At 46.6% G+C, this 118808-nt stretch overlaps 1 protein-coding gene across 4 annotated transcripts; it reads left to right on the forward strand.

Moving 5' to 3' along the window:
• The first annotated feature begins 47428 nt into the window (after window positions 1-47428).
• Window positions 47429-117121, forward strand: TRPM8 (transient receptor potential cation channel subfamily M member 8). 4 transcript variants are annotated; one of them, XM_027668074.1, is made up of 28 exons: window positions 47429-47463; window positions 69595-69796; window positions 85102-85286; window positions 86405-86478; window positions 87673-87829; window positions 90686-90863; window positions 91208-91380; window positions 92703-92877; window positions 93839-93906; window positions 96102-96299; window positions 97751-97853; window positions 98378-98496; window positions 98883-99173; window positions 99486-99581; window positions 100084-100213; window positions 101736-101881; window positions 102403-102515; window positions 103102-103318; window positions 106134-106225; window positions 106940-107078; window positions 107987-108158; window positions 108374-108551; window positions 110994-111184; window positions 112555-112671; window positions 112974-113073; window positions 114269-114302; window positions 115240-115326; window positions 115891-117121. In XM_027668074.1, the coding sequence occupies exons 2-27, from the start codon at window positions 69613-69615 to the stop codon at window positions 115288-115290; spliced, it is 3681 nt and encodes a 1226-aa protein (XP_027523875.1). In that variant the 5' UTR covers window positions 47429-47463; window positions 69595-69612; the 3' UTR covers window positions 115291-115326; window positions 115891-117121. The 4 variants fall into 4 exon arrangements, with proteins under 4 accessions (XP_027523875.1, XP_027523876.1, XP_027523878.1 ...); XM_027668075.1 differs by lacking the exons at window positions 47429-47463; window positions 112555-112671 and adding exons at window positions 63243-63310; window positions 65165-65246; XM_027668077.1 differs by lacking the exons at window positions 47429-47463; window positions 69595-69796 and adding an exon at window positions 82428-82609 and having other exon boundaries at window positions 86405-86486.
• The last annotated feature ends 1687 nt before the right edge of the window (window positions 117122-118808 follow it).

The raw sequence follows: 118808 nt of genomic DNA on the forward strand, positions 1-118808 counted from the left end.
CGCGCCCCCCGCGCGCTCGCCCCGCGTCCTTCCCCGCTCGCCCCGCTCCACGCTCGCGCGGGCCACGCCCCCCCGCCACCGCCGGGTGACGTCACCGCGCAGGGCCCGCGGCACGCCGGGAAATGTAGTCCCGGAGAGGAGCGGGGCGGGGTGGGAAACACCGAGCCCGCCCCGGGGAACCCCAGGGCACGGCAGGACCTTCTTAAACAGAAACAAAACAAAGCCGTTCGGATTCTTTAATACGGACCAATGAATTTGATAATCACGGAATCCCAGAATGGTTTGGGTTGGGAGGGATCTGAAAGCCATCTCATTCCAACCCCTGCCATGGGCAGGGACACCTTCCACTAGCCCGGGTTGCTCCAAGCCCTGTCCAACCTGGCCTTGGACACTTCCAGGGATCCAGGGGCAGCCACAGCTTCCCTGGGCAACCTGTGCCAGGGCCTCCCCACCCTCACAGCCAGGAATTCCTTCCCAATATCCCATCTAAATCTACCCTCCTTCAGCTTAAAGCCATCCCCCCCATCCTGTCATGATGCCCAATTGCATTAAGTTTCCAAAAAGCTTTCCTACCCCTTCTGTCCTTCCCATCATTCCCAAGTAGCTAAGACTTAAGAAAAAGGTTACTCAAAATGATGAAATATTTTAAAACCCCGAAAATGTAGTTACAGGTAATATCAAATAAACAACTGCACTGAGAAAGGAGCATCTGAATCTGCCCCCTCAGGGTCTGCTGGAGCCCTGTGAGTGACCCTGTGAGGGGGTTTGTGCCCAAAGTGTGCTATCCATACCTGGAATGGACACCCCATCCCTGGAAGTGTCCAAGGCCAGGTTGGACAGGGCTCTGAGCAACCTGGGGCAGTGGGAGGTGTCCCTGCCCATGGCAGGGGGGTTGGAATTGCATGATCTTTGAGGTCCCTTCCAACACAAACCATGCTGTAATTCCAGCAATTGTCAGAAATACCTCGTTTGTCTCGTGGTGTAGCGAAGCACTTTTGTCATTGCACGAGCCAGGGTTGATGTATCCTTTGCAAGCCAGCTGTGCACAGAGTCAGGCATTGACCTCCATTAACCCGTCTTTAGGATCGATATTTTATGGATTTAACCTCCCAAGCTGTAAAACGTGGAGCAAACTTCGATATAGCAAACAGCATAGCAACAGCTTGATCCAAGACAGCCTCGGGACTGCATCCACCCATTCTACTGACAGATAGCACAGCAAGGAATGCAGTACTTTCCATAATTTCCCCCCCAGATGGATATCCCTAACTGGATATAGAGCTCTGGCCTGACAGGGCTGACAACCAACTGCGCTCCTTTCTCAGTGCAATTGTTTATTTGATGTTATCTTAGCTACGTTTTTGTGGGTTTAAAATATTTTATCATTTTGAGTACTTTTTCTTGAGTCTTGGCCACTTGGGAATGATGGGAAGGACAGAAGGGGTAGGAAAGCTTTTCGGAAAGTTAATGCAATTGGGCATCATGACAGGACAGGGGGAATGGCTTTAGGCTGAAGGAGGGTAGATTTAGATGGGATATTGGGAAGGAATTCCTGGCTGTGAGGGTGGGGAGGCCCTGGCACAGGTTGCCCAGAGAAGCTGTGGCTGCCCCTGGATCCCTGGAAGTGTCCAAGGCCGGGTTGGACGGGGCTTGGAGCAACCTGGGACAGTGGAAGCTGTCCCTGCCCATGGCAGAGGGGTGGAATGAGATGAGCTTTCAGATCCCTCCCAACCCAAACCATTCTGGGATTCTGTGATTATCAAATTCATTGATCTGTATTAAAAAATCCGAACGGCTTTGTTTTGTTTCTATTTAAGAAGGTCTGGGAATGCGAGTGATGCCATCATGTGATCTCCAGGGTGGAAACAGCTGCTCTGCTGCTATAACTGGTAACTATGACTGAACCTAAACAGCTTGGTGGGGAGAGGAAGAACGGGAGTATCATGAAAAACACTGCTTAACTGTGCCATGAGCAACAGCACTTGGGGTGTCTTGCTCCCTGGCTCGTCTGCTGATGCTCTGTTCCAGGTCTTCCTTGCAAGCCCATGGTGACCTGACAGAGCTGAATGGAGGCTGCAGGCAGGTCCCTCAGTTAATGGCTGTGGTTCTGTGTCCACTGGTCACCTCCAGGGAATTCTGTCATGTATTCCATGGTCCATTATACCTGAGGGAAGCAGCTTCTGCCAGTGTATGCAACACACAGTGACTCGTACCTGATATTTAAATAGTCCCAGTGACACTCAGACATTAAGCTTCTTCCTGAAAGTGTCCAAGGCCAGGCTGGACAGGGCTTGGAACAACCTGGGCTAGTGGGAGGTGTCCCTGCCCTTGGCAGGGGAACACAGCAGAGGGGAAGGAGGACACGACACAGTATCCTGTCACCACAAGCCCAGGGCATCAACAGTGTGGGGTGGCCTCAGGGGGACTTCCCCTTGCAGAGGGGAGAGCTGCAACCAGCTAAAGTGGAGCTGATTGTTTCAGGTACCAAAAGGAGCTTACTTTCCCCTAGATAATCAGCACAAACCTTCTCATTCTCATCATCAGACAGGGAAGTGTTTAATTCCAGCTGAGGGACTGAAGCTTCCTCAGTGCTGGACGCTGTCTTCTGCAAGAGTTGTCTTCTGCTCATTCAAACAGTTCAGGGTGACATGGTCATAGATACCTGTGTCTTCTTCCCTCTTCCTTCCCATCAGGAATTGGTACAATTTATATTAGCTTTCTCATTTTTATTTTCTAATTCTGGTAGGAAACTCTTGAGTGGATAAAGGAAAAAAAATAGCAGGAATAATATAGTCCCTGCTTCCACTAGCAAGTGCTATTTAGGGTATTAATGTCGATGACAAAAATTTGTGAAACATAAGAGGATTTTTGCTTTCATTTACCTTAAACTGTTTGGATAAGCTAAAAATATGTAGAAAGCTGGATGAAAGGTGTAATTCTCCCCTTTTCCTCCCTCTATCCTGATCTGGAGCAGAGGCACTACCTCACATTTTCTTTTCAGAAAATGCCAAAGTGAGCAGCAGAGCCAAGAGTCAGGCAGCAGCCTCTGCTGTATGTGGGGCTGATTGTTTCCACTGCTGCCATATGCTTTGTGTTCTTCCAGCTCTAACATTCATGGAAAACAGCTCACAGAGTAGCCTCAACTGCAAATGAATGCAACTACTAGCACACAAGTGACTGAAGCATTAAAACCCTGTATTAATATAAAGCCTTTTTGTAATATTTTGATCTATCATCCTTCTGTGAAGCTTTTTCTACCCCGATTTTTTGCTGCATAATAGTTTTCATGTAAGCTCTGTAAAATCACAGCTACTGTTGCAGCTCACGTAGAATTCTCGTGTAAGAAGTCTGCAACAATAAGTGGCATTTTGCTGTGCTTGCAGCTGAGATTAGCCTGAAATGCTGCTGGTGGTGTGCAGAGCGGGGCTGGATACACCTCTTTGCTCTCAAACTCTGCTCAGGAGAGTCTGGCATCTGAAGTGTTCCATCAGCCTTAATGTGAACTGGCAGGGAATGGCTTTTACTGTGAGCAGTAAGGAATTTGGATTTGTTTTTCTTTGGTCTGGGACATGGGTACCTCAGGTACTGCCCAGGGGAACGCCAAAAGTGCTGCTCATCTGGAGAGGTCGTGAAACTCAGACAGCTTCACAAGGATGGAAGGGCTGATGGGCTTCCAGTAAAGCACAGAGCGGTCCCAGTGCCACTCAGCCTCCTGTCACTGGTTTGCCTCTCTGAGCTTTCCAGGGGTGAAGCTGCCCAGCACGGTCCTGTGCGGTTGGTTCTGTGCTCAGGTCTGTAGCCAAGTTCCATCTGTGCTGCTTCCTCCTCCTCCTCCTCCCCAGCTGGCAAATCCTCTCACTGCCATGACTACAGAAAGCCAGTCTGGATGGGTTCCCTCTGCTTTCAGTGCTCTGTTCCTTGAAGGTATGAGTGACTGGAAGGCAGCACTGAATCAGCATCTCGAGCAGCCCTAGCTCCCACCAGATGACAGGGCTTATCCTCTTCCCGCTATTCCCAGTCTGCCCACCAAACTCCACAGAAGGAATTCTGAGGTGTCTCAATTGATGCACTTGGACTCAAGGCATATGGACAATCACATCCTGCTTTTGGAACTGGGTCAGTGAAAACAAGTTTGACCCTACTGGAAATATGACTGTACAAAAGTTCCACAGAGAAGTTGCGGGCGGGGTTCACAATCCATTAAGGTGATGCATAAGCACAGGTCTTGGGAATGGAGAACTCTCATGGAATTCTATTTAAACACTCACTGTACCTTCCTCTAATGCTGTGGTAGGACACGGTGGAGCTTGTTTCCTGACTGCTGGAATGGGAAGGCTGAATGAAATGTTCAGCTGAATTAGGCAGCACTAGCTTTAATTACCAATCCAGTAGCTGAAATGTTGACTGGGGGGGGGGGGGGAAAAAAAAAAATTTAAAACCCCCATCCTGATCTGTGCCTGGCTTTAATATAAATTAAACATCATAGGCAGTTTAACACAGGGGCTCATTTGGAGACCTAACAGGAAAGGGATTAACTGGGAAAACTGAGGACATAAGGACTCCTGAACCATCCAGGAGAAGTTAAAAGAGAAGTATAGCTGATGGTTGTGAGCAACAATTCATTTAACTGGGACTGCTCCTGTATCTGTTCACAGTCCCAAGGCCTGGCTGTTCCTGTGATTACTGTTGGTGTGAGCAGTGCTTTGTTTAATATGCAGGGAGTGTCTGGAAAAATACAGGAGAGAGAGTGTTAGAGATGCATCTTTGTGCCTACTAATACTGATGTTGCCATAAAAACTGAAATCAAACCCATATGGAAACATCGAGTTTTCCTGAATTATCTTTACCATACTCTGCAGAGAATATAAAAACTTAAATAGGTTGAGCTTCCCCTTGTAACAAATTGGGATGAAATTCTATTATTTTACTGGGTAAATATTTGGGTCAGTCAGTTACTATTACAGAGTGATTAGATTGCTCAAGAGGCTTTGAAACAAATGTAACTAATGAATTAACCTCATTCAGGGAGTGTGAAATCTGTTCTAGGAGAAATGCCAACTAGTTCAAACAATACTAATTATGGACTCACAACAACAAGCGGCTGTGGAAGCTGGAGCTCATTCCCCAGTGCTCCTGTCAGAACTGGGAAAATGCTGCTCTGCACCAAACCTGCTCAAAAAAAGGTGGCATGGCAAAAGCAACCTGCTTTTCTGGAGGTGGGAGCACAGATCAAATCCCTTGCAAGGTCAAATTATCCTACTCTGAGGGTCTTCTAATCAGAAGTGAGGTACATACTGGCACTGTGCTGCAGAGCGATGAGCCAGCAGTAACTGTGTGTTCACCATATGGGGAAAGGAATCCTAGAGTCACTTCTCAATTCTAGCCCCAGGGACTTGAATTTCCACTAACCAGAAACTTTCTGAAATGTTCAAATGAACCACCTCTTGAACTGCCCAAGTTTTGGCTCCTTGTTGATCTAAGTTCCACTGTAAAACCATTTACGATACCGACAGATTTGCATTAAACCAAAGTCATTGTTCAGGTCTGGAGTTGTGCTGTGGCTTTGCTCAGGCTGATAACAGTCTGTGTGCTAACTTTAAAGCAGAGACTTAAAGCATTTACAATTAAAATAAATGCCTTCAGATGAAGGTTTTAGGACCCAAGCTCTATCCAAGCTATCCAAGGCTCAGACAGGTTCACAGCAGCAAAGGCTCAACTCATATACACTAAAAAGACCTGTTCAGTTGGTACCCCTGAGTCAGGGCTCAGTAACATCCTGAATTTTATAGCAGAGCAAATCCAGTGACAGCTTCATATGCCAGTTCCAAGGTACTCAGCACTTTACTGAGCTCTTATCATGGCTAAATATGATTACACTGAAGGTGTCTCTAAGCTTGTTGCCGTTGTCACCTTCTTGACGGAGAATCAATATTTGATTCACCACATAATTCCACGTTAAGCTCAGGTCTCACTTCAGCTGTGGCACGCTGACAGGGCTTGAAAAGTTATGGAAAATTGTAGGCTCAATTCTTACCTTTGAACTTTGAGGCATGGGCTATTGATTTAATGCAGAAAAGCCACAGGGGAGGTCACTCTGGATTAATTCAAACTCATCTTTTAGAACAATTACCTTAATGTCTAATAACATTGTTGTATGCTATGACATCCAGTGACAAGGAAGGAGCAAACAGGACAAGAAATTGATACAGTAACCTCGAAACAACTCAGTTGGGAAAACCTTTGCTGGTGATGGTCCCATGTGACTTATTTTAGGAGCACGACATTGTACAATTGTCTAACCCAGCATCCCCCAAAAAGTGGATTTTTGGTGACAGATTGCACAGTTTAAATAGCAACTTGAAATCATTCGTCTGGTAAGAAAGCAAAATATTTTCTTTGGTGTTAGGAGGGGTGTGAACCACTCCTAATCAGTGAAGGAATGTAAAAGAGCCTGGAAACAAAGCTGAGGATGGTAGTCAGGGCTGGTCATGGTACTTTCCTACATTTCAGATGAGAAATCCTGTTCCCTTTGCCCTTGACACTTGTGTGTGTGTGTTCATCAGAAACACAGCCAGACTGCAGCTGGAGAATCACTGAGCCACAGAATCACTGAGGTTGGAAAAGCCCTCCAGGATCATCAAGTCCTCCCTGCGCCCCATCCCCACCTCGTCCCCCAGCCCAGAGCACTGAGTGCCGTGGCCAGGACTTCCTTGGACACCTCCAGGGATGGGCACTCCAAACTTCCCTGGGCAGCCCCTGCCAAGGCCTGACCACCTTTTCCAGCAAGAAATTCCTCCTGATATCCAATCTAAACCCCCCAGCACAGCCTGAGGACGTTCCCTCTCCTCTCCTGTCCCTTGTTCCCTGGGAGCAGAGCCCAGTTCCCCCCGGCTCCCCCCTCCTGTCAGGGGGTTGCAGAGCCAGAAGGTCCCCCCCGAGCCTCCTTTTCTCCAGGCTGAGCCCCCCCAGCTCCCTCAGCTGCTCCTGCTGCTCCAGATCCTTCCCCAGCTCCGTTCCCTTCCCTGGACACGCTCCAGCCCCTCAATGTCCTTGTCATGAGGGCCCAGAACTGGACACAGCCCTGGAGGGGCCTCAGCAGTGGGACAATCACTTCCCTGGTCCTGTTGGCTACAGAGAAGAGAACAGCAGGCACTGACTGTAGCTGTGCAACAGGCAGCCTGTCCAAGAAGAAAAGTGCTGCCAGGCATCACCAAATTCTGTGGCTGTGTAGAATTGCTCACTTTAGTGCCTGTTCCCTCGGGCTCCCAGCAGGAACACCTGGAGCACAGCCCTGCTCCTTCTTACAAACAGGCCTGGCCGGACACGCCGGACACCAAAGGCAGCAGTTCTATTGAAGGTGCGTATCCCTGTGTGTGTTTGACATCAGCACCATCCAAATTTGTTTCCTTTGGAACTTTTAGCTTCAAAATCGGTGAGATTTACCTGGTGCAGTAACTCCAGGCCCTCAGATTTCCCAGGTGAGGAATTCCCCCTGGCATGACTTGCAGCACCGTCAGCCCCTTGTCCCCAGCAGGCAGTGTTCCTGATGGCTGTGTCGGAAGGGGGTCCCCAAAGGGGACATCTAGGACACGGTCACCATAGAAACTGGTGGGATTTACTGTGTGTCTGTGTCAGTTCTTTGAGCTGCTTAACAGCTGGTTGATAACAAGGCACGTTTGTGCAGCTGGAGGAGCGTGGCAGAGGCAGGGCCCCGCTGCAGCCCGGGCTGTGCCAACAGCCCAGGAAGAATTCCCTGGAAAGGCCCTGCTGCTCACTGCTCGTGTGCATCACCTTGCATGCCCCCTTTCTGTAGCTTCAGCTTCCTCATAAAAATGTAATAAAACCCCATGGGCTCTTTGTCTGGAGACGAGGAAGGGCTCCTGGCACATTTCCACCATCGCATTTGCTGACGGTTTGACCAGGTTTGTCTGACCTAGTTCTGTTCATAAACTGGGCTTAATGGTGGAGTCCTGGAAACATTCCCAGCTGCTAAAGCCAGGCTATTCCCTCTGCAGTAATTAATTGCAGTTCAAAAGCCCTTCACCAGCTATGTATCATAACATTAACATAAAAAAAACATGTTCTCTGGGATTCTAAGCTTTGAACAATCTTCTTATGGTGGCGAGACTTATATTCCATAGCACGAGGGCACCATGGGACCCTGCTCATCAGCTGCCTGCTTCTGAGTGCAGACTGAGCTGGAAAATCTCCTTCCTGTGTACCCATTGCAGACCCGTTATCACAGAACAAAACGAAGCTTTTTAGGGATTGTTTTTACTAAGCTGGGTGTGATTTTTCATTCCAGTGTAACTTTCCATCACTTGCAAAAGAAGAATTTGAGAACAAGTGTCATCAAATGAAACTTGATGCCCAGTAATATTTTGAACACCGTGAAGCTCTGGGAGAGTGTTCAGCAATTATTAGAGACAGGGAGAATTGTCAGCACTAACAAAGAGGCAACCTTTGGTTGAACCAAGGGTACCTAAATCACACATCTTTAGCAGAGAGAGAGCAGGAGGCTGCTGCAAAACCTATTGATTTCACTGTTTTATGAAAAAACAAGAGGTTTGAATTCCCCTGGAACAAATATTCATGTGCTTAAATTAGCTACTGAGTATGTGAACTGTAGAGGAACCTCCTTCTGGCATGGCAGTTGCTGTGCTGGTTCCTTTGGGATTTCCTGGACCCATCTGTGTCAGCTGCACTTGTTTCCAGCTCACTGGGAAATGTGGAGCTGAGGCCATGAGCTGGTGCAGAGAGAGCTCAGGCTGGGAGCTGCTGGGCACCTGCCCTGGTGAGTAAGGAGGGCTTTCCTGAAATGCTGCAGTCTGGGGAGGGTAGGATGCTCCTAGTCAAGGTGCTCAGCCTGAGGTGTATGTCTGATGTCACTGAAGATCAATTCGACCCACAATGAATTGGCACGTTGGCAAAGGCCAGAAATTCTGTGCAAACAGCACTTCTTCACATGGATGGAAGTGACTGGAAGTTACAATGGATCCTGCCCTGCATAATTTATATCCTTCTCTTCAAAACTCAATGCATAAAGTCATTTACACCCAGTTCTGACCTCTCAGCAGCATCCTTGTCGCTCCTCAGCTCATGTGCAACCATTGAAGAAAGCTGGAGGATGAGATTTTAAAGCTTTCTGTTACAAAAGATTAAGATATTTTTTTCCCAAAATAAGCATCTGTAGACTGGTGCCAGGACTCAGATGTATGGGCTCAGATGTATTTTATCTGATGGAAAAAGATTTCCTCTGCTTTGCAGAGGCTGCTTACATCCCTCCTGCTGCCCTTGAGTTATTTGTTACAGCTTTCCTGACACCCGGAGAGGGATGAGCTGGTCCCTTGGCCAACATCTGAAGGTGGACAGTGTGAAAAAAAAGAGGTCAAGTGCAGTTCAGTGGCTTTCAAAAGAGGCCTTGGGTATTTTAAGCACAACACTTCATTTAAAGTCGGAAGTCTGAGGTGCAACACTCTTCAAAGAACGCCAAGTTCTCACTTTCAGGACAGCTCCCGTGTCCCTGACAGTGTTCCTGAGGCAGGGAACCACCACGTGTCTGCAGTGCAGAATGCTCTGCTTTCAAAGCCTGCAAAGCCCCAACGCCTCAAAGCTCAGCCTCGGCTCTGCCCACAGTTTCAACTTGTGTCGCTACTTTGAAATGCAAGATAAAATGTAGACTGAGGTCTCCTTGAACTCAACCGACTTGAGGAGAGTACAGGCATGGTGGAGCTGCATTTTGCAGGCAGGGAGCTGGGATGGAGGCAAGTCCCTGCCCTTTGGCCTCAGTTCAATCCAGAATGCAACAGCCCAGATCTGAAGGGTCAAAAAACAGGGGAGTTTGGCACTAGTTTTCCAAAGAGTGGGCTGGATGCAGTAAGATGAAAGTAAGGCATGGATTCTTCCTTGCTCCTTTTCAACCATCTGAGTTGTCACAAGTACGACCCTCACTGCCCTTGGGCCCTCAGCTGAATTTTGATGACCTGTGTGGGAAGTGTTTAAAGCTACCACTGCAGACTCCTCCCCCCTCCAGACAAGGCTGCAGACTCCTGGTTGCACCAAAAAGGTTTAAAGTCAAATCAACCACCATAAAATCTAATAAAGGAATTGAAAAACATTCTGCTGTGCTCTCCAGTAGCACCACTTCAGATGTACTGTCTTGAGAATTGTAAATGCTTATTTGTGTTTCATCTCTTCACTACTTGATATAAAAAAAAGGTGTAGCAGACTTCTAAATATTCCCTGAAGAATTTGGGGGGCCTGTAGTGTTAAGTATCTACTGGGGCAGAGTACTCTGAAAGCTGAGATAAACTATTGCAGCAGCAGTTCTGTGTCTTAGCCTGGAAAACAGGATAGAAATCTCATTCCTCGTACAGCTGACAAACACATGTCCACATCTGCTGGAGCTGTGCACGCCAAACAGACCTGCAATTGCTTTTGCCTTGCAGAACATGAAATATGGATGGGGAATGGTTATCTAATGTGAAATACTTGGCAGAAGCCTCAAAAGCTAATTTCATCTTTGTACTTTGTTCCTGAAGAGAGACAGGTTTAATTGGAAGACAGTGGTTTTGTTAGAAGCATCTTGCTCTAAAGGACATAAATATTACTGGGTTTTAGGAATGGTGTAAATCATGTAGGTGCAAGTCATGGGTTGTTGGAATTAACAGAGGTAAAATCTCAAGCAAAAGGCCTTCAGGATGCTGGTTATCAATGCCAAGCTAAATTGGACATATCAAGAGCTTTGCTTCATGGCTCTCACGTCCAAATAAACTTGTGAGTTCAGTTAAGAACATGCTCCCAGGGTGTACCAGTCCTGCCCATAAACTTGGTTGTCTGATGCCAACCTGAACAACCTACATGGATGGAAAAAATTGCTTTCCTGTCCTGAGAGCCCACCTTTGGGGGACAGGGGCCAAAGTTCTAGCTGGGCTGGTGCATGTAGGGATCAGCAGCCTCAGCAGCGATTACAACTGCACATGAGTTCTGCATTCTGTGGGTAAATGGACTGTGCAGGGCAGAGTGAAGGATCTAACCTTTTCTCTAGGGTTGTGGGTGGGACCCCTCAAATGTTACAGTACTCAGGGCAGCCTGATCTTTTTTGGGTGCCTAATCGGAAGCAGAACGCACAATGTAGCATCTGAAATCGTGTGAAAACAAGACCAAGAGGAAGCGTGCCTCTAAGTGAAAATGGGGAAACAAGTGGGAAGGACTCAGTAAGTGAAGCAACTTCATTATCAAAACAGCATTACAGCATTTCAAAGAAATACAGGGAACAGTCACTTCCCAGAAAAATGTCCCTCTGTAACAGTGAATTCATTTATTAAAGCAAGAGTGAGCAGTCTTGGAGTGACTTTGAGTTCCCTTATTGCAGTAACTAAAACAAAGATGTAGCAGAGTTGTTGGTTCCTCTAAACTGCATAGAAGCCTTTCAAAGGGATTTCAGATGTTTCTGGGAAGTGTTCAGGACAAAGCTGTGCCGTAAATTGGTCAGTTTGGGGCTTGCAAGGACAAAACATGGCACACATGAACTTGCAGCATTCCAGTGGTTAGGAACCTGCATTGCACGAGGCTATGGATCACCTGGCACACAGGAAAGGAGTCTGGCCTGTTTTAGGCACTTGCACAGAGCACTGGGCTGGTATTTGCTTCTGGAAGATGAGTTATCTTCTTTTGCTGGACTGCTGGGTAACAGCAGGGTTTTCCCTGTGTAAAAAGGGAAAACACTGTAAAATGTTTCAACGTGTAAGGAAACTCGAGATGTCTGTGGTATAGAAGTGCATCTGACCTGTTGCTGAACTGTTCTGAACCTGCTAAAAGGGCTCTGAGCTTCCCTCAGCTGCTCCAAAGCACCTGTGTAACAGCACCAGAAACAGGGCATTGATACAAAGGACACTGTCCCAGCAAGGGCCAAACTGTGCTTTGCAAGGCATGCAAGGGAAAAGGAGGGGCCAAAGAAGTGTGAGGCAGGGAACAATTCACTGTGCACATGGCTGAACAAGACTTTTTGCCCCAAAGAGGTTAATTCTCCAGGAAGAGGTCATTTGGCAGCTGAGGTTAACAGAGATATTGGGGGGTGACTGATGCTGACATAGAGTAATGGTCTACTTTTAGTCCTGCCTATCCATGATGTAATAAGATGTAACAGAATTATGGGTTGGTCACAGATCTCAGGCTTCATTAATCATCTGAAAATTTGTAATAGTTTGGCACAATGCATATGATGGAAGAGCAGCTTCTGTGTCTCACCAGCCTCTTTCCATCATTTTAACCTGCTGTTTGAAGAAAGAATACACTCGAGTTCTTAGTGCCAGTGGGTATGACCAATCCCAGCAGAAGCTTCACTGGTGCATCTTCTGGAGAGTCCGGCAGGTGACATTCACTTCAGCATTAGACTGGTCAGAATAAACCATAAAAATGTGTTAAAAGTTGACTGGCTCAGGTCTAAACAAGCTAATGATGAACTCCTGCGGGCCAGTCGTTATCTGGGTGAATTAGACTTTAGACTTCAACTCTCTCAGCTGAAAGAAAGAAAACATCCCAGTATTTCACGTGAGCTCTTCTTGCTCTGGGAAAAACAGTTTCTCATCTCATGCAAACTGCTTGCAGGTAGCTGCTGTACAATATCCTTGCAAGGATGAAAAAGGAAACAAAATAACTGGAGAAGCTATTTGAGAGTTCCACACCCTCAGGTGCTTTTTTACGGGTAGATTTTGTTGCAGGAAAGTCTGTTGGGAGGACACAATTTTAAGCCTGAAAGCAGTGGATTTGGAGACTGCTGAAACTTTGCCAGAGAAAGTTTTCTCTAAACATGGCCTAAACTTAGTAAGTGAAGGCTCTGGTTGGTTTTAACCAGGCATTACATTTGTCTGCTTAGCACTGGCAGTCCTGGTGCTGCAGCCCAGTTGCACATTTCCTGCCAAGTAACTGAAGAAATTCCAATGTTTTCATTAGAAAATAGGTAAAATTGGTTTGTGTGGGCAACTAGGCTGAACCTACACTAATCATGGTCAATCTGTTGGTATGGTCACCTCCTTTCTTTATCTGCTCATAATTTTCACATGTAATGAGCTCCCTTCAGACAATTCAGCCTCCTGAAATGAGCTGTTGGGCAGTTCTATGGAAACATGAGCTCTCTGACAACCAAGCATGGAAAGGGAATTGAACAAAATATTGTGCTGCTTTGCATAAATCCAGAGTCCATGGACATTTGAATATCACATGTCTATCCAATGGCAGGAATGGAAAGCTGTAGATCTGCTTCTTTTTTTGTTGCTGTTTCACACATAGATTTCTTAGGTAAATTACTAAATACCAACAAAAACTGTATACAAATTGAAGCTGGTTGTGGCTGGGGCTGTCGTGATGTGATTCTTTTTGTGCCCTTAGCTAGACAACTTCTTTTGGCCATACCAAAGCAGGCTGTTAGGCTGAACTAACCTTTTCTGTGATCTGGCCAGGTGGTGGGTGTTGCAGTGAAATGCTGCTGAGCATGTCCAAGGCATTATAAGACAATGATTATTCCTCAGTCTTAGTGTTAAGCTGGGTGCTGATTAATTTGGATTGGTCAAGAGAACGGACAGCCCTGCCTGTTTAAAGCTTTACAACATGCAGCTTGCCATCACTAATCAGGAGGATGTACTAATTTGCTGAAAACAGAACTCTAAACTCATCCAAAGAGAAAAGCATGCACTACATAAAAAATATACACTTGGACTCCAGCATTGTGCTAAACTCATTCTGTCTGATGAAGCATACAGTGACATTTGACTGACCTTGTCAGCTGGAGGGGTGAATGGATAAAAGAAATGAGCTTTCCTTCTCTGGCTGAACATATTTAATATGCTGGGTAGGAGGTCAGAATGACTCATCCTTTCCATGTGCTGGATGGCCTGGGGTTTGTACAGAAAAATCTGTCCTTCTGTTGAATCCCTCCAGAGATGTTGATGCTTTGTGGTACTTTAATCCACCCCAGGTGCCTTTTCCAAACTGATACCCAGGTTCTGTAAAGCTGCCACCCCTTCCCATGGCTCTCTGAGTGGGATTTAGTGTCAGTACTGGAGCAAGGATTCCCCTGTGCCACAAGGCCAGGAGCTGACTGCAGTCCTTAACACACCGTGTGCCTCTGCCCCTTCAGAGGGCACCTGCCTGGATCCTGCCAACCGGACTGTGGAGCTGCTTCTAGAGGGTTCCCTGACTTGCTCCTGATCTAAGTTACAGTGCCCTGAACGTGGGAAGTGCCGTGTGGCTTTTGTGCTTAACCAAACACTGCATGTCATTTAAGGAGACTGCCTGGCTTGCAGGAGGCAGTGGGCTCAGCACAGGTAACAGCAAACTCTGAGAAGGAGCAGTACTCGGCCCTTCCTGCCTCACTGAGAGGTGCCTCAGCTTAATAACCTGCTTCCAAACACAGGTCCCTGGGCAAACACTGCGCTGGACACGAGGATCTCCACGGGACTTTAATCAGGTGCTGTCCTTTGAGAAACACACCCGCTCTTTCCTCAGGTCTCTGCAAGAACTGGGACTCTGGTTCCTACACAGCTCGTTCTTTTTTGACTGGGACAGCTAAATCATTATCCAAGCTGGGTGAATGACTGAATGCAGTGATGTCCAGGAATGCAGTGAGCTCCCCGCTGCTCTGACAAAAAGTGTGATAATGCAGTGACACAGCCTTGGGAGAGGAACAGGAACGCGAGAGTGCTGCAAAATGTTTGCATGACTCTGCCGGGGGATTAATCAAGTCATCTGTACCTTGTAAGATGATCCAGGTCCTCCACTCTCCGGTCTAAATGAGCATGACAAAAAGTGAGCAGAAACCTCATCAGTAATTGATAGCTACAGTTGCAGGTCCCTGTCACCACCCTGTCTCCACGGGCAGCCCGGAGCGAGCTCCTCACCCCGCGGTGTCAGAGCCCCATCGTGCCAGCGGCTGTGAAAGCTGAACCCCCGAAGTGAGAAAGCAGGGCGGTAATAAAGTCCCATTTATCCAGCACCTCGGCCATTATCAGCTCGCAAAGGACGGCTAAATGCAAAGAGGAGACGGAGGATTTGCTGTGTGCAAAGGGATAATCTTTTCTTTTTTTCCTCCTTTTTGTCCCAGCTGTCTAGACAGCCAGACAAATGCCAGGTTCATTTTTCAAGACCCTGACTGCAAGATGTCTCAACATTTCATCCTTTATCATGGGTGCAATCTGCCCAGATTGCCTGGTGGTTATTGATCGTATATCCAACAGACTTGGAGGTTTTTCAAGGCTATATTGCCTGGAAAAGTAAAAAGTATCCCTGTCCAAGATGACAGTGATGAACAGTTTCTAAGTTGATGAACATAATATAAAGGTGGCTGAGGCTGTGGAAGTAGCACAGGAGCAATTAAACACTCAAACAGATTAGTGTGAATGCCAGCTGTAAGCACACATGTGCTGATATACATGCTCTTGGACTTAGGAGCAAAACAGAAGGAGAGTTCAGAAAAATAGTAAGACTCAAAATTAAGGCATAGTCACACTCCATTGGGAATGCAAGTGTGGAGAAACACGGGTGTATCCTCATAGCTGTGCCACTCTTTGTCTCACCCCTCTCCCTCCCAGCTCTGCTGTTGATGTCACTCTTCACCAATCTGGTGCACGAAGAAGTGTTTTTTAGGTGTGAGAGCAAACACCAGACTTCCCCAATATGTTTCCCTGTGCTGTGTGTCTGTTGCAGTTCTGCTCAGGGCTTAGTTTCTGCTTCTGACAGACTCCACCAAGCCCTGACTTGAGTCACAATATGTGAAACTCAAAAGGTGACTGCTGGGAAAAGGCTTTCCAGGACAAAAACCCAGCGTAGTCCACACTGCTCTGCCTGAAAAGTGTTGTGTTTGGACTGAGCCCTGGCACTTGGCACAATATGATGGAGCAGGAGGCAATGGCACTGCAGACATATGACGGGTAACAAGCTTGTGGCTCAGAGCAGTTGCTCACATCAGACCTATGGAAATTCATACAGGGTGTGGTTTAACACTTGCTACCAAGCAGAATCTTAAAAAGCTGTTCACAAAGAGGGAAGGAAAGCTGGTACTAGTTTGTGATGATGGCTCTCGCAGAGAACCAGCTCTCCAGCACTTCCCAAAAAGCCATCTGCCACACTGAGAGAGCACAATGGAGCTCATCCTGATCCCTAATGTGGGGCGTGACCTGCAGTGCTGCAGAGAGAAACCCGGGTATGACATTCCTTTGATGTAGCTGGGACTGTTACCCACACTGAGCCCATCAGCAAAATCCAGATGTGCTCTGTCAGGGGTTTGCTGTGCCCAGCCTGGGAATGTCACAGCTGAAACTGCACCATGGCCTACTGCAGATGCAGGAAAGACCAGAGAATCATCATGGAATCATGGAATGGTTGGGGTTGTTGGGAGGGGCCTTAAAGATCACCTTGCTCCAACCCCTCACCCTGGGCAGGGATGCTCCCATGAATCCCAGACTACTCTGTGCCTGTGCCCTTTGCAGAATTCCTGAGGAAAATTTAGATGTGCTGCATTACTGCATGGTGAACATCAGAGATCTGATTGGCACCAGAGGATTGCCCCTGGGGTGGATCATCCACATAGGGAAGCAGTAAACCACAAACTTCCACACATTTAGGAGCACCAGTTATGCTTGCTGAAGCATCAGATTGGAAGATGGAATGGGATACTGCGTGCTGGGAAAAAACAGCTGATCAGCTTTCATGCTATGCTCAAAATTGCTTTTCACTGTTCAAGCACAACCACTCCCCTGTCCTTACAGAACAAGAAAACCTCTTCCTTCAGCCTCTGACCCTGCTCCTTGTTTCCATTCTCTTTAGGTGCCTAGTTTGCATTTTAGCTGAGTTTTGACTGCTGTTGTGTTCCCTGGAAGGGCTGCCTTATGGTGCAGCTGGTGCCTTTTCAGCAGGAGAGACTTTCTTGCTTGGGGGGACCCCAGAAATTAATTTCTAAATAATCAATGCATATAGAATATCCCAAGCAGAGGTCTGCCCTGGCTTCAAAGGGAGACAGGAATCTATTAATTTAAGTGAAGTAATGTTTATTCTTGGGAGTCAGGAACCAGTGTTGTGTTCCATAAAGATGCTTGAGAGGTGTGAGCAGGGTCTGATGTGCTGTATGGGAATGCTGTGGTGGTGGTCAGCATGGCTTAAACCTGGCTGGCAGGCCTGTCTCCTAAGCAGGGCTAGTTTCTCTCGCTTTTAAAGACAGATTAACAAGTAAAGCTACTCAGGGTGTATTCATGTACTCAAAACTTTCTGAGAAATGACTGTGTTTCAAGAGCACATCTGTCATCCACATCAGGGGCCACTCTGCCTTAGTGCAGTTGCCTTTCTCTTCTGGATGTTGGCAATACCCATTTCTAACAAACTCTGTTGGAAATGGACCTACCAGCTTCAGTCTAACTGTACACCAAAGCAGCCATTCAGAGCAATCACTTATTTAGTCACAATTTCACTCAGACTCTTTTGATCACAGTTCAAAGGACACTTTTTGAATGAAATGGGCCAAGTCTTGGTGGACTGAGGAACCGAAGAAATTCTGTCTTTTCTGGCCATTTCCCCCTGAAATGCTGGGTATTGTCTATTTATTTGTCTGGGAATCAGTGACTCTTCTCTCTCTGAATGGGACTGTCACAGCTGACAGCCCTGCCTGTGAAACCTCTCCCCTGCTCTTCAGACACTTCTAAGTCATTTCCCACAACCATATGGTCGTCATGAGGATTTAACCTCTGTTCCCGGGGGGGCTTTCCTTCTCACAGGCAGCTGAGAACCTGCCATGTACTATCCCAGCAAATACCACTGCCACGGATTTGTTACATCAGCAGAAAACACACGAGCTCCTTTCTGAGAAATTCACTGGCTGAAAGGCCAGAACACGAGGAAGAAGAAAACTGCAGTGAGCCTCTGGCACAACCAGGAAGATGCCTGTCTGTGATAAATGATGGAAACTGCTGCATAATTTTGGTGATGGTGGTCCCAATTTGGGAAGTGAAGTGCAGCACAGTCCCCCGGGTCTGTTGCTGCCTGATTTCATGTGGCTGCATCTCATTCTCGAGAGCCAGCACCAGAACACTGCAGCAGCTGAGCTCCAGCCACCCCAGAAGAGCCTTGAGGCAGAGAGAAGTCAATATTTTTATCCCATCAGGCACGTGTTTGTTATGGGACCCTCACACTGGGAGAGCCCCTCTTCCAAATTTGCATTATCCCACCCTGACTGACGAGTTTAGAGCTGATGTGGGGAAATGCCACAAAGCTCAATTAATTTTGTAATGACTGACTCAGCCCTTATTTTCTTCCACTCTTTCACACCAACTCCCCTTAATATTTATTTTCATGTGCAGGTTTTCAGGTCAAGCTTAGACCAACTGTTGGTGTTACCTGCTGGATGTACATGAAAGGAATATTGTCATAGTGGGAGCTGTGGTGGCAGCAAGAGGTTTCTAAGAATATTTTACATAGTAGGTGTGTTGTACCTTCTATGTCCTCTCTGAACTCTGGAAATAATGGACTGAGCTATTGCAGACTCCCCCCCAAGCTGGTGTTGGCTAGGGAAAAGCAACACCAATTTGTCTCTGTATAATAAGGTTTATTTCCTATTTGATGTCAATGAGCTTTGCAAACTTCTGAGCATGATATTTTAGAGCCAGATTCAAATGCATGAAGAAATATAATATAAACGTGTTGCTGAAATTTGAATTTAAGGATAAGCAAACCAAACTGATTAGACTGGAAAAGGAGCTCTCTCAAAGGCACAAGGCATTTTGTGCAGATTCCATTAAGGATTTTATGAGTTTAGCTATGGCTAAGCATAATGCTTTTACATGGAGCAACAGCGTGATGGATGATGATTTTGGAAGCGAAATAGCAGTGCTGCTCTTCAGCTGTGCTCAGAGTTCCTCACCAGCTTTTCTCCTGAGGCTTAATTAAAAGGAATATACCGTCCATCTCCATATGGAAAAACTGGCATACCAGAAACATCCGTTCACTTTGATCTTATGAGTGGTGCTTAAAAAGCAGATGTATGCAGGTGTTGTATTTTTATTTCATATGACTGATTGTCACAAATACTGCTGTTTTCTAATAACTCCTGAACCCCAACATTCCGGCTCTGGGAAGCTGTAGGAGGTGCAGCCACTTTGGGGACTTGGAAAGGCAACACACTCGAAACAACTTGAAGTTGTTCAGTGTCATCCATCATCATGAATTCCTCTGCCCACTCCTTCCTGCCTTCTGGATGGGAGAGGATCCCGTGAGCTTGTGGGATGTGGCTGTTGGTTCCTCATGGCAATGCTGAGTTTTCCACCTCCCCTGGTGCTGCTGCTACAATACAACAAACTCATGTACCGTGGCACCAAGCTGGATAACACAACTTCCCTCCAAGGTGGAGATGCTGCTGACTCTGCAGAGCAGGTTTTGGGAAGCAGGATGTGAGCTTTGCCACCCCCCTTCCCTTGATCCTCAGGAATGCCTAATCATGGAAGTGGTGCCAGGATGTAGCACGTTGTCTGCACACAGATCCTTGGGACTTCATAGACTCATAGAATCCCAGACTGGTTTGAGTTGGAAGGACCTTAAAGCTCATCCCATCCCACTCCCTGCCATGGGCAGGGACACCTTCCACTAGCCCAGGTTGCTCCAAACCCTGTCCAACCCGGCCTTGGACACTTCCAGGGATGGGGCAGCCACAGCTTCTCTGGGCAACCTTCAAGAAGGCCCAGTTGTGAGCTGGGAAGATGCAGGAATTATGTGTGTTAAAACTAAGGGAGCAACAAGCAGGAAAAGTAGATGAGCGAGACAATATGATTTAATGTAAAGTGAAGCACCCAGAGCAGGTCTGTGAGGACTGTGCAGGTGAGGAAGGCAGCTTGGTGCCCTAGCAGGGAGTGACTTCACCTTGCTGGACACTCTCAGGATACTCCTTTCCAGGTGTCCTGCTGTGGCAGTGCAGACTGCAAACTTTTTATGCCTGACAAGTCTGTTCCACTACTTTCACAGACTCCAGGAGTTTGACCTGTATGTGGCCCCAGGGTAATGAAGGTAAATAAGCTGATAAAGCTGAGGATAGGTGTGATGGAATTGCAGTGGAAAAAAAAAATCTTTCACTTTTAACTTTGATTTAAATGTATCTGAAGGACAAGACTTGCTTCAGTACAAGTGTGACATCTTTTTAGTGAGTAAAGCCTTCACTTCACTGCAAAAAAGCCACAGCTTTTCTTATCTCTTCTATAGTAACTATTAACTGCATAGCTGGCACATACATGTTAATGAAGCATCAAAGCCAGCTCAGTGACAAAGCAGTGATTATTTCTATTGCTGAAAAGGCTGGATGACTGCTCATTCTTATAAGATGTGTGTTGTTTTATTTTGCTAAACAGTATAAACAACCTCTTTTGTAATTGTCTGCTATTTGGGATGGTTCTGCTTCTGAAAGGTCAGTCTTAGCTAAGTGATTGGAATAAATGTCAGGTACGAGCAGGACAGACTTGATCCATCAGACACAGAATCAGGAGTGGTGGTTCAGATGTTCATGATTTGACTTGGTCATATCAGGAAGTTTTCAGCTCGTTCCGTTCTTTGGACAGAAGGTGCAATAAGCTGCCATTGTAGCTGTGTTTGTGCACTGCAGCTTGGTCCCATCTAACAGGGGATTCCCTTCCCTTCTCTGAGCTCCAGGGATTCCCACTCAAGGCTGCTGCAGCCACATAATTGGTACATCTTCCAATCTACTGCTCATCCTTTGCCAATGAAACCATTTAAAAGAAGATACATGGTCTCTGCCCTGCTTTTCCTTGCAAACAGTGACGTGGTGAAATGTTTACTTGGGTTTCATATTCCAAATTCAAGTCCATGGAGCTGGAGCAGGTTTGCCTTGGGAGCAGAATTAGTATTTTTCAGTGCTGAGCATTCACTAAAGGCTTCCCCTGTTTCCCTGACTTTGGTGTTTGGAGTGGAAAAGCACAATCATATCTGCTCAAACCTTTTCAGCTGCACTGAGTGTAATTGCTAAATTGAACCCTGCGATAACTGAAGTGCTGGATTTACTGTGGGCAGGCTGGGAGGTTTCTGACAAAGCTGCACAATGCCTTTATTGGCTTCTGTGCAGAGCCTGCTTTCTGCAGTTACACCAGAGCACCTCTTTTCCTGTAGGAAAGGTGGCTGAGGTGACACCTGAAGTGTGACCTGAGGGAACACTGCTGGCTGAAAAGGAGCAGCTGATTTTTTGTTATTCTGGGAGGCTGAGCATATGGTGCAGCACAAGGCCAAACAAGTCCCTCCCTGTGCTTTGCCAACCTGTCTCTTAGCGTTCCCTGCAGGCTTCTCTCCCACTTGGGCAGGCAGAACTTTCACATGCCTCTTTCCCACCTGATTAGATGTAGTGCTAAGGCATTGCTTTTCCCTGTAGAAGGGGCTCCCTCAGCCATGGAAAGTCGTGGCCCAGTGGCTGTGGGGGCAGCCTAAAGCCTGTGTGACATAAATGTCACTTCACTGCACTTGGTTGAACATGTTACTGTGTTTTTCATAATATAATCAACCCTGGTGCCCAAAGTACCTTCACAAGTGTAACACTGGCCTCTGCTCCACTCTTGCCTCTCTGTTGTGTAGTTGTTTGAGCTCAAAGATGAAGAAAGCATTTGTTCTAGACTAAAATGGACTGGCTCTTAAAAGGCAAGGAGAACTGATTTAAGCCTTGATTAGAGCCAAGACCCTTCACCAGAAACTGTTTGCTAAAGAAACCTTTATACTTCCTTGGCATTGACTTTATCTGGTGGTTGGATCTGGCTGCCAGTGAATTATTCTGTTGCAATTCTGTGAGACTGAAGCATAACACAAGAGCATTAGACAAACCCTGTGAAATCAAGAACATGGGAAAGTCTAAAAAGAGAGGAAATACAGTGGTGTAGCAGTGGATTTGCAATTAATTTGATAAGATTTCCAGGCACTGGGTTAATGCTGTGTGGTGGAGAGTTGATACTTCCAGTGGTGAGCTCACTGTGTTTAGGTGGATTATGCTGATGCTGATTCTGCACAAGGCAGAATCTCAAATCTCCAGGCAAATATACACTTTGGGATGCTTTTCCCCCACAACTGCAATGTTTTTAATCTTCAGTGCAAATGGCTTGCTGAGTTTTCTAATAGTACAGCTCAAACACACTGTAATTTGGTTTTTGGACAGCATGTCCTTTTAATTACAGGACCATGCCTGTTGCATTAGCACAGGAAGCTCAGGATTGCAAGTGGTTTCTCAGCAGCAGAGACACTGTCAGCTCAGCTCTGAGGATACACAGCTCATGGAGGTGCAGTTAGCTGAGGGCAACACAAAATTGTGCAGCTTCTTTGAGATTGTTGTGCAACTGATTGATTAAAAACCAGAAAAAAACCTAGAGCAGATGAAGCCAGAGGGGGTTGGCAGTAACAGCAGCACTGGTTCCACCCCAATTAGCCTGGATTTCCTAAAATTGAGGTACCAGTCGTGACTAATGCAATGGATTTGGGCAATGGCTTGCCATGACTTTCCCTGTTTGCCCTTCTTACTGGGATATAGTGAACTGTGTATCTGAGACTTGCAACATCCCATTAGAGATGTGTGCAAGAAATTAATTATTCAAGCTTGTTATGGTGAGCCTTAAATTGGTTGCAGCTCAGCCTTGTAAAAAAGAACTTTATAATTCCTTGGCGGGAAGTAGATGTTTTAATATCTGCAGATTGTATAAAGATTTACACCATCAATAATGCCTCGCTCGCCTTGTGTTCTGCTGTTGTCCTTGAAAAGAGCAGCAGGGCACAGTCCTGTTAAATAACACCTCCCTCCTGAGCAAAACATTATGGGATCCTGATGCCAGAAAAAACACGAGGAGTCCAACCTCTCTCAGCGTGCTGTTGCCACCTAAGACTGAGATCAAATGTTAGAACAACAGAGGCGCAAAATAGTTTGGGTTGTAAGGGACCTTGAAGACCATCTCATTCCACCCCCTGCCATGGGCAGGGACACCTCCCACTGGACCAGGTTGCTCCAAGCCCCGTCCAACCTGGCCTTGAATTTTTCATTCTTTCAAATTATTTTCTTGCATTTCAACTGTGTAGTTTTGGACTCAGAAGGAATTAAAAATATATCTTACCAAACAGCATCATTCATTTTCCTTCTTATCTATTTCAGCAGGACAGTCCACAACCCCCTCTGGTAGCTCTACTCTGGACCAAAAGGACTTCAGCTTCAGCAAGGTTAAATCTGAAATGGGTTTGGTCCCTCCTAGAATCACAGCAGGCCTTCAAATAGACCTAAATCAGCCCATTTGCAGAGCTGAGAAATGGCTTAGCTTCTCTCCTCTCTGACCCAGAGCTGTAGATTAAGAAGCCGTGAAAAATAGGTTTTGTAGCCAGAGCTGATACTTTGGGGGTTGTGATAATGCCCCAAGCACTGGGGCAGCAATTCCAGCAGCTGACTCTGGAGAGAAACTGTGAGTTTGCACTGGATCCTGTTGGAGACAGACTCTGCTTGGAGCTACAGTGTCTACAACAGGACTAATTAACATTCAAGGCAAAAAATCATTACTTCTAAAACACAGCTTTTATTCTCTAATACTTGTGGTATCAGCTATCATGTAATGTGAACCTCGAGAGAAATGCTTTGTAAGTGAGAATCCCACTTCAGCTTTGTCAGGCAAACTTGCACCACTGAATTTGCTGAACAGACCTAAAGAGTCAAAAATCTCTTGTTTCACTTCTTCCTGCAGCAAGTATTTGGAATAACTTGCCAGTATACACAGGGCATTAAAAGACTCCAGCATGAAATCTTCTGGCATTATTACCTAAGTCAAATCTGAATTAACTACAGCCCATATTTTATCCTTTCCTGGGAGGAAACAGAGGTACATGACTGAAATGGTGTAGTGCCTCAGAAATTCCAACAGTTAGGAACACTGGGATGGCCTGCTTGTTAAATCAAGGGTGCTAGAGCTCCCCAGGACATTGGCCGGCTGGAGAGTATAAAGACCACAAGGACAGGATAAAGAAACTAGCTCTTCCTAAAGGGAGTGGTCAAACCCTCAGTCAGGTTTCTGAGAGAGGCTCTGAAATCTCCATCCTTGGAGATGCTCAGAATTCAAACCAGATCAAGTCCTGAGCAATTCAATCTAACTTGGAAACTGGCCTGGCCTTGGGCAGGGAGCAAGGCTCCTTGGCCCAGGTGGCCTCCAAAGGTCCCTCCTGCCCTGCAGTAACCTTGGATTGTCCTATCCCTGAACCAGATGTACAGCTCTGTCTTCAGAAGCCCTTCACGTCCTAATTCTCTTCTACGAATTTATCCGTGGCCTTTTTTTGAACATAAAACCTTCTGTTGCCCATCATTTTGGAGCAAAGTGTTCTGCAGCTCATCTGTGCTGTGCCAGCTGCCACCTCCAGTTTTCATGGGAGCTGCTTGTTTCCTGGGAGGCCCTTCTGCCTCCCATAAATACCCTAAATGCCACATGGGACTTTGTGGACCACGAGCATGTTCCCTGTCCTACCTCCTCCATAGGGACAGATAATATTTTCCCTGAATATGTCTGGTCTTCCAAAGACTTTAAAGTTGTGTGACAAAGGTTATGTCATGGACCAAAGTGTATTCCTTGGGTCAGTGCCCAGGAAGCCAAGCCTGGCACATCTCACCCTTTATTTGAAGGAGTTCATATGAGAAATTGTCTTTCAGGCAAGAGACACGGGAATATTCCACAAAATTAGCCATAAAAACTAAAAGATAATATTCTGACTCATCCTGTGTGTGAGAAAGGAGAAGATCAAACCCCAGAAGGTTGGCCTGTGCTGGCTTTGTTTCCCTGGAGCAGACAGTGCTGGAGCTGGGCATGGCATTAACGGACCTGTGCATAAAATATTCCATAACAACCAGAGCAGCTCAGGCTTAATGGAAAAACATGAAATGTTCCATTGGGAAACAATTGCCCTTTATACAAGATGCATTTCTTCTCTCTCCCTTTTGTTCAGGGAATTTGACTGGGAACAAAAAAAAGCTTGTCCCTTCAGACACCCTCTGTTCGTGCTGCTCCCTCCCCAAATCAGGGCCCTAATCCCTTGTTTGGACGACATAATCAGCTACACAAATATCAGTTGAGATAGCACAGACAGATTATGGCTCCCAGCAGGACGAGGGAGGATGGGTCAAGCTTTAAATACCTCTGCCTCTATGCAACTGTTTTTCCTAAGGATAAAGCAAGAGGAATATAAACAGGAATTCTTTAGGCAGATGGCCTTTAGTAACCCCTCCACGAGGCATCAGCAGCTTGTAAATAATAAGTGGTCCAGAGGGCCAGCCCTGACTGAAAGGGCTCTCCAGACCTGGGTGTGGGAAGCTTTGTGCATGGCTGAGGGGGAAGATGCTCTTTTTTTTTGGGGGGGGGGGAATTATTAAAAAGGCTGATAATTAACAGTAAAAAGTGAAAGCCACTGTAGAAGATCAAATTCTTTCTCAGTGTTTAACCATTGTTGACAGCTGAATCTTGCAGCTCTTTAGTGCAATGATGCCTAACTCAGGAACATGGGCAGTACTTCCAGGAGCCAGAAAGCACAGCCTGCTTCATTTTCTCACTTAATGTGGCACAGAGGGATCCTGCCCTTGGGTGTGGGTCATGCTTCTGTTTCCTTAGGGAACATTGCTAAACTTGGAAGGAAAAAGGGAAGTTTGACCTGCTGAGATTTAAATATTGGCTGTGACAAGCACCTGCTTCTAATCCAGATCCATAAACAGATCCTTGAAAGCCCCTACAAAACCTGCCTATTGCCCTGACAAATTTCTACATGTATCTGCTTTGCATGACTGAGCTCAAAAATGGAGACATTGAAGTCCTTCCCCAACACATATTTTCAAGAACTGTCATTTTCCAAACCAGGTTATGGGATGCTCAAGCTGTACAATTGGAATCACTCTTTCCGTGATGCATCAATAACATCTCCAGAGAAATCTTTCAAGATTTCTCTTGGACTGTAGGGGCACAGGTACATCTCAAAACTGGCTCACCTCCATCACTGCCTGTTCCTGTGACAATCCAGTTGGATGCTGCCCATGGATATTTATACAAGGATTAGAATTTGGAGTATTGGATCTGAGACAGTGTGTGTAGAGCTGGGAATCACAGCTAAACATTTCAGGTCCTCCAACTGGGTAGGAAGCCTGGAGCTGAGCAATCATTGCCCTGTTGGAATGGGCTTAAGATGAAGGGGGGCAGGGTTAGATGGGATATTGGGAAGGAATCCTTCCCTTGGAGGGTGGGGAGGCCCTGGCACAGGTTGCCCAGAGAAGCTGTGGCTGCCCCTGGATCCCTGGAAGTGTCCAAGGCCGGGTTGGACAGGGCTTGGAGCAACCTGGGCTAGTGGAAGGTGTCCCTGCCCGTGAACAAGATGAGCTTTAAGGTCTCTTCCAACCCAAATCAATCTGTGATTCCATGATTCTGTGATTATTACTGGAGGAAATTTAAGTGTATAATTGCATGCAGAGCTAGACATCCACTTTTGCAAAGCGTTTCCACGCGTGGCTGAACAACTGTAGAGGGTAATTACGCCTATTTTCCCCATTAAAACCTAATAATAATTTAAAAAGCCAGGTTTGACTGCCTTAACCTGTGCCCTTGTGAGCTGTAATTCTAAATTAGCCTTTACCTTTAACCTGCCACCTAAAAAACTGGACGGCTGGGGAAGAGATTATGAGAAATGAATTGGGAAACTTGCCTGGCAAAGGTTTTTTTGCCTTTTACCAACACACATGTAAATTGTGTAGGCTGCATGCCCAGTGTGGGGGTAAGGCTCAGTTATGATTCAGCTCAATGGAATGCAAATGAAGGCTCCTATAATGAAATGAGTGGGAACATTTTGGACTTTCATTAACTTCCCACTGTAAAAAAGATAATTCAAAGAGCTGCTTCTCGCTCCTGAAAGATAGTTTTCAAAAACCTGATTAGAGACGGATAGAAGTGGGTCTTTTATTGAAGTTAAACCTTCAGTGAGAAATGTCTGTAACATCCTCTTATCCTCAGTGCTGAGCACGATTTGAGAAGTGAAATCCTGAGCATCTGAAAGGCGCAGACAAATTGAATTTACCACGGAGAGGCTGCCAGGAGCTGGAGGGAGGCACCGGCTGAGAGCTGAAGAGCTGCTGGAACTGGGAGGAGTTTTTAGTAAAACCAGTATTCAAGTAATGGCACTTCCATAACTTAAGCCAAGGGCCAAAAAGAATAGGGAATAAAGTGGGATGGTGTGAGCTTGGCTAACTCACCACCCTGGGAGCTGTAAACCAGTGAGCAGGAGTTCAGCCATGAGCTTTACCCAAAGCTTTGCTAGGTGGGTACTTGCACAGTGCTTCTAAAAATGACCTTGGTGGTCTTGCAAGTGCCCCTACCTGCACATGATCAGATTTTAGGGAAAACCTCCCACCTTTAGCAGCTGAGACAACCAACTCTCTACTGTCCCTCACTGTTTTTGAACCTTGGTTTGTGCGCTGAGCGGGTGGAACAATGCAAACAAAACAGCTCAGCATGTGAGGAGGGACTGTGTGTCCCAGATGAAATCACAGCACCTCCAAACTGGCAGCCTTTGCTTGAGACACATTTGCTGAAAGAATCCCCAGAAAACATCAGGATAACCACGGGTGCTGTACCACCAACTGGATGCGGATGAGGAGAGGATATAAAAGGAATATAAATATAATTGTAGGTGACACAAAGAGGCACATGAGCCCAAGATAATTTTGTAGAGCTGTTCCAGAGTAGTGTTGAAAATTAGCTGTTCCAAGAGCAGATTGTTTGCACAGACCTTTTTTTTTTTTTTTCCCAGGAGGAGGAAAAGCTGGTTGTATTCAAAGATGCCAGGGCAGGTTGGAGGCTGGAGGACAATCTGTGGCAAATTGCAGGGCTGTAGCTGCCAAGGTGCCTGCCCTGTGCACAAGTGCTACGAGCCTGGGCAATGGTAGGTGGGTGCAAACCACGGTAGGAGCTTGAAATTAAATTAAAATTTGAAATTCGACGACCAGATTGAAAAGCAAAAGTAGATTTTGCAAAGCAAAGAGAGAGAAGAGGGTAAGTGCTACCTGGTGAGTTGCCTGTTGTGCTCACACACACAGTGACAGGCAAACATGGGCAGCACTCATCACCTACAGTCCTGAAATAAGTCACATATATGAAAGGAAGAGGCCTCACAGGACACAGAGGTCTGGTAGTTCCTGTGTTCGTGTTACACTACAGGCATGAGCCTTTAGATAAGGTGGAAAAATCCAGCCTTCGCTTCATGAAAGCCTGGAAAAATAATTATGCTCTTCCCTTGGTGGGTAATAGCTCAACAAAGCAGCAGCTCAGAGCGTGCTGCTGACTCTCCTCACCATGATTTACCCCTGGTTGTCAGCCCTGGGACTGGCTAATGCATTTACATCCCAAGAATTCCAGTCTTAAAGCTCATGTTACGACACGTGTCCTATTTAGCAAGAGTAAAGATGCCTGAAAATTAGCCTGATATCTGGCAGCTTGTCCTTACCTTTAGGTGCTAGCAGGCTGCTAGCACTGAAGTGCTGCCTGATCAAATTAAAATTCTGTGGCACTGGCACTTCTGAACTAAAATTTACAAGTCAGGGATGGAGCTGGCTGGGAAAAGCCCAGCTGACTGGGAACAGAGTCAGGGACAAGACAGGCTGGAGGTTGTTTCCCTGAGCTGAGAAAATGGCCAAGCCACAGCTGCTGGTCTTGTCTGGAGCAGACAGCTGTAGGAAATATTATGCTGTGCGGCAAAGGGCAGATATTGGGATGCCATGAGACTCCTGAGTAGTTTGGATTGCACAGCTGAACTCCTGCCCTCCCTTTGTACCAGCTCTATTCTTAGGGGCGAAGCAAGAGCAGAATTCGGGGCTTGGAGCAACCTGGGCCAGTGGAAGTGTCCCTGCCCATGGCAAGGGGTGGAACGAGATGGGCTTTAATGTCCCTCCCAACCCAAACCATTCCATGAGTCCATAAATTTGCCCTGCTATCAAGCAACCACGAAGCCCCTGATTTTATAGCTGAATGATAAAGGGCTCATTAATATTATACCACAATCCCTGTGTGGGAGCTGTTGCCAAACACCTACATGGCAACAGGGGCAGCAGGGATGGGTCTCATTGCCAGCCTTCAGTAAGTGAACTGAAGTGAATTAAAGAAATAAGCAGGGACAGAAGAAACTGCTTTGTGATTTTGAACAGTGGTTGGACAGCCAGGGGAAAAGATATTGGCCTGCTCTGCTTTTACAATATAAGAAAATAAATCTTAGGATCTTGTGAGTCGTGCCTATGTAACAAAATTAAAAGGATTTAAGCTGGCCTAGGATAAGCTAAACTCTTGCTCAAGGGAGCACCACTGTGTGGATGCAAGAGAACATCTGCAAGCGAGAGACTATTCTGTTGCAAATATTGCTGTGATTTAAATAAAAAGTTAAACGTTGATGTGCATCCCTGATGCTGGGTAACCACCTGGAATCAAAAATATCTCCATGTAGGATCTGTCCCTCCCATGATCCCCGTTGGTCAGCACTCAGACTCTTCAGCAGTGCTGGGGAATGGATCTGGGCAGGCAGTAGGGACGGGAATGGAATACAAATCCACAGTTCTCATTACCTCAGAACCTATAGAATAAAATCACAGGTCCTTAAAACATATTCCCTTTCCTTCATAGATTAGGAAAATATTAAAACTTATGAAGAGTGTGAAACTTTAGACATGCTCATGACGTAATATCTGTTCCTTGTCATATTTTTCTTTTCCTCCTTCTTTTTGGCGCTCGAACAAGCTCTTAATATTCCAAACTGCCCCAGTGTTTTCTTCCCGTGGATTTGGGAGAGCAGCCGGATGTGGGGGTTAGACAATTGCAGCTTTTGAAGAGAGAATGGGTCGGGAGCACCAGTGTCACGATGTACAGCCAGAAAAGAACGTCTGCAACAAAAAAGATCTGTTAATGAATTCTGAGTATTTATAGCTCTGTGAGCTTTCCTGCAGAGTTCATCTCCATGGGAAGTTATTAGCTCAAAAGTGAGCTTAGTCACAAGCCGCTTATAGGGAATATTTCTATTTATAATATTCTCCTTTCCGTGGCTGGTGCTTCTGTGACATGGTTATTTACTGGCTGAGGTGTCCACTGCTGCTCAGGTCAAAATTTACCTCTGCAGATACAACTGTCTGAATGGGAAGAGAGCTATGCAGCCTCAGAGGAACACCTGCCATGTGAGGGTGGGATGGGAAAGCAGGAGGAGGGACACTGAAGCCTTTTTGCTTGCCCAGTAGCCCCTTTTACACCAGGATTTCCCACAGCAAAGGGAGCAGAATATGGGCAATGTATCGGTGCTAAAGTTGTACAGTCTGTTTTGTCATCCCTTTCCTGCTTTATCAGATCCCTGGCCTCTGAAGGCAGCGTGCCTTTTGCAGGCAGGGTGAAGGGGGGTACATATGTCAGCACAGCAGAACAGCTTGGAGCGTGAACTGATATTAAGGCCGCTCATGCATGAGGTAATTTGTTTTATAATAGCAGCAGAAAGCCTGCTTATGCATCAGTGAGATGCAGCAGCCTGGGAGCCATCGGGGAATTAAAGTACCACTGTGCTCTGGATATGCTAATAAATATGAACTTATGCCCAGATGGATTTTATTGGGTTTATGGCCACGCAGAGCCCTCCCTGATTTCCACCACAGCCACGGGGGAGCTGGAGCAAGGATGTCTCTGCAGAAAGTCGTGTGTAAAGAAGCTGGAACCCCTTCCTGCAGCTGGAGCTCCTGGTGTGGATGTGGCTCCGTGGCTGCTGGAATGCCCCCAGGTAGCCTGGGAGTGGCAGCTGCAGCTCAGAGGGGATGGTCAGTGCTGCTCCAAGGCTGCCAACGCCCCTCAGGAATGGGCAAAGGGGAAGGGACGAGAGACAGAGAGAAACGAGGGAAAGGAAGGACCAAGCCTGGGCAGCATTTCTGAATGAGCAAAACTGCCATCCTAATTCTAGTTTTAGCACCCTCCTTCTATGTGTGTGTGTGCGTGTATCTGTGTCTTCTGCAGGCTGTTTTTAGGTTTCTCAGTGAGGTTTGGCTCAGAGAAAGGCTCTAAGGTCAAGCATTGCCTCCATGACATGCTGCCCTTCTAGAGCAGCTTTCAGTGCCAGCATATAAAGAAGGCTGAGCTTTCACTTCCAGTAATATTAATTGTTGTTTTACTGGACGGAACAAGTTGTTTCACAAGGTGCAACAAGTTATTTTCACGTGGTGCAACATCACCATGCTTGAGTTCATAGTTGCTGGAGGTCATGGCCAAAAGAGTTTCAAACTAGATTTTCTTTAATTGTACTGGTACCCTCAGGTACAGAAACCCTTCTACCTGAAGCTGAAGTCAAGAAACACATTGGACTTCTTGTAAGGTTTAGGATGCCACTGTACCCTTCATTATTATCAAAATAAGGGCTATTTCCTGTGTGTCCTTTTTTCTCTCGTACAGGGAGCCATAAACACTGACTCAGTTCAGAGGGTTTATCACTCAGTGCTTGTGTTTCCTTAGCAATTGCAGAATCATTGAAGATTCCATTACCAGGCTCCCCTCAAATGCAGCTCCCAGCAGCCTCTGCCTGCTGTGGTCAATGCCATTAGTCGAGTTCCTTGACCAAAAGATCTCTAATGCCACTCAGTTACTGTCAGTGGGTGTTATTGACTGTTGCTCAGGACCCCTGAGGGTGTATTTTTCTTTTATTAAATATGCTAAACAGCATTTTAGCAACCCTTCGGGAAGCTGAGGTTGGCTCGAATTCTTGGTTGGTGAGGCAGCACCGTGATTCATGAAACCACAGCAGTTCAGCTAAACCCTGCCCTGCAGAGTTTTGTGCCACCAAACCTCTCAAAATGTGGTTCAGGAACCTGAGTATTCCAATGCTAACATCTCCATTTGCAGTGGGATTCACTGGAATGTTGATCAGAGTCTGAAAACCCAGACTGCTGGGCTGTAAGGCATCCATTCTTTTGACAGATTTATTTTGGTTTTGGCGTGGACTGCAGACTATGTGCTACCTTAAATGTGTGTGAGAATGAAGAGAAAATCAGTCTCACATTGCTGAGAGGGAGAAGCGGAGCTGCAGATGCTTTCACAGCTGAAAGGTTAGCTGGAAGCACAGACTGCCACCAACAAGCCTTGTCACAGGCAGACCCTGATGTGATTGCTGCACTGATGGGTCCCTGACTCCAGACAAAACATGCTCTGATGGTCAGCCTGGGAAATAAGGCTCCAAACTGTCATTTATCTACCTAAAACCACTCCAGATGATGCTTCTTTCTTTCAAGACTAGAGGAAACTTGTTCCCAGGTGTTCCCAAGCATTTCCGTCTCCTAAATGCGAGGAGAAGTCTGTCAGCCCACAGAAAGCATCCTGCGCCAACCCTGATAACGAAAAGCTCCAAACAAAACAGAGCAGTGAAAAAAATTCTTAATGCTGCTATAAATCACTTTGAAACGAAGAATGTCAATGCCTTATGTGGAAAACTAAACTGATGCAAACAGCACTGAGGAGCTGGCAGTATTTCATGGTTTTGTACACTCATCCCACACAGAACTGGCTTTATTTCCAGTTGCACAGGCAGGTTTTTACCCGTCAGCCTTGCTGGTGTCTCACGTTGACATCAGCAGGAGCCTTCATCAAATACATTTGTCTTTACACTGATACTTTTTATAGAATTGGGCTGCTTGCCACGCAAGGAAATTGTAGTTTCAGAGGAGTTCAAGTGGTTCCTCAGTATAATTCATTCCCAGAGAAGATTAAGAAAGGCTTAAATCTGGCAGCATGACTACTTTGCCTGGAAGAAGCAGGGAGTATTTCTTACCCAATCTGACAGAAGAAAACTAAGACTCATTTGGGTTTTAATGAAAAACAGAATGTCACTAAACATAAACCCATGCTTTAGCTGTCTTCTGCAGGGGAGAAACGACTCAGTGTGACCTCTAAGGAGCTCCCATTATTTGCCCTGAGAAGTTCAAGCTTTAAGTGAAAGCGGATATACAGCAGGTTCCAAAATCTGTCCTGTCAAGCTTCCAGGCTGCTGCCCCTCCCATCTGTGTGATACACAGATTTATGCAAAGCAGGAGGAGTTGTGCAAAGCAGGAGGAGTCAGGGCACGAGTGTCAAGAGCTCCTCTCTTGCCTGCTGTTCCTTGTCAACAGAGGAATATGGATATGGCTAAAGGGCAACTGCCTGGTTATCAGTCAGTCTCAGGGAGCAACCCTGGAGTGACAGCTGATGTTTTGGAACTAGTACCCAGCAGGGATAAAAAATCTGGTGATAAATGCCTGAGAGCTTGAGTAACTTGTTGGCTTTATATGATACTGAACATTTGATATTACAGACAATCTTATGTCTCCAGAAATCATAGAACCATAGAATCCTACAATGGTTTGGGCTGGAAGGGATATGAAAGCTCATCTCCTTCCACCCCTCTGCCATGGGTAGGGACACCTTCCACTGTCCCAGGTTGCTCCAAGCCCTGTCCAACCTGGCCTTGGACACTTCCAGGGATCCAGGGGCAGCCACAGCTTCTCTGGGCAACCTGTGCCAGGGCCTCCCCACCCTCACAGGGGAGAATTCCTTCCCAATATCTCATCTAACCCTGCCCTCTGGCAGTTTGAAGCCATTCCCCCTTGTCCTGTCCCTCCAGGCCCTTGTCAATAGTCTCTCTCCATCTTTCTTGTCAGCTCTTTCAGGCACTGGAAGGCCACAATTAGGTGACCCCAAAGCTTCCCTTCTCCAGGCTGAACAATCCCAACTCTCCCAGCCTTTCCTCCCAGCAGAGCTGCTCCATCCCTCTGCTCATCTTGGTGTCTCCTCTGGACTCTCTCCAGCAGCTCCATGTCCCTGTGCTGTTCCCCAGGGCTGGAGGCAGCTCTGCAGGGGGGTCTCACCCGAGCAGGGTAGAGGAGCAGAATCCCCCCCTGCCCTGCTGCCCATGCTGCTTTTGATGCTTCTTTTTGATTCTCCTTTACTATTCCACACTTTTATGTGCTTTTTCTCCTTTTTTAGTTGGAACTGGAAGTTTAGTCAGAGGTTTGTCTCTTTTTACCCTGCAGAAGCTTTTCAGTTTTCAAGTGCTGTGGAAGAAGATTGTGTATGGTGCAACATAAGGCTGAACCCTTCCCCAACACACTGAGGGAGAGAGGGTGTTGTGTGCTTAGCTGACAACACCCTGGGCTCTCCAGAAGCCAAAGCAGCACTTCAGGTGGTAAGGGCAACATACTAAAACTGGATCTTAACTATTTGTAGGATGGAAAAAACCAGTATGGAAAGAATATTTTCGACTAGAAGGGGACTGACTCAGGGTTTCACTCTGAGCTTTTTTCTAAGCATGCACAGGAGCTAAACTGGATAAAGAATATGACTAAAAACTGGTTAATGGATGCCAATAAACTAGTTACCAAGTAAAGCCTCCTTGCTGCTTCCAGCCAAATCATCAGAGTCAAGACCCCCTCTGTGGCAGAGGTTGCTGGTTGCAGTCAGTGTGTGTTTTGCAGCACTTTTCCTGGAACACCTGAGCTGGTGTAATAAGTTTACCCTACTTGGACTGGGCAGTGTAAACCTTTATTGCCCTTGTGTAATCCTGGCTGTGCAGGTCTGCCCTACATGTCTGACCTGGAAGGGCTCCTTGAAAAAATGGAAGACTCGTGACTGAATAGAATGTGAGCCCCTGAAGGTGTGCAATGTTTCTCGAGGGTTACTATTTGAGTATCTTGCAGAACTTTGTTTGAATAGTCTTCCTGGCAGAGGTGACCATCAGTGCACCAGACTTGGGAGTATTGATTTAACCACAGGACTGTTATCTTGAAGTTTTTAAAGTGTCCCACACTCCCTGATCCTCACATGAAGGCACTTTCCTTTGCTCTGAACAGGACCTGCCGTGTGTTCATGACTAAGGGTTAGCACTTACTCTGCTCTCAACTCAAATTTTGGACTCTTGGTTGCAGGTTTGCAGTCTGAGGGAAGGTCAGTGAGGAAAACTTCCTTCTCCAAAGGCAAAGCCAGCGTGAAAATGTCACTGATGAATAGAACAAGAGTTTTAAGTAAGTTTTTCTCGATTACCAGTAGTAAGCTTTGCAGTGCAAAGCTGAGTGACTAAGGCTTCTGAACCCAAGGGTCCCCAAGTGATCTGCAGCTGGAACATGTAAAGAGAACCAGCCTTCTCACAGTCGTAGCCCACTGGCAACGTGACAGAGCCATGCTCTGTTCTGCTTCCGTGATCATCCGTCACCACCACCTCTGCCTGGGCTTCTCTTTGCTCTTCCCTTGCTCTTCCACAGCAGCTTCCTTCTCCTTTCCACGGAAAGGCCTCTTTCTGCAGTGCTGTGTGTGTGCCACGGGTGGACAGAGTTCCTACCCCTGCAGCTGGAGGCTGGGACACAGCTCCGAGTGCCCCCTCACAGCACAGAGCCAAACCCAGGCCTGGCCTAGGAGTGAACCAAATACCTGGGCTCTGGGAATCACTTCAGGGTGGGACCAGGCTTTATTGAAGCCTTGATTGCTTCACTGTTCAAAATAAAAAGGGAAAAAAGTGCAGTAAAATGGGTTGAAATGTAACTCTGAACAGTTGAGCTATTTAGCTGGAGTGCTCAGTACATTACAAACTTCATAATAACTTTCATAGCTCACGTTTTGTCCCTTCTCTCTGCAGAGGGGAGATGCACTGATACACATTTTCTCTTTCTTTGGCATTAGGAGAGCAGAATCAAGCAGTTTGTAGGTTATCCAGGAGAAGAATAAGTGACTTGGCTATTGTGCTTTATTTTTTTGTATACTCCTAAATGCTGTGAGTTGATACTTAACAGGGATCAATTCTGCATTAGCTTATGGATAATTCTGCACAAGCTCCAGCATTCTCACTAGTGCAAGTGACACTAATGCCATACAGGACAAAGGGTAGGATGTGGTGTGCAGCTTCCAGCCCCACAGGCACCACTGGCTTCAGGCAGGGTGAAGGAAAACCTGGAGAAAAGGAGGCTCAGGGGGGACCTTCTCACTCTCCCCAATTCCCTGACAGGAGCGGGGAGCCAGGGAGGGTTGGGCTCTGCTCCCAGGGAACAAGGGACAGGAGGAAACCACCTCAAGCCAATGTCTTCCTGGAAAGGGTGGTCAGGCACTGGGGGTTCAGAGAAGCTGCACAGTTCAGGGTGGGGTGACCCCGCTGGCACAGTTCACAGCCCCAGTGTGCAGGCTGGTTTTATCTCCTGTCTGTGCACAATTAGAGGCCTTCTAGGTGTGCTTGTGTAACATGCTCTGGTGATGCACTTTATGAGTCCAGTATATGAACTGCAGGAGTCTGTACAGCCTTTGCTCCTGGCACAAATAACAATCCAAAAGCTGTTCAGCTGTTTGACCTGTCTGGAAATGAGAAGAAGAAAGAAAGAATATTCACAAAACCAGCACAAGCCAAAGCCTGCTTTCCAATACTTTGTACCTGCTGCAGGAGGATGAGGTATAAAGAAGAGTACCTTTTGGTACTTGCACTTCAGAGTGCAACAAAAGGTGAAGTAGGCTTTCCAATGCAAGTCTGTGCATCCTGGGAATGGGTATAAAGGATGCCCTTGTGGATTCCCAGTGAAAACACTGCCAGGGACCAAAGTCCCATAGTACTGTATGGTGCAGCATGCAGAGGGAAAGGGTTTTGACAAGAATAAAATAGGGAACAGAAGAATAAATGTATTGTCCTTGCTCTCAAGACAGACTAGCCATGATCTCAATCATGGCCCAGGAACGGGAGGTCACCATCCCACTAACAAAGTGGAGTGGATGGTAAATGGAGGGAGCATCCCCAAATGAGATTAAGCTGAGTGCTCAGGTCGGACTGCAATCTTATCAGCAGGGTTTTGCTTCTATGTCTTCAGGAAGGATTTGAATTGGGAAGAATTATTGGCTCTGAAAACATCTAAAAGGGCATTCTGGGGTTTTGGTGTCTGGGAAAGGGGAGGAAGGAATAGGCAGTTGCTGTCAGTGAGGTGGGATAACTAGCACTGGTCAGGTTTAAAGGGCAGTCTTTCCTTTTTGAACGATAATTGATTATTTGCACTCCATATCAGTTACTTATTTACTGATATACAGCATTTTGTTTCAATGAAGAGGGACTAGAACATGTCCCCCCACTTCTTGCCCTCTGCAGCTCCTGGGCATGTGAGCTGATGGGTAAGAGCACACAGATAAGCCACCTGGCTGACAAAAGTATCTAGAAAAATCAGTTTAGGCTCCCGTGGCAAAGGCATTGATGGTCTGGAAGGCAGCAGAAAGCTGAGCTGTCGCTGGAGGAGCAGTGCAGGCAGAAACTCGTCTGTATGAGGACAGGGACAGGGCCCCAAGCAGCAGAGACAGATTTCCTGGAACACGGACTTCTGTTCCTGCTATTTAAATTGTTAAATGCAAATTGGTGTGCTTCACTGCCAAGAGACCTGAGCTTTGTGAGTGGGAGGACACGACTATCAAGCAGTTTGAGAGACATGGGTTAGAAGGCAGGTCAGCCCAGGTCATGGGTAAAAGCTGAAGACAAACTGAGAAGCAGAGGAGGAAAGCTGGAGAAGGAACCAACAGGATAACCAACAGGAAATGAAGCTCCAACAATAAACCTTATCCTGAAAAATGCCAGATTGTTTTGCATTCCAGTAGGAATAGCTGTCTTGGTTCTCAGGGTAGAACTCCATTTGCTGGGATAGTAAAGAAAACAAGTGGTTCTCTGGGGAAGATGTGACGTGCCAGATACGCAGACACTGGGTGAAGTGCTGAAGAAGAAGAGGGAGAGAGCTGTTTGTCATTCCCAGAGCTCCCCTGAGCCCAAGGTTTACTTCCTCCATCTCTTGATGTAGCAGGCTTTGCACCCTGTGGTTTCCTTGGACTGATCTTGCTGTAAACCTGGCTTTTTTGGAGAGCAATAGTTGTGTGTTAGCTTGTGTATAATAGTCATGGCTCACTGAATTTGAATGGTCTCGTCAGCTGGAGTGCAAAGCCCTTTACACTGCACATTCCCGTGGAAAAACCTTGTTCAGAAATGACCTTTTTGCCTCACTTCCAGCAGAAAAACACAAAATCCAGCAGTAATGGTGTGTAGCACAGCAGTGGGTTTGGATGCTGCCTGCCTCAGTTATAAATGTATTCACAGGTACTAAAACAAAAACTATCTTATGGACATTGATGTCCAACATCGATGCTCCCTCCATGTGTTTTCAGGGGTTTGACCAGTAAGTGTTGGACTAAGGACCAAGGAGGGCATGTGAAGATGTTCGAGTGAATTTAATAATAATTAAGAACAATAATATGTGCTAATACCTTTGGCAGGAGATCAATAAGAGAAATGGAAAGGGAGGAAAAAGAGAGATGGAACAACCCTCCATTGACCATTTGGTTGTTGTCAGCAATGCAACTTGAGGAAAGCTGAGCATTCAGGCTGACAAATGATTTAACTATCCAGGCTCAAGAAGGAAAACTTTGGTTTCTTTTGCCAGCTACATATATAATATCTAGATATTAGAACTATAAACCATCAGGTGACAGTACTCTTGCAGAAATGTAATTTCTTTTTGCTTGTCACTCCTCCCGGGTGACTTTATAGCCCTTGCAGATGCAGAGGGCCATTGGGAGGATTAAGTCATGGCTTGCCAGTCTTTGACACAAACTAAAATGTATGCAAAGGCTTTTGGGACTGAGTCTTACAGGATATCATGCCAGGACATGCCAAAGGAGCTCTAGGAAGATGGAAGCGCTTGTGGTTTTATTAAGAAATGTAAGGAATGTGGAATATTTCATTTCAATAAATGTCAGCCTCTCGCTTCTGGCTCACTACTGCTGAGACAATTTCCTCTTACTTGAGCAGAGGTCTGGAAGGATAACAACCAACCTAGAAAATGTTGGCTATCAGCCTCTGTCACGAAATGGAGGAAAATCACATATTGACCTTCTTTTCTTTCCAGTCATTCCATCATCTTTGAGATATTGACACAGGAGCAGAAATCCTGGTTAGTTGTACAAAATAAAGGCACCTTTCAGGGCGCAAAGTTCACCCCAAATAATGAGGCAGCACATACTGCCACAGGGTGCTCCCTACCCTGGTGAACAGCAAAACAGACAGCAGAGGCCAAAACTCTGCAAATGCTGTTCATAAGCACCTTCAGCAAAGGCTCTGGAGCCACATCTGCAGTGTTGTGTTCAATTCTGGTCTGCACAGCTCAGGAAAGACAAGGAGCTACTGGAGAGGGTCCAGCAAAGGCCACAAGATGGTTGAGGGACTGGAGCGTCTCTTTTATGAGGAGAGACTGAGGGAGCTGGGCCTGGTTAGTCTGGAGAAGGGAAGGCCGAGAGGGGATCCATCAATCCATACAAATATCTCCAAGGGATATCAGAGGACAGTGCCAGACTCTTTTCTGTGTGGCCCAGTGGGACAGGATGAGGACCAGTGGCCATAAACTAAAACACAACAAGTTCCACCTCAACACGAGGCAGAACTTCTTCCCATGGAGGTGGCAGAGCCCTGGAACAGCTGCTCAGGGAGGGTGTGCAGTCTCCCTCTCTGGAGACATCCCAAACCCACCTGGACACGTGTCACCTGCTCCGGGTGCCCCTGCCTGGGGAGGGGGTTGGACTGGGTGATCTCCAGAGGTCCCTTCCAACCCCAGCTATTTTGGGATTCCATGAAAATAGCCGGAGGAGAGGCGAAGGGTATAGAGGGGAGAAGGAGAGAGACAGAAGGGTGGCACTGAAGTATCTGGTAAGCTGAATTCCTCCCCCATTTTCAGCCACAACGATGAGTACTTTGTCCTGAAATAGTTGTGGCCACCCAACAGACATTTCCCCAGGTCAGGGTGTCCTTCCCCAGCCCCTCACTGCAAAGTCGTCTGTATTTGTCAACCGTGGCCAGAATTAAGTGGTAGAATCACAGAATATCCTGAGCTGGAAGGGGCCCACAAGGATCATCAAGTCCAGCTCCTGTGCCCTCTCTGGCCTGTGCTGGCTCTTGCTGGCACAGCCAAGTACCTCCAGTACCTTCACCCAGCTGGTGCCTGGGACTCACCAGCAGCCACCACATGGAGCAGAAGCAGCTGCCCAGTAGGAGTGTTTGGGGTTCTGGCCTTCCCTGCAGTCAAGTGGAAATTGCAGCTCTGTGGCCAAACAGTACCCAGACAGTGAAGGACATTTTAATACCAAATCCACGAACAAATCAATTTACTGCAGTAAAGCTACTTAAGGGGCCCATCTGGTAGCTGCTAATTTACAGACTGGGCCATCTGCCACTATCACAAGCTGGGAAGACTGGAAAAGTTACCCAACATAGCCAACAGTTTAGCTTTGTTTTCTTTTTTTTTTTTTTCCCCCCCCTCAATTCTGTGTTTTGTTTCCCCTGATAACTGACAGCAAGGCAGTGGTTTCTCTTCTGAAACCCAGATTTCTCAAACCTTGGATAATCTCGTGCTGCTGCTGTGACTCAGCAGTTGTCCCTGGGTGTGTTTATGCAGCATGGGAGCTGCTGACAGCACGATGGTTTGGGAAGCTGGGTTTCTAACCCAGCACCTGCATATTTTAGGTTGGTGTGACAGGATAAAAATGTATTTTAAACGTGTGCTTGAGGATGAAGTGGTGAAGCTGAGCTGAATGGTTGGAGCTGTGTCAGGGCAGGTTTAGGGTAGATATTAGGAAAAGGTTCTTCCCCCAGAGGGTGGTTGGCACTGACCAGGCTCCCCAGGGCAGTGGGCACAGTACCAAGGCTGCCAGAGCTCCAGGAGGGTTTGGACAACACCCTCAGGGACAGAGTGGGATTGCTGGGGTGTCCTGGGCAGGGCCAGGAGTTGGACTGGATGATCCTTGTTGGTCCCTTCCAGCTCAGGATGTTCTATGACCCCATGATAAATGTCTTACTACAGTAGAAAATCCCAACTTGCCTTAGTCTGAATACAGTTTTCCTTTGAGAATTTTGCCCTTCAAAAAGGGTTGGAATTTAATCCATGCTTTTTTCTGCGCTAACTGGATGATGTTTGATGCAGCTGAGCGGTGGAAGTGGTGGAATACAGGATTTACATATTCTTCAGCAGATGGTGAAAACCAAATCAGCGCAACAGAGCCAGCACTGATCTTCTGCGGGTTTGACCCCGAGGACTCCTTTGGGCTTCCCTGGATTAAGGTGGCAGGTCATCCTAAAAGGAAGAAAACTCAGCAACAACAAAGCCCTGCAAACCCAGCTTTTTGTTGCCAAGGCCAGACCCAAAGCCTTTCTTTCCTTCATGAGACTGGTGGTATTCTGCTCACCAGGACAAAGGCTTTCCACTGGAAGTTTGGGGTTGGAATTTCTTTTTCATCTGAGCATGCTTGTCCTCACTTAGTGTGATTGAATGTGTTATCCTTAGGGGGCACTTTAATTGAATTCTCTATCAGCTTCTGCTTTAAGAACCAGGAGGGCCCAGAGGACAGATTACCAATGGGGGTCCTGTGGATAAGGTGATTAAAAATTATTTGGCTGTGGAAGAGGGAATGTTGTTGTTCTCCATTGTGTTTCTCTGCACAGAGATAACACTGAGACTGACTACAGAGGTGACAGGTCATACATGTTTAATGCCAACAACTATAAAAAGAAACTTGCAGTAGGGCTGCTCATTGGGAATTTATTAAATAGAAGTTATTACCGTAGCTCAGTGTAATCCCAAGGATTCTTCATGTCCTTCTCTTGGAACACAAGCTATCAAATATTAAGTTAGGAAGTGGTTGTGTTAAGAGCAGATTAGATCTGAAAGGCAGAATTGTATTTTTATTTTTTTTATGACGGAGTTTGGGTGCTGAGCACTGATTTGTTTTTTGCTCACGAAGCTCATATGTCAATGAATCAGGGAATCACAGAATATCTTGAGCTGAAGGGACCCACAGGGACCATCCAATCCCATCCTGTCCCTGAGGGTGTTGTCCAAACCCTCCTGGAGCTCTGGCAGCCTTGGGGCTGTGACCAAACCCTGGGGAGCCTGGTCAGTGCCAACCACCCTCTGGGGGAAGAACCTTTCCCTGATACCCAACCTAACCCCCCCCCACAGCTCCAGCTGTTCCCTCAGCCCCTGCACTGCTGTTAGACTGTTCCAAAGCTGGGAACCAGATGCTCCAATGAAACAACCCACCTAAGGTTGCCCCAGGTCCCCTTGCCATGGTTGTGGTGGGTGCTATGCTTATCCAGCTCCCATATTCTCTTGGCACTTCCCTGCTGGAGCCAGAGTGAACCTGATGGCTCTTGGTGCTCCTGGGGGGATGCTCCTGGTGCAGCTCCATGGGGAAGGCAGCTCTGAGGACACAGCTCTGAGGACACAGCTCTGCCCCAGCTGGCCCTGGCTATCTGCAGGGCTATCAAATAGGGCTGAGAGGGTGCATGGGGCTGAGATCTGGGCAGGGGGGAGTGGGGGCTACTCATCCTGAAACCTGGATGTGGCCGTTTGACGTCTTTGTTTGCCTCCTGTGCTGCACAGGAGCCTGAGGATGGGTTTCTTGTGCCTGCTGTTCCAGGATGCTGCTGGAGGCATCCATGGCCAGATACTGGGCTCCCTTGGTCTCTGTGCTGAAGGGCTCCAGGCTTTTGGGGTGATCCAGTGACCTCCTGGAAGTTGCTTCGGTATTTCTGATTAAGCCTGGAGTGTGCAGACGGGAAGGCAGGTTTGTGTCTTGCTCTGAGCCTCAGAGCTGCAAGACTGCTCAGTGCCTTGGAGGGGTTTAGCCTGTTTTATTGAAGTCTGCTTGGTTTTGCCTGCTTTGGCCAGGAATGCCCTCCTGGAAGAGGCACTGCACCTCCTGCAGTGTTGGAACCTGGGGAACTTGGCCACAGCACCGGGAGCTGCGATTTCCTTCTCCTGTGATCCATCAGCTTTTCCACCTGCCTGTACACCATGAGTATGGCATTGCTGGAATGATGAAACACTTGATGGAAACAGCTCTCAGCTCTGTAATCAGTGCACTGAGGTAAGGAGTTGGATGTAGGTGCCATGGTGGACTTTCTGTTTCTGAAGTGTAAGTTAAATAATTACCCATTGCTTTGCCATGTGTGTAATTTGGAAACGATGGTGAGAGGGGCTTCAGCCTCATTTGTGAGGGTTGTTCTGCTGGCATTCCACAGTGAGAAGGGACCAATATAAGCTCCTTACGTTTCTTGCTCTGGAATATTCTCCACAGGCAAACAAAGTTCCTTTGTCCTTTGAATCAGGTAATCACTGACTAGTATTTGTGATTTTTCCTTTCCTCATTGGAAGTTTTTTTGCTCAGTAAAGTTTCAGCTGTGTCTTTAACCGGTGTTTTTCACCTGTAACCTCAAAGCTTGATTTCCTTGTCCGTGGCAGGAGCAAAATCTTGCCATGTGTAAAGCAACCTGAAAAGTCTCGAGCAGAGATATTTGTAAGTGCAGCTTGAGCTTCTGAGCTACAGGGAGGGGAAAAGATCCCTGCAAGAGATGGACTGTACCTTTAAAAACTGCTTAAGAAAATAAGTCACTTCCTCGTGCTGAGTCTAGGCCTCTCTATTTGTTTTTGGAGAATTATTGGTGCCTGGGTGTTTCAGCTTGTAAAATAATCACATGGGGACTCGAGGGACTGGCAGTGCAATAATCTAACAAGGTCTAATAAACTGTCTTTGCCTTGGCCATTGGTTTTTCACTTGGCTGGTTCTTTTGACGCAGAGAAGAGCCAGGTGCCAGCTGGCATTGCTTGGCTTTTGGGTACCTGGAATGTCCCATTAGAGCTTGCCTTAGGAACTACGTTAAAGTTAGTCTAACAAAGAATTCCGGGATCATCCTGAGGCCAAAAAAACCCTGGGCTGGATTTGGATTTCTGTGACTAGAAATGGACATCTTGGAGGCAAGAATGTCGAGCGGGTCCAGGGGCCGTGGTGTTGCCACACTGTCACTGCTGCCCAGAGCGCAGCTGGGCAGGAAGGAGCAGGGAGAAGGACTCAGCTGGACAGCCCAGTTGGGAAGCTGTCAGACAACCCTTCTGGAAATCAATCTATTAGGACCTGGCTTTTCCAGACCCCCAAACAGAGCCCTCTCCTGGGGGTACCAAGCCTCTGCTGTTCGGAGGCTGTGAGCGCTGAGCTCTGAACTGCAGTTGTGTTTACAGGTTAGGGAATGTTTCCCCCAAGCTTGGTAAAAGAGTCATGCATAGCAAAACTACTTATTTTAGGGTTGGTGTAAATCTTGACATGAAATGGTTTAACTTAATCATGCAATGCTTTAATAAAGCTGCCAAGAAAGCAGTGAGGGCTGTGTTTGTGTTCATTATTGCAGAGAATAAATCTTCCAAGCTCTGTGAAGAAACAGGTAGAACAGAAGACAAGCTGACTCTCCTATTTCCAGGGTCAGCAGCATATTGGGGCTTTAAGACTGGCTACTGCTTGCAGTGTGAGGGAAGGTGGGCTTGCCATCCTTTCCCAGCAAGAAGATGTTGTCATGTCCTAAAGGGACAGCTGGAGCTCTTATGTATTTGAGTTTGACTGCTGTGGGTTGGGGAGTCTGTGAAAAGAGGTTTAACTTGGTCCTTGCTGAATAATCCATCCTTGTTGGGGCATTCACTTGGTACTTAACCCATTCTGCTGTTGCCCAGAGGGCAGTGTGTTCCAGTGCTTTACAACCCTCAGTTTTACATTCTGGATGCAATTAATAATTTGGATTTATCGTGCTTATGTAAGAGTCGTGAAGAGGAATCATCTCTCATGGCAGGTTGGTGCTGTCAGGCCTTAGGTTTGGTCACACACTAGGAAGGGTGGCACCTGGCAGTAGCAGAAGTCACTTTTTTTTCTGTTCTTCATAATTAAACTTTTGTTTATCTTGGGGTTTCCTGATGTAATATTAGTCCAATTTTTGTGTTTTCAAACCTCTCCTAGGTAAAAAGTGGTTTTAAAGTGTGATCTAAAACCAAACTGAATTTATTTTTTCACTCGACTGTCAGTCAGTTGACTGCATTTCGTGACTATGTGATAAACACCTTTAATTTCAACTCCCAGTAAAAGGGGATATTTTTTGTGCTGCTTCTATTCAGCTTTAAAAAAAGAGCTCAGTGAGCTCTACTGGCTCCAGGAGTGCAGTGACTGGTGTGAGAACGCAGCACTTGAATGGTCAAAGCTACTGGTCAGGACCTGTAAGATAAGACTGATGAAGCCAAGCCAGCCCGTGTGGAAGGCTCAGATGGTGTCCCCTGCACCAGGCAGTGAAGGAAGCTGCAGCTGGGTCAGGTGCTGAGCTCACTTGCTGTGACACCTGGCACAGGTCCAGCACTGCTGAGCTGGAGAGCTGAGCCAGCCACAGGCAGCATTTGGAAAGGAACAGGAATGAGAAAGGATTTGTCCTTCAGACACATCAAATCTTCCTCCTTCAAACAAGGGCGTGTTTATGGCCAGCATCTTTTCAGGTCATTTAAATCACATTTCTTTATGAATTGAGCCAGTGTGCAGCATCATCTCTGCCCACACACACGTGTCCAGAGCTGATCCAGATGCTGCTCAAGGCAAGCTGACTTATCCCTTTCCCCCAGCTCTTTGGGGAGGGATGTGTTGGAGCTCTGAGAAACGCACATCACAAGCTGCAGATAATCAGCATTCCAGTCCAGTGAGGAGGAGGAGATAAACTCCATGTTATTGGCATTTCCAGCCCCAGAGAGGGCTGGGTGAGGGCTTGGGTGAGGTTTGCCAGCTGTTCCCTCTTGCCCCAGCTCTCTCTGCCTCTTCTCATATGAGACATGCTCGTGTCCCTCCCTTATTTTTTTGGTCCTGAACTGGATTTACTCCCATTAACCTGCATCTTGTACAGGGGAGCCCACAGCTAATAGTTCTCCAGATGTAGCCTCACTGGTACTGAACAGAGAGGAAGGATCAGCTCCCTCTGCCTCCTTCAGTCTCTTCAGAAAAGGAATGAAATTGTACCTTCCAGTTACAACCATGGCAGTCATTAGGAATAACAAGGAAAAAAAGACAAGGCCCAGTTATGTAAAAAGCATTGTTTGCAAAGCAGCTTGGATATGGTGTTAAGAATATTTTCATGCATAAAGAGCCTTCTCATGTCAGGAGAGTGCATGCAAAGAGAGGGAGAGAGGAAACTACTGAGTGCATGTTTTGTGAGTGGTGTGTTCCAGTGATGGGCTGTAGCGGGGCAGAATACATTTGTTTTCCGAGGAAATGGCCAGGAGAAGGCAGTAGGGAAGAGGAGTGCTGCATGAATCAATGGTCACCAGGAACTGTAAATTCGGACACTGGATAGGGTGGGAATTTGTTCTGCCTAAACGGGTGGAAAATACTGTTGTTCAAAAGTGTAAACTTGAATATTGCTATTTTTAGAGTTGTTATTCCTGTTTAGTTTTTTATCTCAGTGGGATATTTTGCCTGTAGTGACCTGGAGGTGTGGTGTTTGGTTTTTTTGGGTTTTTTTTGATAGCTGTTGAAGATATGGCACTCAAACTTTCTTTGCAGAGTTGCATTTCACGAGACCCACAGCCAGGTCTTTGGGGGAAGGACTTTACCTGACCCTTTACCCCAACTCAGACCTGTGACCAAACCCTGGTACAGAGCATCTGAGAGCTCACAGACCTGAGGAAAAGGGGGTTAGGTTTTAAAAAGCCTTGGGGGAGTCAGTACCGCTGTGTTTCTCCCCATCAGAACAGGGTGGGGAGGCCCTGGCACAGGTTGCCCAGAGAAGCTGTGGCTGCCCCTGCATCCCTGGAAGTGTCCAAGGCCAGGTTGGACGGGGTTTGGAGCAACCTGGGCTAGTGGGAGGTGTCCCTGCCCATGGCAGGGGGTAGAATGAGCTGAGCTTTGGGACCCTTCCAACCCAAAGCAGTCTGGGATTCTCTGAAATGCCACGCGTGTCCCTCAGGAGGTGTGTGAGCCCTCAGAACACCCAGCAGGCACTGGGGAGCAGAGCTGAGCGTGCTCCGAGCCGTGTCCCTCTCCCTGCTGCTCACCTGGGCTCCACCCATGGCACCTTGCACAGGGCTTGGAGTACCCCAGGGAGGGGGGGGGATTCCTTGGGGGTCTCGAATTTCTCGCTAATCAGTGTCCCAGCAAGCGCTTATTGACTATTCCATCCGTGTTACGTGTTTACAGATTCCGATCAGGTTTCAGCTGAAGAGCTTTAACCGTGGAGTCCCCTATCTCAAACCTGCCACGTGAAAGCAGTGTTATATTTAGCTGTTTTTTATCACTGACAACTTCAGCAGCTGAAATTGGACCTTGGGGCTTCAAAGCAGCTGCTTGGTTAAGGAAGCATCGCTGAATAAAAGCTCCCTGCTCCGCTCCCTCCCCCTGCTTTACTGCACTCCCAGCTGTGTGAGCCCAGCAGCGAGGAAGGGAAGCTGGCCTTGAAGTGAATTTAAAGAGGGACGGGAGTGAGAAGAGGAGAGGAGGAGCCGGCCGGGGAGATGCAATAGCAGCCCGCGGCGTGGGAAGATGAGAAAGCAGCAGCAAAGAGCCCGGCGCTTGGATCGCGGTGCGGGGGATGCTCCGCGGAGCAAGGGCTGAGTAGGGGGGAGGGCCGGGCAGTCTGAACAGCGAACACACTCCGGGAAAAGGCAGGGATTGCGCTCCTTTCAGTCTGCAGTAACAATCAAAGGGAAAAGGCAAGGGGGGCGAGGAGGAAGCGAGTGAAATCAGTGCCAAATGCTGCTTAAAGCATGAGCCTTTCATAAACGAGGGGCTGTGAAACCCGGAGGACACGCTGAGATCTCTTCCCTTCGCAGGAAACAAAGAGTAATAAACAGGTGCGTGAGAATCCTCTAGGCACGATCCTCCTATTTCACCGTGCTCCTATTTTGACTGTGCAACGGTGCTCTAAATTGTCCCTGGCAATAGTGTTTTAATCCTTAGTGCAGCCCGGGTGTTACAGTGTGTCACTGTATGAAGGTAACTGGCAAATACAATTTCTTTCCTTATTTAACTTTGGGGTTTTTTTTCGGTAAGAGATTAGCAGAGCCCTGGAGACAATAGGATGGCATTTACTTTCTATAGCACTCCCGCTTTCAATAGCGAACAGGGTGGCTTTTAGCCAAGTCTAACAAATTCAAGTTGAACTCTGCATAGTTTAGGCAGCTTCAGGTAAACAAATCAGTCTTAAAGGCACTGTGCAAAAGTGTTCAGGCTCAGGTCACTTTTTCACTGCTACAAGTGACTCAACTGCAACTTTGAAGGATTGGAGGGAGTTCAAAGTATGAACAAAAGTATAGAAAATGGGGGGAAACCTTGTTCATGTCTATTAGGGTAGTGCAGTAGCTACTCTGCAGTCCCACTCTGTCACACTGCTGTGGGTGCAGTCAGTCCCTGCAGTTTCTAATGGCTCTCACCTTCCAGGAAGGGAGTTATTTCTTCCCCCCCGCCCCCTTGAACCACAAGAAGGTGGAGCACAGAAGTGCCTGGCTCAGCTTTTCCACAGTGCTTGAAGCAGGTTCCCAATGTGGGGTCCAGTGCCCCAGCCAGCACCTAACCACATAGACATGGCTTTTACCTGAGATTTGAGGTGCTAATGGGGCTGAGTGGTTGTTCAAACAGGGCTGGGTTTTGCTGTGCTGCAGTGCAGCCCCTCCAGTGCAGCTGGATCTCCCCTTGGTTACAAACCCACGGCTGTTTGGGTAGTCCTGGGTAACAGCAGCACTTGGCTCACCCTTTCTTTCCTTTGGCAATGGTAACAGACCAGTGACTTGTTAGAAAGGACAAAATTTTCTTTCAAGGATTTTCAGAATTTAATGTGCCTCTGAATTTCATTTTGCCAGCCAAGTACTGCTAAGTCCTTAGTAAGAAAGGGCTAAACCAGTTTCCCATATTTTTACTGCGGTCTGGAGAAAAACAAGGCTAGTGTTTAGAAGTCCAAGGGTACTGGGCCTTTGCTGTGTTGGTGAAGCTGCTGAGTGTCACATCACTCTGGGAGAAGGGACCTGGCTTTTCAGCTGTCCCAAGGGTACTAATGACCAGCTGGTAAGACCTGAGAAGGCTCTAAGAGCTGGTCCTGGGAGCTTGAATACAGACCAGGGAAGCTGCCAGCTGGAGAACAGTGAGGAGCACACATGTAATCACAAATAGTTTGGGTTGGGAGGGACCTTAAAACCCATCCCATTCCAACCCCCTGCCATGGGCAGGGACACCTTCCACTAGCCCAGGTTGCTCCAAGCCTCATCCAGCCTGGCCTTGGACACTTCCAGGGATCCAGGGGCAGCCACAGCTTCTCTGGGCAACCTGTGCCAGGGCTCCCCATCCTCACAGGGGAGAATTCCTTCCCAATATCCCATCTAATCGTGCCCTCTGTCAAGCTGTCCTTGTCCTCTCACCTACCAGCACCCTCAGGTCCTTCTCCTCAGGGCTGCTCTCCATCTGTTCATCCCCAGCCTGGATTAATCCCAGGGGTTGTCCTGACACAAGTTCAGCACCAGCACTTGGCCTCGTTAAACCTCCTGAGATTCCCAGGGATGGCCCCGTCCTTCAGGTGTCACCTGCAGGATCCAGGGGAGGTGATGCTGCTGCTTAGTCTGGCTGCAGCTTCATGTTTCCCTTTTGGGTGATCAGCTCTATTTTCAGGCAGACTTGCTGTTCAGGGTGATTTCTCAGCAGGCACAAGGAGCCCCCCCACACTGCCCTGCCCCGGCCCCTCGGAGCCCGGTGTAGCAGGTCTGCTCCAAGAGCAGAGCAACAGGGCTGAGAGAGCAGCTTTCACCATACTGCAGTTTCAGGCTTAATTTCCACGTGGCTGGCTTAAAAGCAGAGCAGCTTTCTTTGGGCTCTGTCTTGTGGCAGAATGCCAGGATCCCCCAGCTTCCTGCTGGGGTTGTGGTGGTTGCTGAATGATAGGATAAATCCATGTTTTTTCCCCCTCTCCTTCCTAGCTCTCCCTCAAGGGACTCATGCAAGCCTTGCTCTCTGAAAGGCATGTTGGAAGCCTTAAAATGCATAAGAGTATCAGAGTGTGACGTGAGAGAATAATCTACATAATCAGGTTTTTGGGTTTATCTGGGCTTTTTGTACAGAAAAGGCCATGTAAGACATGTTCAGTGCTGAAATCTGGGCTGAGATCTCCTCTTTCACCCCTTTTTGAGTTGATTTAGCATGCAACAAATGTCTCTTTTTGGTCTAACTGGCATGAAAAAAGTATTGGAGGCTAGAGGGGAATTTGAAGTGGCTCTTCAAGTTGCAGAGGCCCAAAATAAATGAGATGGGTCTTCTGTGCTAGCAAAGAGGTACTAAATGAGAAATGGGGAATGATTGAGCTTGCCTGATGAGCTTTTCAGGAGCCAGTGCATCAGGTGAGTCTGGACTGGATGTTTGGGATGTTTCTTGTGGCTTTGTATTCCTGGAAAGCAAACAAGGGCAGGCTGGGTGGAACATGCAGGTGATAATGGATGTTTTCCACTGTAATTTAAAGACTTTAATGGATTGGGCTTTATGGCAGGTGGACTCAGGCCAGGGACACAGACCTCTGCAACATGTTCTCTTTGCAGTGTTCCTGGAAGTGGTGGGTAGGACAGTGAAGAGCTGCCTCTCCTGGAGGTGTCAGTGGCAATGAGGTACACTTTGTGCTGAAGGATTTCGAATTTGATGCAACCCAGTGAGTTGCAGCTGAGACTGGGACTCACCCTCGAGGTCTGACAGCAGATGGTGAGAAGGTGAAAAGGTGATTCTGAGCAAGACAGGGGTTGGCAGCCTTTGAGATTAATTTTTTTGAACAAACAACAGCATGAAGGCACACAAAATTCAGGATGCCATAATGTTTTGTGCCATCTGTGACCCATCAGGTGATAACAGTGAAGAGAACAAGTAGTGTTTGATAACTCACTGCCTTGGACAGCCTGGGGAAGGGTAAATCCAGAGCCATCCATCTGTGCTTTGCTGGAGCTGTTCTTTGGAAGGACCCTGGAAGCTGTGTCCTCTGAGGGAGCATGGAATGAATATACAATGATTGCTCTAGCTGAACTTGTTTGTGAAATGATGGCTTTTCCCAGGAAAACACGTATAAAAATAGCAGTCAGCCCTCTCCAGCCATAGAGCTGTAGGCTCAGCTTTGGAGTTCACCAGTTGCTGCAGCTTCTCCAAAGAGGTTAAAATGCTTCTGTAACAGGAATGACCTGAGAAATCAGGTTCATTACTGCATTCTCCCACCTCCAGGCTCGGTGGAGTCCAAGGCATTTAAGAGAGTTGTCCCAAGTGGAGTCCTTAAATTCTTCAGTGCCTCTGATGCCAGTGCTGGAGAGCTCAGCTGTGCTCCCCAGGCAGGCTCTGTGTCCCCAGTGAGCAGATCCTCACAGCTCGAGCTGTATGTAAACCCACCCTGAGCCCTGCACACACACTTTCCTACACCTCCTCTCCTCTCACTGCTGATGGGTTACTCCTCAATACATTTTATTTGTCAGGTGTAGAAAGGTAGCCACCTCTCACCTCTATTAGCTTTTGTTTCAGCTGAAAAAAAATTACATGTACTGTTCAACTCTGCTGGGCTGGATGTTTTCTTCAGCCATGTGGAATGAGTCCTGCTTTTGGCTGAGGTCTGTGTTAGGCCATTATAGAAATTAGGCAGCTGCCCAAAAGTCTGCCAAGGGGCAAAACCTACTTGCCATTAAAGCTTTTAACAAATGAGATTGGTAAGTCCATGACCACCTGGGCCCCAGGATTCATGTGGCTGTCAAAATCCTGCCCAAGTTCAGCTTCCCCTGAACTGGTCTGTTTTAGAAGTGACCTACTTGAAAATACAGCCAGTAATGTAATTATAATCAGGAAACAACTCACCTTCTGTTGCTTAATTTTATTTTCCTTGTATATTTAGTCCCTTTCAAAGTAGCTGCCTTGGATGGCACACAGGGTTTCCCCTTAATTACTGCTGTATGGTAATTACCTTGTAATTATGCTGTTATGAATATAATGTGCATGTATCATTGTGGAGCAGTGATTTATGGCATGTAAGCATATTTTAGAAGTGCTATAGATGTTCTTGCTAAGCCCTTTAATGACAGGAGTCTCTCACAGCCATCCAGTGTTTTAATTTTCCTGTGTTTAAGGTCTCCTGTAATAATGCTACTTCATCATCCAGTCAATATTCTGGGAATTACACTGGTTGCTTGTGGTGAGGTATTTAATGATCCTCATCATGCTTGCAAAATTTGCTGGTGCAGAAATGCATTGGGCATCATGGTAGGACAAGGAGGAATAGCTTCAAGCTGAAGAAGGGTAGATTTAGATGGGTTATTGGGAAGGAATCCTTCCCTGGGAGGGTGGGGAGGCCCTGGCACAGGTTGTCCAGAGAAGCTGTGGCTGCCCCTGGATCCCTGGAAGTGTCCAAGGCCAGGCTGGACGGGGCTTGGAGCAGCCTGGGACAGTGGAAGGTGTCCCTGCCCTTGGCAGGGGGTGGGACTGGAAGATCTTTTAAGGTCCCTTCCAACCCAATTCTGGGCTTCTGTGGTACTGACAAACAGGCTGAAGGACTTCCAGGAGTGTTTTGGTCCCAGTGTGTGTTTCGAGGTGCTTAGTGTGTGCTGGTTAAAGAAAGGACTGGTCAGGAATCCTGTTGTTGAAAGGATGGAGGTTCAGTTCAGTGTTGGCACCTCACTGTGCACACAGGAGTAGTGACTTTGCAATCCTTCCCCCTCCAGGAGCTTTGCTGAGGCACTTCCAAAAATCAAATTTACCCTAAGAGGACAAAACATCTCTGGAGATGACCTTTGTATTAATTACTTTCACGAACAGGTCATGACCCCAGAGGGGCAACAAAAGGTTTTGAATCTTTTACTGTAAGAAGTGTGAGGGTTTGTAGCACTGGAAACTTGAACACAGATGATGTGGATGAAGAGCTACTGATGGCTGAGTGTGCTGAGCACTGTAGCATCCAGTTGCTTGCAGATGGAAATTTGGAAGCAGAATAACTTAGGTATCATTAAAGCTGGTTCACAATTCAGAAGTGTTTGTGGTGGGTGGTTTGGTTTCCTTTGCTCCAGGATGTTTACTCATAACTTACCACGTGCCCGACTCCCCTGCTCTAACAGTTTTGTGACAGATCCCCTGCTTTGTCACTGGGTGTGCATTTCTTTTTGAGGTGTTTTCAGAGAGTTGGGCTGCATTGTAGAGACAACAAAAAAACCCTGAAGGCTGTCTAAATGCTAAAACAGCAGTGCTTGCCCTTGCTGCCCTGGTGATAGCAGAGGAAATCAGTCCCAGAGGTCCCTGGCTGAGGAAATAAGCTCAAAGAGGAGAGGCACCCACTTGGCAAGACCTCGTGCAGCAAGGACTGTATGATGTACAATCGTACATTGCCTGAGAAAGGCTTTCTGAGTAGCACAATTCCTGGAATTAAGATTATTTTCATCCTTCTGTATTTTCGTGGCACATATTGTACCAATGAAAGCTGTTTCAGGAAAAATAAATCTCTGGGTTTGTGCCTGTGCTGATGCACAAATGCTACTCTTGCCATGTATTCCCAAATTTAGCAAAACTGAAGACACTGGATGGAGCTCAAGTGCATCCTTCTGTCTCCAGTGGAACCAAACATGATGCAATGAAGTCTGACTAAACCACACAGGCAAACACATTTTCGTCCTGCATTAAATTTGTCTGTGGGCTTTGGTTCACTGCTCTGCACAAAGGGTGAAACTGGCTGTGAAGAGGACAAAGGGCTCCTCACAAACACACGGAATTGCTCTGACACTGCACTGCCAGGGCAGTGGCTTTGCTCAGACTTGGCTGCAGCTGAGCATTTTTGGTAAGTTTTTATTCTCAGCTCAGGCACCAGGCAGATAATGACATGCAAGTCCCACGCTCAGTGTCCTGGTGGCTGTTTGGAGCAGGGTAGTTGATAGCCAGGGATCCTTGCACACTATTTTCCTGCATTTTACCCTTGCCAGGCCAGTTACTCACTGTTTTCCATCTTCCCTGTACCCTGATTTTTGTCTGTTATAAATGAAACAGCAGGGCTTAAGTACCTTTATCCTTTCCTTTTTAATCATTTTCATTTTTTTTGAGACTTGCTTCCTGGTGTGGGATTCTGCCCCGGGAGACACACACAGCTGGTCTGTCCCTGTTGGCACAGCACAGCTCTGCACTTTGCTAACCCAGCATCTCTTGTACAAGTCTTGCAGGAGATGAGCCCTGGAGGATGCTGAGCTGCCAACACAGCCAAGGACTTGCCCCAGGGCTGGGGAAGCAGCTGCTTTTTTATGTTTAGCCGAACTCTTCTCTTGTGCAATGAGCAGGTAATCCCTTACAGATGTAGGAGTAGTGCCCATTTTGCTGATAAACCAATGTAGCAGGCAAAATATCTGGTTTCTGATCTGCTGCAGCCTCCTTTTCACCAGGGCTGGATGAACCTTGGCTGGCCACCAGGTGCCCACCAAGCCAGTCACTCTCTGCCCTGAGCAGGACAGGGGAGAAAAAACAAGGTGAAAAACCTTGTGGGTCCAGATAAGAGCAGGGAGATCCCTCACCCATCAGTCATGGACAAAACAGACTTGCCTTGGGGAAGATTAATTTACTGCCAATTAAAAACAGAGTAGCGTAATAACAAACTAAATTTTTGCCCCCACTCCCCATTTAGAAACTATGAGGAAAGAGTTTATTTTTTTTCCCAGTTAACAACCAGTTAACACGTGAGGCTCTTCCCCAGTACTTGAATAAACCAATAATCTCCGGTTTTTCGCTCCTCTTCTACCCCTGTTGCTAAGCTACCGGTCTGAAGTGTGAAATGCTGCCAGGAGGGCTCATTTACACTCGCCGGGGTCTGTATTGGCCACAATTAATTACAGCTGGTTACCAGAAGTGACTCAAACAGCGCCTTTCAGGTGAAGAGCGCTCTGAGCCTGTGCGAGCACCTGGCACCTGTGGTTCCGTGTCCTTTTCTCGGAGAAGGGATTATCTCTGTTCATCTCTGGCTTTGAGGACTGGGTGTTCTGCCAGTGGTGGGACAGTCACAGGTTCCGCAGTGACTTTTCTGTGCTGTGATTGTCAGTGTGTGGGAGTGGCAGAGAACAGCAGCTATTTAACACCAGATGATCCACTCACTGGTGGGCTCAAGCCGAGGGAAAAAAGGGATTTTTTTTTTCACCCAAGGGTGAAACTGGTGGGAAGAGGGGGTAGATAGCATCTCCCAAACAATCATTTGTCTGTTCCCTCTGAGACTGAAGACTTGATTTCAACAGCAGCCTTCCCACAACATATTTGCTGTAGGAAGTGCTATGCTATGAACAGCAATGCCTTCAGAGAGGAGTGGGAATGCTGGAGTGATTGCAGGGGCCTGGCTGCTCTGGTCAGCTGTCCTGGGATAGGGCTCCAGTCTGTGGTGCTCCCTTCTGTCATTCAGCATTTTCTGTTTATGGTATGAGCTCGATTTTCTGTCCTGGAAGAGGAGCAAGAAACAAACAGCTGTTGGCTTTGCACTTGTGCTCATTTTGTTCCTTGCATCCTGCTGTTTGTTATCATTCCACCTCCTGCCTCCAGTAAGAGGATCAAGCTTTCCCAAATTCACTTATACAAGTTATTTTTATAAACTTTCCACATAATTTGTAAATAATATCAGTGCGAACCTATTAAGCAAGAGCTTTTTTTTTTTTTTACCTCTACTCCTCTTAATTGCATGTTGCTGTAGTTGATATCAGTGTAATAGTGTGCAGCTGCAGGACTGCACCTTTCTGACCTTGGGAAATTATTCCTGGATGCCTTCCCTATGGAAGTGATGCAGTTATATCTCCACAGTTGCAATGTTTGCCTTGATTGCTTTCTTAGGATCTAAAACTTCCTCCAGGTTTCTTTCAGGAAGAAGCTGGTGGTCCAATGTAATCAGTGTTGGCATGACTTAAATATCTGACCCTTGGAATCTGAGTGTGGTGGTTTGCAATGAAATAATTGAGAAGGTAAGGCTCCATGGGGACTTCTAGCATTAGGGAGAGAACCTGGGTGGCCTGATTTTATGGGTGTCCTAGGCCTGTCTGTCTGCTGTGCTTGTGTTGGAGATGATGGTTCTGTGAGTCCTCCCCAGTTGTTCCTAGACAGCTGTTCACTGTGGGCTGGAATGGCTCTTCCACATCTGTGTTTGCACAAAGTTCCTTCTCTGCAGGGTGAGGAGTTTGAGTCAGGCCCGTGTCTCCTCGTGTCTCTGTTGCCTGGTGTGTGCTCTGTGGTCCTCACTAACATAGTCATCCATCAGCATCTCTGCAGCAAGGAGGCTGCACTTCAAAGCTGAACCTTCCTGGGAATGTGTGCCAGGAAATTCCTTACTGTGTGGTCACTTTCCCAGGAAGTGCTCAGGTACTGCCTTGGCATGGAGGGAGTACCATTCTACATGAGATTTCAACCACAGAGAACAACCTGGCCTTACTACTTTTGTAATCCCTGCTTTTGCCTGATGTAAAATACAGAAAAGAAACTTTGTTTTAAGCATCTGAAGAGCCCCCTTCATATTTAGGATAAAGGGGTGTTCTATCAGCTGTGATACCACCTCCATTCTGGTCCCAAATATTAACATATTAAATAGGTCATGTGCAGCTGAACCAAACAATTTTTGTAAGCCTTCAGTGGGGATTGGGGCTGAACACCTTTGAAACAGGATTTATATTCCTCCCCCCTCACCTTCCCCCAGTCATTTGCAATTCATATGGCACCCAGCTGATGAGTCTGCAAGTGCTACTCAGAAATCATTGAAATACTAAGGAGCTTGGGTATCTATTTTGCCCCAAAACTGTTTCTGTTTTATGAGTGCAGAACAGAAGCTGCTGATGGAGTGAATTTGAAAATTAGGTCTTGCTCCATTCCCAGGGATTTGCTCCCTGGAGGTGAGTTGGTTTTGAAGCAGGATAAGTGTGTAAACCTACACTAAGATAGGGTAGGTTTGTTATTTGCTTCCTCTTGCTCTCAAAAATGATTAAACCTTTTTGGGAAACGTTTACAACATAATTTAACTGAGTAGGGCTTTTTTCAGACTGACAGAAAACAAAAGGGGAAGGTGTCCCTGCCTATGGCAGGGGGTGGAATGAGATGGGCTTTAAGGTTCCTTCCAAACCAAGCCATTCTATGATTCCATGGAAAAGTCTCATGCTACCTCTGTGTTAATGACATGCTTGTTGAAGAATAGTGATCTGAAGCAGTTTAAAATTTGAGGTTAATGTAGCTCAATTAGAATTACGGGAGTATTTTTTTCTTTAACTGAGAATAGGAAAGATGAGCTCAAAATAAATCCTTCAACAAAAAGCATTATCCTTAAGCTATATATCTAAACAAGAGACTTACAAAAATAAGAAATACCCAGCATTTGTGAGTTGAGGTACAGGATTTGTCAGCATAAGCAGCTGCACTTCAATCAGGTTGCACAGCATGCAGTTACTGTGCTTAGAGAATCACAGGATGGTTTGGGTTGGAAGAGACCTTAAAGATCATCCAGTGCCACTCCCTGCCATAAGCAGGGACACCTTCCACTAGCCCAGTTTGCTCCAACCTGGCCTTGGACACTTGCAGGGATGGGGCAGCCACAGCTCCTCTGGGAATTCCATCCCAGCCCCTCCCCACCCTCACAGTCAAGAATTCCTTCCCAATATCCTATTTGTCAGTGGGAAGCCATTCCCCCTTGTCCCAGTCCCTCTCCAGCTCTCCTGGAGCCCCTTTAGGCACTGAAGTGACACGTGTCCATACCTGCAATGAGCACCATGAACCCAACAAGAGCAGGTGCTCCACTGCACTATAGCCCAAATGACTCCCAGCTCTTAGATTTTGTGTCTTAGTACCAAATAATTTACCTTAGCTGACAATCAGGCATGTCATTGAATTGGCCCCAGTAAATGGGTACAAGCACTTGATTACAAGTTGCAAGTATTGATCAAACCTCATCCAGTGTGCCCAGTAGTCTCACTAATTGTATTCACTAAGTGGATTTTAAATCAGAATCATCAGGTCAACAAGAAAGGCTGAGGCTTTCATTTCTCAACAGTGCAAACAGAATTAAATTACATCTTTCCCTGCTGGGATGTAATTATTGGATTATTTTGTGCTGGTTTTTTAAGTCCATATGTTTTGTTCAGTTAAACTTATGGCCATTATTTTGTGAAGCCTCACTAACCCTTTGCTAAACCTACAGACTGACTTCCAGCTGGCTTAGGAGGATTTGACCAGCACTGGCACAGCTCATATTTGGAGTTCAGTGCTGAAATACTTTAAGCCCTGTGTCAGATGTGTTGTGAGCAGGGCTCAGTACTGTATCACTTAACCTCTGCACCCAGGCAAGCATAAACCCTTTTTTTAACTTTTATGGGCCTGAATTGTTATAAATTATGGTGGCCAAGCTGGCACTAATGGTTAATAAACGAGACAGGGACAGTGAGCTCTGATTAGTGCTGTGCCCAAGCCAGAGAGAAGGAGAGACTTCTAATCTGCTTTTAGACATGAAAGCCTTTCCCTGTTATACATTGGACACGATCCCTTAGCCTGCAGAAAGGGAATGGAGTGTTCAGTGGGACTCTGCTATGTGGCTATAGGGGGAAAATAAGGTGGGGAAAGAAGGGGAGGAATAAAGGGGAAAGCCAAGCTCTGTTCTGGCCATCCTGTGCTCAGCACTGATCATACCCAATGACTTTGTACTTCAGCACAGGCAGTAGCTGGATCTGTTGTAGCCTGTGTCAGTAAACTCAGTTCTTAGGATTTAAGTTGGATCTCTTCCTGTGAATAGGAACGAGCTGTCAGTCTTAATGTGTTTTTCCATAGGAGACTGAGCTCCTCACTTGAGCCAGAGCACATGGATATGACAACTCTACTAAGCTCTTTAGTCTGTTTTGGCACTCTCTAGTAGTAATAACAAATAACTGCTTTTGGTGGAATGACTTGAGCCAGTGGCATCCTGGAGGAGCTGGGACACTGCTCTGCTGGGTAGTCTTGCATCAGGTTTAGTTTTTAGTGGGTATGACAGTGACAAAATATGAGAACTTGCTTCCAGTCTGGGCTCTGCCTCTTGCTCCTCCTTGAGCTCACAGCTGAAGTGCTGGGGAACTCCTGTCCTGTGTTTGTGCAGGATTCCCACCTGGATTCCTCTCTCCTACCAAGTGTAAATGTTTAGCATAGCAGAAAGCGTTAATGTGCTGAAGTGGAAGGGATTTGAGATGTTTTCACTCTTCTCCTGGGGAGCTGTGAGGGAGGCCCTGCTGCCAGCTGGACAAGCTGTTTGGGTAGTGGTGTCCATCTGGTGACACGTGTCCTCCACAAGGCTCAGAATAAAACAAAGGATTAGAAGGAAATGCAAGTGGTTGCTCATACAGATTTGTTGTGACTTTCATTTGCTGTTCCTGGGATGTACAAAGAAAAACTTTAATTGGATTTCTAAGGAAGGCAGAGGATAAGGGAAGCAGAGAATCTACTCTGGTGTTACATTGCAAGGGGATGCTGGGGGCAGTACAGGTGGAGACACAAAGGGATTGATTCTCTTTCAGGACTAGTTGAACAGCCCTGACTTGGGATTTGAGACCTGGAAAGGAAGTCTCTTTCCAGGTGGGAATTGTTGTTCTGGACCAGAACACTTAGGCTGATCTCAGCGGAGAAGAAAACATCTTTCCACAGGGAAAACCTTTCTGAAGTGGCTTCTGGCAATGCTTCATTGGCAGTTCTGAATTCAAGGCACCTTGGCATAGGTGATGACCTGTTCTCCTCACGGCATGAACTTGATGACCATGGAGGTCTTTCCCAACCTTGGTGATTTGATGGTTCTATGTGACACTGTTTAACTAAAGCTTTGAAAAAACTGGCTAAAATAGGAGGGACACAGTGAAGGAGAACAAAGATAGTGGCACCTGTGGGGCAAACAAGGTGTGAACAAGCACAGACCGATCTGTGTGACGAATCTGGGCCTACTGGGATGGGATGGTGTGTGAGCTTGGAATGTTAACAGGAGGTTTCAACTTGTAGTGTTTCCAAAGTAAATGGGCAGATAGTGACAAGGGGTGATGTTTTTAAACTGCCAGAGGGTGGGATTGGATGGGATATTGGGAAGGAATTCTTGACTCTGAGGGTGGGGAGGCCCTGGCACAGGTTGCCCAGAGAAGCTGTGGCTGTCCCATCCCTGGAAGTGTCCAAGGCCAGGTTGGATGGGGCTTGGAGCAGCCTGGGCTAGTGGAAGGTGTCCCTGCCCATGGCAGGGGGTGGAACAGGATGGGCTTTAAGATCCCTTCCAACCCAAACCAGTGTGGGATTCTATGGACACAAATCCAACCCCATGAGATGCTGAGCTGTGTCGTGGTGGTGGAGCATGGCAGGAAGGTCCAGGCTGCTCCCCAGCTGGGTGCCAGCTTCCCTTAAGCTGTAGTCCTCTTTTTATCTTCAGTCCTCACTCAAGTCTATCCATAGTATGTTGTATGTTTTTTATTCTACAAAAATAACTGTGCTTCCCCCTCTGAAGTGTGAGGAGTGTGCTGACAGCAGCGTGTCAGCTGGTTTGTAGCTGGGCTTTGTTAAACCGAGGCGTTAATACCCTGTGGTTCCTCTGTTTGACTCCAGTGAAAGGCATCAAACAGCAGGTGCTGGGGCTCTGCCCTGGATTTGTTTGTAAATGTAGACACTTAATGGCGAAAAAAGGTATGCCAGCACTTCCCAGCCTGGAGGGGAGCGGCTAAACCTGTGCCCTCAGCATTTTGAAACCGTAATTAAGAGTTTCAGGTGTGTTTGGCTGAGGAAGCCTGTTAGCTTGGCAGGGAGGGGGATTGTTTTCCCTGCCACGTCAAAGATTACGCTCTAATTACCTGGTTGAACACTTGGTGTCATGTGAACGCAGTGGCTGAAGATACATTTTCACTTTGGGGGGTCTCTGTAATTGCTCAGGCAGAGATGTTCCTGATCTTTGCTGCAGGGACACATTTGAGTCCCAGAGATCCCGATGTCTCTTGTGCAGCTGGGGAAGGAAAGGAGCAGCAAAGCTGCTCGTTTCACACATTCCTTGGCCGTGTGGCTGCTACAGTGTCCCTGTTTTAAGGGACACCTGACGTGACTGAGGGATATCTGTCACATGCTGTTTGTCCTTCCATCCTCTTCCCAGGGGTGGGTGCTGTGCAGTGGCCTTGCTTCAAGGCTTTATCTGTTTGTTAAAGCCAGGAGGGCCCCAGACATGGATATTCACTGGGAGAAAGCTGCTGAGGAGCAGGGAGGAACATATTGAACAGTAATGCTGTTTGAAGGGGGTTAATTTTGTGGCTACTTTTACTCATGACAGAATTTAATTTGGCTTAAGTTTGGTCTGCAGTGCATGGGGGTATCCAGCCTGCTGGAGAAGGAGGAGTGTATAGTTAAAGAGCTCTTGTGATAAGGTTTGGGGGGTGAAAGAGTCCCATTGGAGTGGGCTCTGCTTCACTGTAATGATTGAAATCCCCTCCTCTGCCTGATGTCAGAGATCGTTGGACAAGCCTCAAACTGAACCTATTGGAGCCATCCCTGGCACATCCTCTCTGATTTCACAACTCTTCCATGAGTGGGATGGGAAGGCATGAAGGTAAATCCCTGCTAGGCTGGCAGGCTGCCTGCCAGCTGATCCTGGCCAGGAGGAGCACTGCTCCAGGGATTTAGCTGGCTGTGGCACCAGAGTGTCTCAGGGGAGAGGGATCACTGAGCTGGAGGGTTCAGTGGTAAGATGGTCCCACCAAGGCACGTGAACACAACCTCACTCTGTTCCCCTCAGGAGCTAGAGCACTTCCCGGGAAGCATGCCTGAGAATGAGTCATTAAGGTGGGAAAAAACCTTTAAGATCACTAACTGCAACCATCAACACACAACTGCCACCCTGTTGGCCACTAATTCTGTCATCAAGGGCCACATCCACGTGTGTTTTGAACACTTTCAGGGATGGCAACTCCACTGCCCTGGACACCACATTCCAATGCTTTACAGCCCTTTGCTTAAGAAGCAATCCTGAGCTTTTGGCCCCATCAGCCCCTAAACAACATGTGTGGAGATGGACCAGAGTTTATCAGATGGAAAGGATGCTTTAGTCCAGGCATCACTGCTGTGGCGAAGTGAAGGGTTTCCTTTAGGATGGTCTGGAGATGGGGCCAGAGCCAGGGCTGGAGGTGAAGAGACAGCGTGGGTCTAAGAGATTCATGCAGGAGATGTGCTGGAGACAGGCACTCCTTTGCTGTAACCAGGACTGTGTCCTGCTTTCAGAGGATGTCATGGTCTGTTTGGGGGGTCCCAGGTGGGGCTGCTCAGGCCACTGAGGGCTGACACTGCACTAAATGCTCATTGTTTTTGGTTACTGAACCTCCCCCGGGTGAGGAAGGTCCCTACTGCTGTGTCAATTCTTCAGGGACAGGCTGATTCCCAAAGGGGCAGCACAGAAGCACTGCCATGCAGGGAAACTCCTGCTGCAGCTGCAGTGAGCTTGAAAAATCAGTGCTGAAGACTACTGTGTTGGGTTTTTTTTTTAAATAATTGTTTTCTGAAATGGATTTTTTTCAGACTGCTGTTGTACCAATATTCATTTGGAAAGCTCAGGATTTCAGTATAAAATTAATGGTGGGACTAGACTGGTTTCTTTTAAAGGATATAAAAGGAAGGTAATGATGCTTGTCTTACTGTACTAGTTTGGATGGGACAGTTAATTATCTTCCCAGCAGCCTGTATGGTGCTGTTTGGGATTTGTGGCTGAGGCAGTGTTGATAAGACAGTGGTGTTTTGGCTAATGCTGAGCTGTGCTGAGTGAGGAACAGGGACAGGGCACAACCAGGACACCTGACCTGAACCAACCAGAGAGATGTGCCATGCTGGATGGGGATTGTATTAGGTGCCCAGAGAAGCTGTGGCTGCCCCATCCCTGGAGTGTCCAAGGCCAGGTTGGATGGGGCTTGGAGCAACCTGGGCTGGTGGGAGGTGTCCCTGCCCATGGCAAGGGGTGGAACAAGAGGGACTTTAAGGTCCCTTCCAACCCAAACCATTCTGAGATTCTGTGATATTGTGTTTAGCATTAGGAGCTAATGGAAAGTAGGAGGAAGAGGGGGATGTTCAGGTAAAAGTCACTTTCACAGGGACCAACATGAAACCTTGCATCTAAAAATCTATAGTTCCATAGTGCTTCTTTGATACTAGAGAAAAACAGAGGCAGAACTACCTGCTGTGCATCCCTTCAGCTGCTTTCAGCTGTGCTAAGGAACATCTCCCAGAGCCTGACCTCGGCTACGAGCAGCTCTTCTGTGTGAATGTTTGCTGTAAACAACGTGCTCGTTATCAGGGAAGTTAAAAGGAGGCGTGTTGGAGACTGAAGGGAACGAGCATTTGCCAAAAGATAAACACACAGCAGTAGCTGCTTCCCTTTCCCAGGCAGAGGGAAAATCACCTCTGCATCAGGACACCAGCTACACCAGCTGGTAGGTGGGAATGACCTGAGGCAGTGATATCCAGGGGCTGTGGGTGGCTCTTCCTGTAGCTTTTTGGAGGCTTGGTTGGGATGCTGTCCACAGCAACCCAGGGCATCTTGCAGAATTCCAAACCCTTAGTTAAATGCAGCTGCACTGCTGAAGCCTCAGCTCTACATAAGAACTTTTTTTCTCATGTAAGAAAAAAAAAGGGGAAGGGAGGAAGGGAGAAAAGGTGGACCAAAAAAAAGCAAAGATAGAAAGGATTGTGATAAGTGAATGGGTTATGAAAGAGGCTCAGGAGGAGGGAGACTAAGAAGAGATTATTTCATGGGAGGATTTGTATGCAGTACTTGGGGAAGAGAACAACCCCAAGGCTGGGAGGTTGAATCTGTTGGGTTTTTTCTTTTAATTTGGAGAAACAGGAGTTGCTGCAGTGCCTGGGTGAGTGTTAGACACTGGACAGTGCTGGGGGGGGGGGCTTTGTGGGGCAGAAGATGACAGACAGCACATCTGATACTTGTGGGACATGTATCTGTAGCTCAGTTCATTTTAAGTCTCTGTATCTCAGTCTCAAAACTGGAGGCTGGACCACACTCGTGCTCTCTTACCATGGGAGGATGAACTGACCTTTCAGTGCAAAGAAATCCCCTGATACCAGTTGGTTCTTGCTTTTTTATACTGTTTTGGTGGAGAGTCTCATCCTTTCAGGTCTCTGCTTAAAGCAGGAACTCATGCTTGCTCCCCCAGCAGCGTGTGGGGTTGTGCCTCTCCCGTGCTCATGTCTGCTTGCATTTTTTTCACTTGCATGAAAAGGCAGCCTAGCAAATTAGAAGCACTCAGTAGGCATTATGCTGCTGTTAATTATGGAGGAGCCCAGATGCCATTCACAACAGTAATAGGAAAACTACCCAGGCAAAGGCAGCAGAGTGAAATGCCAGATTAAGGTCTCAGCTCCTGAATGCAGCTGAATTTGCAAGTGGGTGCTGGACACTAAATGTGGGGGTCCAGGCTTCCCTGAGTAGTCGCCAGGCTTTATCTGGTGTGTGCATCCTGGGATTAGAGCTGTATTTGCAGGTGGGATCATATGGGAGCCAGAAGCCTGGGGAATCATTAGGCTCTGTATTGAGATTTGGTGGCAAGGAGAAGGTGAATTGCTCCTCCTGCACCAGACCTGAGCAGAAGGGGGTGACACTGCTGTCACAGTGTGACTGGCATTGTAAACTGTACATCTTGTGGCTTTCAGTTGTTCCAGGCTCCTGGAGCTGCTCTTTGTGAGCCTTGGCAACAGGCTGCCAGCCTGGAGGGGTCGGGGGGAGTGCCAACAGACTGCTCCTGAATTCTGGCACTGACACCAGAGAGTTAATGAGAGAGCAATCCCTGCATCACCTTTCCTGTGGCCTTTTGGACCACATCATCTACAGGTCATGCGCTGTTGCCCTGTGACACCTGGGTTATCACCTTTACTTAAAACCAAGCTTTTAATCCTAGGTGAGGTCTGTGTGTGCTTGTTGTTTGCTGTGGAGGATTATTTGGCTGATGGCCCTGCGGGAGCCACTTGTACAGTTCTCACTGCACCCTCATGGCACTGGGCAGTTTGTTTCTTTGCTCTCTTTTCATGTTGTGGCTGAGGTCCATAGCAGAGAGAATGGGCTGGACACAGTCCTGGGGTGACTTTTATCTTCATTAAAGCAGTGCCTGCTGGGATTTCTGAACATGAGGGCTCTGCAGGGGTATTTACACCAGCCTTAGATTGGATAGGAGGAAGAAGGGATACTGGGAATGTACGTTTGCTGTACTGGCTTGACAGAAACTCCTGGTGTTTTGTGTTTGTGATTGAGGAATTGCTTTCTTTGTTTGTCACAGGTAAGACCTGCAGTTTCCTGCTGATGACCTGGATTAGAGCTGTAACTTCAGCCAGCAATGCCAGGATCTTGTTTGAGTCCGGGTTCTTTAGGTAACCATGAAAGTACCAAAAATTTCTGGCAGGTCCGAAGTTGCTTCTCATTCTTGTACAGGACAGACCTCCAGCCATGATCAGTCATCCAGTGTCTGGCTCTAGTCAGACATCCCAAAAGCTAACTGTGTTAAGTCTGCTTTGACCTTTTTTCTTTTTTTTCCCCTCCTGTAGCTTCTGAGCTTGAAAAGCATACATTCTAATAGTGTTGGCCTTATATCCTGGTATAAGTGTATGTATCTGAATAGATAACTGTATGTTCATCTTTCTAAAAATAGTACAAAAAGATGCACTTGGATGGGGGAAACACCCCTCTTTCTATTTTAGTAAGGCTCGCTGCATCTTTTCCCATAAAGATTTTTCAAGAACTAGGGAAAGATTCCCACTATTCTTCTAGGACTGAGTGCGCCACAGGACAAAAATAACTATCATTAATATTGCAAATGCATATTTTGCCAGAGGATGGCAGTGTGAAAGGGTTTTCATTGCTCTGGGAATGCCTTTGTCTCCGCTGGGGAAGGAAAGCACCATCTGCTTTCACAGGCGAGTCAGCACATGCACCCCGACAGCTCCACCTTCAGCCAAATCGGAAAAATAAGCTTTGGGACTGGTGGGTTAAAGGGAATGAAGCTTAAGGACTACCAAACCAGTGACCTTCCCTGACAGTGCTGCCTTAAAAGGGAGAATAATCTATTGAAGAAATTATTCATTAAAATACGAGTGTATGTGTGTGGTGAGAGTTAAGTGTGTGTAAAACACTTTGGGAACTGGAGCACTTAATATAAATAACACTATTCAAAGAGTCCAACTAGCAATCTGTGGACCTCTTGTCCTAATTCATAAGGAAGTAATAGTGCCAAGTACATACTTTTTTCCTATTTGCGTTGCATCAGATTGTGTTGGTACAACCTTTAGAATGTTTATCAAAGCATTCACTGCCAGCTTGCAGGGGAGGCATAATTGAAATACGTGTTCAGTCTCCTCTTAATACCGAATGCGGTGTGTTTGTTGTGTCTGACCCAGTGCTTACAAACAGTTCAAACAAACCCAGCCAGTTTTCAAGGAGCTGTCCTGCAGCCTGGTGTTGGAGCTCCACATGTTGGCCAGTGCCTTGTCTCTTGCTCTCACACGGTGCCAGGGGGAATTCAGGTGAACAGGCTGCTCCCAGGGCTGGCTCTGTGTCTGGCTGTCCCATGTCCATTGGCTTTGGAACAGCAAATACTGCCAAGTGACTTCTGAGAGCATGAGATGTATCCAAGGGTGGTGGTTGGTGACACCTGTGCAGACCCTCCAGAGGATGTTTGGGGAGAGAACAGGTCTGCATGTCAGCAGGGAGCTGCTGCAGTCACCTGGGGGGTGCCTGTGGGGGTGAAACGGAGCCAAATCCTGCCTCCAGCTGAGTCCCAGCAGGAGGATTGCTGTGGCTCTCCAAAGGGCAGGAGCATCAGGAAGGGGAGGCAGCGGGATACCAAAAGCTGCTATAGCAGGATTGTACAATAAATTAAAGCTTGAGGGCCTTAGTGGAAGTGCTTAACAGGGACTTCCTAATGCTGATAGCAAAGTGAAACCTCTTTCCTGTCCTTTGGAAGGCTGACTTCCCTGAAGGCTGATTCCACAGGTGTTGTGCCTGTGACCTGTGTCTGTGAAAATTCTGAGCAGTCAAGGCACTGAAGGCTGTTAAATACAGCTCCCAGTGTCCTGTGCAATCCATCCACTGGCACAGCCACTAAATGCCTTAAAACCATGGTCCTGGTGGTGTTTGGCATTTGAAACCTTTCCCTCTTTTCCTCAGGCCCATGAGGATGCAGCAGCAGAGCTCAGGGCAGGTAAAAGGGTCAATGGGAAGCCTCGCTCCAAATGAGGGGGTGGACCAGGGTCCATCCAGGGGTCCAGACAGGAGCAGGGGGCTGTAGGAGGGTTGCAGAAAGGGTCCAAGGGGTCACCTGAGAGATGAGCCTGACCCCAGCCCTATCTCTCCTCTATCTCAGCCCAGGACTGGATGCCCAGCATGGAGCTGGAAGGGATCCTCTGGGCGGGAGTGCAGGTAGAGGCCTCTGGGGAGGCTGCTCAGGGTGGCCAGGGGCTATTGGTGCCATGGGGGTCCTGCTGGTGAGCTGGGGTTTGTGCTCTGCACTCCACCAGCCTCTTCCTTCCAGCTCCCTGTTCATTGATTTTTCCCCTGTGCTGATGCTGCCTGGAATGTTTGCTCCCCAAGTCTGTAAGAACAGGAAGTGTTTTCATGGACAGGTATTGATCAGGCAACGAATCCCAGTTTATGACTGCACATTTCAGTATCCCTTGAAAAAGCAGGGACAAATCCAACAGGCAGCCTCCTCTGTGGCTTCCACAGGTCAGCACCCCTTTGAGTGAAGCTGAAGATTTCTCTGAGTGAGCTTAGCTGTGTTTTGACAGTCCTGAGGGCAAAGCTCCTGAGCTGAAGGTGCTGTTGAGTTGTTGATCTGCTGTGGCTGAGGAGAATTGTCACAGAAATAAATCCAGGCTTACTAAGGGAACTGTGCTGTGTAATTTGGCATCTGTCAGCTGACTCCTGGGCCAAAGTCACTTTCCTGGCCCCTTTCTCATATTAATCCTTATCTAGTCTCTTCTTATAATTAGATCAAGCAGCCAGAATGCACAGATCAGAGCTGAGACCAAATTCCAACCTGACAATAGATCACAGAAGCCCCTTCTCACACACTGGCTGTGTATATTCTGCTGAGCTTGTTATGCTGGGGACTTGTGACACTTCCCATGTGCTGCACTGCACAGCTCCATGCCTGGAGATGAGACACCTTAAAAGCAACAATAAGCTTTCTCAGAACTCAGCTGGGCTTTGTGCTCATGAATAAAATATCCCCTGCCTTGGTTTATTTATGGGGCTTGTGTGCCGAGACACGAGTGGTAACAGAAAGTCAGGAAACTGTTCTGCAAAATAAAAACAGGGTTTATTTATATGGCTCTCAAATGGTTGGTGTCCACAATGGGCTGAAATCATGCCCTCCTTGTAGCAGGAAATATCTGTTGCACATGGGGCTGTGCCAGTGGTGGATGTAATCCTGTTACCTTCTGACAGGCTGACGGTTCAAGTCAGGCTTCAGAGCTTTCCAGTCCCATGGAAGGAAGCAAAGTCATCATGGTGGATGAGGGAAGACCATGGGAAAGGGACTGGTCACTGTGGTTAAGGCTGATGGTAGAGCAGGGACTTAGAGGGGCAGCAAAAGGAAGGTGAAGGACTGGTGGAAGGTCTAGAGCCAGTCCTATGAGAGGAGCTGGAGGGGCTCAGCCTGGAGAAAAGGAGGCCCCGGCGGGGACTTTCTGCCTCTGCAAGTCCCTGACAGGAGCGGGGAGCCGGGGGGGGGGGGGGTCGGGCTCTGCTCCCAGGGAACAAGGGACAGGAGGAGAGGGAACGGCCTCCAGCTGTGCCAGGGGAGGGTCAAATCTAGTGGTGCAGCAAGGAGTTCTCATGCACCTGTCACTTCTGGCCAACTGTAGAAACAAGAAGTTATTTTCTTGTAAGAAAATCTTATTCTACCTCAAATAACTGCAATGGGACCATATCTTATATGGATGGGGTCTGCTCAGCTCTCAGCACGTGGCTTGGTGCTGTCTTTGATGCTCCACCATCTGCAGTTCCCAGCATCTAACGGGACATAAAATTATCTGTACTATTTTCTCCTCAGAATGTTAGCTGTAATAAGTAGTTTTTAAGTGATACCTTACAGTTCTAGCCCCTGACAGTTTATTTTAATTTTGGAGTAAACATCAACAGAAGTGTCGCCACAGGAGAAATACCTTCCCTAGAGTGCTTCCCTGCTGGAGTTGTATTATTGTTAAAACTTACAGAACTAAAGCACAGAAACAACCTGAATATGGGATTAACATCTAATATGCCACAAAAATGACAGTGAAATGAGTATATCAATAGAGCAAGAATCTTTTGTTGATTTTTATCAAAATTTGAGGAAGCTTTTATGGAGTTGAACAATAACTTAAGAGTTTAAAGCAGCTCGAATAAAAATCCAAATTAGCTCACAGCGCTTCCATCTGGATTCTCCTCTTACTTGTGGGACATCTAGTGGCAGAAAGGAGTCTGGATCTTTGAATACAAAATGGTATTTTAGAGCGTGGTTCTTTTTTGAAAAAAAACCCCAACACTCAAACTCTTTTTCCTCTTCATGTTGGTTTGAGGTTGAAAGAATTGTGTTGTTTTTTTTTTTAATATTGATATTTGAAAACAGATTGGGCTCTCAGTCACAAATGCAGTTTCTGGGTAGTGTTACTCTGTTGAGAAATAGCCTCAAGAAGAGTTGTACCTGAATAAGACTGTTCTCTGTTCCAGCTGACCTGGGTCTCTTTTATGACACCCAACTGCTCCTCCCAGAAGCTGTTCATACCTTTTATTTGCCCTGGATGGTGTTTCTCTCTCTGGAGTATCCTGCTGTTGTCCCGGAGTTTCTTGGAGCAGATGTGGGGCTCCTCAGCAGCTGGAGCAGACCTCAGCCTGGCTGCCAGCCAGGAATTCCCAGCATGTGGGAATACAGGTGAGTAGGGCAGTGGGGGGCAGGAAAACACGTTTTGTGCATTGGTCTTGCTACGCCTGCAGGATACTTGGTGTGCTGTGCTGGGGATACTCTGCAGGAAGAAGCTCAGGCTTTTATCAGGTATTGACATGGGGTGGGACAGCCCCCTTTTCCCTTCTGTTTTGCCCTCTCCAGGCCAGGGAGGGGTGTAGCACAGCCCAAATAATGGACACCAGGTGTTTCCTAAAGGGCAGCAGCCCTGGGCTCTGTGTGGCAGTGAGCTTCTTGCACAGCAACCACTTTCCTGGGCATTTTTGTGCTGTTCCATTTCACTGGCTCTGCAAGAGTAACTGTGGAAATAGAACGTTCTTCTTTTTCCTCTTTACTTTTGTTCTTTAAACTTGTCTCTCTTCTTGGCAAAGCCCATGGAAACCTTCTTTGATGGAGCTGATGGGCTAATGTGAACTTCTGTAACAGCCGTGGATATTTTGCAGCAGGATCAGATTTGTAGAGAAAAATGCATCTGCCTTTAAATCTCTGCTTTAATGGTGTGGGTTTTATCACCTTTCTAGTACATGATCTGTTTGAGGCTTGGTGTGGTTTTGTTTTGGGGTTTTTTTTGTTTCCATTATATTCTGCAGACTTAAGAGCACAGAATCCATTTAAAAAGCAAATTGATATTCCTCTGGCCCTAAATTTTGGGGGTTTGTGTAGCAGGGCCTTAATGGAAAGATTAGCTGAAATGTCTGAGTTCTATCAGTAGATTTCTGCACTTCAGAGTCTGAAGAAGGTCAAGGCTCTGCCCTTTGCAACCAGCAGGTGCCAGGTAACACCCGGGCTCTTGGATGCTGGGTGACCTCTTCAGAGAGCATGGAAGGCCTGGGAGCCCTGGGATGTTCTCTCATGGCACTACCCCTGACTCCCTCCCACCCCCAGCAGAGTGGGGAACAAAACAGAAAAGACCCAAAGATTCCCTTTCTCTTTCTGAGCATGGTGCTGTGTTGTGTGGGCTGTCCCTTTGGCCAGGTGTCCTGGTTCTGAGGTGACCCAGCCACTCCAGGTGGATGTGGTCCAAGGTCCACTACTATCACTGGTTGCTAAACTGTGCAGGAACAAGGTGGGAGGTTCTGGAGCTGTGCCAGCAGGATGTCCATGTGTGAAGCCATCTCCAGCCTAATTCAGGGCTATTTGCCACCTAAGAGAAGCTGGAGCAACAATTAGGTCCATTCTTGTGACTCTTTCTATAAGAAGGGACTTGGAAAAAGCAATTGCAGGATGTGAGCAGGGGTTGTCTGAGGCGGAAGAGAGGGAACAACACATGGAAAAGAAATGTGCCTGGAGGCAGCAGGCTTGTAGGAGCCAGGACTGCCTGGGGCTGAGTGGGTGAAATCACCTCCTTAGGTGTCTTCCTCGTGCTTGCAGAGTTTGCTCCATGTTCAGCTGGGAAAGGACATCAGGAATAGCAGCTTTTTTTTTTCATCCTGGCAGGAAAATATTGGTTTGCAGTTTGTGTAATTGATGGTGATGGGAAGGTGTGTGTGTGACACTTTTGCCTCTGGATAACTCAGGCCTGGTGCAGCACAGCTGTTCTGCTCCAAGCCTGGCTGTCTAGAGGTTGAGGTGTGAACTCCAAACTACTGTTGTGCACCCCACACTAGGAAAAAAAACAGCTTTCTGCCTGCCTGAAGCCCGTGGCTGCTCCTCCCCACTGAGATATGGTGCACAATAAATGGCGGCAGTGGGTGGGAGGCTCAGGTTCCACGTGAGATTCTGGGATGGATCACTTTTGGTAGCTGAAAGACCAAAAAGTTGGATGAGTTGAAGAGGTGCTGGGCCCCTCTGAGCATGCTGCTGTTGTCCAGAGTGCTGAGGGCCAGGAATGTCTGCAGGTCGTGTTTGAAGACAGCACAAACTGTGGTTGTGAAGCTTCATTTGGAAATGAGCTCCTAAATGTGTGTGAGCTGGGGCAAGTCTGTATGAGAGGCAAAAACACTGGGTTTGAGAGGGCAACCTGGAAATTCCTGTAGCTTATTCCATACCTGGGATCCAGGATATAAGTAAGGTCACTGGTTGTTGCACGACTCTGGCAACTGGTGGAGACAAAAGGAAAGGCTGAGGGAATTGGGATTGTTCAGCCTGGAGAAGAGAAGCTTTGGTGTGACCAAATTGGCCCTTCCAGGACCTGAAGGGAGCCTGAAAGAACGAGGGAGAGGGACTATTTACAAGGGCCTGGAGTGACAGGAGAAGGGGGAATGGCTTCCCACTGCCAGAGGGAAGGTTTATGTTGGATATTGGGAAGGAATCCTTCCCTGGGAGGGTGGGGAGGCCCTGGCACAGGTTGCCCAGAGAAGCTGTGGCTGCCCCATCCCTGGAAGAGTTCAAGGCCAAGCTGGAGCAACCTGGGCTAGTGGAAGGTGTCCCTGCCCATGGCAGGGGGTGGGACTGGAGGAGATGATCTTTAAGGTGCCTTCCAACCCAAACCATGCTGTGATTTCCTGATCTCTGGTCAGAGCAATGCACACAGCAGCCTGCTGAGCTCAAGGACCCTCTGGGCTGGAGAACAGCAGGATTTAGTGCAGTAGCACTGGTTTATCTGGGCTGTGACAGTGGGAATCTGATCAGCCTTACAGGTTCTGATGAGGGGACAAGTCTGTAGAGCAGCTGATGGGCTCGGGGAGGGGAGGAGCTGGTCTCTCTGACTCTGGGAATCCAAACTGCTGTGAAGAGAAATGCTGCCTCTCCCATTTCTCTTCTGTCTCTTCTCACAGAACCATTTAGGTTGGAAGATCTCTGAGATGAGTCTGTTTTCTGCATTCATGCTGATTGAGCCACATGAGTATGTGCACTTGCTCCTGGTTTTCCTCAATTACCCCTAAAATTGTGACAATTGGACACCTGAGAAGGGGATTTTCCATGGTGGGCAGTGGGAGAGGCAGTGTGGTGAGTGAGGGATTTGGAGCTGACTGCTGGGAGTGGATCAGAGATGTATGGAGTGGATTTGGGCAACAAAAAGGGTCAGCAGAGCCCTTGCTGTGCTGAAAACTTGCTTTAGAGATGGATTTGATTTTCAGACACCAAGTGTTAAGCTGGTCCTTTTTCCATTTAACCTCACCTTCTATGTGATGGAAAATTACTGCCCTCATATTCTCTCTTTGTCCTGTTGCAATCCTAAATACTCGGAGAGATGTTTATCCATGCTGTTAATGTGTAGTAATGGGATTGCTATTTTAAAAATCGATACAAATCTCACACTAGAAGAGAAAGGCTTATAGATTATTCTGTCAAGAGCTGTTTTAATAGATCTATCTGACATTTGAGACACTTTCCCCAAAAGTGCTCTTGCAGTTTCAAATTGCTTCTTAAATGTTGCTGCCTGCAGATTCCAGGCCAAGCTGTCAGAGTGAAAACCTTTCTCTGCAGCTTCAGAGAAGCTGGAAATCATAAATGTTTTCTTTTTTTTTTTTTCAATTGGTGAAGAATGTGTTCTCCCCTAAATTAGGGATCAGCAGTTTCAAACACATGCTTTACTTTTGTGGTTTCAGCCATCTGGTAGGAGGGAGAAGCTGGAGAGTTGGGGATGATGGGGAAGTTTAGAACAGATCTTTCTAATACTGCCACTTGCAGTGAGAAAAGCTGAATGGTGCTGACTTGCTTGAGACTCCTTTTGAGATGCAAAAAATTACTAGCAGATGGGATATGCATTTGTAGTCTAGGTATTTGAAGCTGGCTTTAATATCCTTTTTATATTTTAACAATATTCCCTACCCTTCTCATTTCCTTCCACAGCTCGGAGTAGGATGTCTCTGGTGTTCCTCTGTCAGGGTACTCACAGCCCTTCTGGTTCTGATTCCTAAGGGACTGTTAGTTAGCAATAATTGCATTAATTCATCAAATTCAGGGTGTGTGTTCTGGTGAAAGTCTGAGACCAAAGCACGTTACCAGTGCCAATAACTTGAAAACTTGCAAGTCTTGGAAGAATTATTGCTGCTGTTGCTCTCTCCATGACTTAACACTACTCAGAGAAGTGCAAGAGTTTGGTTTAGGGGTATGTTTGACTTTTCTCCATCTTAAGACCTGCAGCAGCTTCCACTTTGCAAAGGGGGAGGAACAAGGAACTGGCAAAATGACTTCACTCCCTGCAGAGTCCACAGCACCAGTGGGTAGATATTTACCTCAGGCAGACTGAGGCCAAGCCTAAAGGCCTTAATGCTTGGTATTACAGGGAGAGAAGTCAATCCCTGCAAACTTTTTGCCAACTTTATTTTTAATTTATAACATGTTTCTTTCTGCCATTTTTCTGATGCTCCTCGTTCCCACTGGTCTCCCCCAGTAGCTGTTTTTTGGGACACGTACCATTTCTGCCTCCTGCTGACCTTGCTGGCAGTGGTGCCTGTGGTCTCTGGGCAGCCCATCACTTGGTGGCTCTGGTGAGCTTTGTCCCTTATCAGTGTCTCCACAGTGGTTCTGTTGGGGGTTTTTTTTATGGTTTCCCCCTTTTTCCCTTGAGTTCCCAACTGACAGGGTCCCCAGACAACCTTCCTGGATTAAACATTCTCACCCTCTCACCTGCACTTCTGGTCCTGGGCCTTTGAGTGGTCTTCAGCCTTGTGAATGAAGTGTCTTGGAGAAAGTATGAGTGGATGCTTTGTGCTGCTGATGTGCTAAGGATGTACTGGAAGAAAGGCAAGTGGGACCAGGCTTGGAGAAAGTACCAACCTCACCAGAAAAGTGTATTTTGTATGCAATGCCAATGGGCTCTGGAGCCATTCAGTGTCCACATCAGTGGTATCTGTTGGGGCAGGGGGAGCAGGAGGGATGTGTCTGGTCCCCTCTTTGCTGCTGGTTGTGTCTGCAGGGAGAGACTCCAGCTGTGGTGCAAGTGCTGCTCTGTATCCTCCAGTCCTGGCTGTGAAATCTGGGGATGTCTGGGAAGCAGCAGTGCCCACAGAAGCAGAAGCTCTCCAGAAGTGTCACTGCAGGTAAGTCGTGCACCTTCCCTTTGGGCCTGACCTTGGGCTCGTGCTGTTCCTCCCCTTAAAGCCGATCCAACCCCCCCAGCTCCCCAGACACCAACTCCTCACGGGCTTGGGGCAGCAATGAAATGTATAAGTGAGTGGATCAACTTCATGGTTTACTCTAAATCACTTGTCTTTCATTTTAATGTTGCGTGATGGACATAAAATCAAATTGACAAACTGCCCCTTATGAAGAACACACTGCTTAGTGTTTTTAAGCACATGGGCTTGACAGCAGCAGCTGATTAATTATTAATTAAAATAATGGTCAATGGAAGAAATATACCTTTGCTAACCTATAATTACTTGGAAGCTTCTTCATACATTTTCTATGAGAGTCTTTTCCTTGTAAGACTCTGAAAAAGTATATTTGGTGTTTGTTTGCTTTCAGCTATGGTTTTCAGCGGATATTGACTGAAACAGTGTCTTAATCCGTCTGACCTCAGCCTCCAGGGGACTTTTTTCCACTGATTCCCTCTCTTCCTCCTTACCTCTCCCTGTGTGCTGAAATTCTTGTCAGAGCTGCTGCCTCTGTCTATTAATGTTGCCTTTAGTGCTTCTTTTTCAAAGACTCTTTTTAGCTCAAAACTTTTTCTGAACATTCCTCCCTTGGGAGGGGGGTGGGAGAGGGGCAGTTCTTGCTGACTGACCTGAGCTAAATTTCTTGGAAGCAGTTTCCCCTCACCCTCCTACTTTTCTCCAACTGACTTTCCAGCAGCAGCTGTGCTGAGAACAAAGTACTAAGTAATACAAAGCATTTTAGAGGCCTCAAGGAATCGGGTCTTCTGTGTGAAGAGCACTGAAACTTTCCCACCTCAAGCCTGAAGTGTGGCTATTTTATTTTTTTCCTGTGAATTTGGCAATGGTTGTTGTGTTCTGTTTGTTGTCTCTGCGTTCCCTGACATCTATTCTGTCATTGCTCCCTGTTTCAGCAAGTTTTAATGAATCCAGCTTTATTTCAATACATGAAGGTGTCCTTGGCCTCTCACCACTCTGTTTTTAGAAGACGAGTCACTCAGAGTGATCTGGGGTGACTGTCAAAGCTGATTTTGGTTTCTACCCTCACTTTCCAGCTGAACACTTCTCCTGGTACTTTCTTAACATTACCTCCAAGGGACTGATGATTGCTGTCCCTTTTTCTTCTGTGGCAGCAGGAAAACAAACAGAAAGCAAACAGGACTTGGACAGGTTACCTCTGGTCAACCTTCTCAGGGATTGGGAACTGGCAGCACATTCCCAGGAGCTGCCAGGTTTGTTCCTAGCTCAGCTAGCAGTTTGTAATTGCCTGACTGCATGTGTTTGGTCCCCTCCCTGGTAAAGCCTGTCCTGGGTTAATAAAAATGTCATTAACTGGATCTGTGGGATGAAGTTGAATATGTGTCAGCACAGTTCCCTGGCAGCAAGAGGCCAATGCTGGCCTGGGCTGTGTTGGAGAGAATCCCCCTCTGTGATATTTAAGGTCCCTTCCAACCTGAACCATGTATTTCCCCCACCCCAGTGCACGACAAGAGGTTGAGGTAAGAAGGTGCTGTGGGATCTTAGTGGTATCTGCAACTGCCTGACATGGGAAGGTGGAGAGGAAATGGATCCAAGCTTCTCAGAGGTGCGTGGGAATGGGGCAGTGGACACAAGCTGGATTAAGGGAAATCTCAAGTAGGAAGCAGCCAGTCTTTTACCTGGAAGGTGTCCCTGACCACGACAAGATGAACTTTAAGGTCCCTTCCAACCCAAACCACTCTGGGATTATCTGATAGTAGAAAAAAAATCAGCCTGAGGATGTTCAAACACAAGAAGAGGGTCTGGACAGGTTATGGGATTGATGTCCTTTGAGCTATTGAACTATGTGGAGTTTAGTTCTGACTGACTTGGGTCTCTCGAGGTACCTTCCCATTACATGACTCATTCTGATTTCCATGGATTATCCATACATTTGGATATCTGATTAACTGCACCCTTTTATGGGAGATGTTGACACACACTGTTACCCCATGCAGGGGTGTGAAATTGGAGTAAATGTGCAAGGTTTGTGTGTTACACCCAGTTCCAGAGAAGGGGGGCTGAAACAGTCCCGAGCATATGTTCATTTGCACTGAATACTGGATGAATTTGACAGTGTGTTTTAATACCATGGCTCTGTAAAAGCAGATGTACTTCTTCACTGGAGCAGTTTCTTTGGATTAAATTACAATTGGAGAGCATTTTCTTTGGTGTTACCACTTGTCTTTGTGTCACTTTGCTTTGATTTCTGTATATGATCTGAGGCATGCAAAATAGGAATATGAATATTATGCATTGTCTCAGTTCAATGAGACTGAAGTGTTTTGCTTGATATTTTTCTTAAATATTCTGTGTATATTCAGATATATTTAAAACCCCACCACACCTTTTAAGGAAGGTGGTTTTGATGAAGCTTAGATTTGGTGCAAATGTGAAGAGAATTTATTGCTACTTCAAAATTCAAGGTTTTTTAGTTTTGACAATTTTCCTTTCTGAGTCCATATCTTCAAGAAGTGCTGTGTCAATGCTGTCACTTCCCTGTGATTGTCATAAATTGGATTATTCTGTGTTAATGCACATTTTAATTTTAATTCCAGCTCAATTCTGAGAAACCCATGGAGCTGGAGCTAAGCTGTGCATTGAAACTGGTGGGAGTGAGTCTCCAACTCTAGTGTGTTGACTAAAGGCTTCTTGTTCCTTTTAGTTTGGGTTTTGTTTTTTTTTTAATCTGATCTCAAGCATCCAAAGCTTTTCCTCTCCCCTCGTCATTTTTAAAGCTTGATGAAACTTTCTCAGAACACTTCCATCAAATTAAGTGCATAAAAGCCTGAGGTGACCAATTTCTAGTCACTCAACATTGATAAGCTGAAAATTATGTAATTATTTTTGGTGGATTTCTTTTTAAATTATTTTTAGGGCTTTTACAGAAAGAATCTGCCAGTGTTCTGTTCATACCTATTAATATTTCACACCAAAATGCACTTTTAAAGCTTTCTGGGCTGACATGCACATGGGCATGACTTCATTGTTCTTCAAATGCAATGCACTCTCACACTTAGAGGAAATCCAAGTGTCTGCATTTAGGAACGTAAATTGTTAAATAGGGTTTAAAATGCTTGTGGACAGCAGGATGGGTGATGAGAGAGGGCTGAACCAGAGCTCTCTGCTCTGGTTCAAGGTCCCATAATAGCAGGACTTTATCTTTGCAAGGTCATACTTATATTTGTCCAGGAGACTGTCCTCTTTCAGCGAGAGTAGCTCCACGCTCAGATTAGTAAGAAGTGCTTCAAATAGTTTTAAATTCCATCAATAATCCTTTTTTTTTTTTGAACAGTTCAAATATCAGGAGTTACCAAAATATTGCCATTTTGCAGTAGAGTGTGTTCCCTCTGCTGTGCCCCTCAGTGTGTCATTGTAGGCTTGATGGAATGTTCTGTTTCATCTTTAGGCAAACGGCTAAAAATTACAAAATTGCTTTCAGTAATGAATCCGAAATCCCTGTGACTTGAGCAGCCACCCAGAAATATGCCATTTTAAAAGGGTTTCCATTCACCAAGAGTAGAGGGATCACTGGCACCGGGATCTTTTGTGAAACTTGGTTTATCCCCAGCAGTGCACCTGCCTTCCCGAATACAGGAAAAGCTGAGGAGTCCAGGTGTTGCCTGTTCACAGAACTGTGCTCTTTAGGCTTTTCTAAGATGGTTTGGGTTTTCAGAAAGTTCTGCTGTGTTTTTGTTGCCAGAGTTGTATCGTGAAAGAACTTACCACACCTGTGCTTTTCAGACAGGACTCTGCTACAGTGTGAATAGTTTTATTGACCTTTCTTGCAGTGAATCCCTTCTGTTGCTCCTCATTTTGCTGAGCTTTAATATAACCCCAAATTAAGGCAACAAATTGACTGTATTATTGGAGACTTACTCTGGTGGCTGGTATGTGCATCCCAGTGGTCCACACACACAGAAACAGGAGTCACATCTCTCATTGCCAAAAAAACCCAAGAAACACAAAGCTGGGGGAAGTTTATCCTTTTCCTCTTGTTTAAGTTTCCTTTGCTCTCTCTTAATGCTTTTGGGGGGTGCCTGTTGCCAGAATATTGACCTGCCACTGCTGGACTATTGGCCTGCCATCCATATAGCAGCCTCAGGTATTCTTGTCCAGGGCTGGGAAATTGTAAAAGACACAAACAGGGAACTTGCCAGTTGGTCTCAGCAAAGTTGAGCATTTAAGGAGCCAGGTGAGGTAGAGAGACAAAGGGCATGGAATTGAAATGGCAGAAGTTCTCTATTTCTCTCTCTGTTTTCTGTGTTCATTATGTTCAAGGTGCTTTTGAGGATGGAAGTGTTCAAGTATTATCTCATAGTTCCCATTTAATAATTTTCATTGCTTCCTCCTCTAATGCTGTTGAGAAATGGAGTGTCTCAATTGGAAATGTGACAGAACAGTTCTCCCCAGGGGTTACAGATCCAAAATCACAACATGAAAAGGGTGAGAAGCCACACACAAGCTGTTCCCCTGTTCAAGGGGAGTTTCTGCAGTCTGGGCAAAAAGAGAAGTGGATTGTTACCTGAGCAATAAATGGGATACAGCAGGCAGGTCACACACAGCAAGTGGAATTCTGATTGCAGCTGCATCAGTGCCTGTGTCCTGCTCAGAAACAGGAGCAGTGTTAACAGCTTGCAGCCAAAGCAAAGGAAATCCAGAGGGGTTTCTGGGATGGGAATGCTCTTTGTGAATCTCCATGGAACACTTTGTTTGAGCTTCTGTAATTAGTCTGGCTGTTCTATGACAGTGTTTGACACTTTGGTCTCTCTGGTGATCCATGGGGAGAATTTAGCCAAGGGAATGGTGGTGATTAGCACTCAACAGAGGAAGTATTTCACTTTCTTGCCCATCTGATCCATCAAAAGATTAACCAACTGGCTTCTGTGGAGCCTGAGCTTTGAAACCCTGTACACAAATTTCCAGTAAGATGTCTTGAAACAGTGGCCTAATAATCAAAGAATCCCAGGATGGTTTGGGTTGGAAGGGACTTTAAAGCTGATCTCATTGCAAGCCCTGCCATAGGCAGGGACACCTTCCACTTGACATCCACTAGACCAGGCCGTTATAAAATGTGTGGCTCAAAGCTTAGCCAAAAGAGCCTTTTTCCTAAAAAAGGATTTCTTGGTCAGTAGTGGTGACTTTAATGCTGTCAGCCCATGACAGTCTCCTTGGCATTAAGAATTTTCTTTGGTGTGGTGAACTGAGACTAAAGTAGTTTAAAAAACAAAACCCACAAAACTCTCCCCCCAAAATAATTTTTCCAAGAGAATGAATATGTATTACAAAGGCAGAGAGTGAAAGGACAAGGGGAAATGATTTTAAACTAAAATAGGAGAGATTTAGGTTTGATATTGGGAAGGAATTGTTCCCTGGGAGGGTGGGGAGGCCCTGGCACAGGTTGCCCAGAGAAGCTGTGGTTGCCCCATCCCTGGAAGTGTCCAAGGCCAGGTTGGAGCAACCTGAGCTAGTGGAAGGTGTCCCTGCCCATGGTAGGGGGTGGAACTGGATGATCTTTAAGGTGCCTTCCAACCCAAACCACCTTGGAATTGTGCGATATCATTTAACTTCACAGGGGCACCATCAATTCTGCCTTCACCCACAAAAAACCCCTCTCAAGCTCTCACAGGTCCTGGGATAAAAGGTGATTTTCTACAAGCCGTGGAATTAAATCCTATTGGACCTATTTTTCTACACAGTGAGGGCAGCAGGATTCAAATCTCTGTAGCTCTTCAGGCACCATTTTCCTTAAATCTGTTTTCTGGCTTTATGCTTTTTAAAAAAAGATCATAAGGTTTATTCACATGCAGAAGCATCTTTCTTCCTTACAGTTTCTTCTCTGCTCTCAGTACAATGGAAAATGCTTTTATATCTACATGAATTTCCATTTCTTTGTAATAAAAGTGCTTGCTCCATTTTGATTCCTGCATCAATAACAACAGTGCTGATGCTGAGGATGACAGCTTTTACTTCACTCATCACAGAATCAGCTCTGGGGCCAGGATCCATAACAACTCCATTTGATTGTTCACAAATACCTCTTTTTAGTCCAAAACCAGAGTAATATAACTTCTGTGAATTAGAGAAGACAGGAAATGCTGTGCAGTTTGGCAGATTCTCACTGAAATCTCTCTGCTGCAGTCGGACCTGATTTGCTCGAATACAGCAAATATTAGCATAGTACTGTAGCTTTGGAATATCTGTATAGGTATTCTCAGACCAAGAATGCAGGAATGTTGGCAAGTGTGAATTATTGCCCATGGAGGAGCTCCTGTCTTTGGAAAATATTGATTATCTTGGCCCTAAAAACTTCCTGACACGTTCAGAGAGCGTTTCTGAATTGTGCTTGGCGTGCCCGGTTTCTCGCTTGAGGTACGTGGGGATATGCTGCACTTGAGAACAATTAAGTGGCCCCAAAAATCTGTCTGCTCTCCAGGCCTGCTCTGCCTGAGAGGACCAGGCAGAAGGGCTGTTCCCCAGCTCTGCAGCTATGGTTTTAAGAGGATCATTGAGTTCCCCATCCCTGCACTCGGTAGTTTCTTTTCTTGCGATCTGTTATCGGGCTGGTTCCCAGGACAGCTGCTGAGGGACTTGCTGCAGGTGTCAAGATTCACGTCCAGCACTTCAGGGATGTTGATGCATGACCACATGGACAGGAACATGCTGCTGTCCATGAAAACTCTGCTCTTGGGAAACGGGGGGCCAGAGGATGCACAGGAGCCATTTAGCTCCCTCTCAGGTTTAGCTGCTTGTCTTGGGTATCCGTGTTTTCTGTGCATTTCTTAGGGGCAGTGGATCACCTGGATGTGAACTTTGGGCTGATACCCCCAGGTGGTAGGGGAGCTCTTGGATGCTGCCGTGTGAAGTGAAGCCCCTAAGTGATAACTCATGTGTATATGGCAAGGTAATGTGAGATTTGGGATAATAAAGCTACACTGTCACAGAAGGAAAGGTCACTCTGAGACTTAGAATCTAGGAGTGGTTTTGGTTGGAGGGAATCTTAAACATCACCCAGTCCCACCCCCTGCCATGGGCAAGGACACCTTCCACTAGCCCAGGTTGGTCCAAGCCCTGTCCAGCCTGGCCTAAAGTGGGTTCAAACTGGGTGGTTCAAACGGGGCTGTAGAAGGTTCTCCAGCAGCACATGGTATAGCTCTGCTTTCTGAAAGGGGAGTGGACTGGGGATAATCAGTCTCTCCAAGGACTCACTGAATATCACTGCAATAGGAATTGCTCTTACCAAAGTGAAAAGCTTTAACTTAAGGGCGGGAGAAAACCAGCTGAGTGTCAAACAGGAAATTAAGACACTGACTAATATTTTTTGGGGTCAAAGCATCACTTGTAGAATCCTCTGTTGCATTCACCAGTGCTTCAACAACCCTGTAGAAAATTAGATTAATGGGTGTTGATTTTACAAGCCCTCCACTATCTTCTGCTGCCTTAAAATCTAATTCTTTATTCCCCCAAGCATTTTCTTATTCCTCTGGCTTTTTAGTAGTGCTGTTGCTGACATGGAGCTGCAGTGCATGGGCAGCAGGTAGGACAGCAGCACTGCTGCTCTCACAAATAACCTGCAGCTCTCATCTCCTGCAGCCTGCAATTAGGCGGTTTCTGTTACTAATTGGTGAGCAACCCTGCCGTTCCTTGCCGCCGGTCCCTCCCTCCCTCAAAAGGAGGGCGTGACACAGATAAAGGTGGGGCTTTGCCAGCTGAAGTATATCAAAACCTGCCTCCTGGAGCCATGACTGCAGCAGGATTGCTGGGGCATGTCCTGGAGACTTTGGTAAGTCTGTGGTGCGTGATTAGACACTGATTTGTTTTCTGTCCTTATGAGTAGAGACTTTGAATTTGCTGGATTTGGGGTAGCGCTGCAGCTGGAGTTTGGCAACATCCTCTGCTTTCTGAGAGCTTTCACACAAAGCCAGTTGTGGGATTATGTTAAACGCAAATAGTGCTTCCATTTATCTGGAAGCTGCCTGGGAATGGAGGCTGGTGTTGCTTTTTCAGTTGCGGACAAGTTTTTAAAACCTATTTAAAAGTCTCTTTAGAACTAGCTATTTTTTGTTACTTCTCTTTCTTTTTAGTCACCTCCAAGCTGAAGATTTCCTTGGAATATGCTCCTTCAAGTGCTGTGGAAGTCATAGTATTAGCCTTTATGTTTTAGAAGATTATTCTAGTGTTTATCTAGTGGCTATTACTCTCAATATGCGTTATAAAGTTATGGTTTAATGCGTTAAATATCTTATATATTTAATTCAGTGGGTTGGAAATGCGATAGAAAATGAACTGTTTGACTGTTCTGTGGGCTGCAGCTGTGTCACGTCTTTTAAGATGTGTGTAATTGCTGTGTTATCTCTAACACTTGTGGGGTTAATGGGCGTTGCTCGCTGATACCAGCCAAACACTGAGCTATCAGTGATGCTCTTCAGAACTTGAATTTAAAATTAAATCCCACGTTTTCAGGGCTCCTTTGCCATCTCACACTTTTTTATTTGCAGCATGTTCATTCTTATCAATTCTGCAGCGAGGCAAACTCGAAATCCTGTAGTCTTTGGAGTTAATAATTTAATACCCTTTCCTTTTAATCTTCTCTGTACGGTTATGTCCGTAGCCAGTTTCCTGGTGTTAAACTTATTAAACAAACCAACAACGCAAGTAAAACTGTCAATAAATAAGTTGCATAGATCAGGACCAAAACGTAATTTCCCTCCACGGAGCTTTTATCTGGAATTACAGCTTTGAAAACATCTTTACGCTGAACATTAATCATATGAAATTATAAGAATTGCTTTCTGGGTTATTAGGAAATACGTCTCCCAGTGCACAGTTGCCAGTATCCTCCAATCTCAGGTTTCCATCCTTATCAGCTGCCAAGTCCCAGTTTCCTGGGGTTTCTTGCAAGCTGTGCCTGACAAGGTGTTTTTTTCCACGTCTTTGTCTCCACGATGCTTCATTGCCAGGTTGGAGCCTCTCTGGGCCCAGCCATCCATCTCTTCGCTTTCAATCTTTTGCCTTTTCTTGGGTTTAAATCACTCCTATCCTGTGCAGAAGCTGGGAAGGAAGAAGAGGGTTTTTTCCCATCACTTAGCAGTGGTGGAGATCCCAGGCATGCTGCAGAATTTGGGGGAAGTAGGTGAGGGCTTCTACCATGCACAGTAAAGAACGAGTCAGTCATGCTCCCCCTCAGCACAACGTGATTTTCAAAGGATTTTTAAAATACCTGTAAAATATAAATATATGTCGTTTTGTGGAATCTTGCCTTTTCTTTCTGCTTTGGGGATTGCCCACGTCACACTGCTGTCATCTTATTTACAACTGCAGCTTCCACAGCCTGGGCCATTCCCGCTGTGTCAGGTCCCCTAAGGAAATTGTTTCACACTTGCTGGTTCTTGGGTCTCAGAAGTTACGTGTTTACAGGAGGATGGCTCAGCAGGGCGGCAGGACGAGTATTTCTGTGTCTGGGAGGGATGCTTTGTGCCATGCAGTGGCAGGATCACCCCAGAGCACACAGCCAGAGGTAAAGGCAGGAGAGAAAACAGTGTTGAAAGGACGGGTGGACTTTGAGTTCTCCATGTAAGCTGGCTGGCAGCTTTCCTTTCAGGAAAAGGCTTTTTCCAGTATTATTCAGAAAGCAACATGAAGGGAATGGAAGTATTTGCAGTAGAATAAGTACAGCCTTGTTCTGTGCTTTGCTGCAAGTGCAGTGATGCTCCTTCAAAGACGGTGAGTTTAATACAGGGATGTGTTTTAGAGGGCACCTGAAATCAATTTGCTCCCAAGGATGACTTCCTAACTCTTGGATCCAATATCCAGTCCACTCAGGACTGCACGTGTTGACTGTGGTTGTTCCAGGCTGGACAGACCTGTGGGATTGCTGCTCAGGTGCTGCTGGAAGCTCCTGGGTCACTGCTGGGCCAGGTGCTTCAACACTGCAGTTTGTTGTCTTTGTACTCCAAATGTACCCGAAAATCCCCTCTCATTTGTAAATACACTGGGTTAGGTACTACTCAGGTGCATGAGCCCTGAACAGCCAAGTCCTGAGCGTCCCATCAGAGACAGAGTTGAGATTTGGGCATGAATTGAGTGGGGTGGCATGTAAGGTGTGTTCCTCTCTCAAAGGATGTTGCCTCGGTGTTCTTTTGGAGTGGGGAAAGAAAGAAGGAAGTCTCTCTGAGGTATGAAATAACAGAAAAGATTGGTTTGGAATGTTTTGTGTTTTAAGGATTGTCTAATTCTGTATACTGGGTTGAAATAACCTCTGCCTTGCCTTCCCAGGACACCAAGTGTCCTTACCGGTGTCTGGTGATAGAAATCTGCTCCTCTGTTCCCCCCTCTGCCGTGCTGTGCTCCTCCGGGTTTCCATGGGCACCATGAGGCACCGGAGAAATGGCAATTTCGAGAATTCCAGGCTCCTGTATTCCAGCATGTCCCGCAGCATAGACGTGGCCTGCAGCGATGCCGTGAGTACCTGGGACCTCTGCTGTCCTGGGAGTGGGACGCTGTGACTTGGGTCGTGTCGGGAGCAGGACCATGGGTTTGTCACTTCTCCCTTTGTGGAGAGGTTTTCCCAGCCAGTGCCCTTGGAGCAGGAGCAGTGATTTTGCTGGCATGGTGAATCTCTTAAGGAGGTACTGCATTCCTTTTGATCCCTGTAACTCTTTATTGTACATCCTTAGTCCTTCCTGGTTTTAAATCTTTTCTCGTGTTTCAGAGAGACAAATCTGTCCAAAGAACCACGCCGACCTCCTGTTGCAGCCAAGGCAGACAACACAGAATTACCTTAAACACCCCTTTATGCCTGAATGATTTGCTGATGGCAGCAATTGTCTGACAGATTCCCTGCTCCTGACCGGCTTGCAAGAAGCCTAATGACTGGTTCTTGGGGCTTTAGCAAGTGCCTTCCCCTCCCTTTTATCTTTTTGGTCTTGCACCGTTGTGACTTCTACTGGTTAAATAAGTTCCTTTCAATTTTCTTCGGTTTTGGATATTATACTTCTCATGTTTTTTCCACTTGGAATTGCTTCCTCCAGTTGCTGTTTACCCACAAGTGTTGTGTCTCAAATTGGTAAACTGAACTGTAGCTTCGTGTCTTCCCTCTTTGTCCTGAGCTAAATCTTACCTTGCAAATCCAAGCAGTGCCTGAAAACAAACAACCCCCAAGCCTTTATCAGCAAGTGAGAATTTCTCTTTGCTTTGGTAGCTTGCAGAGGTAGGTTAGGGATGAATTTGCATTCCCCAAGTGTGAAGCTTCCCCTGGGCTCCTGGAGTTTCAAGGTTAATGGGAGAGTTACTGGTTAAACAAGATGGAGAGGCTTTGTATTCCATTGAGCTCCCATAAAGCATGACTTGAAGTTGTTCAGGTCTCCTTTGGGGGTCTTAATGTGTTGAATTAAAATAACCTCTACCCTGGAAAACGTTGTCTTTCTTTTTTTTTTCTTTAATTTTTTTACTCTTGGGAAGAACCAGTGTTTGCTGTTCTGTTTTAAGTAGTATCTTGGTTTAAACTGACTGTGCTGCTACTGAGGTTTCTTGTGTTTTGCGAGTTATCAGAAAGAAACTTTTAAAAATTATTTTCCAGGATTTGGCCAACTTCATCCAAGAAAACTTTAAGAAGAGAGAATGTGTCTTTTTTACAAAAGACTCCAAGTCAATGTAAGGAGGTACTTTTCAATTGTTTTGCAAGGCTGGGGGGCCGGGAGCTGAGGGTGTCTCTGTCTTCTAAGGCAGGGAGTAAACTGCTGCCTTTTTTTTTGTTGAACAGTGAATTCAGCAGTGCAACCACACCTTGGTCTGGTTCCTCTGGTATCCTTACTCCATAAACAACTTGATACAAAACTATGGGTCTGACCTTCCAGCAGCTTTGTCACAGGGTTTAATATCAGATACCCTATTTGAAGCATAACTGTAGCAATGTATAGGTCTTTTTAAGGATGCAGTACTACTATTGGTCTGTAACAATGTATGTATGTATCAGAGGTTTGCATAATTTTAAGTTTTCCTTTTAAAGACAAATCACAAATTTCGTGCACAAGCCCTTACAGCAAAGACAGACACTCACTAGGTTTTGCTCAGGTTGATGTTCTCTTAAGACAGGATATTATCCTGGCTCCATTTGCAGCTGCAGGTACCTGTGCAATGCAAGTTTGGGGACCATAAAGTTGCTTTCAGGGGTTTTTTTGGTTTTTTTGTAGTCTCAAGAGAAAAGTGATCAAACTAATGCAGCTGCAGAAGTCCTAATATAGAGCTCTGAGAGCTCTCTAACCCCATTCTGCTCTGAAGCTGGGAGGAAAAATGCCTCGGAGAGAGTGAGGGAAATTAGTCTCATTTCAGAAAGTCTTACTTAGGGTCCTCCTCTGCCACCTAAAATGGGGTGTCTGGCAAAGGACCAAGGAAGGATGGAGGAGCTGGTTCCTCCCAGCTGCTCTTCCTCCAAGCCCACAGGGAAAGGGTTGCAGAACTTGCTGGTTTATTTTTGTCTGTGTATTTTTAAGGTGAGCTGGTTTGATTTGCAGCAGAGTGGAGGAAGCCTCTGAAGGAGAGAGGCAATGCCCCCTTGTCCATGCCCTCCGAGGGAGCAGGGATGTGCAGAGCATTTCACGGATGGCGGTGCAGCTTTTCCTAGGAAAAGTTCTCCTAAGCTTTCCCAACTAGTCCTGCACAACCACTTCCCAGTGCTGGGCAGAAGCAGGCTATGGGGAAGGAAGCAGGATTAGATGCTTTGTCAGGTGGCAAATCCCAGTAGCTACAACTGGTTCTGTAGCTCTGCCTGTTGCTTTCCTTGCTGCCAGAGCTCACTTCTCTGTGCTCAGGATAACTGTGATTTCCTGGCCGTTCCCTCTTTTTCAGGGGAAACTTATGTAAATGTGGATACCCTGAAAACCAACACATAGAGGGCACTCAGGTTAACACCAGTGAGAAATGGAACTACAAGAAGCACACAAAGGAGCTTCCTACCGATGCCTTTGGGGACATTCAGTTTGAAAACTTGGGAAAAAGAGGCAAGGTAAGTGGGTGTATTGGGGTGCCCATGAGGCCACTGTTGGGTGCCAGTGGAAGCCCCAGGAAAGCAAGGAAGGTGAAGGTGAAGTGGGTTTTAGCCTAACAGAAGAAGTTAGGCTGCAAAGGAGACAAGCTGGTTTCTCAAGCCCTGAGAAAAGGTAATAAAGAATAACTTCTTCCATGCTATTTGTTGCCTAGGCTGGTGATGGGAGTGAAAAGAAATTATCTGTTGCTGGGCACGGCAGGAGAAGGGGTGAATGAGGGTGATGCTCTAGTATTACTTTACATCCACATGGACCAGTTTGCTCAGGCCTATAAACAATTGAATGGGGAGTATTTCCCAGGGGAGATCCAGCAGTAACAGTAAATTCTGGAGGGATGCAAGAAATCAGTGGAGCTTGAGAGGTTTTATTCTGATTGCTGTTTTTTTCCTCTGCGTTTTTGCTTGGAGTGGAGACAGTGGAAAGGAGTGAGAGGGGTGGAAAGGAGAAATGGGCTGGTGTTGCTGTTTGTGATGATTTATGCTGATACTGTGTGAGGAGTCACATGTGGCTGAGCTCATCTGCTTCATAAAAGACTGATACTTCCCACCAGTGCAGCTTGCTTGAGACACTCAAAATAAATGAGGAAAATCAGAGCCCACTGTGTAAATTGATTGGGTTTGTTTTATGCAAAGTAGCAGAAATAGGAGTCATTTCAGTGGGAAATAAGACTGAGAGTTTTGAATCACACTTCAAACAATTCTTGATATGCATATTTTAGTTTCAATATGTGTTGTAAGCTGCTGTGTGACTTTACTGGAAGAAGAAATGTGTCGCCCTATTGCAGTATTTCAGAGTTCTCAAAGCTTAAATGTTCTTTCCTTAGGTTGTGTCCCCCCTTCCAACCTCAGAAATCAATTTGTGTGCCCACAGTTGTTTCATGAGGACTCCCAAGGCCACTGTGCACGTTTCAGAGCATACTTTGTTCAAGGCTTTTGTCTCCAAATCCATCCCATCAGCACGTTGGCTGGAGTCACATTCCCTGTTTTCATTCCCTACCTAGCAAGGCACTTGCTACTCTTAGAGATTGCAAAGTATTTCTTGTTGATCTCATGCACAGTGGGCAGAACTTCAACCCCAAGGTGACCTAAGAATTGCTGTCAATGATCAGTGAGGGATGGGAAGTTTTATAGCCTGACTGGTGCTTTTTAGGAGAGATGAGTCCTAAAAAATTCTGATCAGAAATCAGATGTCCACAGACCCATAAACAGGCTTGAGGACAGGCTGAGAGAGCTGGGATTGTTCAACCTGGAGAAGAGAAGGCTCCAGGGAGATCTTGGAGCCCCTTCCAGGACCTAAAGGGGCTCCAGGAGAGCTGGAGAGGGACTGGGGACAAGGGATGGAGGGACAGGACAAGGGGGAATGGTTTCCCAGTGCCAGAGGGCAGGGTTAGATGGGATAGTGGGAAGGAATTGTTCCCTGGGAGGGTGGGGAGGCCCTGGCACAGGTTGCCCAGAGAAGCTGTGGCTGCCCCATCCCTGGAAGTGTCCCAGACCAGGTTGGACAGGGCTTGGAGCAGCCTGGGCTAGTGGAAGGTGTCCCTGCACATGGAACAAGATGTGCTTTCAGGTCCCTTCCAACCCAAACCATCCTGGGATTCTATAAAATCTCTACCCTCAGTAAGTCCTGCTTTCGAGCTCCTTGTTCCTGCCGTGCTGCTCGAACCCTGTAACACCCAGGGGCATCACAGTTGCTGTGTTTTGTGTTCTGGGAGCTGTCAGTCCCCAGAAGGCTTCTCTGAATCGTGACCGTGGTCAGGAGCAGGATCCAGCAGCACCAGGAGATGGCACCGTTGCACTGTGGAGCAGGGAAGTGGCTCAGCCGAGGGGCTCTAATGAGGTTTGCCTTGGGTGTAGTTTACTGGCTCACCAGTTATATACTGGTAGCCTCCACTCTCCTAGGGGGGACCCTCTCCTGGAAAACACCCAGAGCTTTATGTGGCTGAAGCTTCTCAGAGCAGAAGCTGAGGGAGGCCCTTAGCTCTCCTATGTAGGTGCTGCAGCCTGCCAGTCATCCTCTGTTCTGTTCTGAGCCAAATGCCTTCACTTCTCCTGGGAACCTGTCCTGGAACACAGGCATATGTTCTTTCATTCAAGTTCAGCACCTCAGGGACTTTTCTTCCTCAAATGAATCCTTTGCTTTTGCTCTCCTGTAAATACTGGGCAAGATGTACAAGATCCTCCATGATTCAAGTCTGAGCTGCTCCCTTTCATCCCCCATATGGGCTGTGTAGCCATGACTGTTTGCCAAAAGTCCATCCCACCAGTGATGGAATTATGAAGGGGCTCTTGAATAGCAAAGCAGGACAAAGCCAGAGTTCAGGCTGTACTACATGTTTGATACAGTTATGTGTTATAGTTGAAACACTGCTATGGGTGTGTGTTGTGACAGGGGCATCTCACATGGAGCCTGGAATTTGTAGTTCATTAAATTAAATCAAAACACAGCTGTCATTATTATCAGTTCCCTTGCAATGGTGCTTGCACTGATTTGTGACGTAAGCTATAAATAGCATTGTTACAGTTGGAGTTGTCATGCTGGTGGTGTGCTCACCCCTGCAGTGTTCCTCTGAACCCCGGGGTCACTGCTTCTGCCTTCTCTAGAGGAAGGTGGGTTGGGTGCCTGGTTGCAGGGGAAGGCTTAAGGTGTTTTGGAGGAGGAAACAAGGATTTCATCCTCACTTCACCTCACCCCTGCTGCCTGTTGGAATGAGGCCCAGAGAAGAAAGAGAAGAAAGCGCGATCCGCGCTCTGTCCCCAGCCGGGACTGGGATATTTGGTCATCCTGCTGTGTTTGTTCTCTCTCTCCTCTCACCCAAGTACATCCGCCTGTCGTGCGACACAGACTCCGAAACACTCTACGACCTCATGACCCAGCACTGGCACCTGAAAACCCCAAACCTCGTCATCTCTGTCACTGGGGGAGCCAAGAACTTCGCGCTCAAGCCCCGGATGCGCAAGATATTCAGCAGGTTGATCTACATCGCCCAGTCCAAGGGTAAGGACCTGCTTTTGTGCCCGTGGTGGTCGATGGCTGTAGGATAGTGTCGGAGAGGCAGCAGCTCAAAGGGTGAGGAGGAAAGCAGAGCATTCTGTTTGCTTCTGCCTGGCTGGTGGGTTTGGGACATGTGTGACCCCGCAGCTTGGAAGTAGCAGGGTCGAGAGTTAGTCGTGGGGTGCCCGGGGTAGCATAAGGTGAGTCGTGTAGCACATCTTTTGTGTTTAATTGAAACACAAGCACCACCTCTAAGGTCGCAAGAGGGGTTTGGGTGGTTGTGTCTGAAGGCAGGGGGAGCGCGGGCGTTTCCCTGCGTTCCCCCGGGTCACTGGGTGTTGTTGCAGGGGCCTGGATTTTCACCGGGGGCACTCACTACGGGCTGATGAAGTACATTGGGGAGGTGGTCAGAGACAACACCATCAGTCGCAGCTCCGAGGAGAACGTGGTGGCCATTGGCATAGCGGCCTGGGGCATGATTTCCAACCGGGACACCCTCATCCGCGCCGCCGACAGCGACGTAAGGAACGGGGATCGGGGAGCAGTTAAGGGTGGAATAGACTTTTATCAAGTCCAACCACCAGCCCAGCACAACCACCATATTCACCACCTAACCATGTCCCCCCAAGTGCCACGTGGATGGGGTGGTGGGAAAAGAAAGAGGAGGCTTGACCTCAAAACATCAGGTGCTCTTCTCAGAACAGGAGAAAACTGAAGTGTCCAAGACAGTCACACACCTCAGGCCTGGTGGGGAGGATTTCAGCTGTGCCAGATTTGAGCACGTCTGTGTGGAGGTTCAGCAGCCCTAATTCTGTGTCTGGTGTTGCATTAGGGAATGACCTCTTCCATGGTTATTCTAGCTCCAGGAAAATCCCTATGCACTCACCCAGAGTGGGGATTCCCACCGACCTAGACAGGTTGTACCTGCTGCTGCTGTTGTTAAGGATCTTCATTGATACTGTCATCCAACTTTGCATAGCTCCCCTTGTCTCTTGTCCACTAGACATTACAGAACATGTCTAAAAAACCATCCTACTAGATAAATAACAGCAGATCAGTTTGTTGAGGGCTCCAAAGATGTTCGAGGGTTGAACTAGATGATCTCAGGAGGGTCTCTTCCAACCTAAAAAATTCTGTGGGGTGTTGAAATGATGTGAGTCTTGGGGATGGTCCTGTGCAGGGCCAGGAGTTGGACTCGATAATCTTTGTGGGTCCCTTCCAATTTGACATATTCTGTGATTCTGTGAAACTAAGTATGCCACAGATGTAATATTTTTGGTGGCTGAAGGAAGCATGAATTTAACTGGGTCTCTGAAGGGACTAAACTGTTGTAAATAACTTTGACTGTTCTGTTGGCTGAGGTGGAATTACGGGAGGATCATCACAAATCGGGCAGCTCTTGTAAAGAAAAACTTTCTCTGCAAATATTTATGCTGTGCTCCTGTGCTGGTTTCTCTCACTGCCTTCTGCTGCTGTTGGTACTGCCAGTGAGCAGTGTCCTGAGTCAGGAAATTCAGGCTCCCAGCTACTGAGGAATAGCTGGTGGCTTGGGGTTCAGCTGTCATGGCTTGTCATAGAATCATAAAATGGTTTGGGTTGGAAGGGACTTAAAGCCCATCTTGTTCCATGCCCTGCCATGGGCAGAGAAACCTTCCACCAACCCAGGTTGCTCCAAGCCCCATCCAGCCTGGTCTTGGACACTTCAGGGATGGGGCAACCACAGCTTCTCTGGGCAACCTGTGCCAGGGCCTCACACCCTCCCAGCGAGGTGTGTCCTTGTCCTGGGAGGTCTCTGTGTTCCCTGTCCCTGGGTCTCTCTCAACACTGTGCTTGTGCTCCTAGGGGAACTACTTGGCCCACTACATCATGGATGACCTCAAGAGAGACCCGCTGTATTGCCTGGATAACAACCACACCCATCTCCTGCTGGTGGACAATGGCACCCACGGGCACCCGACCACGGAGGCCAAAGTACGGACCCAGCTGGAAAAGTACATTTCGGAGCGGGTTATCCCAGGTTCGTGTGGGGGCTGGGGTGCACACCTCCTCCTGCTCATCTTTGCATGCTGGGGGGGGGGATGCACGGCGATTTCCTGGGAATGACAAAGCGGTGGCAGCATCCTGTGGATGTTGAGCTGGAAGGGATGTGTGTGTGTGCGCTGTGTTCCATCTTGAGTGCTCTCAGGAGCTGCCAGACCTTTTCAGAGCAACACCTCCCCCTCATATTGCTTTCTTGATGTCACAACAAATGCTCCATTCCAGCCACACAACCCTTCCCTCACCTCCTGTTGGAAGCTGACCCTTCTACACACATCCCACCTGGCACTGAATTCTGGGTAGCTGAAGAACAACTACGCAGGAGCTGAAATTAGGCTTTTCCCAAAATGTTTACGTGTGAGGGTGATTAAATCATCTGCAACCTGCTCCTAAAGAATTTGTCTTTCACCCCCCTCTTTACCAAAATGAAACAAACAAAAAAAAAAATCAAAGGCCTTGGCAGGAAATTCTTAGTTAAAGAGTGGTTTTTTTTTGGGGGGGGGGGGGTTGTTGTTTGGGGTTGGGGTTTTTTTGGAATGTCTCTCAAACAGTAGCTCCTAGAGTTACGGGATTCTTAGCTTTCCTTTACAACTGAAAATGTTCTTATCACAAGTTCAAGATACAATCCTCTGAGCTCGCCTTTCACTGAGACTCAAAATGGTCAAAGCAGCAGGAAAATACAATAAAATCAAGTTTTGGAGGAAAAAATTTTGATTTCTAGCAGGAAAAAGCTTCTGTTGGAGAAGTGTGTCTGAAGCCAGCTATGCAGAATGTTAGTCAAAACTGAGTTTTCCTTAAAAACAGGAAAAGTTGTTAATAACTGTGGCAAAATCAACGTCAAACTAGTTTTTGCATGAACTGCTTGGAAATTCTTTCACTGTACTCAGGAAAGAGAAGTTGTTCTGCATTAATAGATTTAACCCTTGTCCTTCGTTTCACAGAATCTAATTATGGTGGGAAGATTCCAATTGTGTGTTTTGCCCAAGGTGGAGGGAAAGAGACTTTGAAAGTAAGTTTATTTCTTTTACTTATTTACTGTGAAGAAAGCAAAATTGAAGCAGACTGATATTTATGATTTTTTTTTTGTTGTTTGAAAGGTGATCTTGGTACTTTTCTATTCTCCTGTTAATATTGAAGTTAATGAAGCTATTTTGCTTGGCAGGTGTGCTACCACTTCACTGCTGATGTTAATCAATTAGTCTGAACCACTGTGTGAAATTTCAGTTATCCCAGCCCTTCCTGTACGTTTCCTGGGTGTTCTGGTTCCATTCACATGGTTAATTTTTGCTTTCCCACAGATAGGTTGTAGGGGAATGTGCATGCAGAGTGTTATTCAGAGGTCCTGAGATGAAATGAAGGACCCATTCAGGTTTTAGGGGAAAGCTGTCCTCAAAAGGATGTGTTGAATGTGTCCATCTTCTTTTAGCTCTAAATTGCTGATGTTTAAAGAGAGGATTTGGCCATCACTGAAGGAACTGACTCTATGTGCCATGGAGTTACACATATGTTATAAAGAGACCTCAGACCCACTGTTAAGCAGTGACATGTAACACAGACTTAGTGACTGGTCAGAATGAGTGAAAGCCTTGTTAAATCAAATGCATCATTCCTAGCAAGAAGTTCCTCTGGAAAGTAACTGTATGATGATTCAGTTAAGTACCCATGCCAGTCTCTTGGCTATTTAGTAGAATCACGGTTGGAAAAGACCTGTGAGATCATCAAGTCCAACAATGTAGCACCATCGTGTTCACCACCAAACCATATCCTCACGTGCCATATCCACACAGTTTTGAACACTTCCAGGGATGGTGACTCTGCCACTTCCCTAAGCAGCCTGTTCCAGTGCTTGACAACCCTTTCAGTGAAGAATGTTTTCCTAATGTCCAGCCTCATCCTCCCCTGGTGCAACGTGGGGCCGTATCCTCTTATCCTGAGTTTTATTTCTCAGTGACACTGAGTGCACTGAGACACCCTTGCCTGCCTTCTTGCTCATTTGTAGGTGAAGACCTTTTCTGAAGGAGTAAATTGGGTCTGTGATCAGCCCAAATGACACAGCAGGCTCCATGCTGTGGGGGTCTGTCCTAGCCAGACCTCAAACTTAGCAGTGCTGGCAGGGAAAGGCTCCCTCTTTCTCAGCTTCTGTGAGTGATGACAAGAATCAGCTTTAGCAGAGGAGAAATATAACTGTTCCAAGCTTCTGTTTTAAACTCCCTGTGATGTAAAACATGCACTTTAGCTGAACCCTTCTTTAGAAAACCACTCTGATGTAGTTGGTAAGAAAAAACACCTTGCCTTTGTCACAGACCTGCTCCCCACCTGACAGGAGGAACTTGCCTGGGGTTTTGATGACTACAAGTTGATTTTTTTTTTTTATTTTTCTTTTTTTGGTTCTCAGAAAACTGTCTCATTGCTAATGTGTCTTTCCAGTGCTTGATGATAACTTGCATGGAGTCCCCTTGTACAGTTTACTGGCAGACAGTGAGTCTGTTTTCAGTGTAGTGACGCAAATGAAATCAATGTTTGCTGTTGTGGTCTTTGCAACAGGGATAAGGGTCCTTCCATTGTGATTTCAACAAGCTTTTTTTCTTGCTGTTAGTCCATGTACAGCACTGCTGTGTGAGAAATCACGCAAGTGGCTACTTGGAGACTTTCAGTAACATCAGAGTTCGATGTTCTGTTGGTGCTACAGAAGTAGCGCTCTGTAAACACTGCTGCAGGTAAATCCAGAGCTCTTGCTCTCAGCTGTGGTGTTACCTGGGCAGTGCTGTGCCATAACCAGCAGTGACTGGAGCTGGCCAGTGTTGTGTGACCTGAATGCCATTTCCACTTGTCAGTTGTCCTGATTTGCCCATCAACTCAAAAGCTGAGCAGCCTGGTCTAGTGGAAGGTGTCCCTGCCCATGGCAGGAGTTGGAATGAGGTGGTCTTCAGGGTCCCTTCCAACTCAAAACATCCTGTGACTCTTATGAAAATCTGGCAGATGGTGATGTCTGCCCCTCAGTTTCTGTGGGACTTCTTGCAGCCCTCTGTCATTAGATGGGTGATGTTTTAAAGACTTGTCATTGGTAATATATGAGTGGACAGTAATAAAAATACTCTTCTGGACTGTGGGTTTCTGTTGCTTTCCAGGCTTTCTTACTCAGTAGCAGGCTCTAATAACACAGTCGTGCTTCAGGTGATCCCCTCTCCCTCTCTGCCTCCTCAGTCCATCAACGTGGCCATCAAGAGTAAGATTCCCTGTGTGGTGGTGGAGGGCTCTGGCCGGATCGCCGATGTCATTGCGAGCCTGGTGGAGGCAGAAGGCACTCCTGCTTCCTCCTGTGTCAAGGAGAGCTTGCTCAGGTTCCTGCCCCGCACCATCTCCAGGCTCTCGGAAGAGGAGACTGAAAGCTGGATCAAGTGGGTAAGTGAGTGGGGCTGTGGGAGCTGAAAGCGGGAGAAGGGCAGAGGGATCCGGGGATATCTGGTGGTACCTGTGGGATGTGCAGGGCTCCCTGCCATGTTATGTCCACGGGGATTTAAAGAAAAGGAAAATTCTCTCAGGGATCAGAATACAAGGAGGTGGGGGGCCCCAGTCTTTTGGAAAGTCAGCACATGTCTAGACCCAGGAGAGCTAAGGCCAGATGTTTTGTGACTGTCTGCTCCTGGACGCTTGTGCTTCCTCTGAAGCACTGACTGCTGGATGTGTCTCCTGGCTGATGAGCTGGTTGGTGTTGCAGTTCCAGAATTGCTCAGAGAGAAAGGGTTATTGCTGCTGCTGCACAGGCTTTCAAATTGCAGTGATTCTACTTCAGGATTCTGTCATTTCTTCCCTAAGCTCCTTTATTAAGGCACGCAGGAAGAAAACCATGGGGCAGGAGGCATTTCCCACCAGGAGTGGGATGTTTAGGGCTAGAGGCTTACTGGGGCAGTGTTTCACCACATCTCCACTGTGACTCTGTTAGGTTGATTTACTGGCTCTGTGTACATGGAATGCAGTTGAAGACACATCACTGAATATACACCAAAACATTCTTCTTTTACCCTTTTTTTACCTCTTGGACCAGAGGTAGAGCCTTTAGGATGTAGTCACCATTGTGATCCCATGTGTGACTGTTAATTACAAGAGTTTTCTGGAGGCTGGGAAGACTGAAGAAGCGAGGAGAGCACCTGCTGCTTTGGGTTGCTTGGCCCAGTCTCAGGAACCTGTTGTGCCTCTGGTTACCTGACCCTCAGGTGGACCTGTTCTTATACTTCTGCCCTCCTTAATAGGGACAGAAGAAAGTGCAGCTCCTGAAAAATCTGAGGCTGCTTTCAGCATTGAAACTACCTTTGAGAAAGAGTTACCTTTTAGGCAGAAAACAGTTTCCAGCTATCCCGTTACAAACTCTTCCTAAAGCTCTACTCCTACAGTCAGGAGTGGTCAAGATTTTTTGTCTGTGTGCTAGAATGGAAGTAACTCCATAAAGCTTCATTATGTGAGAAATTATCTCCGTTTTTGACAAAGCATGAGGAGGTAGAAACTACTCTCTAACAAATTGTTTGACATTTGTTGAAACTTGTGCTTCACAATCTTCTTTTTTACTTGATAAGTAGCTTCTAATTACTGAGATTATATCTTTTTGTTCTGCATAGGGGAATCAGTTATTTGCTGTATGTTCAGAGGATAATTAATCTTGTACTTCGGTGACTTCAAAATAAATCTCATTATCTACTTGTATTTGGGCTTATTTAAATTTTAACTATTGGTGGAAACGAGACTGATGAGAAGCAGCTTTGTCACAATGTGGTGGGAGATTTCTTTTTAAAATACTCTAGGAGATCAACTACTAGACAGCCTTGATTGCTTTGAAATGGAACTTTTTCTTTTTGTAGATCAAAGAAGTCCTTGAGAGCCCTCATTTACTGACAGTGATCAAAATAGAAGAAGCTGGAGATGAAATTGTGAGCAATGCCATTTCCTTTGCTCTGTACAAAGGCAAGTAATTGTTTTTCCTGGTTGGAGTTTGTTTGGGTTTTTAAAATAAATGGAAAAAGATGGTTACTTATTTTCTAGAACAGTTTTCCTTAGAGCAGTGCCATCTCTCTACACTCCTGCTTGTCTTCATCTGGAGTGGTGTAGGCAGGCTACAGCAACATGGTGGGATCTGTTAGTGTGGGTGAGATCCAAGCCAGGTAATTGGGAAAGGATTTAGGAGAGCTCTGGGGATGCTGGTAGGGCCCCATTGGGAATCCTTTTGCAGGACACTGAGGAACCTGAAGGAGAGTCGTTGTGTCCTGCACGACACTTGTGTTGATTTTGGTTATGAAGTGTTCCTGGCAGCTCTTCTGTGGCCTGTGTCAGACCACATGTATGTCTTTGAGCCTCCAGCATCCTCTGAAAGCCTTTCAGGAAGACGGGAAAGACACTTGGAAACAGTCTTGTCAGGTGGCGTGAGAAGCAGAGGTAATCATGCCAGGAAGCTCTCTGGTCTTTACCTAGAGGTCGTTCCCCCTCTGCAGCTTTCAGCACCAACGAACACGACAGGGATAACTGGAACGGGCAGCTGAAGCTGCTGCTGGAGTGGAACCAGCTGGACCTGGCCAGCGATGAGATCTTCACCAACGACCGGAACTGGGAGGTACAAACCCCTCCTGTGTGAGTACAGGGAGTGGGACACAGGGGGCTGTGGGAAGAGGGGCATCCCAAGGCTGCCAGAGCTCAAGGAGCGTTTGGACAACGCTCTCAGGTGCAGCGTGGGATTCTTGGGGTGTCCTGGACAGAGCTAAGGGTTGGACTCAATCCTCGATGGTCCCTTCCAGCTCAGGGTATCCTATTCTATGGATTCTATGGTCACTGCAAAGGTGATCTGCCCATGCCAAAAGTGCTCTGGGCCATCCAACAAAGGCAATTGCATGCAGAAAAAAGCTGGTTCTGGTGAAAAGGTGAGTAAGCCACGTGTCAGGCCTTAGGTGAACTTTGCATGGCTCACATGCTCCCTAATATTGCTTTCCCATTTCCTCCTAGTCTGCTGACCTACAGGATGTGATGTTCACAGCCCTGGTGAAGGACAGGCCCAAATTTGTCCGGTTGTTCCTGGAAAACGGCTTGAATCTGCGCAAGTTCCTCACCACAGAGGTCCTGAGAGAGCTGTACACCAACAACTTCAGCAGCCTGGTGTTCAAGAACCTGCAGATCGCCAAGAACTCCTACAACGATGCCCTCCTCACCTTCGTGTGGAAGATGGTTGAGGACTTCCGAAGAGGGGTCAAGAGGGATTACAAAACCAGCAAGGATGAGATGGAGATACACCTCTCAGTAAGTGGTGGATCCCACTGGGAATGAGGTTATCTCAACTGCATTGGTTAATGCAGGAAGTGACTTTGACTTAAATGTCCTTTAATGTCACCTTTGGGAAAACAGGGAGACTGATTTAAGGCTTTATAAATACCAAATGTAACCTAACTCACAGCAGTGTGTGACAAGTGGCAGAGAGCTGAGAGAGAGGGTCGGTGGGCTGGCTGTAAAAGGAAGAAAATGTGAAAACAAGAGAGTGGCAGGCTTGGATTTGTTCTAGTTGAGAACAGTTTGGTGAACTTAGGTGTGAGGGATTGTTGCTCTCTCTTTCAGGAGGAGTGTCCTATCACAAGGCACCCATTACAAGCTCTGTTTATTTGGTCAGTCCTTCAGAACAAGAAAGAGTTGTCTAAAGTCATTTGGGAGCAAGTAAGTTGAATTCTCCTGTATTCCTTACAACGGGGTTCTCTGTCTTTGGTTTATAGGCCTCTGAAGGCTCTGGATCCATCTTCAAACACAAAACCAGAAGACATAATTGCTAGGTGACTCTAAGTTGGTTTAACATTGCCCATTTTGAGTTTGGTGTGGTCATTTCTTAGGGTCATGTGTGAGTCAGCAGGCCAAGCCAATTGTATGTCTTCATCTGTGCTCAAGCTTGGATGCCGAGTTCCCACCTGTTCCACAACATGGGTGGGTTCTGGTTCCAGGTGTTCGATTGAAATCCATTTCTAATTTGGATTAGACAGGATATTTAATGATCACAGAATCACAGACCACCTGGTTTAGAGGAAGGTGACCCTGCCCATGGCAGGGGTTTGGGACGAGATGGTCATTAAGGTCCTTTCCAACCCAAACCACTCTGGTTCTATGATTCTATGATCATGTTTCCTTCACAGAGGGATTTGCATGACTTGACTCTCTCTCTCCACAGACCAGAGGCTGCACTTTGGCAGCCCTTGGGGCCAGCAAGCTCCTGAAAAGCTTGGCCAAGGTGAAGAATGATATAAATGCTGCTGGTGAGTCTGAGGAACTCGCTAATGAGTATGAGACAAGAGCAGTGGGTAAGTGCCTTCTCTCTGAGTTCTTTAGAAATTTAGTAGGAGGGGTCAGAGATCAGGGAATTGAAAACTAGATATCCAACATTAAATATTTTTCTTTAGTGTCAACACGCGTTTCTGCTGCTTGGAAATCTCTTCTACACCGTCTGTTCTCAGTAGAAACTGTGTGTCCTGTCTGAACAGCTTGTGTCCTGTCTGAACAGCTTGCCTCCAGAAGTGGGTGTTGAGGGGTGGGGTTTTTTGGGGTAGAGAATTTCTTCTGTGGGGTAATAAAAGCTGCTTTACTCTAATGGCAAGGCTGAAGATGGGTGCCCACAAACAGGGGGGAGAATATGGAGAAAGAGAAGCTTTCCATGTGAGCACTGGTGTAATATTCAGGTTGGGAAAAGCCACCCTTCAAATTTGCGGGAGCACTTTTGGGGAGTGAGAATAAAGTGCAGATAAATAGTATGTTGGATTCCTAAATTCTGAACTGCAAAATCATATCCCTTATTCTAAGATAACAGGATCCTGTGGTGCAGGATCTTGGCTCCTAAACGTGGGGGGAGATAGAGCAGTGTTGCCTCTGGGGCTTGATTAGGGGTTATGGCCTCGTTGTCTTGCCTGGTGCAGAAAAAGGTGTGTCACCACCCTGAGTCAGAGCAGGGGACAGGTAAATGGGGTGATATGAAGTAGCTGAGTAGGAAAAATAGGAAGGTTGAATAGGAGACCATAGAAATGTTGCTGGAAGAGCTTCTGGAGGCCTCCAGTCCAACCTTTTCATTGAGGTGGTGTTACCACAGGACTACATCAGTTCAGTCATGGCCTTGTTTAGCCACATCTTGAAAATCTCCACGGATGGATATTGTTTTATGGTGCTAGGGGACATGGTTTGTTGGTGGGCTTGGCAGTGTTGGGCTAATGATTGGAGTCAATGATCTTAGAGGTCTTTTCCAACCTAAATGGTTTTGTGATTCTATAAGGAGTGGCACGAGGCCACACTGAAAATATTTTGCTCATTACCAGAAAGCATCTCCTACTCCACAGGGCAAAACCTGCTTAAATAAACTTTCTTGCAAGTATCTACATCCCTCAGGTCTGATTTAACAAGACACTGAGGAGTGAATGGGGGAACAAAGCATTTCCCAGTGAAAAAGCATCGGATTCTGACCTTTTCCAGCCCTTAATATGGGAGTGGCTGTAATTCATTAGATCAGTGCCAAATGGAATTTAAGAAAAGAAGAAGAAATAGGTAGACATACCAAGTCATTTAAGGGGAAGATTGTATTTTTTACTCTATTTTTTAGTGCAGATCTCAACCTAATGCTGTTTCTTGTGTGAGCTAATTGTGTTACAGTTTTCCATCCACACATGTGCAAGTGGGTTTGTAAAGCAATGCACACGTCGTTCTACAGTGGTGAAAACGTGAAAGGAGTTCTTGTGTCTGCATGCTCTGATACTACAAATGTTATACTGAAGACAATTGCACCCAAGTTGGTGGGAAATGGAAGCTGGATCTCAGTGTGGGGCTGCCTGTTCCCTGCAGAGCTGTTCACCGAGTGCTACAGCAGTGACGAAGATCTGGCCGAGCAGCTGCTGACTTATTCCTGTGAAGCCTGGGGAGAGAGCAACTGTCTGGAGCTGGCAGTGGAAGCCAGAGACCAGCAGTTCATTGCCCAGCCAGGTGTGCAGGTAATGGCAGTGCACAGGAGGTGCTCAGGTGGCTGTAACTCCTGGGACTTGACCGCGGGTGTGGCTCCTCCTGTGGAAATAGGAGGGGGCTGATTTACCCACAAGTGCTAAGTCAGGAGGGAAGAATCTTGATTTAAAGTTGTAAATCATAATGAGCTGGAGGGGTAGAGACTGCCTGAAGTGATTTCTGCCTTGGCACAGCTCTGTGTGTGCACAGTGTGGATTTAATGCCTGGTGTGGATGGGCATTACATAAAAGGTGTCTTATCAATCAGGTCTAGTCCTGCTCTCAACCTCACTTTTAACTCCTCATCACACAGATGGAGAATGACTGGACTAAGGACCCGGCACATGGTTACTGATGCAGATAACTTTCTTTATTGTTGAAACAGAAATCTCAAGTATTTTGATGAAAACTCGAAGTTTGGGGTTTTTTTTACTAAATCAGATGTTTTTTAATAGCACTTCTAGGTTGTTTTGTTGCTGTCAGAACTAATGAGAACGTTTTCTTCCTCCCTGCAGAATTTCCTTTCCAAGCAGTGGTATGGAGAGATTTCAAGAGACACCAAGAACTGGAAGATCATACTGTGCCTGTTCTTTTTCCCTTTAATAGGCTGTGGTTTCATCTCATTCAGGTAATTAACTGGCTTCTCATTAGCAGAAAGCAAGCAAGTCAATTAATTGTAGAGTCCTAGGGCAGTTCAGGCTGGAAGGAGATCACCCAGTCCAACCCTGTGCTCAAACTGGGTCAGCTGGAACAGGTTGCCCAGGTCTGTGTCCAGTTGGGTTTTGAGTATCTGCAGGGATGGAGACTCCACAGCCCCCCTGGAAAACCTGTTCTAATGTTCAGTCAGTCTCAAAGATATTAAAAGCTTGAATAAGCTTTTAACAGTTTGTCTTCATTCTGATCTTGGAGTTAAGATTGCAAAATCCCAGACTGGTTTGGGTGGGAAGGGACCTTAAAGCCCATCTCATTTCACCTCCTGCCATGGGCAGGGACACCTTCCACTAGCCCAGGTTGCTCCAAGGCCCTCCAGCCTGGCCTGGAAGATGTACCAGTTTCCTGGAGTGCCTGAGGTCAGTGGATGCAGGATGGCTTCACCTCTAAAGTAACATCCCATGCTAGACTTTGCACCTTTCTCATTTTTGCTTTGAAGAACACAAGTGTTCCCAGGCATAAAAGCTATGCTTTGAGACCTTTTCCCTCTTTTAATCCCTCAGAAAAAAGCCTGTGGAGAGGAGTAAGAAGCTCTTCTTGTATTACGTGTCTTTCTTCACCTCCCCCTTTGTGGTCTTCTCCTGGAATGTCATCTTCTACATCGCTTTCCTGTTGCTCTTCGCCTACGTGTTGCTTATGGATTTCCAGAAGGAACCCACTGCCCTGGAGATCATCCTTTACGTGCTGGTCTTCATTCTGCTTTGTGATGAAGTGAGACAAGTAGGCAGCGTTTGCAACCCAAGTGTTCAGTGTTAGAGCCAAGGCCTGTGGTTTCCCCCCTCCGAGTAGTGTAAGGCAGCACAGGCTGGTGCTCAGGGACAGGGGGACTTCTGGGGGGGGGGGGGGGTGGGGTGATGGTCAGGCAGCTCAAGGCTCAATGAATATTTTTTTTTTTCTCTCATATTTAATTCCTACTTGTGCCCCAGTGGCTGCAGCGTCCATGCACCAGGAGGAGTGTGTGGATAAGCCAATACCAGTGCAGATATTTGTCAGGAATGCTTGGCTTGCCAAAGCAGTTGAGAATAAGGGGTTAGATTAAGCACATTTATCTGGGTGCATACCTCTAGATCAAGTGATCCCAGCTTCCCTTCTCCACATCCCACCCCTTTTCGTATTTCTGTTTAGCTTTTAATCATCTGTACAGTTATTACTAGTTTGATGTAGGACCAGATTAGCTGTGGTATGGGAACAGCATGCAGGACAGCCTTTATAGCCAGCCACATACTGGTATCTTCTCAATTCATATGTAAGGGGACACATGAAATGGTTGGGTTTTGGGCAAGCTGTTCTCTGCCAGTCAGTGTTCAGAGCAGTGGGAACATGCAGGGGAAATCAGAAGAGCAGTGGGTGGGTGTGTGGTTTGGTGCAGTGCTGTTTTCTGACTCCTGTAAGGCACTAGTGTTTGTGGGTGATCTGCTGGATCCTCCCACCCTGCAATAACACTTTTTACATGAACTCAGATGACACTTCTGATGTTGATGTTATTGTGGTCTTTTCCCTTTTTAATAGTTAAGGTGGAACCTTGTTTATGTCAAGTTTACTTGCTAAGGAAAGTGGGGGAGAAGTACAAGACTCTTTTGCAATGAAAACACTAATGGAGTGTTTGTTTCTGCTGATTTAGGTTCTGGTGTCTCTGGACCTGTCCTTGCACTTCCTGTGTGTACCCAGCAAAAGTCCTGGGGAAATACCTTAGGGATAGAAACCTTAAATTCCTACCAATGTCCCTTTTTCTTGCCACCCTGAGCAGGTAGAACAGCTGCAGATCTCAGTAATCCTATTAGTAACTGGTGGCCAATTTGGCTGTGGGAGGAGAAGCAGCTAAAACAGAGACTTTGGTGAAGGTTTAGTTATCTCAAGCCAGTGTCCTGACTTCAAAGCTGTTCTGCCAAGGAGCAGAACACAGAAAAGTGTTTCAATCCTCTAAGCTTCTCAGGGAAATTACTCCCTGGCTTCCTCCAAGATACATTGTGTGTGGATTAGTCTAACTCTGCATCAAAATAGTATTTGTGTCCTTAATATTTAAAAGAAAAAAAAAAAAGCTAGGGATGTGCCAAATTTTGTTTTCACATCCAAGGAAAAGCAAGAGTAATGTTGGCTGGGTTGCCACTGTAGCTGCTGCAGTTGGATAACCAGTTTTGGGGAGAAATCAGCCCTCTGGTCGGAGAGCGGGGTGGCTTTGGAAGTGACAGCTACTAGACATGGTTCCAGACTTAAGGCAGGAGAACTGAACTGTATCTGATCTGTGAGCCACTGGCTCAGCCCTGTTTTCAGTTCTGCTGGTCCCAGAGATGAGTAACTGGCTGGAGCTGCTCTCTCATGTCCTGTTTAGAGCTGTCACGGCCATAGTGGGATCGGAGGGGCCTTTTCCCTGCTGTGCCTGTAGCCACATGGATTTAGCCTCCAGCCAGGTGAGTGGGTAGACTGGTGGGGTGTGCAGGAAAGCTCCGTTTTCTCAGACAGAGGAGGAGTCTGGGCAGAACCTCTGTGCATGTGAAGCCCCAGCAGTGGGAACTGCTTGGAATCTGAGGACTGACCTGCACCGCAGTCTCGGTTGTTCTGTTTGATTTAGGGAGTTACTGGGCAGAGACAGCCTGATGTCACGGGTGTGAGACGTGCTGTCCCCACTCAGTGCTCAGCCTTTGGTGCCTTAAGTAGTAAGAAAGGGCTGTGTGTCCCCTGAGATGCTGAAATACTGCCTGGCATGAATTTCAAAGGTATTTCCTGAGCCTGGCACCCTGGCAGCTGCCACCCTGTCCATTTTAGCTGTGCATCCCATCACATGAAGGAAATGCAATTGTGCAATTGGAATAGTAAAGTGGAGCTTTCTACTTAAGAGCTTCTTTTCCACCTAGGAGAACACTCCTCTTGATCTCTGTGTCCCACAGTGGTACTGAGAGCAGAATCGCTTTCCTTGGATATGCCAGTTAGATTCACTGACCAAGTACTCTCTTAAACTTTGATCATTTCAATAAAAATTAAAAGGAATTATGATCAGGGACACAGTTTATTTCTACAACCTGGCAGAGCTTTCTCCTGATTAAACTTCTTTCCTCATGAGTCATCTCTGAACTGATTCAGGACGTTGGTTCTTGCAGAAACTTTGGATCCAGGCTGCAGTGCCAGTTAGTCTGGGAGTGGGCAGAGATTCTCACTAGACTTGCAAGTCAAAAATGGAGAGTCAGGTCATGAAAGGAATAAGTTCAGTCTGCATCTTTGATCCAAAGCATGTGCATGTAGCCAGGGACAGGTTCCTGTATGACCTCTGTGAAAGAAGAGAAGCCAGAATTCATCAGCTACCCTTAAGTGACCCCCCTGTGTCCCCTCAGTGTTTCATTGCTCTTGATGGGTCACACCCAGATTCTGAAAACAGGTGGCCAGTAATTTCTGGCATTGCTGGATATATAAAACCCCCTCTTATGGGAGAAATTAAAAGCAATCTGAACTCTGGTGCACCTATTGTGTGACCAACTAAAAAAAAATTGGGCAAGGAAATTGTGTTGTTTGGGGGTTACTTTCTGTTCTTTTTCCTTCCCAGTGGTACATGAATGGCAGTAAGTATTTCTCAGATCTGTGGAATGTTATGGATACGCTGGCAATCTTCTACTTCATAGCAGGGATTGTGTTCAGGTGAGTGGTACCTTCTCTTGTGGCTGTGTTACGGCTTGGCTTCCTTTGTGGGTTTTGACTACGTGTAATGAGATTCTGGGGAACAATGTGTTTGTGAAACTCCCTGTTCTTTGTGAAGGCCCCAAATACTGCCAAGTCTTAACTCAAAAAAAACCCAAAAAACCTCGGGATATCTTTGGGACTTTCCCTGGCTTCTGTTTCTGACTACTTAGTCTGGCAGTCTGGACTCTTTGAGCTTCAGTGTGCTGTATTTAAGGGAACTGTGACTGTCCCTCTAACAGTCTAAGAGTGTTGTTATCTCCCAGAAGCTGTCTTACATGATGGGATGAGTTAACAACCATGGCAAAGAAATGATGCAAACACTTTTTCCAGGCTAATTGTTCATTCAGCTGTAGGCTATTGCTGGTACCTCAGTGCAGCAGAGGGGTCGGTGCACTGTGGTGGTTTTGGAGGGCTGTGGGAGTAGCTAAAGGTACAAATTTCTTTGCTGTTACCAGTTTTGAATGTAAGAGGAGCTGCAGGGATGATTCAGGGAAGGCTGGAAGGGTGTAAACAAGGTGTGCATTAAACACTTCTGTCATCATGTGGGAGAGGGCTCTGCTTTCCAATTAACTCACTTTTCGCTCTCCATTTCAGTGTTTCCTTGTGTTTCTACCTGATTTCTGCATGTTTCACCCAACACTTGTCTTCATTTTCTTTTACTGTCTCCGTCAGGCTTCACTCTGATGAAAGCTCTTGGTATTCCGGGAGAGTCATTTTCTGTTTGGACTACATAGTTTTTACTCTGAGGCTGATCCATATTTTCACAGTTAGCAGGAATCTAGGACCCAAAATTATTATGCTGCAGAGGATGGTAAGATTCTGGCAGCTATTCAAGAGAGTCTAAATAAATGATGCAACAGCTTTCATTTTGGTTTTTTTTCCCCTCAAGAGTGAAATCACCGTGTTCTCTGGTGATGGCAGCAAGTTAGCTCTGCTGAACAGGATGTATTGAGGTTTGAATAGGACATAATTAAGAGCAGGGCTTTTTTCTGTGCCAAGGGAAAGAATAAGGATCAGGCTGAAGAACAGAAGAGGAGATTTTGCTCCTGGTAGCTTCCATGTCTCAGATGTTTCAGTGGTGTATCCCATCACTCCTGTTGCCCACATGGGTGTTCCCCAAACAAGACAGTGATGCTGAATGGTACAGGAAGAGGATTTTGGTCTTCCACTGCATCCATCACACAAGTGCCTGGAGAAGAGGGTGGTGAGGAGTCTCTGATACAGTAGTTTTGAAGAAGTCTGATAAGAAGGGTGCTTGGGGCTAGTGGAAGACAGATCTGGAGGTGGATCTGTAGTAACTGGGGAAGCTCAGCAGCAGTATTACCAGCCTTCAGTTCTCTGTGCATTGTTAAGAGCTAGAAATTCAAGAAACTGTTAACCAGGGTGTATGGGCTATAAATGCTGGTTTAAGCCATCCAGAGGGGTGTTTCCAGGAAGAGTGACTGCTTTCACCTGACATGGGGCTCCAGAGGCTGCAACCACAGCCCTTGTATGTGATTCTGGCTCTTGTGGAGCCTGTCTGGTGCCAGGGGGATATCCTGTGTTAGAGAATGTGCCATGCCTTTATGGTTTTTGAACTTTTATGGAACTTTTTGAAGTTCCCTGAGTGGGAATGGTCAGTTATTTGTGGCTGTGTGTTGGTGGAAGTGGGAGCAAAAAGCCACGCGTGGCTTGGAACAGACGTGCGGTGGGGCAGCGATGCTTGTTGTCCTTTTTCAGATGATAGACGTCTTCTTCTTCCTCTTCCTCTTTGCTGTGTGGATGGTGGCCTTTGGAGTGGCCAGGCAAGGCATCCTGAGGAAGAACGAGCACCGCTGGGAGTGGATCTTCCGATCGGTCATCTACGAGCCCTACCTGGCCATGTTTGGCCAGTACCCTGATGATGTGGATGGTAATTATCCCCTGGGGGGTCTCTGCTGGGTGGGTGGAAGGCTCTGTCCTTCCAGAGGTTGTCCAGGCCTGTGTTGATCTGCATGTTGACCCTTTGCCTCCAGGTCTGATGGGAAGGCAGGGAGGGAGGAGGCCACACTAACTGTGGTCAGAGCAGAGCCCAGCAGAAAGAGGAGGAGGGCACTCACAGTTTGCTCTCCCCTCTCACCCTCTGAGGTACCACCTACAACTTTGACCGCTGCACCTTTTCTGGGAACGAGTCCAAGCCCCTGTGTGTGGAGCTGGATGCCAACAACCAGCCCCGCTTTCCTGAGTGGATCACCATTCCCCTTGTCTGCATTTACATGCTCTCAACCAACATCCTCCTCGTGAACCTGCTCGTGGCCATGTTCGGGTACGTAATAAAGGAGCGATGGCTTCCTTGGGATCTCTGGACCAGTGTGTCTCTGGGAGAGGGAATGGAGTCCTGGAAAACAGCAGGAAACCAGCCCTTGGGCTCTGCATTTCTCACAGCAGCCTGATGGAAGCTGGTGCAGTGTCCTGGGGAGGGATTGCTGCCTGTCCTGTGCACAGTGGCTTGGTACAAACCCCCGTGGTTCACACAGGGGGTGGTACCTGGGTCAGTGCCTTACCAAGTGTGAGTTTCTGCTCAGCTGACCTTGCTAGGCTGAATAAATGAGTTATCACCATCTTTTTAGGACCCTGGTTTTATTAACCAGAACTGCTGTGTGGTGAGCATGGGCCTGCTACTGCTCTGGTGGACCTGCTCTTTATTGTTCAGACTTACACCACAGGCAGTGGGCCCCCTCCCCTTGGGATGTGTAAAAGGACTTTGTCTTGAAAAGTGCCATCACCTCTAGACTGGCAAGAGCAGGGAACATTTGCCTCAGCTTCTTCCAGAAATCTTTGTTGTTTGCAGTGCAGGCTCTGACACAGAGTTGAGTTAATCATGGGAAGTCCTTCATATCAGACTTGGGGAGTGTGTGGCCCTCTGGTCTTACTTGAGCATGTAGTTGGATTGGTGCTGTGGCTCTGTTCCACTTCCCAGCCCTGCTCCTTTTCTGCTTTACACTCCCTTACAGCATAACTAAAGCACCACAACCCTGGCCATCATTCTCGAGGACCACTAGGTTTGTTTTTGTGTTCTGATGGTACCTTGGCAGTGACGATCTTGGCAGGGATTTCCTTTGGCAACAAGAGTATTTACAGGAGCTGCTGAGGACTCTTGGTGTTCCTCAAGAGGATCTCCTTTCTGAATGACACTGCCAGTGTTTCCTGGCCTGGGATGTGTGAGTGTGGTGAGTTGAGAACACCCCAGCTTTAGGATGTGTACTCCCCTCAGCAATGAACCTTTCTGCCCAGGTTGAGCTGGACTCTAAAGACAGTCAGAAATGTGATTTTTTGGCAATGCAGCTGGGACCTGTGTAGCACATCTATGTCTTTTCCTAACCTGCAAGGACCTGGTGACAGACAACAGTGCTTATGTTCCTTAGAAAGGGTGAAACCACTCACATTAATAAAGTGTAGCAGTAATCCAGGTCTACCTTAGAAACCTCTGATATTTGTTAGAACACTCACTTTAGCAGCACCTAGTGGTAAATGCTCTACTTTATACTGTTATGCCAGTAAAAAAAACCCTTAGTTTTTGCCAGTTGTATTTATATTCTAGACCAAAGGAGAATTTCCAGCAGGGAAGGTTTTGGCTTGTCTCATGAAAGGTCCATTGGGATCTCAGCACAGACATTATGAGAGCATTCATCTGTCATTTAATGTCACACTGAAAGGTCAGACAGCCTGCGAGCCGTTTGCTCCTGGGTTTGTTGCATTGCTGGGTTCATACAGTGCTTAGTGCAGTAGGTTTGATCCATTCCTGGAGTGTCCATAGTGCCTCTACTAAAAATCTCAGGAGCTTTTCATTTTCTGGTAAATGTTCTATTTTTAGTCTTTTTTTTTCTTTTTTTCTCCTAACAACTTAGCTGATGAATTAATGAGACACAGTATCTTGTGAGGAAGCATCCTGTTCTCACGTGTCTAGGCTGGAAGAAAATTACCTAAAGCTGAGATACTAAAAGTACATGGAGTATTTTCTCCCTCATTCTATTTTTTCCAGTTTATTTGTAACTTCAGGGTTTTTCCTTCTGCTGTCTTAGTTCCTCACATTTGCAAGTTTCTCTCTAAAAAGGAAAAATGAAGTAAATAACTTCCTAGTCAGTAAAAATTACCAGCTCCAGGATGACTGGGGCCCCCAGCAGAAGAATGTGGAGCTGCTGAAGCAAGTTCAGAGGAGGCCATGGAGATGCTCCCAGGGCTGGAGCCCCTCTGCTCTGGAGCCAGGCTGGGAGAGCTGGGGGGGTTCCCCTGGAGAAAAGAAGGCTCCAGGGAGAGCTGAGAGCCCCTTCCAGGGCCTAAAGGGGCTCCAGGAGAGCTGGAGAGGGACTGGGGACAAGGGATGGAGGGAGAGGACACAGGGAATGGCTTCCCACTGCCAGAGGGCAGGGTTAGATGGAATAGTGGGAAGGAATTGTCAGCTGTGAGGGTGTGAGGCCCTGGCACAGGTTGCCCAGAGAAGCTGTGGCTGCCCCTGGATCCCTGGAAGTGTCCAAGGCCAGGTTGGACAGGGCTTGGAGCAACCTGGGCTAGTGGAAGGTGTCCCTGCCCATGGCAGGGGGTGGCACTGGATGAGCTTTAAGGTTCCTTCCAACCTAAACCAGTCTGGGATTCTGTGGCTTTATAAAACCCTGCCCTGGTGCAGCACAGACGTGCTGTATTCCTTGGCTCTGTTGGGGCTCTTTGAATATCTAATCCTGGGGGTATTTTCTCTTTCTTCACCCTTTAGTTACACGGTTGGATCAGTGCAAGAGAACAACGACCAGGTGTGGAAGTTCCAGCGTTACTTCCTGGTCCAGGAATACTGCAGTCGCCTGACTATCCCCTTCCCTTTCGTCATCTTTGCCTACATGTTCATGGTGATGAGGAAATGTTTCAAGTGCTGCTGTAAGAAGGAAAGCAAAGAGCCATCAATTTGTTGTGAGTTGGATTTGTCCTTATTGCCCAGAAGTCATCTCTGTGGCAGGTGCATCGCAGTTTCTCCTTGGCATTCTGTGCCTAATCCAGGCAGTTGGTCGTTTGCTGGGAAATTTCCAGGGGCACTGTAGACCTTGGATGAGCTGGTTGTGCTGGAAAGGAGAAGCAGCTCATTCATGTTGTCTGTCATAAGCAAACCCACTGTGTTGCTGAAAATCTCTTGGGTAAGATTGAAATCTTCAAGTCAGAGTTATCCAGTGCTTTCTTGTCCAAGGCATTTCGAGGTAGAATTACCTCCTGTGTAAATCAATGAAGACTTCAGATTCATCCTATCAGTTTAGGGCTGCCTGTGCTGCTTTCCAGCTTTGCAGGGTTGTGGTTTTGTGTTTCTTTTAATTTGTTCTGTTTGCTAGAGAGTGACAGAAAGAGAATAAAGAGTTTCCTGGCCCTCTGGATGTGGCCAAATGGGCAGAGGACCTCAAAAATGTGGCGAATCAGTCCTTTAGCTATTTCTCCCTCATTTCCTCTGTCAGAGGCACAGATAGGAATTGTTTTAACAAGCTTTTTCCCCCAGGAAATGGAGTGTTTTCTTTTTTCTTCATAAGTGCCATTCAGAAGCAGCTGGGAGAGGATAAGTTGAATTAATTGACAGGCTTATTCCCTCCCGTCAGCAACCTGCCTGTTCCCTGCAGCGCAGGCTGAATTTGTTATTCAGGAGGAAGAGCCTGCTTTGGGATATGAAGTTCCTTAGCACTGACTAAATCATTTTGGCTGCCCAAATCACTGGGTGGTTTCCTTGCAGGGGAGGGTGTTTGATGGCAGATATTTCTGCTCAAAGGATGCACACTTGATGTTGCAGTTCTGAAAGCAAACGGAAGAGTTAATTAGAGCCAGAATGTCATCGGGTTTTTGCTGATGACAGGAGCTGAGACCTGCATGGAGAGAACACATTAATGTCTAGACTGCTTCCAAATCCTGCCTTCCCCACTTAACTCTTATGGAAATGGTTGGGATTTGGGTGTTTGAATGCTTGTCAGTATCTGGGAGAACAAGTAGGGGCTGGGTGAGGTTGGAGGAAATGAAACTTCAACCATTTTCCAGCTCTGGACTTCTTTTGTCTCAGTTAATTTTATTTTTGTATTAAATCCCATGTGGTTTGTGCTGTCCAAATGGAACAGGACTAAATGCTGGAGTATTATCCTGGAGGACTTTGCTGTCTCCAAGTGGGTTGCCCTGTGTCACTGTTGAATTTACAGCATAACCCAGAGACGCTTTTTAGAGAAGACAGTGCTTCATCTTTTTGAAATATTAAAAGTTCAATGGAAAGTCATGATTCTTAACATATTTCACTCTTAACATTCCAATTGGGATAGTGTGGAAACAAAGGGAAAGCTCAAATCCACATAGGAAGCTTCTGGAATGTCCTGTTGAAGGAGTGGTACCTGTGTTAACTAAGACTCAAAAAAAATCCAGAAAGACTTCTGGAGCTTGTAAGTGTGGGGGTTTTTTGGTTTTGTTTTGTTTTCTTTGTTTTGGTTGGTTGGTTTTTTGTTTGGTTTTTTTTTTGTTTTGCTTTGTTGTTGTTGTTGTTTTAAACTCCATATTTTCTCTTTTTAGCCAACTCTGGTTGCCAGGAGTGAGCAGGAAGGGAAGAGGGAAGTGGGGCTGTGAGTGTTCAGGATGTGGAGAAGGGAGTCATCAACCTCTGAGTGCAAGCACTGACCCAGCCTTTTTGCATCTTAGCATCAGAGAGACAAATTTAACTTTTTTTCTTTTCCAATACATTTCTCAGGCTCAAGAAACGAGGACAATGAAATTCTGGCATGGGAAGCTGTCATGAAGGAGAATTACCTTGTCAAAATCAATACCAAAGCAAATGATTCATCAGAAGAGTACGTCTGCCCTTCTTTGTCTTCCTTCTCTTAATTTTCTGTTGAATATTTCTAGTGAAGGCAAGTTTTCAGCAGCTCTAAATGTTTACAAACTAATGAGTAAGTAATAAACTCAGTGTAAATGTGCTTTTTATTTTTAATTTTTGAAATGAAATGGTGGCTTTTTTTATGTGCTGCAGAGAAGAAAATGTCTTCCTGTGGTGTTTTGAGATCTCATTGTGGAAAGCAGTGCTATTGCTGACTGTTCTTGTAACATTAGAAGTTCAGGTTGGATATTAGGAAGAATTTCTTCACTGAAAGGGTTGTCCAGCCCTGGCACAGCTGCCCAGAGCACTGGTGGAGTCCCCATCCCTGGGGGGATGTAAAAGCCATGTGGATATGGCACTTGGAGACACGGTTTGATGGTGGCCTTGGCAGTGCTGGGTTAAGGGTTGAACTCGAGGATCTTTTCCAACCTAAATAATTCTGTGACACAGTTAGCAGAGAATACTTAGCATTACACCTGGAATACCAAACATTCCCACAGCATTAATCCATATGGAGATCTGTGCTTAGTAACATGAGTCAGAAAGACCTCTGGGGAGAGGAGGATGCTCTTTTGAATGATGGTATTGGAAGTCTGGGGACTTGGACTATGCTGGCAACTGCCAGCTTGTGACACACTATCTTTGGGATCTGTCTCAGTGTTTTCAGAGTAATAGTCTAAGAGGAAAAAAAAACATAAATAAAGCTAGAAAACAGAACAGTAACCTGCTCTGTGTGATGGCTTAACTTGGTTGCTAACTTCCAACAGCTTGAGTATTTCCCTAAATCAAATGGCAGGGAAGAGCTGATCAGAATGGGCAAGGCAGACCAGACTCTTCCGTGCCCCTGCACATGGACATTGCTGTCCACAGAAAAGTGTTTAAGTTAAGACTACCCAGAGGTAACCCAACATTGCATAAGAAGCCAAACAAATGCCCAAAAAGTAGCTTTTGTATTGTAAGCAGAAGTGTCTTGAGAAGGAAAATGGAACAGCATCCTATTAATAGTAGTTCATATGTTAGTTCATTGACTTGTCATAAAAGCAGTGCCAATCACCTGCAGCTCCACCTCCTTGGGAGGATGGAGCACTGGGGGGGAGTGTGGTGGTTAGCAAAGGTTTCTCTAATACCTGCACTCAGCCTTTTCCTCTGTGTTCTCCTTCTGCTTTCAGGATGGTGCATCGATTTAGACAACTGGATGCAAAGGTACTTGTGCTTCAGATTGGTCTGGGAAGTGTGATTGTCTCTGGTAAAGCAGGTGATGGGCCACTGTTTTGCCAGTCTGTTTTGCCCTGGGAGTGAGGATGGATTTAAGGAACACAGACATTACCTTCAAAGAACGAGTGTCTAAGCTTACTGCAAAGAATGACAAAAGAAGCAGTGGCTTATGAAAGGATACACTTGGCAATGCATCTAATCATTACTACAAAGAAAGTTTATAGTGATTAAGTAATTAGGTGTCCCCTTCCCAAACATGTCTGTCAGATTTTGCTTCTAGTGCTGAAGGCATGAAGTAATTAACCAACGTAAAGCTACCAGTCTACTAGAGAGCACATCATTATCAGAATTGTCATACAGGTATAATTTTTATGACTGTGAAACTGAAAACACCTTCCCAAGGGGTGTTTTCTGAGGCTTGATTGAATTGTGTATTTGGCCTCTGAAGCAGGGAGTTGCTGTGGCATGCAGAACAGACTTTTTAGAAGTCCAAGAGGAAAAAGACCCACATAATACTTCAAAATAAATCTTTTGATTCCTGTCAGATAATTTAGACTGCAAAATAATAACTTGCTTTCCAGACTGAAATGGAAATGGTGAGTGAGTCTGTGGCTAGTGATGCTCTTGAAACTGAAAGGAGATGTGATAACCTTAATTCTCTACTGAAAAGTAATATCCATATTGTGCTTCTGTTTTTATTAACCAGCTGAAATACATCTGCATCAGGGCTCACTGCATTACTTGCCCTGATGAAGATTCTAATTGAAAGTGTCCTTTCAAGCGCTGTTGCATTTAGTGTAATATTTGGAGAGGCAATTTCTTGTTACTCATATGACTCATGAGCATTGCTTTCTTTGAGCTAGACTGACTTTACATAAATAACCTTTTTTTTTTTTTTTTTTTTTTTTTTTTTTTTTTTGTGGAGCTGTCTGATTTGAAAGGCCTTCTGAAAGAGATTTCTAGCAAAATCAAATGAATGCAACTGAGATCCCAGAGCAGCTACGTGAGCAGAGTAAGCCCTCTTGAAATTCTCTGGCTTGAATAAGATCTATAAGTGTTTGTGATGTCAAATAGTTGTGTCTCTGGAAGAAGAGTTAGTATTATTTATTGATGCTTGTATTTGTATTGTCTAATAGTGGAAAAGGAATATGAACCAAATTCTCTTCCTCGTTTCTGTTTAAGCCCATCCAGTCCCACCTCTTGCCATGGGCAGGGACACCTTCCACTAGCCCAGGTTGCTCCAAGCCCCGTCCAACCTGGCCTTGGACACTTCCAGGGATCCAGGGGCAGCCACAGCTTCTCTGGGCAACCTGTGCCAGGGCCTCCCCATCCTGCCAGAGAAGATTGGCCTGTACAGGTGCTTTGCCTGCAGGTGTTTCTTTTGCTGTCACTTCTGATAATTAGTCTCTGCTTCTCCACCAAGACCCCGGGTGCTGGATGGGGGCTGCAATGAGCTCTTTGAGCCTGAGTGCTGCACAAGGCATCCAGTTATCAGAGCTGATGTCAGGAGGAGGAAGGCAAAGCACTGAGGTGGGCTGGGGGCTCTGCTCTTACGTTCCTTCTGTTGCTCACACAGGTACCAGTTCCCGAAGAGTGATTTCTCTGAGCTGGCAGTAACCACCAAGCAGGAGGGAACTGTTCCACCAGAGCGGCAGTGTCTCGGCAGGACTCACTACGATTTTCTTGCTGGTTTTACTTTTTTTGACAAAACAGCCCTCCGTGCTTGTTGCAAGGTGATGGTAAAGCATGGGATGACTGTTTATGTACTTGCAGGACTCCCACGTTACCCAAACTCTTTTTCTCATTTTCCCCCAAGTCCAGTGGCAGCAATTAGTCCTTGTCAGCTGCTGTTACAAAGCACTCCTAATTCCTGGAGTTCTGCTGCTGTTGCCAAAATCACTTTGCTTTTCCATTTCACTCAAAGGGGCATGTTCTTGGGTTTCCTTTAACCACTAATTGCTTGTCATAAGGAATCAATGTCCCTTCCCATTCCTCTGTGTCATAGCCAGATGTAGGTTGTTCCTTGCATGCTCTGTCAGACCTGCTGAGGTCTGCAGTACTGACGTGCCAGAATACAGCACATTTTAGCATCATCCCCCTGAGGAAAGCCTTTGGTCCAACCCTGTATCCACCTTTTGGACTGTACATGAACACTGTGGAGTTCCTCCTGCTCTCCCTGGGCTGTGCAGCAGTGTAGAAGCTCAGCTATTACAACCCTGTACGGCAGAGACTTTTATTCATCTAGGAAGTGTTTCCAAAGGCCTGGCTTGTTTCCTTAGTGGTAATTTGTATCCTGGGAGCCTTGAAATCCATTTGACTTTAGCAAGCATCTGTTTGCTGATGTTTGCATTTGGAGATGGAGAAGAGCTTGTGGGCCAGCTTTCGATGTTGTGCTGGTTCATGTGGGGAGATGGCTCTTTGTGCTTTCTGTCTAACGGAGCAGCTGAATTTTGTCTCATTTTGTGCAGTATAACTGGGTGCACAACCGACTCAAGGCACTTCAAATGGCATTTATTTTCCTGGCAAAGCATTGTATCCATCTTCATTCCCAGTGTCTAGGAATCATAGAATTACAGAATACCCAGAATTGGAGGCTATCCACAAGGACCATCCAGTCCAACTCCTGGCCCTGCCCAGGACACCCCAACAATCTCATCCCGTCCCTGGGAGTGTTGTCCAAACATTCCTTGAGCTCTGGTAGCTTTGGGACCGTGCCCACTGCCCTGGGGAGACTGTTCAGTGCCCCACCACACTCTGAGGGAAGAACCTTTTCCTGATATCCATTGTAACCCTGCCCTGACACAGCTCCAGCCGTTCCCTGGGGTCCTGTCCCTGCTCACAGAGAGCAGAGATCAGAGCTGTCCCTCTGCTTCCCAGCGAGGAAGCTGCAGACCCTGGTGAGGTCTGACCTCAGTCTCCTCTTCCCCAGGCTGAACGAGCCAATTGACCTCAACTGTTCCTCATACTGCTTCCCCTCTTGTCCTTTCCTCATCTTCAGGACCCTTTTTTGGATGCTCTCTTAATAGCTTTATATCCTTATGACATTTATATCCTTGTTATATTATCAAAAAGGTTACTGCTCTTTCCTTCCTGCATCTCATGACCTAACTGTACTGTGCCATGCATTACATGATCCTGAGGCAGACAGCACTACCAATAAGGGTGTTACTTCTTTCCATGTGATAATAGTGGTTTTTTCCTGCTAAAAAGTTTCCAAAGGGCCAGGCTTTCATTGTCTCCCATGGCAGTTAGCGTGCATCATAAATTCTTGAGATAAGTTTCCTTTCTAGAAATTATTTTTCTCACATCAGTCATATAGCTTTGATGTGAAGATTGTGCTTTTAGTTCGTTCCTTTCTTATATAAAACCTGCTGTGTATTTGCCCAGCTCAGCCCTGGGGCATCCCTGGGCAGGATGGAGTGTGGCCAGGCTGGCCAGCACAGTGTGGTGGGAAGGGAAGCACTTCTCGGGGGAAACTGGGCAGGTTGATCTCTGTCTAGGCAGCTCTCCAGCTGCCCCTCCAGGACAGACCATGGGACTTGATAAGTGAGTCGTTAAATACTGTACCTTGAAAAAGCTGCTAAATCGTGTATGCTCCCAGTTCAACCTGGATTTCTTAGTATGGACAAGTTTTTCCTTTGAAGTTCTAATTTTTAAGATTTTAATAAAGTAACACTTCCATAGAAAATAGTTAATAAAGAACTAATGTAGAGTTATTTTAGGCCAAAGTCATGTACACTTCTAATGTAATAAGAACCTTGCATTTTTGCTTAACTTGCTGAGAATTTTTTAACTTTTCCATAAGAGATATGCAAGTAAAGACAGACTGGAAAAAGAACTTCTGCAAGTAGATAGGATACATCTCTTCAACTGACAAGTACGCAACCAGCATTGGACATTCAAGGTTGGGAAATAATTCATTGAAGATGAAAAGAATACATCATACAAAGGATTTTTATGGACCAGAAACAAAGGACTTACAAAGCGAGGAGGCATAGAAAGGTGGGATTTACCATGAATGTGCAATGACCTTTGAAAATATAACATATAATTTTGCTTTTGTAATTCCATGGGAAGCATTTATGGAGGATTATCCCCAATACTTCTCCAGTGCTGTCAATAAAAAGAAAAGCTGCTGAACGTTGATCAACTTGTATGTGGAGTGAGCTTCTCTAAATCCTCTTGGCCCTGGAATTAGTGAGTGTGTGTTAATAAGAGTGTGCATATACAGGGATGCCTGTGGTCAGTTGTGTGTTTGTTGGGAATTCAGACTGTTAGATGTGTATTAAATGTTTGTTTGCAGCCACCCTCAGTATTGTGTCCATGAAGGGATTAAGCAGTAGGGCTGATGGGCTTTCGCCCCAGAGGAAGCACCAGAGTTGTCTGTTTGAAGGAAAATGAAGTTAAGTTCGGTCTTCTTACTGAAAGTGTATATAAAGTACATTAAACATCTCATTAAACTATGCATTGTAAAGTTTTATCTAGTTCTTTCCA

Source organism: Corapipo altera, unplaced genomic scaffold (genome assembly GCF_003945725.1).
Source record: "Corapipo altera isolate COAL_440 unplaced genomic scaffold, ASM394572v1 183, whole genome shotgun sequence".
Classification (NCBI taxonomy): Eukaryota; Metazoa; Chordata; class Aves; order Passeriformes; family Pipridae; genus Corapipo; species Corapipo altera.

Coding starts and splice junctions, on each gene's coding strand:
- TRPM8 (XM_027668074.1), top strand. CDS start 69,613: ATGACACCCAACTGCTCCTCCCAGAAGCTGTTCATACCTTTTATTTGC. Junction 101,882..102,402: donor TTGCCCAGCCAGGTGTGCAG/GTAATGGCAGTG, acceptor TCCTCCCTGCAG/AATTTCCTTTCCAAGCAGTG. Junction 108,552..110,993: donor CTGCTCGTGGCCATGTTCGG/GTACGTAATAAA, acceptor TTCACCCTTTAG/TTACACGGTTGGATCAGTGC.